The sequence below is a fragment of the Mus caroli genome, unplaced genomic scaffold (genome assembly GCF_978045245.1).
Source record: "Mus caroli unplaced genomic scaffold, Mus_caroli_1 scaffold_1, whole genome shotgun sequence".
Taxonomy (NCBI): domain Eukaryota; kingdom Metazoa; phylum Chordata; class Mammalia; order Rodentia; family Muridae; genus Mus; species Mus caroli.
The window spans coordinates 14646395-14790573 of NW_028227256.1; the positions used below are offsets into that span (position 1 = coordinate 14646395).

Consider the following 144179-nt stretch of genomic DNA (forward strand, 5'->3'; position numbering starts at 1 on the left):
GTAGAGCTATTCTTGTAGATTACTGTAGTTCCATTCTTAAAATCCATGTCAGAGGGCTTGCAACTATCTGTATCTCCAGTTCCATGATGTAACAATCTCCTTGAGCCTCCTTGGTCACCCCCAGATATGTGTCACACACACACACACACACACACACATACGCACACTCATTCATATGTACACTTTCATGCATGGACAGACTTACATGCACACACTCACACACACATACACTCTCATACTCAGACATACTCACATAAACTTACACATACATATACAACCTTACAGGTACACACACACACATACACTCACCAACATACACAAAATTCAGAAAATATAGTGGCATTTTACACAACATTGCTAAATTTTAGTTAAGAATGTTCTTAAGTCTTTTTAATATATATTTGGGAAGAGAGATACTTTTAAAAAATCTTAAATATTAAATAAAAATTACAAAGAAGGATTAATGGGTTTCTACTTCCCTCTGTCATCAAAGATTTTCTCCTTCCCAGGGTCTTTCTTATGCACCAAACATTTCTTTGAACATTGTCATATGTCTAGGTTTGTATAACAGTGGAAAGTATATATTTGTTGACACTTGAGGAGGCAAAGGAGACTTAAAAGTGATCACAACCAACATGGAAATAAAGATATGATTTTCTATATTCTCTTTATGGTCCCAAACATATGATTATTCAGAATATTAAGAATAAATATACTGAAATTTTTTTCACAAGAGAAGATGCATCCATACTTGCACACACATCATTATCCATTTTAAAAGCTCTTGAACATTTTATAGAATTTCTTGAATTTAGATAATTTTAGTTTTAATATTATCACATTTTATCTTAAGTATAATTGTTCATGGTCCAAATACTTTACCCTAATGGAAGAAAGTTCTGTAAAATTTCACTTTATGTAACTACTAACTCCAGAGTCAAAACTAAATACAGAAGAATGCCAGAAAATTAATCACTTAAACAGAAGTTCCTCTAGTTTAACTTTATACACGGGATGCAAACAATCACTCTAAGATAGCATAGTGGGCATTTTTCAAGCTCTTAGCTGGAAGCATATGCTAATATCATACAAGCATGGGCCTGATCCCCATGAAAGCAGAGGCAGCTGATTGAAAAGCAGTTAGAAATGAACATCTGAGCAAGAGCTATAAGCATTTATAGTAATAAGATTATCACAAACATTTAAACACTTCTTTCTGATTTTGAGACATGGGTTATTAAAGTTATAAGAATTAACAAACCATTGTCCCCAGTCTTGACTAAGATAAGAGCCCATAGACTTCCAAAGACTTCAGTCTAAGCTGCATAAGCAGGTTCTCAGGCAGCGTGCCGGTGATCACACTCATCATTGAAAAATACACTACATGTTTGCTTGTTTGTTTATATGGTCATTTTCTGTTTCCTGCTCCTCAGTGCAAACTTTATGGCAAAACTTAACCCGTCTTCTCAGTGCTACAGAGAGACCACACATGATACAAACCAACATTTCAGAAAGCTTTTGTAAAACACTACACTAAGGACTAGGATGATGGCTCAGTCGGAAAAGTGCTTGTCAGTTGAGCATGCATTTAGAGTTCAAAATTCCAGCATCCACATAAAGAAGCTGCATATGGAAGCTGTTATCAGTTGTCTCAACACTGGGCAGGCAGGGTCTGCTGCATCCTTAGATTTCTCTGGCTAATGAGGTGTCTTAGTCAGGGTTTCTATTCCTGCACAAACATCATGACCAAGAAGCAAGTTGGGGAGGAAAGGGTTTATTCGGCTTACACTTCCATACTGCTGTTCATCACCAAAGGAAGTCAGGACTGGAACTCAAGCAGGTCAGAAAGCAGGAGCCGATGCAGAGGCCATGGAGGGATGTTCTTTACTGGCTTGCCTCCCTTGGCTTGCTCAGCCTGCTCTCTTATAGAACCCAAGACTACCAGCCCAGGGATGGTCCCACCCACATGGGGCCTTTTCCTCTTGATCACTAATTGAGAAAATGCCTTAAGGTTGGATCTCATGGAGGCATTTCCTCAACTGAAGCTCCTTTCTCTGTGATAACTCCAGCTGTGTCAAGTTGACACAAAAATACCCAGTACATGAGGCTAGCTGTACTAGGGAGAAAGACACTCAACATTAAACTCATGTTGACATATACATGTGCATCTATGAGGGCCCATTTATACTTGGACATTCATTCACACATATACACACAAAACATGCAAGCACATTCATAAACATTAGCAAAATAAAATTAATCACGTTGTACTTAGTAGCTTGAGCTATTTGCCCTTTCACCTTTCTAGTCTTGATAAGACTTAACATTTATTTTAGTTAAAATGTGGATACTATATATAATAAATATAAACAGAAAACTATAAAAGCCCATGTTTCCTACAGAACTTATTATTTAGAGCCATTGTTAGTCATGTTAGTGATAAATCTTCATTTTTCTTTGGAAATATGGCCAGTAGATTTCTTGTGTCTGCTGGATAACTCACACCTATGCACATATGAACATCATTAAGTGGACTCAGTGGGTTAAATAAATAAACAAACAAATAAATATAACAAGGGCGTTAATTTGGGATTGAGATGTATTAGGTGGGGTCTTGGAGGTATGAAGAGATAGAGAAAGATGGATATCAAGATACATTGCATGCATATGAAAATTTCAAATAATAAAAATTATCATTTTTAATAAAAAAGTTTCTTGAATATTTCCTTAACCCCACCATTCTTTTTTCTTGTTTCTTGCAACTTGTCTAATTCACCAAACAGTACAGTAATGGATATGTGGTAAAAAAATTAAGTTGAGTCCTGCTTTAAAGAGCATAATAGTGAAATTCTCCCACAGTGGCTGGAGTCCTGTGCTGGTGCATTGTGCTCTATGTTAGTTTAGATAAGAATAACTGTGTAGATTTCCTCTAGTGTTTTTTTTTTTTTAATCTCTATTATCAGTATTTTATCTTTGTTTGAAACATCATTATTCTCCTATCCCCCATTTTCTCCCCTCTAGAAAATTCAAAGGCCCTTGATTAGTAGCATACTTTTATTAGGAAGCCTTTTCTAGTGTAATAAATACAGACTGGTATAGCTCTCAATTGTTAATCTACTTCCTTCTGTTTAGAGCCTGTCTGGACAGCTTTGTGGATCAATATTATAGTTCTAGTTGCAGTCTTGATTGGGTAGTAAAATCAACTACTGTAAGATGTCAAAAATTAAAGGAATGTAAACAGGGAGATAAAGGAGTTGACTCTTGAACTTAGTTATTCTGAGTGGTGTGAGGTGGAATCTCAGGATCATTTTGATTTGCATTTTCCTGATGACTAAGGATGGTGAACAATTTTTTAGGTGCCTCTTGGCCATTTGAGATTCCTCAGTTGAGGATTCTTTGTTTAGTTCTGTACCCCATTTTTAAATAGGGTTATTTATTTCTCTGGTGTCTAACTTCTTGAGTTCTTTGTTTATATTGGATATTAATCCTTTATCAGATATAGGGTTGGTACAAATCTTTTTTCCAATCTGTAGGTTGCCATTTTGTCCTGTTGACAGTGTCCTTTGTCTTACGGAAGCTGAAAGACCCACAACGTGAGGACTCCCCCCACGTTCTGACTCAGGAGAGGCGACACCCCAAAATCACCCACAAGAAACGGTCTTGCTGCAACTTGCAAGAGGATTTTTATTCAAGAGCGCTCTCGGGCCCATGGTCATACACCACGCAGGGGTAGAGGACCATGGCGCCCCCGAGTAGCTGAGTAAGGGTGTATTTAAAGGAAGAAACCACAACTCAAGGAAGTGGGGAGGGCGTTGTTGGAAAAATACCAAAGATACCAGTTAAGGGTTACAAGGAAGTGCAAAGTCACAAGAGTCACAAAGAATACCTGGTAATTGTTCCGGTTAACTCTCGGTTTCTAAGAGCCCCTAACAATAGCACATTTGCATAGCAGGTTCCGGTATTGGTCAGGGTAACTTTCTTTGAATGAACACTCTTTGAACCCAGGAAGCTGGTGGGTGGAGGAATGTCACTATCTGATTAGCAAACCTTGGAGCATTAAGTCACAGAGGTCACATTCCCAAGCCTGGGCCTAAAGGCCTAGAATTTTGTTTTTACGTTATACTTTCAAAGCTTTTCAATTATATGAGTGTGCCCTTCCCCCCAGCCTTGAGCAGGCTGGCTCAGACCTGGCTTGCCACAGCCGGCTGGTGGCTGGCCCACATAGGGTGGAGCCTTCAGACCTAGGTAAAGTATTGTCCTGTCACATTTTTGGCTTTTCTCCAAGACAGCACTACTTGCTGAGAGACTGAACCTGTTTTCCTGACACTATCCTGACAAACAACAAGATCCTGGAGTGGTGGGGAATTGATCACCCCTCCTTCCTTTATAAACTCAAACATCAGCCTTGATTAGAAAGTTTTGTCTTAGCTCATTATTTCTCTTGCTGCCTTTTCCATGCAAACCCTATCTTTCCTTTCAGGAATCCAGTAACCCATGGCCTCTGGTTCTTTCTGCTTTAAGACTACCCAACAAGTGGTCTGAAAGCAGAAATAAGGACTGGGGTTACACTGTTTTGATGGGGCTTCACAGAAAACAGAAGAAAATGTATCTCTGCACGGTAAGCAACACACAGTATTAGTGTTAGGGCAACAAATTTCATCTTTTGAAGACCGTTGATCACAAGGATGCAGGCTAGACTGAGTCAGTGTCAGCCCAACTCTGATATCAGCTATAGGTTGACAGTTGAAAATGGGATTTGAAAATTCTACACAGGCTTTTGTCCGAAATCAAGAAGTGTATGAGGTGGGAGGAGTAGGGCTTAAAATAATAAAATAAAATAAAATAAAATAAGTAAAATAACAACAACAATAACAACAACAAAAAAAGGAGGGATGCTAGATACACAAATGACATGAGAAAGAAAGATCAAGAGAGAAGGAAAATAAATTTTGGTGCTCTCCCAGGGACAGAAGGAAATCTGGAGACATCCTGCTTTCTCTCTGGCCCTTCCAGGAAACATCCTTAGTTCTGGTTACATCAAATTCGTTACCCTCTCTGTATTATCTGTGTTTGGTGAACCAATCTGTCCATGTGTCAGTTCATGTCTGTTTTTGTTTGGATGTCTGAATGACTGTTGTTCAATGATTCTGAAAGAAAACAAAACTTGAGACTTGTGATTCATGTAATTTATGTCAAATAGCCCAAAGAGTTGTTTGTGAGCTTTGAAACCTGGGGCTGAGCACATAACAGAACAGGCCAAGGACATGCCCGGGCAGGCCCATCGTTAAGACATTCCTGAGGCTGCTTGGCCATAAAGATAAAGAGAGATAAAGAGCTGGATTGGCCTGGTGCCTCCCTATCTCCCTCCCTTCTGACCTAAGTTAAATGTTATCTGCATATACAGTCTGCTGATGTTTAAATGGACCAATCATGTGAAACTGCGCCAATTCCTCCCCCAGCCCCAGCCCCTTTTCTTTAAAAACCCCTAGCTTCCAAGCCTCCTGGTCGAATCCACTGTCTCCTGCGTGAGATACGTTTTAACCCGGAGCTCCACCATTAAACTACCTCATGTTTTTACATCAAGGTGTTCTGTTCTGTTCTGTTCGTGATTCTTGGATGCAGGCCAAATCGGGAAATGAGTTGGGGTTTTCCCACTAGGTTCTTTCAATTCATGTTGAAAGAAAAAAAAGTGGTTAAACATTTATCTGCTGGCTATCCATCTCTTGATTCAGTCTCAAGTTTCATAGCAGAGGCTGATTAAAGTTGCCTCATACCCTTAGCCAGGAGTCAAGCACAGCAAGAGAGGCCCTGCTGAAAAGCTACTTTAAAAAAGAGTCTGCAGCTCCTTGGTTCTAAGGCAAGTAAGCTGATAGATTTTTTTTTTTTCCTAGAAAATTCTCTGCAATTGTGATTATTGGGTTCAGCAAATGACAAAGTGCTTTTTGTTTTCAAATTATAGCTAGAAAAGGTAAAAACTTTTTGATTGGTCTAAATTTATATAATTCACGTAGCTGGTTCATTTGGTTTCTGATTGGTCTTAATGGTATAAATATGCTCTGCATGTCTTGGTTATAGACTATTGGCTTATAAATTATTGAGTATGATTAAAAAGGTGTAATATTGGTAACAGGAAAGTTAGCTTAAAACTGGAAATTCAGGGTTGGAGTTATTCTAAACAACAACAGGTGGAATGAACCTGCCCAGGAAACTAGACCTCTAAAGATACTTCTAAATTGGGATAATATTTTATGTAATTCTTATTCTAGAAACCTATAAAGGATAAGATTTAAAACAATGTTTCTTTAATGAAGCATTAAAAGTTGCACTGTTGTGTATTCATCTAAACGAATTGGCAGCCAAACTTCATAACATGAAAGTGATGATTTTGATATTGACTTTAAAGAGAATAAATTGTTTAAAATTGGGTTTTGCTCTCCAAAAGTTATGGTTATACCTTAATATTGCAAAAGAAACTTAAAAAAATTATAGTTAAAATTGCCAGTGTTCCACTGACTGCAGTTTGCCGTTTGATCTCAAGTTTAGGATTTTTAACTCGCCCATATGTTGTAATTAGGATGACTACAAATGTAATCATCTTATGAGAGTGCTAATGTAGCTTACAGCAGCGATTCAGGAATACAAAGCAAAGCCAGGCTTATCTGGATATATTCATCTTTGTGCAGAAATTGGGCACTCATACAATGAGTTTGGCTATGGTTGCTGCCTTGCAGAGGACTAGAGCACAAGCAATGCTTTCACAGCACTAAGGTTATAAGGAATGTTTTAAGTAAAAATCATCTTAAGAAAGACTGTCCAAAAATTGGAGGCATAGACAGATAGTCAAATTGTTCCCCTGGAATCTGTCCTCACTGCAGGAGAGATAATCTTTGGGCCAGGACTCAGTCAGTATGCTCAGATTAAGAAATATTTACATTTGAGTTAATGCAAAGCTTAAAGCAGCCTAGGTGAAACTTGTGTGGTGTTTCTTTTGTTTTGCAAACCTTGCCTTTTAGAAGTTTTTGGGATCTTGCCTCTCCTTGCCTTTGGGGACTTATTTTAAGCCAAAACAACATTATTACAGATCTATACCGGGGTTGTTCAAAATAAACTTTAATCTTAAGATTTATGAAAGTTCAGTGAGGCTGTGGAACTTCTAAGGGCATTACAATCTCGCCTGCCTACTCCATATAGAATTAATGGATTTGGAAGGTTGTTTTTTCCTTTGCATCCTGATAATTATAAAAGGTTTGCTTTTAGTGAGCTTGTGTTCATTAGAAAGTTTTGCCTCTTGGTATGGCTAATAGCCTTACATTATGTAAGAAAGTTTTTTTGTTTTTGTTTTTTTTTTCTTTTTCTTTTTTTTCTTTTTTTGTCTCTGCTTCAATACAAGAAGCTAGGACTTTGAATCTTTCGGTGTGTGTTGTTTCTTATATGGAAAGTATTTTATTAGCTAATGCGTCTGAAGGGAAGGGAGGTTTATTACAAATCTTTCCTCTTACACAACTAGTGATAAAGTTTTGGGGAGTAGCTGTTGCTCCAGAAAAGATTCAGGGGCAATATCTTTTTAATACTTAGGGCCTCAGTTATATCCTAAAAAATTGTGGCACAGAAAAGTCAAGAAAGAAAAGATGATTTGTTTACTTTAAATTGTTTTTAAAAGCTTCCAGGTGTTAATTGGCTAAGACCTCACCTTAAGCTCACCACAGGAGGACTTAAGCCTTTGTTGGATGGTATTAAGGGAGATGCAAATTAACTGGTGAAAAACAAAAAGCTTTGCAGAAAGTAGAGGAAGCTTTTGTAATCAATTGTTATCAATTTTAATCAATAGTAATCAAATATTAGCAGTGTATTCTAGTTACTGTTATTCAATGTGCCCACAACAATTCTTTGGCAAAAGAGAGCATTAATGTGAAAACATCTTTCTTCATCTTCAAGTAAAGTTTTAACATCCTTTTATGACTCTGTTGTGGTGTTAATAAAGAATTGTAAGATAAAATCATGAAGATATTTTAGAAAATAAAATCTTAACAACCTGATGAGACATCTGTTCCTTGTTTCAAACAGCAATTAAATTGGTTATTGCAGAATATTGATATTTGGCCTATTGTATGGCAAACTTTTAGGTAAAGTTGATAATCATTATCCAAAGGATAAGTTGTTAAAATTGCTTCTATGCCTGCTTTTGTATTTTCTGTAAATTTATTTATTCATCCCATAAAAAATACATCCACTGTATTTATAAACAGCCCTTCTAAAGGAAATACAGGGACAAAGAGTGGAGCAGAGCCTGAAGGAAAAGTCATTGGGAGACTGCCCCACCTAGGAATCCATCCCATCTGCAGACACCAAACTCAGACACTACTGAAGATGCCAAGAAGTGCTTGCTGACTGGAGCTTGGTAGGCTGTTTCCGGAGACTTTTTTCCAGCAGCTGGCTAAAACAGATGGGGATGCACACAGCCAACCATAGAATTGAGCACTGGGAACACTATGGAAGAGTTAGGGGTAAGACTGAAGGAGCTGAAGGGGTTTTTAATCCCATAAGAAGAAGAACAACAATATCAACCAGACCCCCCATCCCCTGAACTCCCAGGGACTAAAACCACCAAGAAAAGAATGCTAGGGCAATGAGGCAGGTTTGGGTGGGTGGACAGGGGAGGTCCCTCATAGAAGCATGGGGGAGAGGATGGGACAGGGTGTTTGTGGAGGGGAAACCAGGAAATAGGATAACATTTGAAATGTGAATCAATAAAATTACCTATAAAAAAAGGAGTCAATGATTCTAGGAGTTCTGTCTTCATATAGTTAACACAAGTAATTTATCTCTAAATAGAAGCATTATTTTGAAAAAGGCTTTATATTAAAGTTATGCTGTATATATATTTATGAGTTTAATTTCAATAAGCATCATCTTTCCAATTAACATCTTTTTACATTTAAAATTACTATTTTTTTCCTACAAAGACAGGACAGCTCTGCTCCCTCTTCCTGTCAGGAAAACTGAAAACAGCCTCAGGAGTAGACAGACAAAAGAAACAAATAGCACGGTTATATTAAGAACAGGTTGGGAAGCCAGGACTGTTGGCACACGCCTTTAATCCCAGCACTCTGGAGGCACAGGCAGGCGGATTTCTGAGTTCGAGGCCAGCCTGGTCTACAAAGTGAGCTCCAGGACAGCCAGAGCTATACAGAGAAACCCTGTATCAAAAAAAAAAAAAAAAAAAAAAAAAAAAGAACAGGTTGGGGACTTGGGTATGGGCCCTAGTTATAGCCAGCAGCTGCTGCAATCAGCACTAGTGGAAGTCCAACAGGACAATGTGGTCCTTGTTAGTACAAATCTAAGGGAGAAGCCATAACTGATGCTCTAACTGGCAACCTGGGACAGAATTCTTGATCTTACCCCTCTCCAGGGATTTGCTGTAGGAAAATTAAGGTTCAAGAACCTTTGAGCATTAAAGATGAAATTCAGATGGTTGTCTGTTCAAGTTACAGTGTGGTCAGACTCCAGCAGATGGTCAGGGAGGGCTGTAGTCCACAACAGTGTGCTCTTTGATCCACAAGGAAACATCCAGAAAACATCACAATATTTTAATGATGTTTGGAGTATGGAGAAATTTGGGAGTAGGATCACAGACAGGAGCTTTAAAGAGATAATTTGTGAATTATGAGAGAAGGCTGTGATATGAGATAGGAAAGGACTTGAAGATGCAGTCTGTGTTCTTCCTACTTAAGTTGGCAAAGCAACTACATAGAAATCATGTCCCAAAAAGATCACTTGGTGAGTCTAATTCTCAATATTAATAGGACAAAGAATCCTTCTTGTGAAGCTTGATCCTAATATGAACTTCATCTTGATTCTTGTATTACGTCTGTGTCCTCATAACCAGTTTCTTAGAATTATTGTTCAGAGGGATCAGATTTTTTGTTGTTTAATTCTTTTCAGAGGGATTATTATAGTCACTTAGTGTCATTAACACACGTAGCAGTAGTCTGTGGTGAAGGACCACACAGAGGAAGTTAGGGAGGGGGTGAGGGAAAACACACTTCCCAGGATCTGTTCTTAGTGATCTCCCAGCAGTAAGTCTCTTCCTAAAGTTTTCAGCACATCACAAAATCATGCCCCAGCAGAGGACTTGAACTCTAACACCTAAGCCTGTGAAGGGAAACGTTCATATCCAAACTGTAACACTCATTCATACTGAATTTCTGTCCTAATTCCTGGCCTATTCATATAGATGGGGAAATTATTGTCTCCGAGAAAAAATATGGCAAGAAAGAATTTTAATAAATATTTTAACTCAAATACTTTGTCAAGAGCCACTTATCAAACCTTCTAAGGAATACCTCAGTCATGACTATATGGTATATACACATGGGCGTCTCTCCTAGGCTGGCTTGCTTAATGGAAGTCCATAGTTTCAATTATTAGGTTTTCTTTTCAGGCAAATAGACACTATCTTCTTATAAGTGAATAACTTACTGGAGTTATCATTTCATGAGAAATTACAATGAAGGCTATGACAGAAGGTTTCTGACCAGAGTCTGGATTCCTTTTATTTTCTTCTGATAGCAGATAAGTTAATATTTCCATCATGATTTGAAGGCTTGGTTCTCAATGCAGTGATTCAGAGGTGGGGCTTTAAAGAGATACTTGTATCATTAAGTTTTCATTCATCAATGGAAGAGTCTCATTAATCTGATGAGCTATTGGGTAGGAAGGCCTCATTGGAAAGGATAGATATCTGGCCAAACCTCTTGGGTTGTCCTCTTTGTACCTAACATTTTCTCTCCCTCTATAGTCTCAGTTTCTTACATGCAGATCAATTCACACTAGTCCTAGATTCTTTGAGCAAAATAAACATTCCCTCTAGTAAAAGATAATACTGATTTATTTGGTAATCAAAGATTACCATTTAGTCCATTTTTTGTTTATGAATAGGATTTCAGGGAACTGTTTTAGTTGATCACCCAGTTCGGATGATCATCCCTAAGAGAGGCTAATTAGAACAATATATCTTGTAAAGACTAGGCTGCCTGCTATGTAATTGAGTATGACCTTGAATTCCTGGTCCCTCTGCCTCCGCCTCTAAAGCACTAGAATTACAGGAAAATGCCTCCAGGTCCTGTCAGATGAAACCACCTTGAAAGAAGATTACACTAAACCTATATGTGTTACAGATAATGTAATCAGACTGGTCAATATTGGGATATGCATTTTACTTTTATGAAAAGATATAAGCTAGAATTTTGAACAGACTAGGCTCTAGAGATGATATTTTAAGAAGCACTAAATATATCTTCTCATAATCTAGCATTTCAACACTTTTAAAGCAACTTAAGGGGTACATAAATGGAAAAAAAATGAAGAGACAAAATGCACAGGCCATACTGTTTTATTTCCTTGTTGAACATTTTGTGAAATGATGCTACATCTCTAGAAGGTAGATAATTTACTCTTTTGTGACTATATACTCTATTTTTTGTTTGTTTTTAAACAATTTTTATTAGATATTAGATATTTTCTTCATTTACAATTCAAATGCTATCCTGAAAGTCCCCTATACCCTCCCCTTGCCATGTTTCCCAATGCAAACACTCCCACTTCCTGGCCCTGCCATTCCCTGTACTGGGGCATAGAATCTTTGCAAGAACAAGGGCCTCTCCTCCCAATGATGGCTGACTTCTGCTACATACGCAGCTAGAGACACGAGCTCAGGGGGCACCGGTTAGTTAATATTACTGTTCCTCCTATAGGGTTACAGACCTTGAGAACTTTCTCTATCTCCTATCTTGGGTGCCATGTGTTCCATCCATTAGATGACTGTGAGCATCTACTTCTGTATTTGCTAGGTACTGGCATAGCCTCACAAGAGGTAGCTGGTAGCTATATCAGGGTTTTGGGTTTTTTTTTTTCAGCAAAATCTTGGTGGCATATGCAATAGTGTCTGAGTCTGGTGGCTGATTATAGTATGGATCCCTGGGTGGGGCAGTCTCTGTGTGGTCTTTCCTTCCATATCGCCTCCAAACTTTGTCTCTATAACTCCTTACATGGATATTTTGTTCCCCAGGCTAAGGAAGGACAAAGTATCCACACATTGGTCTTCCTTCTTCTTGATTTTCATGTATTTTGCAAATTCTATCATGGCTATTCTAAGTTTCTGGGCTAATATCCACCTATCAGTGAGTGCATATCATGTGAGTTCTTTGTGATTGGGTTACATCACTCAGGAAGATATCCTCCGGATCGATCCATTTGCCTAAGAATTTCATGAATTCATTGTTTTTAATAGCTGAGTAGTACTCCATTGTGGAGTACCACATTTTCTGTATCCATTCCTCTGTTGAGGGACATCTATGTACTTTCCTGCTTCTGGCTATTATAAATAATGCTGCTATGAAAATAGTGGAGCATGTGTTCTTATTACCAGTTGGAACATCTTCTGGGTATATGCCCAGGAGAAGTATTGCTGGATCTTCCCGTAGTATTATATCCAATTTTCTGAGGAAATTCCAGACTGATTTCCAGAGTGGTTGTACAAGCTTGCAACCCCACCAGCAATGGAGGAGTGTTCCTCTTTCTCCACATCCTCACCAGCATCTGCTGTCACCTGAATTTTTGATCTAGCCATTCTTTCTGGTGTGAGGTGGAATCTCAGGGTTTTTTTTTGTTTTTTGGGTTTTTTTTGTTTTTTGTTTTTTGTTTTTTTTGATTTGCATTTTCCTAATGAGAAAGGATGTTGAACATTTTTTCAGGTGTATCTCAGCCATTTGGTATTCCTCAGGTGAGAATTCTTTGTTTAGTTCTGTGCCCCATTTGATTATTAGTACCCTATCAGGTTTAGGATTGGTAAAAATCCTTTCCCATTCTGTTGGTGGCCTTTTTGTCTTAGTGACAGTATCTTTTGCCTTACAGAAGTTTTGCACTTTCATGAGGTCCCATTTGTTGATTCTTGATCTTACAGCACAAGGCACTGGTGTTCTGTTCAGGAATCTTTTCCCTGTGCCCTATCTTAGAGGCTCTTCAGCACTTTCTCCTCTATAAGTTTCAGTGTCTATGGTTTAATGTGGAGTTTATTGATCCTCTTAGACTTGGGCTTTGTAGAAGGAGATAAGCATGGAACAATTCACATTTTTCTACATGCTAAGCAGCAGTTGAGCTAGCACCATTTGTTGAAAATGCTGTCTTTTTTCCACTGGGTGATTATAGCTCCTTTGTCAAAGATCATGTAACCATAGGTGTGTGGGTTCATTTCTGGGTCTTCAATTCTATTCCATTGATCTACCTGTCTGTTGCTGTATCTGTACCATGTAGTCTTTAACACAATTGCTTGTAGTACAGCTTGAGGTCGGGGATGGTGATTCCCGAAGAGGTTCTTTTATTGTTGAGAATAGTTTTTGCTATCCTAGGTTTTTTGTTATTCCAGATGAATTTGCAAATTGCCCTTTCTAACTCTGTGAAGAATTAAGTTGGAATTTTGATAGGAATTGCATTGAATCTGTAGATTGCTTTTGGCAAGATAGCCATTTTGACTATATTGAACCTACCAATATATGAGAATGGGAGATTTTTCATCTTTTGAGTTCTTTGATTTCTTTCTTCAGAGACCTGAAGTTCTTATCATACAGATCTTTGACTTCTTTAATTAGAGTCACACTGAGGTGTTTTTTAATATTTGTTTCTATTGTGAAGGGTGTTGTTACTCTAATTTCTCTCTCATCCTGTTTATCCTTTGTGTAGAGAAAGGCCACTGATTTGTTTGAGCTAACTTTATTTATTTATTTTTATTACGTATTTTCCACAATTACATTTCCAATGCTGTCCCAAAAGTCCCCCATAGCCCCCCCTCACATCCCTACCCACCCATTCCCATTCCCCTGGCCCTGGCATTCCCCTGTACTGGGGCATATAAAGTTTGCAAGTCCAATGGCCTCTCTTTCCAGTGATGGCCAACTAGGCCATCTTTCCATACATATGCAGCTAGAGACAAGAGCTCCGGGGTACTGGTTAGTTCATCATGTTGTTCCGCCTATAGGGTTGCAGATCCCTTTAACTCCTTGGGTACTTTCTCTAGCTTCTCCATTGGGAGCCCTGTGATCCATCCAATAGCTGACTGTGAGCATCCACTTCTGTGTTTGCTAGGCCCCGGCATAGTCTCACAAGAGACAGCTATATCTGGGTGCTTTCAGCAAAACCTTGCTAGTGTATGCAATGGTGTCAGCATTTGGAAGCTGATTATGGGATGGATCCCTGGATATGGCAGTCTTTAGATGGTCCATCCTTTCATCACAGCTCCAAACTTTGTCTCTGTAACTCCTTCCATGGGTGTTTTGTTCGCAATTTTAAGAAGGGGAACAGTGTCCACACTTTGGTCTTCATTCTTCTTGAGTTTCATGCGTTTAGCAAATTGTATCTTATATCTTGGGTATGCTAAGTTTTGGGCTAATATCCACTTATCAGTGAATACATATTGTGTGAGTTCCTTTGTGATTGTGTTACCTTACTCAAGATGATGCCCTCCAGGTCCATCCATTTGGCTAGGAATTTCATAAATTAATTCTTTTTAATAGCTGAGTAGTACTCCATTGTGTAAATGTACCATATTTTCTGTATCCATTCCTCTGTTGAGGGGCATCTGGGTTCTTTCCAGCTTCTGGCTATTATAAATAAGGCTGCTATGAACATAGTGGAGAATGTGTCCTTCTTACCGGTTGGGACATCTTCTGGATATATGCCCAGGAGAGGTATTGCTGGATTCTCCAGTAGTACTATGTCCAGTTTTCTGAGGAACCGCCAGACTGATTTCCAGAGTGGTTGTACAAGCTTGCAATCCCACCAACAATGGAGGAGTGTTCCTCTTTCTCCACATCCTCGTAAGCATCTGCTGTCACCTGAATTTTTGATCTTAGCCATTCTGACTGGTGTGAGGTGGAATCTCAGGGTGGATTTGATTTGCATTTCCCTGATGATTAAGGATGTTGAATATTTTTTCAGGTGCATCTCTGCCATTCGGTATTCCTCAGGTGAGAATTCTTTGTTCAGTTCTGAGCCCCATTTTTTAATGGGGTTATTTCATTTTCTGGAGTCCACCTTCTTGAGTTCTTTATATATATTGGATATTAGTGCCTTATCTGATTTAGGATAGGTAAAGATCCTTTCCCAATCTGTTGGTGGTTTTTTTGTCTTACTGATGGTGTCTTTTGCCTTGCAGAAGCTTTGCAGTTTCATGAGGTCTCACTTGTCAATTCTCGATCTTACAGCACAAGCCATTGCTGTTCTATTCAAGAATTTTTCCCCTGTGCCCATATCTTCAAGGCTTTTCCCCACTTTCTCCTCTATAAGTTTCAGTGTCTCTGGTTTAATGTGAACTTCCTTGATCCACTTAGATTTGACCGTAGTACAAGGAGATAGGAATGGATCAATTCGCATTCTTCTACATGATAACAACCAGTTGTGCAAGCACCATTTGTTGAAAATGCTGTCTTTCTTCCACTGGATGGTTTTAGCTCCCTTGTCGAAGATCAAGTGACCGTAGGTGTGTGGGTTCATTTTTGGGTCTTCAATTCTATTCCATTGGTCTACTTGTCTGTCACTATACCAGTACCACGCATTTTTTTTATCACAATTGCTCCTTAATAAAGCTTTAGGTCGGGCATGGTGATTCCACCAGAGGTTCTTTTATCCTTGAGAAGAGTTTTTGCTATCCTAGGTTTTTTGTTATTCCAGATGAATTTGCAGATTGCACTTTCTAATTCGTTGAAGAATTGAGTTGGAATTTTGATGGGGATTGCATTGAATCTGTAGATTGCTTTTGGCAAGATAGCCATTTTTACAATGTTGATCCTGCCAATCCATGAGCATGGGATATCTTTCCATCTTCTGAGATCTTCTATAATTTCTTTCTTCAGAGACTTGAAGTTTTTATTATACAGATCTTTCACTTCCTTAGTTAGAGTCACGCCAAGATATTTTATATTATTTGTGATTATTGAGAAGGGTGTTGTTTCCCTAATTTCTTTCTCAGCCTGTTTATTCTTTGTGTAGAGAAAGGCCATTGATTTGTTTGAGTTAATTTTATATCCAGCTACTTCACCGAAGCTGTTTATCAGGTTTAGGAGTTCTCTGGTGGAATTTTTAGGGTCACTTATATATACTATCATATCATCTGCAAAAAGTGATATTTTGACTTCATCTTTTCTAATTTGTATCCCTTTGATCTCCTTTTGTTGTTGAATTGCTCTGGCTAGGACTTCAAGTACAATGTTGAATAGGTATGGAGAAAGTGGACAGCCTTGTCTAGTCCCTGATTTTAGAGGGATTGCTTCAAGCTTCTCACCATTTACTTTGATGTTGGCTACTGGTTTGCTGTAGATTGCTTTTATCATGTTTAGGTATGGGCCTTGAATTCCTGATCTTTCCAAGACTTTTATCATGAATGGGCGTTGGATCTTGTCAAATGCTTTTTCTGCATCTAAGGAGATGATCATGTGGTTTTGTCTTTGAGTTTGTTTATATACTGGATTACGTTGATGGATTTCCGTATATTGAATCATCCCTGCATCCCTGGGATGAAATCTACTTGGTCTGGATGGATGATTGTTTTGATGTGTTCTTGGATTCGGTTAGTAAGAACTTTATTGAGGATTTTTGCATCAACATTCATAAGGGATATTGGTCTGAAGTTTTCTATCTTTGTTGGGTCTTTTTTTGGTTTAGTTATCAGAGTAATTGTGGCTTCATAGAATGAGTTGGGTAGAGTACCTTCTGTTTCTATTTTGTGGAATAGTTTGTGAAGAACTGGGATTAGATCTTCTTTGAAGGTCTGATAGAACTCTGCACTAAACCCATCTGGTCCTGGGTTTTTTTTGGTTGGGAAACTATTAATGACTGCTTCTATTTCTTTGGGGGATATAGGGCTGTTTAGATCATTAACCTGATCTTGATTCAACTTTGGTACCTGGTATCTGTCTAGAAACTTCTCCATTTCATCCAGGTTCTCCAATTTTGTTGAGTATAGCCTTTTGTAGAAGGATCTGATGGTGTTTTGGATGTCTTCAGGATCTGTTGTTATGTCTCCTTTTTCATTTTTGATTTTGTTAATTAGAATGCTTTCCCTGTGCCCTCTAGTGAGTCTGGCTAAGGGTTTATCTATCTTGTTGATTTTTCTCAAAGAACCAGCTCCTTGATTGGTTGATTCTTTGAATAGTTCTTCTTGTTTCCTCTTGGTTGATTTCACCCCTAAGTTTCATTATTTCCTGCCGTCTACTCCTCTTGGGTGAATTTGCTTCCTTTTGTTCTAGAGCTTTTAGGTGTGTTGTCAAGCTGCTAATGTGTGCTCTCTCTAGTTTCTTTTTGGAGGCACTCAGAGCTATGAGTTTTCTTCTTAGAAATGCTTTCATTGTGTCCCATAAGTTTGGGTATGTAGTGGCTTCATTTTTATTGAACTCTAAAAAGTCCTTAATTTCTTTCTTTATTCCTTCCTTGACCAAGGTATCATTGAGAAGAGTGTTGTTCAGTTTCCACGTGAAGGTTGGCTTTCTATTATTTATTTTGTTATTGAAGATCAGCCTTAGTCCATGATGATCTGATAGGATGCATGGGACAATTTCAATATTTTTGTATCTGTTGAGGCCTGTTTGTGACCAATTATGTGGTCAATTTTGGAGAAGGTACCATGAGGTGCTGAGAAGAAGGTATATCCTTTTATTTTAGGATAGAATGTTCTGTAGATATCTGCCAGATCCATTTGATTCATAACTTCTGTTAGTTTCACTGCGTCCCTGTTTAGTTTCTCTTTCCATGATCTGTCCATTGGTGAAAGTGGTGTGTTGAAGTCTCCCACTATTATTGTGTGAGGTGCAATGTGTGCTTTGAGCTTTACTAAAGCGTCTTTAATGAATGTGGCTGCCTTTGTATTTGGAGCATAGATATTCAGAATTGATAGTTCATCTTGGAGGATTTTACCTTTGATGAGTATGAAGTGCCCCTCCCTGTCTTTTTTGATGACATTGGGTTGGAAGTCAATCTTATCAGATATTAGAATGGCTACTCCAGCTTGTTTCTTCCTACCATTTGCTTGGAAAATTGTTTTCCAGCCTTTCATTCTGAGGTAGTGTCTATCTTTTTCTCTGAGATGAGTTTCCTGTAAGCAGCAAAATGTTGGGTCTTTTTTGTGTAGTCAGTTTGTTAGTCTATGTCTTTTTATTGGGGAATTGAGTCCATTGATATTAAGAGATATTAAGGAAAAGTAATTGTTCCTTCCTGTTATTTTTGTTGTTAAAGTTGGCATTCTGTTCTTGTGGCTATCTTCTTTTAGGTTTGTTGAGGGATTACCTTCTTGTTTTTTCTAGGGCGTGGTTCCCGTCCTTGTATTGGTTTTTTTCTGTTATTATCCTTTGAAGGGCTGGATTCGTGGAAAGATAATGTGTGAATTTGGTTTTGTCGTGGAATACTTTGGTTTCTACATCTATGTTAATTGAGAGTTTGGCTGGGTATAGTAGCTGGGCTGGAATCTGTGTTCTTTTAGTGTCTGTATAACATCTGTCCAGGATCTTCTGGCTTTCATAGTCTCTGGTGAAAAATCTGGTGTAATTCTGATAGGCTTGCCTTTATATGTTACTTGGCCTTTTTCTCTTACTGCTCTCAGTATTCTATCTTTATTTAGTGCATTTGTTGTTCTGATTATTATTTGTCGGGAGGTATTTCTTTTCTGGTCCAGTCTATTTGGAGTTCTGTAGGCTTCTTGTATGTTCATGGGCATCTCTTTCTTTAGATTTGGGAAGTTTTCTTTTATAATTTTGTTGAAGATGTTTTCTAGTCCTTTGAGTTGAAAATCTTCATTCTCATCCACTCCTATTATCCGTAGGTTTGGTCTTCTCATTGGTTTTATTCAATTCCATCACCTGTTTGGTTGTGTTTTCCTGCAATTCTTTAAGGGATTTTTGTGTTTCCTCTTTAATGTTTTCTTCCTGTTTGGTTATGTTTTCCTGCAATTCTTTAAGGGATTTTTGTACTTCCTCTTTAATGTCTTCTACTTGTTTAGCAGTGTTCTCCTGTATTTCTTTAAGTGAGTTATTAAAGTCCTTCTTGATATCCTCTACCATCATCATGAGATATGCTTTTAAATCCAGGTCTAGCTTTTCGGGTGTGTTGGGGTGCCCTTCACTGGGCGAAGTGGGAGTGCTAGGTTCCTATGATGGTGAGTGGTCTTGGTTTCTGTTAGTAAGATTCTTACGTTTACCTTTTGCCATCTGGTAATCTCTGGAGTTAGTTATTATAGTTGTCTCTGTTTAGAGATTGTTCTTCTGGTGATTCTGATTACCGTCTATCAGCAGACCTGGGAGACAGGCTCTCTCCTCTGAGTTTCAGTGGTTAGAGCACTCTCTGCTTGAAAGTTCTCCTCTTACAGGGAAGGTGCACTGATATCTGGTGTTTGGACCTCCTCCTGGCCGAAGAAGAAGGCCCAAAACAGGACCTTTCCCAGATGCTGTGTTGCTTTGGCAGGTCACAGAAGCTGTCCGCTTCTGTGGTGCACAATCTCACCTGTGCAGACTAAGTTCCTAAGTTCGGTGGAGTCCTGGAACCAAGATGGCGCTCCCTGCTCCTGAGGCAGAGGGCTCCAGTGCAGGGCAGACCACTGTCCTCAGGCTGGGAGGGTGCTGGATGTCTGCGGCCCCAAAAGGGTGCTGCCTCAGCGGCTCTGTGGCTCCCACATGTCCCAGAACCTGTCTGCCTCTGTGGTGCACACTCTCACCTGTGCAGACTAAGTTCCTAAGTTCGACAGAATCCGGAACCAAACTTGAGTTAACTTTATATCCAGCTATTTCACTGAAGCTGTTTATCAGGCTTAGGTGTTCTCTGGTGGAACTTTTAGGGTCACTTATATGTACTATCTTGTCATCTGCAAACAGTGATATTTCAACTTCTTCCTTTCCAATTTGTATCCCCTATATCTCCTTTTGTTTTCTAATTGCTCTGGCTAGGACTTCAAGTAATATATTGAATAGGTAGGGAGAAATTGGGCAGCCTTGTCCAGTCCCTGATTTTAGTGGGATTGCTCTATTTCTCTCTATTTAGTTTGTTGTTGGCTACTGGTTTGCTGTATATTGCTTCTATTATGTTTAGGTATGGTCCTTGAATTCCTGCTCTTTCCAAGGCTTTTATCATGAAGGGGTGTTGGATTTTGCCAAATGCTTTCTCAGCATCCAAGGAGATGATCATGTGGCTTTTGTCTTTGAGTTTGTTTATATAGTTGATTACATTGATGAATTTTCATTTATTAAACCATCCCTGCATCCCTGGGATGAAGCCTACTTTTTCTTGATGAATGATCATTTTAATGTTTTCTTACATTCAGTTTGTAAGGATTTTATTGAGTATTTTGGCATCCATATTCATAAGAGAAATTGGTCTGAAGTTCTCTTTGTTGGGTCTTTATGTAGTTTCGGTATCAGAGTAATTGGGGCTTCATAGAATGAATTGGTTAGAGTAACTTCTCTTTCTATTTTGTAAAGTAATTTGAGGAGAATTGGAATTAGGTCTTCTTTGAAGGTCTGATGGAAATCTGAACTAAACCCATCTGGTTCTGTGATTATTATTTATTTACTTATTTATTTTTAGTTAGGAGACTATTAATGACTGCTTCAATTTCTTTAGGGCAAATGGAACTGTTTAGATCATTAATCTGATCCTATTTTAACTTTGGTACCTGGTATATGTCTAGGAAATTGTCCATTTCATTCAGGATTTCCATTTTTGTTGAGTATAGCCTTTTGTGGATGTTTTGGAATTTCAAGTTCTGTTGTTATGTCTCCCTTTTCATTTCTGATTTTGTTATTTAGGACACTGTCACTGTGCCCTCTAGTGAGTCTGGCTAAGGGTTTACCTATCTTGTTGATTTTCTCAAAGAACCAGCTCCTGGTTTGGTTGATTCTTTGAATAGTTCTTTTCTTTTCCACTTGGTTGATTTCAGCCCTAAGTTTGATTATTTCCTGCCATCTACTCCTCTTGGGTGAATTTGCTTCCTTTTATTCTAGAGCTTTTAGGTGTGCTGTCAGGGTGCTAGTGTATGTTCTCTCTAGTTTATTTTTGGAGTCACTCAGGGCTATGAGATTTCCTCTTAGGACTGCTTTCATTGTGTCCCATACATTTGGGTATGTTGTGCCTTCATTTTCATTAAACTCTAAAAAGTCTTTAATGTTTTTATTTCTTCCTTGACCAAGTTATCATTGAGTAGAGTGTTTTTCAGCTTTCATATGAATGTTGGCTTTCTCTTATTTATGTTGTTATTGAAGATAAGCTTTAGACTTGGTGATCTGATAGGATACATGGGATAATTTCAAGATTTTTATATCTGTTGACACCTGTTTTATGACCAATTATATGGTCAATTTTGGAGAAGGTACCATGAGGTGCTGCGAAGAAGTTATATCCTTTTGTTTTAGGATAAAATGTTCTGTAGATTTCTGTTAAATCCATTTGTTTCATAACTTCTGTTAGTTTCAATGTGTCTCTGTTTAGTTTCTGTTTCCAGGATCTTTTGAATGATGAGAATAGTGTGTTGAAGTCTCCCAATATTCTTGTGTGAGGTGCAATGTGTTCTTTGAACTTTACTAATGTTTCCTTAATGAATGGGGATGCTCTTATATTTGCAGCATAGATATTCAGAATTGAGAGTTCATTTTAGAAGATTTTACCTTTGATTAATATGAGGTGCCCCTCCTTGTCTTTTTTGAAAACTTTGGGGTGGAAGTTGATTTTATTCAATATTAGAATGGCTACTCTAGCTTGTTTCTTTGGGCCATTTGCTTGGGAAATTGTTTTCCAGTCTTTTACTCTGAGGTAGTGTCTCTCTTTGTTCCTGGGGTGGGTTTCCTGTATGCAGAAAAATGTTGGGTCCTGTTTACGTAGCCAGTCTGTTAGTCTATGTCTTTTTATTCTGGAATTGAGTCCATTGATATTAAGAGATATTATGGAAAAACAATTATTGCTTCCTATTATTTTCCTTTTTAGAGTTGGGGTTCTGTTCTTGTGCTGTCTTCTTTTAGGTTTGTTGGAGGCTTACTTTCTTGCTTTTTCTAGGGCATAACTTCCAACCTTGTGTTTTACTTTTTGCTTTATTATCCTTTGAAAGCCTGGAAATGTGCAAAGATATTGTGTGAATTTGGTTTTGTCCTGGAATACCTTGGTTTTTCCTTCTATGGTAATTGAAAGTTTTGCTGGGTACAGTAGCCTGGGCTGGCATTTTTGTTCTCTTAGGTTCTGTATATCATCTGTCCAGGATCTTCTGGCTTTCATAGTCTCTGGTGAAGAGTCTGGTGTAATTCTAATAGGTCTGCCTTTATATGTTACTTGACCTTTTCCCCTTACTGCTTTTAATATTTCTGTCTTTATTTAGTGCATTTGTTGTTCTAACTATTATGTGTCAGGAGGAATTTCTTTTCTAGTCCAGTGTATTTGGAGTTCTGTAGGCTTCTTGTATGTTCATAGGTATCTCTTGCTTTAGGTTAGGAAAGATTTCTTCTATGATTTTGTTGAAGATATTTACTGGCCCTTTAAGTTGAAAAATCTTCATTCTCTTCTATACCTATTATCCTTAGCTTTTGTCTTCTCTTTGAGTCCTGGATTTCCTGGATGTTTTGAGTTAGGATCTTTTTGCATTTTGCATTTTCTTTGATTGTTGTGCCGATGTTCTCTATGGAATCTTCTGCACCTGAGATTCTCTCTTCCATCTCTTCTTGTATTCTGTTGCTGATACTCACATCTATGATTCCTGATTTCTTTCTAGGATTTCTATCTTCAGAGTTGTCTCCCTTTGGGTTTTCTTTATTGTTTCTACTTCTATTTTTAAGTCTTTGATTGTTTTGTTCAATTTCATCACTTGTTTGACTGTGTTTTCTTGTAATTCTTTAAGGGATTTTTGTGTTTCCTTTTTAAGGACTCCTACCTGTTTAGCAGTGTTTTCCTGTAATTCTTTAAGGACTTCTACCTGTTTAGCAGTGTTCTCCTGTATTTCTTTTAGTGAGTTATTAAGTCCCTTCTTAAAATCCTCTACCAGCATCATGAGATTTGATTTTAAATTTGTTTCTTTCTTTTCAGTTGTGTTGGGGTATCCCTGACTCATTATGGTGGGCATAGTGGGTTCTGATGATATCCAGTTGTTTTGGTTTCTGTTAATAAGATTCTTAAGTTTGCCTATCACCATCTGGTAATCTCTGGTGTTAGATGTTCTATCTGTCTCTGGCTGGAAGTTGTTCCTCCTGTGATTCTGTTAGCCTCTGTCAGCACTCCTTGGAGCCCAACTCTCCCTGAGTTCCAGTGGTTAGAGCAGTCTCTGCAGGCAAACTCTCCTCTTGCAGGGAAGATGCCAAGAATTCTGGAGCTCAGATCCACCTCTTGAGTCCTGAGGTCAGAGGTCCCTGGAAGCAGACTCTCCTCTGGCAAGGAAGGTGCCCAGAGGTCTGGGTCTCAGCTCTGCCTCCTGGCTAAGGATGAAGGCCTGAAGGGACCCTTTCTAAGAAGCTCTGTTGCTTCTGCCACCCAGGTGCTCTCCTGTGTAGACTGGTCTCAGTGATCCCAAGATCCTGGGTGTGCTAGTGCCTGCCCAGTTCACACCCAAGATGGTGTGGGGCTGGCCCTGATGGAAAGAATCCCAGCCACTGGGTGGGCATTGTTTTTTTGTCCCTGTTCCTGCTGGTACAAGATCCTCTGAGATTCTTTGGAACAGATATTGTGTTCCACTCACCAGTGATTCCAAGATCCTGTGTGTGCTAGGGCGCCTATGGTGTAGAGTCCTCTGGTAACCTTGGGACCCTCTGTAGTTAGCACTGAAGATGACAATGTACTCTTAATTAAAAAATATATCAACCTTCTTCAGTATCTTATAAAATATTCATATATTCATTGAAAGTACTTTATAAGGAACACATATTTATAATCTACACTGAATTAAATGAGTTTTACTATATCTGCTTTGTAAACAGTCCCTTCTGTCTATCTATTTATTATTTGCCTGTCTTATTTTTTAAATTTGATTAATGTAGACATCTGTGTACCTCTCTGTAAATGATTTGGCATTCTGATATTAATTACAATGTAAGCTTAGCTTAATCTGATGGAAGATTTATTATCAGTAAGTAAAAGATCTGTGACAATGAGAATACATTTGAGAAATGCTGTCATTCAAGAATTAGAATTGTCAGCAATTCTATTCCTATTGAGGTACATAACTGCATAGACAGACATTTTCTTTTATTTCCAGGAAACTGTCATTGATTTTTAACCCAAAGTAAAACTTTTGCCCATGTTTTTTTTGTTTATTTGTTCTTTTAATTTCACAGAAGTGGCAGCCAGCATGCACTCTGTATGCTGTCAGTCCTTTTGGTGTTGGGGATTAACTTATGTTGTTTTATCAATAGTTGATTCTTCACCCACTTCTAAGTGTAATTCCATTATTTGACTGTATCAGTTTGTTTATATGGTTTCTGTGGATTGAAACTCAGGCTGTTTCCAGTGTTTGTGTATTTGTGTAGAGCTGCAATCACCCACTTCACAGAAAAAGACATATTAATAATGAACAAAATGTAAACATTTTAAATTTTATATGGAGAAAAGGATGGAGGGGAAGCAGTAAGGAAGGGAGAGGAAAGAAACCTTACCTTAACAACCTCATTTTGAACTCCATCGTGATACAGCACTGTTTTATTTCATTTTTGAGTGAAACGAAATAAAAAAGAAAAGCATATGTTTATAGTTAACAAGAAGCTCCTGCCCCTGGCAAACTAAGGCCACATCTTTCAAAAACCTCAGGAATAGAAGCAGATAAAGTTTACAGTGGTAGCCAAGGCAGAGATGGACATGAGAACCCAGAAGGTCAGAGTTACCACTATTGCTTGAATCAACACGATTATATCTAAGAACAAATGAGCAAATCTAGGTAGTAAGTAAATGATCCCTTGTATTCTAAAAGGGAAATTCAAGTTAATTTTTTTAAATAACTACTTTCCATGAATGGAGAGACATTAAAAGAGATGCTGGTGCTCCTTTCCCCTTTTCTCTCTCTGTCACTATCTATCCTTCCCTCCATCCCTCTTTTCCTCTCCTCCTACCTTATTGAAGTAATCAGCAAACTTCCTTGGTTTTCTGAAAAATAAAAAACCAGATTTACCAGAACTTGCATGATCAGTAAGCAAGTTTAAACTTAAGAAAATTTACCTTTGGGGCTAGGGAGATAGCTCAACATAGGCACAATTGTTCCTCTCTCTGAGGACCCAGGTTTGATTCCAAGCACCCACATGACAGCATATAACTGCATGTAACTCAAGTATCATGGTATCTGAAGCCTTCTGTTCTGCATATGCACCACGCACACTATGCATATGTAGGTATGCAGAGAAACTTGAATATAAACATAAAGTAAATCTTTGTAAGAACAATCTAACCTGACTATCATGACTACTAAACGCAGGCTAAGAATAAATATTATGTGATTTTCCAGGCCAGGCATACTTTTCTCTTTTCAAGTTTGAATATGAATGAAACCTTTTTGTCAAAAAATGTAACATTGTTATAAATGATATTTTTATGCCTTGCCATTGAGTAAACACCATGCTGTAAATTTTCAGATTATAAAGTCTTTTCAAGATACCGAGGAACTCAGTGAATTCTGTACATGTCTATAGTCATGCAAAAACAGTTTAGCTATTGTATCTGTGTCTTGAGAACTGCTAGAAATTCTCTCTATTCAACTAGAATCAACCAAAATATCAGGTCACTGTTATTCTCACATCTCTTTAAAAACTGGCAATAGCCCAGGCCCAGTGAATTCATAATGCCCCTGCCTACTAATGATGTATCCTTTCACATTGTTTTACTTTAAAAACTAAAAGCACTCTCCACAGCCACCGCTTCTTTCCTGCAGTGAAGGGATATGCTATCTAGACCCATAGCTGCAATTTGGGATTTCATTATGGAGGTCATATACTACAGTGTAACAATTGGGTTAAATTTGGCAACAGTAATCGGTTTCTCAACACACGGGAACCAAAAATTCATTCAAGAATCAGTGTGCAATCATGAGGTGTTTTGCCTATGAGCTATCATGTTTGCTCACTGCAGCCTAGGTTCTAATCACATAACATTTGTAATTTGCAATGTGCAAGCACTTGCACTGTGTAATACTAGCAAACACTCTCCCAAACCTTCAGTGCAGACTCAGGACTGCAGTGTGTTCTGAATTAAGTGTGTTACTGTCCATACACACTTCTGTCATTAGAGGAACAATTTCATTAGCTGTCAAAGATTTCTTTACATGAAATCAAATTAACAGCTGCAATATTGTACATCAATGCTTTGTTAATACTTATAGGTTATTAGTGTTGGCTAAAAGTTTATAAATATAAATTACAATGTCAGGGTTAACTACAACAAATGTAAGATTGAAATCTAAATACTATACAGATAAAAATAATTTAAAAGAAACATTTAATTTTTATATAATTAACAGTTAGTATCCTATTTAGGGGAGAGAATGGGCCACATTAAAAAACATATCAAGTCACATATATATCTTTCCAGTACTTTGTTAGAATTCTTCATAGGTGAAAATCTATATGGCTTAGACCCTTTCTTTTTCATAAAAATGAAAATCTTTTGTGTGGCTTTTACTTATACTAATATTTAAGCATGCAAATACTACATGCAATAAAGAAAAGTCGTGGTCATAAATTAATAGAAGCATTTATTTTCAATGATGCTTCTGAGTAAAGTAATTCTTTTTAAATTCAGATTTGTACTGTCATGGTGACATCAGCTCTCTCATATTCAAATCACATGTAATACTAGTTGATTTATACTTCAATAGTGATTAGGAACATTTTCAAAGTTTTTTGATTATTGGCTCATAATGGAGGAATGGAGAGGATACAGGATAGTTTGGTAAAAGGGCTATAAGTGAATGCTATTTATGATTGTTTGTATTGATGATTAATATCTCAATAATTTTAATTTGGCCATTTAATAATTAATAATTAACCTGACATCTTCCTTATAATACTGATGAGAAATAAAATAATACATATTTATATATTAAGCTATATGTTACAAAATTGAGATTGTTAATTCATTAAGAAAAAAATGCTGATTTGGGCTCACAAATTGAAGGTTTCCATCCATGGTTTAGAAAAAAAAAAAACCTACTCACCTCATGGTGAGAAAGCAAAATGAAGACGAGATAATCTGCAGTTTCAATACTAACTTCAGGCCATCCCCAGTGACAGGGCACCTCCCATGAGTTAGAATCACTTTCCAACAACTTTCAGAGCCTTTCCTGATGAGTTATCCAAGCCACTACAAGTTGAAACAAAGAAAAAAAATGTTGTAATCATCTATCTATTATGGAACTGTTGTCCATACCCATAACTCCAGAATATGGGAGGAAGTGGCAAGAGAATCAGAAGTTCAAAGTCAACCATAGCTACAGAGTCAACATGGATTCCATGACAGCCCTGTCTCAAACAAATAAAAGGCATATAAAACAAGTAATGAAATAAAGACTATCTAAAATGACTTTGGAAATCTCTGAGGATCATGTCAGAGAAAATTGTATTAATAATAAAAAAATAAATGCTTTAAATCTAATGCTTAACAGAATAGACTGGTTTCCATTATGTTACATATTTAACTGGCTGTTTTATTTGGTGGCTTTATTAATAAACTTTTATAAATGCCCACATATCCCTTCTGAGAATTTAATATTTCATTCAGATAAAGTAAAATCTTAAGTCATTAGTCACATTTCTATTTTATTTTAGTTGCAACAAAACTAAAATGCTACAATAAATTGACATTTTGATAACACTCCATCTACGGAACCCTCCACTAGATTACTGAATATATAGCAAAAAGGTATCATTCTTGTAAAATTGTCTATCATTTTTCATCTCTCTGTCACATATCAATTTAGTATGTTAATCTTATTAAAAGTTCTGAAAATCATAATTTTAAAAAGTCTCCAAAAGAGTACATATCATTTATTAATCAATGCTTATAAACTTATCATATCTGCCTAAAATAATCCACTGAAAAATTCAGGTCAGTGAAAAAACTCTTTGAGAAATTTGTTGATAAATCAATAATGTTTTCATTATGGACAAATCAAAAAAAATTGGTTCATATAATTGCACATTTTAATTTTTATGTTTACTTTTCACTAAACCAAACTCTAATGTAATATAAAATATGGAACAAAACACTATCAAAATGATTGGAAATTACATCATCAACATTTCAACATTCTTTTGTAACTGCTCTTGTAGCCATGCTACTATTTTTCTTCATCGATTCACTATAATTTACAATCTGTCTTATTCTTTATCATCTGGAGCTTTGTTATATTAGTAAGATAGTTTTAGAATGCATTAATAAACCTGTAATTTCAAGCTTTCCTTTAAAGTCATAGAACTAGGGCATGCTTTCCTATCCCATTTTCCCTATGTTTCACTGTACAGTCTTCATTTGATCTTGGCTGACTGCCTTGCTTTAGTGGCAGTAATATTGACTATTTGAAATATGTGCCCCCCCCCCCGGCATTCTATTGAATGTGATAATTGATCACATTTCTATATGTTATATTTGGAAATCATGGTTGCATTAAAGTACAAAAAAGTCATATTAAGCCGGGCGTGGTGGCGCACGCCTTTAATCCCAGCACTCGGGAGGCAGAGGCAGGCGGATTTCTGAGTTCGAGGCCAGCCTGGTCTACAAAGTGAGTGCCAGGACAGCCAGGGCTACACAGAGAAACCCTGTCTCGAAAAAACCAAAAAAAAAAAAAAAAAAAAAAAAAAAGTCATATTACTTTGTTTTTATGTTTCTTTTGCTTAACTTTGTGTGTGTGTGTGTGAGTGTGTGTGTGTGTGTGTGTGTGTGTGGCGGGGCACAAAGAATGTTAGAGTTCTTAAGCCAGACTCCTGTGACCAAGTTGACTAGTAAATCAACTGGCCAGAACTGATATCTTCACACTTGTAAAAAAAAAAAAGTACTAGATTTGTACGAAGAAATTTTTTATCACAATTGCTCTGTAGTACAACTTGAGGTCAGGAATGGTGATCCCACCAGAGGTTCTTTTATCCTTGAGAAGAGATTTTGCTATCCTAGGTTTTTTTTTTATTTTTTGTTATTCCAGATGAATTTGCAAATTACCTTTTCTAACTCAGTGAAGAATTGAGTTGGAATTTTGATGGGGATTGCATTGAATCTGTAGATTGCTTTTGGCAAGATAGCCATTTTTACTATATTGATCCTGCCAATCCATGAGCATGGGAGATATTTCTATCTTCTGAGATCTTCTTTGATTTCTTTCTTCAGAGACTTGAAGTTCTTATTATACAGATGTTTTACTTCCTTAATTAGAGTCACACCAAGGTATCATTATTATTTGTGACTATTGTGAAGGGTGTTGTTTCCCTAATTTCTTTCTCAGCCTGTTTATCCTTTGTGTAGAGAAAGGCCACCAATTTGATTGCATTAAATTTATATCCAGCTAATTCACTGAATTTGTTTGTCAGGTTTAGGAGTTCTCTGGTAGAATTTTTGGGGTCACTTGCATATATTATCATATCATATGCAAATAGTGATATTTTGACTTCTTCCTTTCCAGTTTCTATACCTTTGTTCTCCTTCTGTTGTCTAATTGCTCTGGCTAGGACTTCAAATACTATATTGAATAGGTAGGGAGAAAGTGGGTAGCCTTGTCTAGTCCCTGATTTTAGTGGGATTTTTCCAGTTTCTCACCATTTAGTTTGATGTTGACTACTACTGGTTCGCTATGGCAGATGCCAACAAGAGCTGGATGACAGGAGCCTGATATAGCAAATACAAAAGTGGATGCTAACAATCATCCATAGGACAAGGTCCCCAATGAAGGAGCCTGAGAAAGTACCCAAGAAGCTGAAGGGGACTGAAGCCCCATAGGAGGAACATCAGTATGAACTAACAAGTACCCCCAGAGCTTCTTGGGACTAAACCACCAATCAAAGAAAACATATGGTGGGACATGTGACTCTAGCTGTATATGTAGAAGAGGATGGCCTAGTCAGTCATCAATGGGAGGAGAGGCCCTAGGTCTTGTAAAGGTTCTATGCCCCAGTGTAGGGGAACACCAGGACTGAGAATGGGAGTGGATGGGTTGGGGATCAGTGGGAGGAAGGAGGGAATAGGGGATTTTTGGAGGGGAAACTAGGAAAGAGGATAACATTTGAAATATAAATAAAGAAAATACCGAATAAAAAAAAAGACATTTTTTGGATTCCCACTTTGAATAAAGTCTTTGTTGGTGCCAGGTGGAGTATGACTCCCTCCTTCTAACTAAACCATGAAATGATTTTTTTTTTCAGTTTTTCGAGACAGGGTTTCTCTGTGTAGCCCTCACTGTCCTGGAACTCACTTTGTAGACCAGGCTGGCCTCGAACTCAGAAATCCGCCTGCCTCTGCCTCCCGAGTGCTGAGATTAAAGGCGTGCGTCACCACGCCCGGCGTTAAACCATGAAATGAAATACTTCCAAGTCACACACCTCAACAATTTCAAACATAATCCTTTTAGTGGGCACTAGGGTGCTCACTATTTCACATGGCAGGAGGTGAGGGGTGGGGTGTAGGTGGTGAAGGCGGGGTAAGCAAAATGAAACAATCAAAAGCTCAGGTAAAAGTGTGCTTTATTATCATAAAGAACTGGAAAAAAAATCACTGTATTTAAGTAGATTCCTTTAATACACACAGTGTTTTCAGCCACATCAAATACCATCTGAATTGTTACTATCTGAAAGCTCAGTGTTCAATCCTTTCAAGTGTTCCCAGGCTAGAAAAACCTCGCCCTTTACTAAAAGCAAGGCAATGTATGTCCAAAGATCCACCTTTAAATCACTCTCCTAGGGGCCTTTGGTCCTGTGAAGGCTCTATGCCCCAGTGTAGGAGAATGCCAGGGCCAGGAACCAGAAGTGAGTGAATTGGTGAACAGGGGGAGGAGGGAGGAGATAGGGGAAGAGAGTTTTCAGAGTGGAAACCAAGAAGGGGGATAACATTTTAAATATAAATAAAGAAAATAACTAATAAAAAATCTCTCCTAGGGTCTCATCTTGGAGGCTTGGTTACTTTACATAATTCTATCATAAATAATTAATAGTACAGTTAGATATTTGACTAAATGTACACCAAAGCCACATTCCTTTTTTTTTTTTTTTTTTTTTTTTTTTTTACATAGATCTACCAGAAGAGGGTACTGTGGGTGCTTGATCCTACTTCATCAAACCTTTGAACACTAGCTATGGTTTTAAGTAATTGTGCCTTTGGCATCTTCGAGTTTTATGTTGTTTTTATTAAAGTAAAGCATAAACAAAAGTAATAATTTTAACTTAAAGTAATTAATGGGCTATGAGAGTTTATGGAATGAACTACCTTTAATTCTTTTACCTGAAGAAATTAAATGAGCATTTGTGTACTTGGAGTAGAGCCCTGGAGGAAATAGAAACATAATTAGGAGATGGGACTTCACATGAAAGGATTAGCAACTTCTTTTCTTCAATTTGACAAAACCATTTTGACCATTTACACATTAAAAAGATCAAGTGGTATTGTGAGATTTTTTTCTTGTTTTATCTCTTGCTTTTGTATTTTCTTAATAAATAGAGTGTATAATTTGTCAGTGCCCAATGTAAAATTATTTTAAATCAGCAAGTTGAAGATTGAATAGTTATGAATTTTTACTATCATTTATAGTACACATTATATTATCTTAATTGACCACCTCAAAAATGTGTCAAAATTTACAACCTAAACAATAAGGGAACTACTTCAATGTAGTTTGTGACATGATTCGACTGCCTATGGACGATACTAGAGAAAACAAGTGTGTGGGAACCTTTTTTGAGGAAACATTAGAAAATGTCTACTCACTGGAGATGGGACCTCATGAGAAAAATGGGAAACAAACAACAAACACTTTGACCCAAGTGTGCTTTGGTCAACCATTGATTTTAATTGGGATTAATTACAATGGCATGAGCAACTAGTGGCTGGCAACAACACTTGAGGAATGGAATCTTTTTATCTAAATGATTATTAACTGCCTAGAAATCCTGGGAAGGGGTGCTTCTGTGCACCCTGTCCATGGCAGAAAATGACGAGCCTAATTCTGTCTAGGTCTTCTTCAGGTAATTACAGCTCCTTATAACTCAAGAGGGTCAGGACAATGCCTAGAGTGTCACATTCTACACTATAATAATTGAGATTATTTTATTTATTCATGTCTTTTAAGTAATATTTGCCCAGTAAGGCTGGAGTGAGTAAGTGGGTTGGTGGGTGGGTGGGGGAGCATCCTCATTGAGGCAGGGGAATGGGGAATGGGATAGGGCGTTTCTGGAGGGGAGACCTGGAAAGGGGTAACATTTGAAATGTAAATAAAGAAAATAATCCAATAAAAGAAAGAAAAAAATAAATTATTAGATAAAGTTTAGAGCATATGTATAAGATAATATTGAATCATGAAAAGAAATAAAGTCTTGTCATTTGTAACAGTGTGAAAGAATACAGAGATTATAACTATGTAAAATATGATATAAGAGAGCAAATACCATATGATCTTACCTGTCAAATTTGAACATGCTCATACTTTGATACTGACTAAGGCTACACAATTGCCAGAAAATTAGTTGAAGAACTTATTAGAGGAAGAAAGTCTGTCAATTAAATTAAAATTAGATTAAATAAAAGGGGTAAGTTTTAGTTTTACATTGTATTAGATAGTGAGTATAATCATCAACTATGAACAATAAATAAAAAGATTTGTTTGCTCTTATCACATTGAAATGATATATGTTTAATATGATAAATATGCTACTTATCTTGATTTTATCATTATGCAACATGCATGAACTAAAACATGTCATTTCTTCAAATGTATAATTTTGGAAAATCAAATTTTTTTCAAAATATAAAATTATTTAAATTAAAAAATATTAGACTGTGAACATATGTGAACTAAGAAACTGGAACCACAGATTAACATGTAGTACACCTGTAAATATTAAATGCAGAACTGATTCTTTGTCAGGGCTATGGTGAGGGGAGGTTTGTTAAGTCTGTAGCATGGGAGCCCTGTGAACATGATACCCAGGAACTAAGAGGAACTAATATTTCTTTGTAGCCTGACTCATCTCCCTTCAAGACTCACATAGCCAAAAGCTCTGCTACATGGCTGAATGGCCTTTCTTGGTGTCTCTTTTAAGCCACACATACTTCTCGGCTCACTCAATCTTGGGATAGAGGCTTGGACAGAGTGGACATTGGCCAGGGCTGTTACTGGAATTAGGGCTCTACAGGGCCAGGTTGGTGGGAAGATGGTTGTGGTGTGGTTTGTCAGGGTATATGTGTGTGTGTGTGTGTGTGTGTGTGCTTACCTTTGAAGCTGTCCCTATTTGAACTTCCAGTTCCTTCTTCCTCGTGGCCTAAATGAGTGCTGCATTTCACACTGAGCTCTACTTTCCTCTGCAGCAGATGGGGCGCCTAGTGAAGGTAACAGAAGTATTGGGTTGCTCCATGATAGTAACCCACAATGCACAGATGGGTTAAGCTGCTACAGTCCCATGCAGCCCACAGAGCTCATCATACTAATGTGAGAGACAACATTATTTTGTGCGTTACACTTACTTCTCTCCTTCAGCACAGTTCTAACAAAGGCAACCAGATATTTTTAACGACAGCACTGAAACACCTTCTTAAATACCTAATGCCAGAAAGGTCTTCCCAAAGTTAACAGAAACTATTTTTCATCAGGGTATATGATTATAAACATGAATGAGCATGACATTAGGATTTTAATTTCTTTAACAGTGGGAGTATTAATTTTGGCAAGGTGGTAATGTTCTTCTGCTCAGCAGTTTCCACTGGAGAATGACTTCAAATTCCCAAGTTTTCCTCCAGCTTTCAAGTTGTCTTGACAACTAAGAGTATTCCAGGTTCAGGAGGATAGGTTAGGCTACTGAGAGGACTACAATTACTCTATGCCTGAACATTTTAGATGGCAGACTTTGTCTTTTCCTGCATATATCTGGGCTGGTAGGAAGCTTGCTGAAAGAAGCCTCCACAGAGAGGCTAGGGAGAGGCTATCCATCACAGCCAGGACGTGATGGAAAGTAGCACTAAGGGCCAGTGATTTGCCTGATCCCTACCCTAAACCCCAGGGAAAGCACTAGCAAAAAATACATCTGCACTTACATTTCTTTGTACCTCCCCCCCTTTTTTTTGGAAAAAAATTTCAAGACACCATATTTTTTGAAAACCTTTAAAACATTAACTTTTCCCATTTTGGTTCCTCTTCCATGACACATATTTTCTTGTCCAATGATGCAGAAGTATCCAGACATTTCTAGGTCATGGGAGGTGAGTAGTCTGTCATCTATCACTTAGAATGGAGGAGTGGATTTATATGATTTACATTTGTCCTAGGAAAATTTATTGCTGTTTATTTTAGTATTCAACCATACTAGAAGAAAAAATGACATATTTTCTATTGTATCTTAAAAACATTTCAAATTGTTGTCATATAAACAACATATATATTACAATATAAAATAGAAAGAAATATTATTTAACCCAGGAATAAATAATCAAGGAATATGGAAGTGTTTTATATTGTAACATAAGTTGAAATATATTTCAGCATTTCTTTTTTTTAATTTTTAATATTTTTTATTACATATTTTCCTCAATTACATTTCCAATGCTATCCCAAAAGTCCCCCATAGCGCCCCCCACTTCCCTACCCACCCATTCCCATTCTTTTGGCCCTGGCATTCCCCTATATTGGGGCATATAAAGTTTGCAAGTCCAATGGGCCTCTCTTTCCAGTGATGGCCGACTAGGCCATCTTTTGATACATATGCAGCTAGAGATAAGAGCTCCGGGGTACTGGTTAGTTCATAATGTTGTTCCAACTATAGGGTTGCAGATCCCTTTAGCTTCTTGGGTACTTTCTCTAGCTTCTCCGTTGGGAGCCCTGTGATACATCCAATAGCTGACTGTGAGCATCCACTCCTGTGTTTGCTAGGCCCCTGCATAGTCTCACAAGAGACAGCTATCTTTGGGTCCTTTCAGCAAAATCTTGCTAGTGTATGCAATGGTGTCCGTGTTTAGAAGCTGATTATGGTATGGATCCCTGGATATGGCAGTCTCTAGATGGTCCATCCTTTCATCACAGCTCCAAGCTTTGTCTCTGTAACTCCTTCCATGGGTGTTTTGTTCCCAATTCTAAGAAGGGGCACAGTGTCCACATTTTGGTCTTCATTCTTCTTGAGTTTCATGCGTTTAGCAAATTGTATCTTATATCTTGGATATCCTAAGTTTTGGGCTAATATCCACTTATCAGTGAATATATATTGTGTGAGTTCCTTTGTGATTGTGTTACCTCACTCAAGATGATGCCCTCCAGGTCCATCCATTTGGCTAGGAATTTTATAAATTCATTCTTTTTAATAGCTGAGTAGTACTCCATTGTGTAAATGTACCATAATTTCTGTATCCATTCCTCTGTTGAGGGACATCTGGGTTCTTTCCAGCTTCAGGTATGGTGGAATTCAGGTATGGTGAGGGTCCGTGGCAAATGGGATATTGACAATGGTGGTAATGTTGCTCAGGTTAGGTGATTCTCTCTTCAGTCAGGAAGTAGAGCAAAAGAGAGAACAAGGCAGGAGGACATCTGCTTGATCCACTTTCACAAGAGAACTGAAAGGATTGGGTGGCAACTACATTGTGAAAGCATACACTGGATACAGGCTTTCTCCCAGCCTCCTCTTTGAAGGCCCTGAAACTTCCCAGAACACTAACCTCTGGAACAAACATCTAACCCGTTACCTTGTGAAGGTTATAGTGTATCTGACACATCTCACTGAAATGTGTGTGTTGGGAACTTTGGTAAAGGGGTTCATTGACTTAACTTCTGGTTTCCTATATGGGCAATGAAGACATCACTATTAGAGAAATAGGGGATTTAGTGCCAATTAAAAAATATTTCGTATTCTAAAAAATTACAAGTAACCTTGAATTGACACATGGCCTTTCAAAGCAAGTGTTAACACATTTTTTTTAAAAGAGGACAATAAAATAAATAAATAAGATGCAGAGAGCACAGACTGTTTATGACTTCCCTCAGGCAGTACGCTGACAAATGACAGAGTTTGGATTAGACCTCCATCCACATTGTACACTCCTATCTCCTGACACAACCAGCAGGCCTTGCTAGAATACAGTCTTGGACTGTCTTAGTCAGGGTTTCTATTCCTGCACAAACATCATGACCAAGAAGCAAGTTGGGGAGGAAAGGGTTTATTCAGCTTACACGTCCATACTGCTGTTCATCACCAAAGGAAGTCAGGACTTGGACTCAAGCAGGTCAGAAAGCAGGAGCTGATGCAGAGCCATGGAGGGATGTTCCTTACTGGCTTGCTTCCCCTGGCTTGCTCAGCCTGCTCTCTTATAGAACCAAGACTACCAGCCCAGAGATGGTCCCACCCTCAAGAGGCTTTTCCCCCTTGATCACTAATTGAGAAAATGCCTTACATTTCGATCTCATGGAGGCATTTCCTCAAGTGAAGCTCCTTTCTCTGTGACAACTCCAGCTGTGTCAAGTTAACACAAAACTAACCAGTACAATTGACCCCTTGTCAACTTGACACACAAACACATCACTAATAAGCCTCAACCCTTACAGTCTTATTCATCCCCAAGATCTAAATAACTTTAAAAGTCCCACAGTCTTTACATATTCTTAAAATTTCAATCTCTCTTAAAATCCAAAGTCTTTACAATTAAAAGTCTCTTAACTGTGGGTTCCACTAAAATACTTCCTTCAAGAAGGAAAAGCATCAGGGCACAGTCACAGTGAAAAGCAAAAATCAATCTCTAACTGTCCAATGTCTGGGATCCAACTCAAGATCTTCTGAGCTCTTCCAAGGGCTTGGGTCACTTCTCCAGCCATGCCCTTTGTAACACACAGGTTGTCTTCTAGGCTCCAGCTGCCTGTACTCCACTGCTGCTGCTCTTGGTGGTCATCTCATGGTACTGGCATCTCCAAAACACTGCACAGGGAAAGGAGCTTCAGTTGAGAAAATGCCACCATGAGATCCAGCTGTAAGGCATTTTCTCAATTAGTGATCAAGGGGGGAATGTCCCTTGTGGGTGGTACCATCTTTGGGCTGATAGTCTTGGATTCTATAAGAGAGAAGGCTGAGCAAGCCAGGGGAAACAAGCCAGTAAAGAATATCCCACCATGGCTTCTGCATCAGCTCCTGCTTTCTGACCTGCTTGAGTTCCAGTCCTGACTTCCTTTGGTGATGAACAGCAATGTGGAAGTGTAAGCCAAATAAACCCTTTCCTCCCCAACTTGCTTCCTGGTCACGATGTTTGTTCAGGAATAGAAACCCTGACTAAAACATGGACCACAACAGTCTGGTTGGAGGATTCCATCAATTGATGGCTTTTGGCAAATCAGTGAGGGTTTTGCACAGTCTCTTTCATTGTCTTTTCAAAGGAAAATGCCATGTCTTAACTTACTATGGGTATCTTCAGAAGTACTATTAGGAGAGCTCAAAAGTTCTGTGAGGGCCAGTGGTAAAATGCCTGGAAACATTTCATAAGCGTTTTCTCCTCCCCTCTTCTTTCTTCTCTTCTCTTCTCTTCTCTTCTCTTCTCTTCTCTTCTCTTCTCTTCTCTTCTCTTCTCTTCTCTTCTCTTCTCTTCTCTTCTCTTCTCTTCTCTTCTCTTCTCTTCTCTTCTCTTCTCTTCTCTCCTCTCCTCTCCTCTCCTCTCCTCTCCTCTCCTCTCCTCTCCTCTCCTCTCCTCTCCTCTCCTCTCCTCTCCTCTCCTCTCCTCTCCTCTCCTCTCCTCTCCTCTCCTCTCCTCTCCTCTCCTCTGCAGGATTTTTATGCAAATTATCAAACTTGTTTCACACTGAGTATTGAACTTTCAAACATAAACACAGAACGTACACATACATATACTACACATACATATACACACAAATACATAGAATGGACAAACAAGCAGTATAACACACACACAAAAAAAAAACCAGAGAGACAGAGACAAAGAGAGAGGCTTGTTTGCTGGGTTTCAATCCCTGAACCAGAAATAGCTTTTAGTGACAACCAGAGATTTTGTTTATGTAAGTTAATGAAAGGGGCTTTCTTGTAGCACACATGGACAGTGTTGGTTTCTGCTTCTTCCCACACTGAAGGATTTTGGTTGCTTTTGGCTTGATTAGGCAGGAGTTACTATGTGATGCTCTCTACTGAGAAGACACCAGCAATCAGCTAGTAGGTGACCTTGTGAACTTTGGTGCAAATACAATTCAACACACGAGAAATACTTGGATGACCTAACATCTAATTGACATGGTGCTCTTTATATATGGAACCTCTGAGAAAAGATGAGGGCGGAGGACACATAACTCTGGCGAATCCAGTATTTTTTTTTTTTTTTGTTTTTTTAGGAAGTGCTACCCTGCCAAACCTTGCCATCTATGGTTCCAACAGTATCAAGGAACATGACTTTTCCTAATACCTAGGAGATAAGAAACCTCTGCTTATAACTTGTCTTCTTTCTACTTTTTCCAAAGTCAAAATCATGAAATCTTGCACATTTTTATTTGGAATCATTTGGTCTTCCTGAGGTCTTTCCTAATCAATCTAAGCAAAGGATTGATGCATAGATAGACTTTGGGTTTATAGACAGACTTTGACTTGTTTGGTCTTCTTAATGTAAAAATTATGAATTGTACATTTGAAAAAATAAAATCTTTTTACACATTATGAAAATTTACCATCTTAATTTATTAAAAATAATTACCACATATGTGAAAATCTTGTGCCTACATAAAATAGTGGAGAGGGACTCATTGGTTCTAGGTTTATAATCAGGGCACTCACTTATTCACTCCATCAAAAGATGTGTGTTTCTCTGTATTGTTCTTTCCCTACCTTGTTTGTTGTGAGCATCTGTGGTAGGTAAACCATCTGGTCTTAGAAAGGACATGAGGAAAGGCTGCCAACATTGCCAGGAGATAACTGAGACTCTTCATCTGGCATAGCCTTAAGGAGTCATCTCAGATTTCATCCAAAGCAGTCAGTTTTGTTGAAAGCCCTGTCAACTGGAAGATTATTTGCCTAGACTTAGAAACCCTGAACTTCAAGACACAACATGGCATAATGTTCATAGGCTGGGTCTTACTCTTCTATTTATAAAAAGAATAAGTTGGAATAGCTTAAGAAAGGTTCAAAAACATAAAGAGCATAGAAAATGTTCAGGTATGCTCAGTCTTTTGAATTAAAATTCTAATGATTGAAGTATAATTCTAGCAGACTTGAATCTAGAAGCAAAAATGATTTCTTGTATTGAAAGTCTGGAACTAGCAATGAACTAAAATAAATATGTTGGAGAAGTTAGAAAAATAGGTGGAAATAGGTTCTTAGAATATGGTACAAAGGTTGTGTCCCTAGGAGATACTATGGCCTTTGAATGTACTTTTTAATTAAGGCAATATCATAATGAATTTAGTACCTTGAATACATTTGGGGTTTTGAGATAATATCTTTATTGGTTTTACTTCAAAAGTAGATTGATCATGGCTTTCATAATTTTTCATGGTCATAAAAGTAATAATTTCTGAATTTCACAACAAACCAAGGCAAGCCAAAGTCTGACATTTTCTTGGTAAGAAATTGTTAACATTAGGTTAGATTTTTGTGAGGTTATCTTTTTTATGTAGAGGATGGAGTTTAACTTCAGGTGCTTTTATAAACCACTCTATTATTTTTGAGACTGGATATCTCAATGAACTTCCAGCTTACCAAATTGACTAGGTTGAATGGCCAGGGAACCCCAGAGACCTTCTATTACTGTCTCTCCAGCACTGAATTATAGGCTTGGTCTGCCATGCCTGGCTTTTTCCATGGGTGTTGGAAATCTCAGCTTGGGTTCTCGTGCTTAGATGCAGTAGCATATTTACTGACTGACCCATCTCCCCAGCCCCATCTTTGCATAGTTTCAATTTTTAAGTTAAGTGGAAATTTGGCTTAGAGCATATGTATGAGGATAACAGCACAGAGAATGGTCATTTCTTTGTTCTATACTTGCATTTTAGTTAAAAATATATAAACAGAATTTCTTTTCTTTACACTTTATTATCTATAAAGATAGGGAGCAGCTCAGTTTTATAATAAGTTAAAGGTGTTTATTATGTTATGTAACATAAATGACAAAGTAAAAGCAATGCAATGAGGAAGATAGATTTCCCAAAGGTTGCTATGAGGCTTAGTTGTTATTTTTGTGGCTTTAACAGTGGAAAGCACTGAGTCCCAGGACTTAAGCAGGAAGCCATGATCACTGAGTATTCATGAAATGCCAAAACAGAGCTGCTTCTGTCTAAGGGAATTATATTCGTCTTGGAAGGGCCCAGAAACAGAGTGATGCCAGGTTTATGCCACAAAATGAAGATCAATTACAATGTATGTTTTACCAAATTAAATAGCTTTAGAAATGTTTAGAAAACAGTTGCGACATATAAAGTTGCTAATGCTCAAAGTAGCACAGAGTGTCACAAAGAAAAAATTGTCTTTGGAAAAAGAAAGGGGAAATTGTGGGTTAAATAGCAAAAAGACGAGGAGAAAGAAAATGGGTCTGTATTTCTTTAGATGATTTTTCTCTTGGTTTGTGTTTCTTTAATTCTAACCCTGTAGCTTGGATTAGCAAACTGAGCCAAGGGTATACTTTAAATAAATCTTGAGAAGCCTGAAGTAGAACAGGAAATCTGGTCAGATAGAGCAAGGCAATTTGCTTCACATATGGGAGCAATGTTCAGCTTGGAAGTAGACAGACAGTCTGTGAGCTGAATTGTTACAATCAGTAAAGATATTAATTTAAAGTAGAAATCAAATCTATCTTCTGGGATTTGATGAAGTGGATGATTTTTCTTACATGTTCCCTTTCAAATAATTTTTTTACAACTGCAGGTGGTCTTGATTTTTGCATATTTAGTATATATAATATATATACTAATATTTATCTATATTATTAGTATTTATTATATAAGATATAATATCTGTATATCTGTAATATATACAGATGCATCTCAAATTATTCTATAAAATCTTGAATGAGCTAGAGAGAAGGCTGCTTTTGCAAGAAGGGAAATGAGTCTTGAATGTTTTTGATTCCTTGCTCAGCCATTCTGTTGGCCATCTGGATCTCAGCCACTGTTCATGTCTCAAAACACACACCTACTACTTCCTTCCTGGCACAAGCTTAATCTGACTCTGCAGAACATTGCTTCCTTTATATAATAACGTTGAGGGCAGACAGTCTTTTTACTTCATTTTATTTTTCCATATCAAGAAATGTGTTTCACCTTGGATTTGACCCTGCATGCTTCCTGCCATTCACTTTTTGTTTTAGTCAAATGAATGTTCCTTTTTGCAGAGCCAGCTCTTTCTAAAGTAAGAATTCCTGTTTGGTTTCAGGGTTATATTTTTCTTAAACATCTCATTTATTAAAATACTATGTAACAGTAGAGTATGCTGACAAAATCATACATTTTTAAATCTATAAATCCTTTAGAAAAAGCAATTCAATTCTTCCAAGTGAACAATCTCTTAGAAAGGATAGCTGTGCAGCACAGCTTGATGCAACACTTTATTTACTGCTTTCCTGCTTTTCTTTAAAATTGAATCACCTACATACAACTATCCTTGTATTTATTTATTGTTTGGTTAAGAGGCAATAGCTGGATTATTGACAAAGTTCATAGGAAAACAAAACAAAAACAAAATACCCCTGCAACCTTTCAAACCACAGGCCACTAGTGAAGTGAGAAGTAAGAAAAGTGTCTAAACTTCAAAATAAAATGGTTAGTTAAGCCGGGCGGTGGTGGCGCACGCCTTTAATCCCAGCACTTGGGAGGCAGAGGCAGACGGATTTCTGAGTTCGAGGCCAGCCTGGTCAACAAAGTGAGTTCCAGGACAGCCAGGGCTATAGAGAGAAACCCTGTCTCGAAAAACCAAAAAAAAAAAAAAAAAAAAAAAAAAAAATGGTTAGTTAAAATGTCCTCTGTGAGCTTGCCACTGCCTCTCACCTCTGATGCCAGTGTTTCATTGTACAAAGATTGCACTTGCATGCCTAAGAAAGTAGCAGTTGGTGGAGGAAGGTTTGGTTATGGGATGGCTCTGGCAAGGATTTTGAGGTAAAAGGTCATTCAGTTCTAGTTACCTGATTTCACTGAACTTCAACAACACTTGTTCTACATGACCAGTTCATTACTTAAAGTGTTAAGGTCTCAGCAAGGTCTCTTCTCTGACAGCTAATGTGCAGAATGCAAGAGTAAAATTTCTGGAGTTGAGATCATTATACCCAATGTATTCGTGGGTCTGGTAGGTGGACTTTGTGGTTCTTTGACAGGCTGAATTCTGTAGCTGAGAGTCTAATTCAGGACTATCTTGAGAGAACAACAATAAGCATGGCATGCTGTTTCATGACAATGAGATGGACTTCCAAGATGGCAGGTTCAAGTTGCTATGTCTCCTCAAAGTTAGTGTGGAATAAATACTCTGTCACTTCGGCCAACATTCAATGGGGGCAATAAAAGTCAAAAGATCAAGCCCAAAGCCAATGTAAGAGAACGATTTGTTGACAGAACTCAATCAATCACTACAGTAGGGATGTTTAATTTACCATGGATACTCAAAAAAAGAAAGAAGAAAAATTTCCACAGAATTATTCTTTATCCAAATTACAACAAATACATATTAAATTTAATGGTACTTACTATGAGTGTAGATTGTTATGTATTTATTTCAAATAAAATAGATTCTATTTTGGGGCTGGAGAGATAGATCAGTTATTATGTTCACTACACAAGGATGAAGACCTGAGTTTAGATCCCTGACATATACAAAGTCAGGTATGCCTGTAATTGCAAATTGTAGCAGTAGAGAGGATAAGATAGGTGGATCCTTGGAGTGTCTAGCTGCTTAGATAGCCTAGCTAAAATGATAGATTCCAGAATTAGTAAAAACAAACAAACAAACAAACAAACATAAACAAAAGAAAACAACATCAACTCTGTTTCTAGAAATATAGTGACCTGGGCTGGTGGGATTTCTTGGAGATTACTAGTATATACTGCTCTTGCTGACCTGATTTTGATTTTCCAATCATAGTGTCTAAAGGTTCATAACCACGTGGACCTCTAACTCCAGAGATTTCTGAAACTGCTTGTCTCTGTTAATGTGTGGATTCATGGGCACACACTCCCCCTATTCCTACACACTCTCACACAAACAAATGATTTAGAAATAGCTAAAATAAACCTTATAAAAATATTGTAAGGGAAAGTGAGGATGACATCTGATGTCAACTTCTGGTGTCTCTACACAAATGCACATATGTGCACACAAACACATAGACAAACACACTCATATACACATACAACATATATTTCAAAGATTCTCAAATCTAGGTCCCCATTGTAATTAAGTCTTACTAGTCTCTTCAAGTCTAAAAGAAATTGTAGTTGTACTACTAATCTTGCCTTTCATTAAGCATTTTAGGCTATATGCAGATTTTAGAATATAGGTAGAGTATGTTTATAGTTGGACAAGTTGAAGAGTTTCTGGAAGAGTTAGGATTTGAGAAAAAAGGAAAGAAGAGAGATAAGAGATAACTGTAGCTGTTGGTATGTATTATAGATTGGGAAAGAATTTGCACAAATGGTGAAAAGAAAGACATATTTAGAACCAAGAAGATATCAAAATTGGTACCGAAATTAAGATCATTAAATGAAGCAAGGCAGATGAAGAAACAGGAATCTCCTGTCAATGATGTATTTTTTAATAATAACATTATGGATGTTTCAAATATGTTTACAAGAACTGGTTATTTAAGCAAGTAATTCAATATTTTCTATTTGCTCATATGCTTTGCTTATTGTTTATAAAATCATTGGTTCCTTAATATTTTATTTTGTTGTAATTCTCCCCACTCTCTTTCTCTGTATCTTCCCCTATCCCTTTCCTCCTTGCTTTCTTCCTCCCTCTCTTCCCACCTCTCACTTTGTGTGTGTACTATGTGTTCATTCAGTATGTATGAGCTTATGTGCATGCATGCTGGGGACAGATGTCATCTGTCTTGCTCATTAGTTCTTCACCTTAGTTTTTGAGACAGTATCTCTCACTGAACCTGGAGCTCACTGAATTAACCAAGCTGTATGGACAATGAGTTCCAAGGATCCTCCTGTCTCTGCCTACCCAATTCTTATGCTGCCTCTTCAGCTTTTACAAGAACTCTGATCCAAACTCACTTCTTTGTGCTTACAGGCCAAATGTGTTATTGGCAGATCCATCTATACAATAACCACTTCTAGATAGAAAGCATTGATAAGATTCATACTAATCTTTGGGTTTATTTTCAGGAGACTAGTTTGATATTATATATTACAAATAAAAGGGTTTCTCAAATCCTCCCTATTTTCAGTGTTTTCTGTACAATTTGTCGTTATAATCAAATTTTCAAAAAACTACCCTAATATCAATTGACAAAACATTTAATCCTAACATACTACACACACACACACACACACACACACAAACACACATACTCACACATACATGTGCATTCTTAATTGTAGGAGTGCATCTATATGTCAGACAGTAGAGTTATTAATTTCACTTTAATTAAGCATTATTCTATAAAATTGTCATTTAAGTGGAATATGGACTTTAGTCAACTACTTCTTCATAGGCTAGCTAATGACAGCTGAGAAAGCTTTTATGCCCTTTAGGCTGGAATGAAAGACTTGCTTCAGCCATTAATTCTACTGATGAAAGGGTGGAGACTTTCCCTGTAATATTCTTCTCTCAGCAGTTCGTCCCAGTAATCCTGGAAGACCTCTACCCCAAACACTTCTTAAAGCACATCTGTAGGTCTAGATATGGGGTGGCTACCCCTGAATGTGCCCTACAACTTCTTTCATTTGAAAACACGTTTGCATTTCTCTATGTTGAAAATATACTGCTTAAACCAGATGGATGGTTTTAGGTCAATGGATGTATCTTTCTATCTCTTGGACATGCTCTAGATTAAAAATCTGCTGATGCTGTAACTGTACATATAGGTTTTACGGTGATATGTAGAAGCATAAGCCACTAATTGAGACAACACTCATAACACAAATACCGCACCCTTCTGAAATACGTGATCATTTTACTGTTAGGAAACATATTCTACAGATAATTAGGAAGGCAGTATGGGAAAGAATAAATGCATTAGACATGCATTGCATTTATTTATTAAAGAGAGAATTTATATTTATAAATTTTAATTTAAATGAATGTCTTAGGACAGAATTCTTTAACTAGAAAATACTGAAAAACTATTAATATTATTTAGTTTTGAGACTCTTCCAATAGTTGCTAATGCCCTGTCCAGTTTTTACTTTTAAAATAATTGCCCCTCTCTCAGTAGCACAATTGTCTCCCACATATTTACTTCATAGATGTTTCGCCCCCAAGGAAATACCTTAGGTGACAATCATCTCAAGCATGATGAGCTTTGTTTATTTTGTAGATTTCAGTTCATCTGCTATGTACATCCTGGAGCACACATACCCTTAGGTTCAAATGTATTTACACTCTTTGTCCTTGGATACTGGTATTGTATTTAGAGGTTGTACAGCCTTTAGAACATGAGGCCTAGCTGGCATATGGAGGCCACTATAGTTGGGCCTTAAGAGTCATTTACTGGATTTCTTTCTGGTCAGAATTCTCTGCTTCCTGAGCAAGCTCTCTGCTTCTGTATCCCATCTGTGGCTAGCAGTCTCCTGCTTAAATGGTTCATCAGCCATACCTCCAGCAATGAAAGACTATGCACCCTATACTATAAACCCAAATAAACCCTTTCTCCTCCTTGTTTCTATATGGCATTTTGTTAAGGCAATGGGAAAAATCAACTAACAAACATACTTTCCCAAGATCATATTTTGTATTTCCAAAAGTCCCATTCATCTGTGTATTTAATATACATTGTAAGAGATAAAATGGAACCCATATACACCTCTTACTCTATAAGAAATTTTACTGTTGTTGGGGAATAGGCTAAGTATTCAAGTAACTCTGACTTGAGAAATTAGAAGAGGGCAGGGAAGTGGCAGAAGAGATGGCTGAACCATGTAAACCTATGGCAGGGAATGGATTGAGTTAGATCATCAGACTGAGTGTTATAGATTTCCTAGGCAGACTAGAGTAGCAGGAAAGACAGAGAAACACAAGGAAGTTACTGAATGCTTTATAAGTGCATAGAGAGTGTCCCAGCTGTGAGCAAAGAGAAAGAGGAATTCCTGAAGGTAATGCATGAGCAGCACCCAATTGCAAAATAACAACAGTGTTTCATTCAAATCTCAAATCAGGCTAATTTTTTCCCTAGACCTCAAGACACACTAAAAGAGTTACCAACTTATAACATGAATGTGGATCTAAATAGTTACAGTGCTACTAACCTAACCCAAGCATCATAATAAAGCTGGTCTTGACAATGAAATTTATTTCTGTACCTTAGTTATGAAATCGTGAAGGTGACTCTATATGAAGGGCCTTCTTCATATGCGAGCACAAATCCACCCTATATGGAACAAAGACATGATTGGAAAATGGCTAGCAGTACAGTTAAAACATAATATAGCGGTGTTTTCTTCATGACTTTGAGATAGGCAAGTATTTCTCCTGCAAGGTCCAGGGCTGGTAAAATGGCTCAGGAATTAAGAATAGGTGCTGCTGTTGGAGAAAACCTGGGTTTGCCTCTCAAAACTGACTTGGTGGCTCTTGACCTCCTGTAGTTCCTACTCCAGAGCACTGGTTGCCCTCTCTGTATATATACACAAACATTCAGGCACTTACACCATATGTACATCAAAGGCTTCCCTGGATCATATAATGCAATATACAGATATATTCAGGCACTGACATTTACACAGAAGAGGAAAATAAGTAAGTCTTTAAAATAAATTAATACATCTACACAAGTTCTATTTATTAAAGTACTAAACACAAGAAATGTAGCATTACACATCTCCAGGGAAAGAGATGTAAGGATGTCTTAATAGGGGTTCTAGAGAGAAGATGTGAGGTTATGGCAGTATGGGGTAACTGACACCTCTACAACATGTACTCACTTGGAAATTCAGAGGTAGGTTAGCACACATTTTAAAGTAATTCCTTACTTTCCACATACATTGATAATTACAGCATGAGGAATAGAATACTAGCAAAAGAAAATCATCTTTGCAGAAACATGTGAATTCCAGTGCTTTAGGCTACATGTAGCTAATACTCAAGCCAAGCCAGTGTGGCTTAAACATCCATTTGTTATCTCCCATAACCAGAAAATGGAGTGGTTGGCCAGGAACCGGGAGGAACAGCCACTATTTATTCTTTTGTTCAACAGGTAAAGAGGTCATTCTTTCATCTGTCCCTTGTCTTTGCTCAAAAGCAACTGTACTTTTCAAATCTCACAAATTAGCACCTAAAGATAATTTTTCTTTTGATCACAAAAGAAAACCACTGTAACTCCTTTCCTCAGCTCTAAATTCAGCCCTGCCTTCCTTGAATGATGAACAAGTATTGCTTGAACTGTCTCTTCCTACACTAGTCACTGCTACAGGGATCTATTTTCAATATTGCTTAGAATGAGCACTAGTCACTTCCTAAGGTTGCTGCTGATGAGAAGGTGGGTACCCCATGTAAAACCAGAGGCTACAGATTCAGATGGAACAAACAGGTGGGAGATTCTGTGTTGGCCAAGTACACAACAGTATCTGCCACAATAGAGTAGAAATGCCACAACCCACCATGGCTTTACAAGGAACTGCTTCGGTCATAAACCAAAGTGCCATTTTAACATTCATTTGATGTGGATAAGATGTGCTTTTGTGTTGACAAATAGACTTTGCAATAACAAATAAAAACATGAACTGTATAAAAAAAGCTTATATAGTAAATTGGAAATGCAAGATTATTGAAGGCTTATGCTTAATATGATGAATATTTAGGCCATTCTTATATTAAATATGATTTATTTAGGTTCCTCTTCAAATATTTCAAAAAGATATAATTACTTTTAACAGATTTAACTCAATTCTCTCTATGATTTTCAATGACACATAAAGTGTTCCATGTAGACATGATCTCCATCTTTACTATACTATACTATTGCTCTATCACCTGTCCTTTACCATAAACTGTACTGTTTTAGATGTAAAATCTGAATGCTAGGGGCACTAATTATGAATTAATATTCCCAAACTACAAATTTGCATCCATTCTGTGTGTACAACGCTAAAGAAAACCCTTGTGATCCTATACCTGAGAAGGTTCAGTGTGGCTCTCTTTCTGATATGCCTGCTCCCCATTCTTTGCTATTCTAGGAAACAAGGATTCATGTCACCAGGGACTTTGGGGCCTGACTACAGAAGAGCAGCTGGATAATAGAAAGAGACAGGTAATGGTTGGGACAATCTGAGAATCCCCACCACAGGGTTTTTATTTGGACTTTGAGACATTCCAGATATAAAGACAGAAATTTGAGATGGACTCTGAAAGGAGCAGATGCAAAGACAGGGGGATTAGATAATCCACTTCAAAACAAAGTGTGCTTGTACAAACTGCACCACACTCAGTAGGGCAATACTTTTTGAGTTTACAATTAGTAAATTCCTACTCTAGGATGCAAAACAGGTATCTGTCTTGGGACTGGATTTTGAGATCCTGACAGTCTATCAATGATATATTGTTTAAAGGACTCTTCTTATTTCCACAAATGCCAAGTGCTGGTGATCCCTTTTCAGAAGCCGATGCTGCCTGTTTCCTGACATGTCTCAACTGTCAGGCAATAGTCTTTCTCCATCTGGTCCTCATTAAGCTTTAGTAGCCAAAGAAAGACTTCTTCCTTCTAGAAACTAGAGACCAATGGGGAATCCATTAGAGAAAATAAAAAAGTGTTTCTCTTTTTATCCCACCCTCTAGATTTCCTTTTGTGTGTACAAGACTGGAAGTTTTTAGCGTACCTCCATGCTCACTTACCTCCAGTTCTGGAGCTAGCTCCTTTGCAACCAGACTGTAAGTAATTTCAGCATCCCATCAGAGAGAATCTTAGGGGGAGGGTGTCTGATCTGAGAGAGGTGGAAGAAGTTAGAGGCTCTCTTCCCCCAGGGTCCAGACCTTGCGGGCCTCCACTCACAAAGGCACAGTGCACGCCCACGAAAGATCCTGGCTTGCTGCAAGTCGACTCCCACAGGCCTCGGGCCAGAACTGGGTGGAGGTGGAGGTGGGGGTGGTAAAGGAGGGCTCTGGCATCACGTGCCTGTGCAGGCACCTCAATAAATGCGGAGAGCTGAGGAGCCGCGGAAGCGCCTGGCGCCAGGGCTCTGCAAGCTGAAGCAGGAGGTCCCCGGGGAGTTTTTCCTTTGTCCCACCTCACCCTAGATCTCTGGAACACCGGGAACCACTCTGAGAGCTGCTTTCAGGGGCACTTTGCTAACTTTGGAGCCCGTGCCCACTGCTCCTCCCAGGTTCGCTTTGAGACACAGAGCTAGGGGCTCGCGTCCCCAGGGGTCAGCCAGCTCCTCACTCTGACTCCCGCGGTGGCCTGGTCCTTGTCGCCTCTGTGAAGGGCAGAGTCAAGGCAAGGAGCAGCTGCAGAGACAAGCAGTTCTGTAAGGCTCCGCTCTCTGAGGAACATCACACTGGAGAGGTAAGGGCGATGCACAAGTTGCATCCAGAGTGGTCCAGCTGCCAGGTTTTCCTGGTTCCCTATTTGGAAACATCATCTGGGAAAAACTGACTTGTAGAGAAAGGTCTGGCCAAGACAGGGTAGATGGATTGCAGGGCAGGAACACTTCATTTCGCCTTGTCCTGGGGACGCTCTCCCTGCAGGGTTCAGTGAACCTTGGGCTCCTGTTGTATGTGAGGGACATAGTCTGAAGTTCTCCAGGAGAACGCTTGGTAGGGTTAAATTCACATGTTGGGCTCAAATTTTGCTGGAATATGGGAATATGAATGATCTTTCCATCTGTGCATGGGTGAAAAAAAAAGTTGCTCCAGGGGCCTGAGCCATTCATTTTCAGTGAACCTCGTGGCCATCTCCAGGTACCAGCAATACAGGCATGAGTAGTGTATGAATAGCTATGAACCAGAGATGAAATGCTGGGATATTGTGCCTTTAAAAATAAAATAAAACAAAGCAAATTAAATAGAAAACTTTAAAGTTTCTGCAGAATATAAAAGTTTCCAGACAAAAATAAAACACTATATAAATAGTACTCATTGTAAGGTATGTCATTTAAAACCTTGTAATTCAGAAATTATTCTCAAGCCTTGAGCTTCCTCCTTTTGCCCTCGACTTTTGGCTTAGTGGTTAGCTTGGAAAAATATTTTGTGTCAACAGCACATTTTAAAAGTTCTTTATGGAAAAATGGAGGTGATAGAAAACGTATTTTCAAAACCAGAGTGCTTATATGTTGGGGTTTGCTATCATAAAATAATTTCATCTGAATCATGTGACATGTCTTATAGCCACAAGGAGTGGAAGAGCCTGTCTTGGAGATTTTCCCCGGGGAAACCCAGAGGCCATTCATTATGATGTGTAAGGCACAGGAGTGGCTCAGAGTGACCGCACTGCTATTTGTGGCTAGAGCAGTTCCAGCTATGGTGGTTCCTAATGCCACTTTGCTGGAGAAACTTTTGGAAAAATACATGGATGAGGATGGTGAATGGTGGACAGCTAAGCAAAGAGGGAAAAGAGCCATCACAGACAATGACATGCAGAGCATCTTGGATCTCCATAATAAACTGAGAAGTCAGGTGTACCCAACAGCTTCTAATATGGAGTATATGGTAAGACATGTTCACGTGGTGTATATCAAAGAAATGTTCTTGGTGCATAGGGCAGCATAGATAAATTCATTCATGCTGTTCTTTAATCTTTTCCCACTCATTCTGCTTTAATTTTTAACATTTTCTTGTAGTACATCCTTATCTGCACACTATCTGTTCATGTTTCTGTTGTTAAGGGCTCTTTCAATTTCAGTATAAACTTAAGTACCTTCAGATCCACTGTTCCTAAGTATTCTGAACTCTGCTTTAAAGGTAGGTCACCCCTTCCCTAAATAGTTACTGTATCGACTTTAAATGTCTCTTTTTACATTTACTTCTTTTGTGTGTGTGTGTGGGGGGTCACATGCCATGATGAAGAGGTGGCAATCAGAGGCCAACTTTCAGCAGTCAGTTCTCTTTTTCAGCACATGAACTCAGGTTATCAAACCTTGATCCTCAGGTTTTGTCTTTATTGTCTCAGCCATCTGGCCAGTTCCCATATTAACTTTCAATCTACTTAGTAGAAAGTTTATGCTCTAGGGTCTCTTAGGACCTTCCTATAAATAGTGGAGCTACACAACTCAGACCAAGACTTAGTGAAGAGTTCTGAATTGTTGGCACACATGTATGCCCCCAAGTAGACCTTTGTTTCTTGCAAATATGAAAACCACTTTATACTTGTTTTAACTGCTTTAGCCAATTTATTGTTCTTAATCTTCAAAGTGTAAATATAACAGGATCATTTCGTCCTTAATTACCTCATATAAATCAACAGGTTTGGGACACAAAATTAGTTCTTTAAAATTATTTGCATACCTTACGTATTTAGATAAGCTTTCAAACTGTATTATATTACTCCCATGAACTCAGAATGCACTGTGCTAGCAAAGCCAGCTAGCCAATACTTCAGTGACAGCAAAGTTTATTTAATGAGCATATTCAGACAGGTTGTGTGATGTAGGTAGTTGTAGTGCATTCCTCTTATTGCTTTTTACCCTGTATTGACATTAGTTCTGCTGGTTATTGCTTTAGATAAATCAATAGAAACATGGCTGTTCTAACTTTCCATTACCCTTTAGAACATAGTACTATACATTTTTTAACTTTTTAAAAAAAATTTTATGCTAAAGAAAGGTTGTATTCAAGACACCTCATCAGAAACTGGGATTTTTGGGCCCATGTAAAAGTCCTGGTCACATGACTCACTGGCTGTGTGAATGGCCACATACTAAAGTTTCTCTGCTGCATGCTCCTTGAGGCTATCTATGCCACGAAGGGTTGTGATGATTAATTGAAATAGCCTGAGGTTTAATTCTCTAACATAAATATTACAAGGTAACAATATGTTATACAGAAATATGTAATGGATTTTTAGGCTTCCTGCCAGTATTTATATTTGGGATCTAAAGAGACTGTTCAGTTCTCAAAATTCCTTGCAGGATGTGATGTCATAATATTGAATACAAAATAAATATATTTCTTTTTGAGTGCTTAAGGGGAAAAACTCTAAGTTCCTTCAGCAGTGAGCCTTCAATAAGAGCAAATTATGGATCCTCTCTAAGTTTATTTAATGATGGTAGTCTTAAGTGGCTTCATGTTTGCATGTGTGCTTATGTGTATGAGGTGTATGTGCATGTAAATGTTCATATGTGTGTGCATATGTAGGTGCATGCATGTGGAAGACACCAGTTGAATATATCTATCACCTGCGACCTTAATTTTGAGACAGGTTCTCTCACTGAACTTGAAATTCCCTGACCCAGCAAGAGTAGTTGGCCAATGAGAGCCATAGTTCCTTTTGTCTATGCTTCTTCAGTGTTAGCTTTATCAATTTACACCACCTTGCCTGGAATAGGAGAGTGCCTCACTTACGAGATGGCTGAGGATCTAAACCTAGGTCCTAGTGTTTATATGGTAAGTACTTTGTGGATTGAACCATTTCCCCAGCTTCACCTTTGGATTTTTATTTAAAATACAGAAGAACTTAGGGAACTCAATCCTACATAAGGGATTGTTATGGTCTCTGTGTGTGATTTAATATTCAAATTATGAAAAATAAGTTTCACAATTCTCATGTTTACTTGCAAAAACAAACAAACAAACCAACAATAACTGCAGAGTATGTATTATGCCTAGTTTGGGATGTTTGATTTTCATTTCGATTCATTGGTTTCTTTCTATCCTTGAAATAGAGATTCAGCAAGAGCCAGGGTTTATGTTGTGTTGCTCTTAGATACTATTAACATTGGAACTGTGTGCTGTTTTTAACCAGGCTGCAAATCTCTGTGCCCCACTGAAATAGTAGGAGACATTAATTTTAGAATACATACCGAAGGGGTATTGAAAAATAATTATTGGGACTATTATCGATTATTATATTATTATGACTTTCATAAGAATGAAAGGCTGATACAGATCAGTCTTTTAGAATACAGTTAGCTTGATTATTTAAAATGCTTTTATTTTAAGGAATAAAGCTTAAATATCGAAGTTGGCCAAAGAGTCATTTTCTGTGTAACTTTCAATGTCCTCTTATAGTCTATATGCCTTTTCAGATTAATTGTTGAAACAGCCAATGTCCATATTTGCAATTGGTACTTATTATAATCCTACAACAGCCAACTTATTAATGTCACATCCCCGTGCCTACCCTTATCATCACTTAATGTGCAGAGTTAAATATTACTATTGAAAGCCAGACCTTTTCTTGAAGACCTTATAGTTTGATTGAGTAAAATGTATAGAAATACTTAAAATCTTCACGTACATGGGGCACAAAATTCTTTGATCTGAGGGTATTGAAATGCTCCTTCTTGTGAGAGTTCTTCTAGACTACCTGTGAGGTGCGTCCTGTTTCATAAAAGTGATCAGTACCATTAAATTTAAGAAGAAAGGTGGAAAAACAGACAAATGTAGATGCCAAGCAGAGTCAGCCTGCTTTGGGAGAATCAGGCTAGGTAGATACAGGCCCAGAGCTGGGGAAGAATCTGGAACCACAGACATGATGACAGAAACTGGAAACCCCAAGGAGAGTTTGGTTCAGGGTGATTTAAGAATCGAGCCTTAGATTATGAGACTGACGCGCTGCCTACTGCGCTAAGAGGAAAATACCTAATAATAAAAAAAGAAAAAAAAAAAGAATCGAGCCTTAGGGCATCAAATGAAGGGACAAGAGATCGCCACCTGTAAACACTGAATTTGGATGTGTAGAGCAGCAGGCTCACATCTTGTCTCTTTTGTTTATTGGAATGTGAACTCTAATAGTCTGCTGCCCTTCTGGGCCCAGGCTATTTCAGTGGTAAAACCAGTGGAAAAATATAAAGCCCAGAGGTGACACTAAGGAGGCTTTGTTGAAGTAATGTGCTTTCTTTGAACCTGCCTTCCTGTGGATTTATGACTCTATATCCTTCTTTTTTTCAACATTGAAAAATATTTTCTCTGGGTTTTGCTTTTATCAATTTAATTGAAATATTCTAAGGCTTACATGGCTCTGTCTTCCATACTTCAGTCTGGCAATGCTCTCTGCACTCTCTTCATGCATTTCCTAGTATGCATGGGGTGGCCTCCATGTAGACTCATTCTACAATAACTTCAAAAGAAAGCCAAGGGCCTTATAATGTCTGTTCACTCCTCTCGAAGAAACAGACAAATAACTATATTCAAGTCCACACATCTGATTTCTACACCACACACATGAATGTGCATCTGCTAATCCAGTTCTAGCATCCACCTCACAAATGTCTTTGAGCCCCACCTCTTCTATTTTATTCAAACCTTTCTTTCTCTACTCAAATCTGAGTTGGCATAATACCTTCCCATTTAGCAGACTGCACTAATTCATTCCTGTTTTATAGCCTAGTGTATCCTCTTCACACTTGGTAAAGCTGACCTTTCCCTCAGCTTGTCTGTGTGGGTCACTCAGTTAGTTGAACAAAAGATCTATTAACTTCTCCCTGGTTAAAAGGTTAAAGGCTCTAGAATTAACTCAGGTAAGGAAGCACCTGTAGTCTACACCATGAACCTCAGCTACCTGTGTTCACACTGGCATGTTTGCTGTTCTAAATAAAGGATATGCTTCTGCAGCTACTTCATCCATTTGGTTTCTTCCATGTTTACATGCCTGTGTTCCACCTCTTCTTATTAGTCTTCTATGTAGCCCTCAAAATTGAGCTCAGATGTCATCCTTCCAAAGAATTTTCTAGTGGGCTCATTCATCTGCTCCATTCTTAAATACCTTACTGTTCCCTCTGTATAATACTTAAGTTTTAGTGAAATATATGCATGCCTTATTTCTTTTCTTGACTTGAATTCAATTCTAAAATATATGTGTTAAATGAAGGCATAAGAGAAATAATAAGCAAGATAATATCTGAGGCAAATGTGGAGAATAGGCATAATAGAAATTAAAATAATAAACAGGATAGCTTAATTTCTCAATAGTATTTTAATTTTTCTTTAATAGTATTGCTTAGATGATGCTTTCATCTGATATTCCTATTCTCTTCACTAGACTTTCTATATCCAGGATTCCCTCAGTTTGCATTTATTAATTCTATTCCCACTTTCAGGTCTTGAACAGTTTTATTTATTTCCTTGACCTGTTTAATTGTATTTTTTCTGTATATCTTTCAGGGATTTGTTTCTCTTTAAGATCTCTGTCTGTTTGACTGTATTTTCCTCTATTTCTTTAAGTAATTTATTCATTTCCTCCGTCCCAGCCTGTATTGTCCTTTTTTTATTGGATATTTTATTTATTTACATTTCAAATGTTATCCCCCTTTCCAGTTTCCCCTCTGAAAAGCCCCCATCTCATCCCCCTTTACTGTGCTTTTATGAGGCTGCTCCCCCCCACACACTCCAGCCTCACTGCCCTAGCATTCCTTTACACTGGGGCATCAAGCCTTCACAAGATCAAGGGCCTCCTTCTTGTTGATGCCAGATAAGGCCCCTGTTAGCTCAAGAAAGTGGCAGGTGTAGAAAATAGAGTAGAAGAAACTTATCAGTGAAAGAAAATGTTAAGTGTAAAAAAATTCCTGACACAAACTCTCCAGGAAAACTGGGATACCATGAAAAGACCTAACCTAAGAACAATAGAAATAGAAGAAGGCAAAGAGTCCCAGCTCCAAGACCCAGAAAATATTTTCAACAAAACCATAGAGGAAACCTTTCCCAATCTAAAGAAAGAAATTTCTATAAACATAAAAATATTATTGCTTAGAAATAATAAAGTTATATATTTAAAGTATTTTTAGCTACAAAACCTAAAATTCATGGGACTTATATTTTTTGGAAAAGTATCTGCAGTTTAAAATTAATGTATTTTTGTCTTTGGAAGTTTTTGCCACTACAATAGCAATACTGGAGAAAGAAATAACACAAAAACCCAGCTTTACTAAAGTTTGTATTAATGGAGTAACTTGCTGGAGTTCAGGAGATGAAATAGAAGCTGGCTATCTAGGTTTATAGAGAAAATGGTGTAAAGAGTTGGGGATTGTGCTGGGGTTTGATCCTTCATTCAGCATACGTTGGGAGGTTCCTTTATATAATGCAATATCTAGGGCTTAGCAACAAATGCACCCTTCCCTTCTTGACTGTCTAGACTCAATCTGTTGTTCTGTGTGGCTGAGAGAGTGAGCCTGGGAAGTGGGAGAGAAAATGAAGACAGAGATTTAATTAGGAGGGACAATATAGGTCTCTTTATATATATATATATATATATATATATATATATATATATATATATATATATATATAGAGAGAGAGAGAGAGAGAGAGAGCATTTGAATAGAAGAGAGCCTGATTTTAGGATTGCTCCAGGCATCACTGGTTTAGGCTTTAAGTGGTTGGAATGCAACTATCTACAACAATAAAATGGTGGTGTAGCGGTTGTCAAGTTGATAGTAACCAGGAGTGGGTGGCAGTGTGAAGGTGGTGAGAAGTGGTGGCTATATAAATATCACCTCCTTATAGTTCATGCATTCTGAAAAATTCAAAGAAGCCTTTTAAAAGATACATGGATCTTACCTGGCTAGGAGGCAACCAGGAGATAAAATTTCCATTCCTCATGAAAGGCCTGTGCATCCAAGTTATAATACAGAATTTTGAAAATTGGTAGCAGTTTCTACTTTTGATTACATATGAATGAAAAACATTATGCATCCTACAAACTTAGAAGGATGTTTGGAATGTTGTGAAAATTGGAAAATGCTGATTATATGTCATTCAATATAATACCAGGAGATGGAGGCAGAATCCACACATTACCTCTTCCTTTCCCAGAAAGGGTAGCTAGTTGTTTCCTACCCGCTCTCACCTCTTCTTTCCAAACCAAAACTTGTCTCATATTTCCTTTATAAGGAATTTTCCTCTATAAGGAAGACAGAAACTGTAACATTATATGCAGGGATCAATTTCTTCCCAGGTCATCACATGTGCTATCATTTAAGCTCATTTTTGAAGTCATATGGTTATGCTTTACATATGGCAAGTGTCTATGTGTTCATCGGGAACTGTTTTTGTTAGGGAAAACTAGAGCTCAGTGCTGGATATGATATAGATATCCACATGAATTTATTAAACTGTGATTAGACAAGCAGCAGTAGGATTCATGGAACCAGTCTGTAGCTTAAAGCTATGGCTTATGAGCATTCAGCCAGGAAAGGCAGGAGGAGAGCAAAGATCTCTGTCGATAGAGACATTTAAGACATGAGCTCTTGTTGGGCTGTTGGGCAGTGATGGAGCATGACTTTAATCCTAGCACTTGGATCTCTGTGAATTCCAAGCCAGCCCAGTCTATAGAGTGAGTTCCAGGAAATCCAGGGCTACACAGAGAAACACTGTCTCAAAAAAACCAAACAAACAAAAAAACAAAACCAAGCAAAACAACAATAACAAAAAGATGAGCTCTTGATACTGTTCGAAGACTAGAGGTATGGATAAAGGGAAGGAACTACAAAGGAAATGGAGGGTTAGGAAGTGGGATGTGAGGGGTTATGATGGGTTGGGCTGAATACAAAATGGAGGAAAGCTAAAAGTTAAGTAACTCTTGCAAATGCTTCTTTAAAATATCAGAGCAAAAGAGCATGCTATGATACTTGACGGTGTGGGAACAACTGAATGATAAGATGACCTAAGACTATTTCAATGAAGATTGGTTAGAAGAAATTAGCATGTTTTTTTGTTTCATTCTCTTTCCAGACCAGCATTTTATATAACCTGGTAGTAGTCACAGTGCTAAATCTTTTCAATCTAGAAGTTTCAACTTCAATTACAGACACATCACAAATTTAGTGACATTTATTAGAAAATACAATTTCTTTGCATATTCAGGTGTCTATATTGTGTATCTTCATGAGAAATTGAAAATATCCATTTATATAAATGTAATCACAGTCAAGAAAAATGTTACTTAATTAAGGACTAGTCTCTTTTTATTATTTTGCAAATTTTGTTTCTTCACACATCTTAGGAATTTATATAATGAAAACACTCCACAGGACTTCATTGGTATAGATATTATATCAAGGCTAAGTCAGGGGTTCTCAACTAATATGACCCTTTAATACAGTTCCTCATGCTGTGGTGATACCCAGTCATAAAATTACCCTGTTGATACTTCATAACTGTAATTTCTCTACTGTTATGAATCATAATGTAGATATCTGATATGCAGGATATCTGATATGTAACAATATGAGACTCCAAGAGATTGCAACCCACAGGTTGAGAACTACTGACAAGGTTTCTGTCTATCTTTTGTCTTTAAAATTGTAAAAGCTATAGTAATTCCTTAAACAATTTATTTGCATCAGAAAGTTTGAAATTTGTTATATTCAGTAGATATTGGCTGTACATTCTTGCTTCAGACACTGTACTAGAATGTCAGAAATGAATTAATGTTTGAAAACTCAACAGGTTCACAAACATAAGCTGAGTGAGGTGATGACAGAAAACTAACCTGACACTATCATTAGTGCTTGGTAACACCTTTTAATTGCAACTGGTTTACAATGCTTCAGCTAATCACAGAAGCAGAGGCTATTGTGGCAGACAGAAAAAAGACCATACACAAAATCTGTTACTCCAGAAAAGAGAGGAATAAAATTGGATGTTTACAGTTCAAAGAGACTGAATGTTCTCCAACAACTAGAGGAATAAAAAAAAATTAGTTACATAAACATTGGCTAGAATCACTTTTTTCTCAAGTAAAAAGAAAACTGGATTTTTGTATTCTGAGTAAATGCAAACTTAGTACACAGCACGGTTTACTTAAAGTATTGTGAAATGTCATAAAATTACTCTGATTAGATGACCACGAAACAGAAGACAGAATTAAGTTAGAAAGACATCACTGTGCTCTCTGGGAGATGCTTTGGACCACCATGAGACTGGTAATGATGGAGTGACACAGTTTCAGAATATGTTTCATCGATATTGTTGACTCACTTCATATTGAAGGGCAAAGGATAAGGAAGAATTTGAGGTTATGTTAAGAGTTCCCAGCTCTAGCTGGGTGGTGGTGGCACACGCCTTTAATCCCAGCACTTGGGAGACAGAGGTAGGCAGATTTCTGAGTTCAAGGCCAGTTCACTCTACAGAGTGAGTCCCAGGACAGCCAGGGCTACAGAGAAACCTGTCTCAAAAAACCTATTTTTTTTAAAAAAAAAAGGAGTTTCCAGCTCCTTGATGATTAATTGAAGCATTTCCTGTGGCAGAATGAGAAACAGAGCAAAGTGAAGAGACTGAGTTTGAAGGACCACATCATCCTTAATTGAATTTAGTGTGTCCAGTGAAGAAAGAGGTGGGGTTTGAGATAATAATAATGGAAGGGTTGTAGATATTGTTAGGAGTTATCCTAGCTGAGCTGTAACTGCCTGAATCAAAGAGAAGATTGTTATGGACTGAAGATTGAATGCCTTAGATTGGCTCAAAGTGTGATATGTGAGTTTTAAATCAAAAGAAAAGGGCAACAAAGACACAGAGTGCAAAGACTCAGCAAGGTTGGAGGAGCAGATGGCATAGCTTTCTTGTAAGGCAAGAGGAGAAATAACAAAAAGTTGAACAGTTTTTCAGTGTCATTAAAAAGCTCATAAGAGAAAAGAATGTAAATAGTTGATTTGTGTCCAGCAACCCTACTGCAGAGATAGGAAGAGTGAGGGCAGCAAGTGGTGACATCCCCTTGACTCACTGAGATAGTCCTGGAGAAACCAGAGAAGTGAGAGGGCAACTAGTGAGTAATAGAAGAATGCTTTTACTTTTCAGTTTAGGAGAGAATGTGTTGAGTGAATGAAGGACCTTACATAGAATGGATAAGGCATAGCCTCTACAATGTGATTTCATTCATGTTAGCAGGAAATCTGAGGCCACAAGTGTGGAAACGATTGGATTCAGTTGCTAAAGGAAAGAGATTACATTTGTGAGAATGCTTTTGCTTTCCTCAGTGAGCTGTAGAGCAAAGACCATCAGCTGAGTCTGAGCCGATAAAAATGAAGAGTCTGATGAGGGAACATTGTGAAACAGTGTCTGTGGCTCTATGCAAGGGATCTTGGTGGAACTGAGTGGAAGTGGAATTTCCATTACTGTAAGCTCTTGTTTCACAGTGTCCAGGGTTCCGAAGTCAGAGAACACCTGGAACAAGGAGGTGGCTTGGAACAGAGAATATGTACACACACACACACACACACTGACTACCAGTGTCTTCTATCAGTTAGATATAGCTAGGATCCAAGAGACAAATGAGATAAGGTAATAGCTCAGTTTGAGTTGAGCCATTTGAGCACAGAACATAGCAACAGGATCTGAGATAGCAGTGCAGAGATAAAAGGACTGCTTGCCAAATTTTCATCAGATGATCAAACAGAAATATTTGAAAGCCATTATGTAAGTACCATATATATGTATATATATATATATATATATATATATATATATATATAGTGTCATATGTATTTATATGTGTTGTGTACATATATGTTTGTACATGCTAATACATATAAATCATAGTCCTTGCCTAGTATCATCATTTATATTTTAACTGTTCAGGGAAAATTATTCCTCAGTAGTCTTTAAAAGTCTCATAGAAAATATTCTGTTTATCAAACTGATTTTAATTCTTCCAGCAAGTAAGGGAAACTAGGAGTATAGAATTTATGTATCTCTCACTGCCTAGAAAGATACGAATTTTTTACCTTTGTGGAAAAAAATTGATACAGACAGCAGAGGTTATAAATAAATGCAATGTAAATATGTAAAGAGCAGTGTAGAGAATCAAAGAGTACAATATAGCAGTTGTGTTGAAAGCATGTAGACTTGCATTTGTATGTTGTGGAAACTCCAAAGGGGGCCCAGGGGTGGCCGGGGGAAGAGTGGGTTGGAAAAGGGGCCTAACATTCGGCCAAAGTTCCTGTGCTCTGGGCAGGCAGATGCAGGCAGATGCAGGCAGATGCAGGCAGAGCTGCCTGCGCTTTCCACACAGCCCTGGGTGACGCTCCTGACCCACGGGCGGTGAGGGGTGGGGTAGAGAAGGGGTAGCCCCTGACCAGGGACCCTGAGGTGACACTCTGTCACCCTGGGGTTATAGGAAAGAGGGATGAGGGAAGTAGTTCCCAACACTGTCGAGAGTGGCACAGTGAATCTTGATGGAGCAGAGACTCTCTATGGTTGAAGAGCTTTATTATAGATGGCAGGGAGAAAGAGAGAGAGAGAGAGAGAGAGAGAGAGAGAGAGAGAGAGAGAGAGAGAGAGAGAGAGAGAGAGAGAGAGAGAGAGGCTAGAGAGAAAGAGAGAGGAGAGGAGAGGAGAAGAGAAAGGGAAGAGGAGAGAGAAGTGAGAGGTAAAGGAACTAAGGAGTAAGAGAGCGAGGTCGGGGCTGAATAGCCCCTTTTATGGTCTTCACTGTTGCTAGGTAACTGGGGAAGAATTTAGACTGAAGGTCAGAAACTTGGGCCATTGCTTATGTGACTACTGACCATGCTTCTCTTGTGGGGGCTGTGGGAGGTGGTACCTTAGGCAGGGGCCAGAGTTCCAGGAACATGAGGGAACACCTACTGTGTCATGTAGGTGAATTATGACCATCGGGGTTCAGTCCTCAGCTCAACTGGAAACCAGTCTGTAATTCCCCACAGTGTGTTTCTAATATCAGTCTTTGGTTTAAGTGGAAAATTTTGGGTAAATTGTGGTTTCAGTTTTTTTGTTTATATAAGTTATTTTTAAAACTAATTAATGAAAGGAGAAGTTTTTCATTTTTAATCTTTTAAAATATAAAAGGCTGTTTTACGCACAGTAAATAGAAACAATTAGCGTTTCCTTTACCTTTAAAAACCCAAGTTATTGCTATTTGTTACAGGTTGGTTGGGAAATGCCACCCCAAATCTCATCTGTTTTAACGTTTGGCCATCAGTTAATGATGCTCTTCTGGGAGGTTAGAAGAGCTTTGTCACATGGAGGCCAGATGACAGAGAGAGGCCATTAAGGGACTTGATGGCCATGCTCACTTCAGGTTCCCATTTGGCTCACTCCTTTTTAGTTGCAGCCATGTAACAAGCTACTGCTTTCTGGTCACTCTGCTATATGATCCAGCTGCTCTACCATACCTTCCTAGTTATGGTGGACTATGATTCTCAGAAACCTGATCCAAAATAAATATGTCCTTTTTGACATTGTTTCTGACAACTTCTTTGGTACCAGTGATGAGCAAAATAAATAGTACAATATGTAAATAGATACTGTAATTTATTGTGAGAATTTTTTGAATCATGCATTTTTCTAGATTTGACTTTCTAAAATTTGTTGGGATATAAATATGGCTAATGAAATTCATTTCTAAAATTTATTGGGCTTATATATAATATACCTAATGAAGAAATTCATTGACAGAAATTGATTCCATATTCACTGATCAAGATGTAAAGGACCAATAAGGTTTATTGTTATTTTTTGCCTGTTTATTTTGTGTGTATAACATTTGTGATTGTATACACATATGTGTATGTGTTTGTGTATATGTGTGTGTGTGTGTGTGTGTGTGTGACTGTGTGCATGTAAAGGCTGGAGGTCAACACTAAGTGTCTTTATCACTAATTGTCTTATTTTTGAGACAAAAGTAACACTGTCTCTTGAGCTCACAGATTCAACTAGAATGGCTGGCCAAGCTATATCCCCACTCTATACTACTCCCATCTTAATAAAACATCAATATACATAATAAAGGCATTGTTTGTAGTAATGTAATGAAGGCAATGCAGTCTTTGGTTTACCAGAAAGTCTATTAAAAGGTAATAGCACTCACAAAAAGAATTCATATTTGCAGAGTTATATTTTTGCATAACACAGGTGCATTATGCCTACTCTACCACTTGCACCTAACTCACCCAAGTATGTTACTGCCTACTGTTGGGGATGTGGTGAGATGAGAAGCAGAGAACAAGCACACTTGAACAATCATATCTCCTCTGAGGCAAATTATACATTAGGAGTCAGAAATCTCACAAGACACACACAACAGGGTTCTGCTTTTAAAGTTCTCATTTGGGAATTAAGATTCAGAACAATGGCGACAAAGCAAGAAGAAAATATAACAACTAGTAAATTATGTGTTTAAACAGATTGAGAGGGTCATATGGAAAAGAATGTTGGAGTGAACACGCTTTGGAGAATCTCTTGTGTAATTTAGAAGAAGGAAGAACAAACAATCTTGTTGGAAAGAGACTAAAAATTTATCATCCAAGAAAGATGACTGTGCAAATATGGACCTTGTTGCTCTGTGTTCTTACTGGTCTTGGCTCCAGGTGTTGTACATACCATAACTTCCATCCTGTACAACTGAGTCAAAATTTGCAGTTTTGATAAGAAGCCCTTCAAAGTGTTGTAGTAGAAGCTGTAGAGGGCCAGCAAGGAGGAATGTTTGGCTATAAAGGCTTCAACCAAGAGACAAATAGGTACAAATTTTATAGACAAATATAGGGATGGTGTCAGATTAATTTCTGCTCTAGCCACTGAGGACAGGCTCATTAAAGTCTATGATAATGATAATTCCTGGAAAAGCAGACTACTGATACTGTCTTTTGAGTTTGTCTGGATATTAAATTTCCATTTCAGAAATTAAACTTAATCAAAGAAACGGCATTGTTCTAAATGGCTACGTTGCTGCTTCCTGCATGATTGTGGAGGCTTCATTTGAAAGTAGATTTTAAGAGAAGCCCAACTCACATCTCTGTGGTTTCTAGGAAACCTTAATAAACATTCATTGCCTCGGGGTAATGCTGCTTTCTCTGCAGCCTCTTAGACTTCTGACTATTCCCGACCACTACAGAGTTCTTCAGAGCAAGAGGCAGAGTAGCTGTAACCTGAAGTCATCCCCAAATTGGAAGGAATGCATTACAGTCCTTTCCCATAGGTGGGTGTGTGTTATATATGTAGCTCAGAAATAACCATGCTTTCCTTCTGACATACCTCATGTACTGATTTTATGAAGAAATGGTAATTTTAGTGTAGGCTGACTTCAAATTAGTGCTGTGTAAATAGTTCAGAGAAAGAAAAAAAAAAGCCTCTTAAGACATCTTGATTTGATTTACAAACCAAAAATCAAATAGAAATCTGTTAGAGTTCAACCTCCATTTAAATAGTATGGGTATGAGTTATTGGCAGTCTAAAGTCTGAAATATCCTACATACTCAAATACATGTGTTCTAAAAGCTATGTGTACATGTACGATGCTGTCTTTGGGCTTTAGTGATAATTCTTCCAGGACAGTACATTTTTACTACTTTATTCTGGAAAGTTTTAAAATTTTTACATTGTTGTTCTTCAACTAGACACTTAGAAATAATTAAATTTGATAAATTATCTCTTTAAAATTAGTATTAATTAATATTTATTGAATATGGGTTAAAATTAAATTTACTTAAATGATTTTCTGCTGTAGTCTTTATAAATATATTTGCTATAAATTACAAATTATAGATTCTGTTGACTTTCTTCTCTTGTTTTCAGTGTACTAAGCAAAAAAAATAGTTTTTTTTTTTTAGAAACTTTCTTTTTCTGAGATTACAATATAATTAGATTATTTCATCCTTCACTTCCCTATCTCTAAGTGTTCCCGCAATGCCCCTCTTTGCTCCTTTTCAAATTCATACTTCTGTTTTGATTAATTGTTGTTACATTATATCTGCATATCTGTATATACATGTGCATGAATGAATGCATTTTACTCCTTAAGACAACTTTCCGAGTTACCTTGTATTTTCCTGACACATTTTATAAATAAGTAAGGTTAGCCAAACAGGTATGAGCATGCTTTAAATTTTATTTCACTTTCTGTGTAACAGATATAAACACTGTTTTGGAAAACACAAAGTTGTGAGTTTAGAAGCAGTTGTATCTCCTTCTCAAAAGTTCCAGTTTCTATGGAAAACCTCAGAGGCCAAAGTACATAGTCAAGTGCAAAGCAAGAAGAAGCTGGCCTTCAGTAGTCTCCAGGCCTTTTCCGTAGGCTTAGCTGGGTGGTCCCTGGGAGTGGGTGGTGGGGGTGAGGCTTTCATTTATTACTGGACCTAAGCCACCATCACCTGAGGTACTCTCCCCGTTCTCAAGCTTGGGCCAAGAAATCTCACAGCTGCTGATCCCTCTGTGTGGTCTTTCTCCACAGTGTCCTTCCCGCCAATTTTCCCCTGTGGTTGGCTGTATAATGTGTTGGCTCAAGTTAGTCAAGATGTATCTGAAAAGAGAACCAAATAGAAGCTCTGTTTCATAACCTAGCCCCAAAATTCTCAGAGCCTCATTGCAGTTTTAGCAGTAAGTCACTGCAGCTCTGATGTGTAAGATGAGTATTTAAAAATCAACACGATAAACTAGGGAAGGGGATAATATTTGAAATGTAAATAAAGAAAATACTTAATTAAAAAAAGAAAAAGAAAGTTTTCTTTGGGTTGAAAAGACCATTTAAGCAATAATAGATCTCAGACTCAGCAGAACTGATGCCCTCCATTTGACTTTGAAAGGAAATTCAGTACAATGTACATGCATGCTTTATGAAGTGAAAATAAATCAGTATCATTTCCTTAAAAAAATCAACACGATAGTCTCTGGGTATTTTAATTTTTAGCCATATTTGTGATTCTCTTCTTGTTTCTGGATATCTCTTAGAATGAGGTTGGCCTACTAGAAAACTTTTGGTTTAGTGTGGTTTTGCAATGTGACCGAAAGCACTGTGGGAAAAGCTGCAATCATGTGTTTCAAGATAGGCAGCAACCTTTTTTGTTGTTGCTGTCTCTTTAGGATGCTTTACTGTCAGGTGACTATCGGGAAATCTGATTATTTTTCCAATTTTCTGGATGCAAAAGGAATACAACATTTTTCTCATTCTCTGGGATTTCATTCAAATTCATATTTCTTGAGTAAATTTTTGTTGAAGAGATAACAATCACTTTAATGATATTTTGTATAATAAATTAAAATGGGTAATTTAACTTAAACAAATAATGAAATTAATTAATAGCATACATATAGCAGCAAATAAAGTTCTTACCAGAACAATATTTATTGGTAACCTACACTTATGGTGTCTATGGTAATTAGGAATATTTGATATTAATACAAAATAAAATAAAGTTATTAGTTATAATCAACAATTATATACCACTCATTAATTTTTAGCTGAATGTAGAGATGTTTCAGTAATTTGATAAGTAATAAAGGTATACTATAACAAGAATATAGAAACAATGTAAACTTTTACTTATTTATAGTGAAAATATTTTCCATATTTTATATTCACAACTGAAAAGAAGAAATTCTTATTATGAAAAATTGTAGGAATGAGCAAGAAAGAATTCCATACCTATATGTGTTTGTAAATGTATGTGTATGTATATATAATGTGTGTGCATGCTTGTTCATATGGAAATGCACCTGTGTGTATGCGTGCGAGCACATCTGAGTCTGTGTGTATGCATAAGTTTGTGTGTGTGTGTGTGTTTGTGTGTGTGTAGAAAGGCTGAGTCTCTTTCATGAGATCTTTCAGCTTGTGGTTATATTAGGGTTCATTCAGTTTATAAAATCAAGGAGAGAAAACACATTTGCTTGGACCCCACTCTTACCTTTCCTTCCTACTCCACCATCTCAGCCATAAACTATCTGGAAAGTCAATTTCCGTGACTTTGCTTTTCACTTGCTTTCTAACCTCTATGGCCAATTTCTACATCACTGACCTGGAATTGCTTTACTCATCCATTACTACTCAGCTAGTCCATCTACTCTTGAAATCTCTTTGCCCTCACTAGAGTTGAATTTGCCAATAGTTTTTCTTTAGTCTTTATGATGTATTTTTCTTGGCTTAAAAAGAATACTATCTCATTGTTTTTCTTCTCCCAATTTTAATAATCCTAGACTTCCTTTTCATTTCTCTCACTGTTCTATATCATTTTTCTGAAGTTATTTATCTCTGCATAGTTAATCAAAATTTTATATCTTCAGAACATAATTTTTATTTAGAACTGCTTTTGCATGTTCTCATAATCTATTGGCATGCATATCACTATCCTCTTGGTATGCACATGTTCTTATAGTCTATTGGCATGCATATCACTATCCTCTTGGTATGCACATTGCAACATTCTGCAGTTCCACCAAACACACACACAGGCACATGCTTTTTAATTCTCTTATCCCCTTGTGGCAACTGCATTAATCCATCATTTATTCTTTTTGACAGCTTAAATTAAGTCATCCATAATTATTTACATATCTATGTGTTATTTTGTCCTGTTTGCTCTTCTACAGCTCCATCCCTTAAACTGTTCAAATGTTCCAATCTTGGAACTGTTTTCCTGTTCTCTTATCATGTGGAGTCCTGTTCTGAAAATGCCAATGTACTCATTTATATATGGTTTTGCCATTTTAATATTATAACTCATGCACAGCCCATGTTTTGAATTGGTGAAAACTTGAATACTAATTTCATAACTTGTAAATTTTCACTAAGTTATCAACTTGTACATTGATTTTTTAAAATTAGTTTTAAATGAGCCAGTGAATTCTCATTGAATTTTATAAATAAGAATAGTGTATACTTTTTTGTAGTCAGAATCAATATTTATTCATATATGCAACATGTTCTTATTTGTCACTGAATCCATATAATGAGCACAAGAAGGAGTAAAACAACTGCCTCCGGGCAACCCATACTCTTTTGGGAGAAGTAGCTATGCAAATCAACATCTCCATGCTTGGTAATAGTGCCATACAAAGAATGTATCCAAGTTTTGAGAGCATCATAAAGGGTGGAGCTTCCTTTGAACGGGTTGGAGAGGTAACATAGAGACCATGTTAGATAATGCTGGATAGAAAGCCAAAGATAGATTCCTGGCTGACAAATCACCAAAGGATGTTTAAACCATGATCAAATCCTGAAGAAATTACAGGCTCTATAAAGAAACCTTGCTCTAGATACCTATGGGATTTTGTTGGCTACATTAAGGGAGAAGACTCAGGTAAATTAATGTCTTATCACTCTAGCAATTTTTAAAAAATTAGGCACACTAGAAGAGAAACAGATATAGTCAGGGAAGTTAAGTAGAAATCTGGTGGAGAAAAAATTCTAGGTGATAAATGAGGGAAAACCAGGTGAATGTATTCACTTAAGAAAGAAAGAGAAAACAAGAACCCATGATGTGAATTTAAAGCAATGTCCAAGGCAAACATTGTATCTTTTGTTTTATTTCTGTTTACCCTTGTAGACATGGGATGTGGAGCTGGAAAGATCTGCAGAATCCTGGGCTGAAATGTGTTTGTGGGAACATGGCCCCGCGAGCCTGCTGCCCTCCATTGGACAGAATTTGGGGGCACACTGGGGAAGGTAGTAGAAAGCACAGCTTTTTATTTCTGGAAACAAAAATGTCATGAATGAAATGTGCATCACTGGCAGTTTCCTAATGCTTGTGACCTAAGATTAAAAGAGCAGACCGCAAAACAAAGAAAACTCAGCTATCCTACCCAAAGATTCACCCATTTCCTAGCCTGTTTTTGTATCATTTGTATATTTAAGACTTGTAGCTCACACAGAATTAACTTTCTGTCAATCCTTGTCAATCTATGTTGGTTTCATATGTTTTTTCCAAACTCTTCTTGTTACTTGTGATTTTTTTTCCTCCTAACAGATACCGACCCCCAACCTTTCATGTACAAGCATGGTATGATGAAGTGAGAGACTTTAGCTACCCATATGAAAATGAGTGTGACCCTTACTGTCCTTTCAGATGTTCTGGCCCTGTTTGTACACACTACACTCAGGTATGCTTTGTGTGAGCTAGAGTTGGTTCCTCCAAATTCACCTACAGTAACTACCAGAGAACATACAAATATGTGTGTCTTTCTGTTTTACTTAATGTGATTATTTAAGAAAATGTGTAGCATTGTTAATTCCTTAGAATAGGCGTAATGATGTCTATAAGCAATAACACTATCACAGAAGTCCAAACACTTTCCTTAAAAGGTTATTTTAAAGACTTCACATGTAAAATAATTTACTATGGCTCCAATAAATATTGTTAAGGAGCAGTTTGCCATCTTTGAAATAATTTGATACCAAAATTATAATCTATGATTGATTCCCACTATTTGCATATGTGCAGAATTTAGAATATTTATGGGTATATTTTATATTTTACATTCATGTTTAGGATCGCACGTATTCCTAATCTCTAAGTCAAAGAAAGACAGGGTTGAGTAGAAAAAGGTCACTGTTGCCCTGCTTCTAAAATGGGGGAGCTCAGAGCATTGCACATTTACATCTTATATAGACTTCTGTTACTTTAGTTAGTAGTCTTTTTCATAGAAGTGGCCATAGAGTAAGATAGAAATATAACTTTGAATTATTTAGTAGGTTTGTATTTTATAAATGCTGACTTGTACTGCTTATAAGTTTTATTTATAAATTGCATAAAAAGAGCAAACCAAATCACAGACAAGATAGATGTTGGGCACATCTCACTTCAGCATGAATGATCTGTCGGGTCGTCTGTAGTTCATTTACTATCCATTTCCTTGGATGCACTACTGTCTCATTTCATCTTAGCCCTCCTTGAGCCTCTTTTCTCTAACACAGGTGGTGTGGGCTACTAGTAGCAGAATAGGCTGTGCCGTCAACCTGTGCCACAACATGAACATCTGGGGGCAGATATGGCCCAAGGCAGTCTACTTGGTGTGCAATTACTCCCCTAAGTAAGTAGTCAGGGTCTGCGTTTCTAATAGAAAGTTTTCTTAATGTGAAAATAATTTTGAAATCCTGATTTTTTTTAATTTTCAAGGTATATTCATAAAGTGTATTGGTTTAGTTCTGTTATCTCCCACGGCAATGATTATAGTTGCTGAAATGCATAAGTCAATGTATGAAGGCAGCAGACTATTGAAATCGAAAGAAATAAAACACATTTTTCTTGTGTGTATTTTGAGCTTCATTTGCTGTGCCATTTATGTGTCCATATTTATTAGTTTTGATGAGAGGTTTTCAGCTACATATATTTGAGAATGTTTTACACATGTAAAGAAGACATGAAAGATTGTGTTAAAAATTCACACAACTATTCTGAGAGTCAGATTTAATTATTAGGATGTGTGGGATAGGTAAATGTTCTTCTGAATTCAGTTTTTGGTAAATGTTTCATTTAAAAAATTTTTATCCCAGCACTCGGGAGGCAGAGGCAGGCGGATTTCTGAGTTCGAGGCCAGCCTGGTCTACAAAGTGAGCTCCAGGACAGCCAGAGCTGTGAAGAGAAACCCTGTCTCGAAAAGCCAAAAAAACAAAAAAAATTTTTATAACATTTATGTCACATTACTTTAAAATTTTTCATTATAACAAGGCATTTAACTATATGTAAGCCTAGTCCAAATGGAGTCCATACAAAATATATACAAAAATCTTTATCTTAAGATGCCTATGTCATTACTCTAGAAATGTTTATGTAGTGATGTTTGCAACCTCTAAGTAGTGCTGTAAGACCATGTCTTAATGGAGTGGATCATCTTTTTAGGGGAAACTGGTGGGGCCATGCACCTTACAAACATGGAAGGCCTTGTTCTGCTTGCCCACCCAGTTTTGGAGGAGGCTGTAGAGAAAACTTGTGCTACAAAGGTCAGTGTTACATGGCTATTGTTTTCCCTTTGAAACCTTTGTTTGTCAGCTGTGTAGCACTATGCATGTTTTTACATGGTATAGCAAAAGGCTAGGGTTTGTGACATGTCAGTGAGTCCTGGAGCGGAATCCCTAGTGCCAAGAAATAAAAAAGGAGTCTAAACCCACATTCGTTGTCAGATGAACTATGAAGAGGTGATTTTATATACGAATACTTATTTCAACTTATTTTTAAAAGATTCATATAAGAGATCCATTATGACGGTTCGTGTGCCTACAGAACAGTAGCAAGTTTTAAACCACTGCCCCTATCATTTATTCCTATCCCAGAAAGACACTGTATATCTTAAAAGGGATTTTAATGTGTTGTTGGGAGTTGTCTCCTTAACTGTCATGTTTAATGGTTTAGCACTTCAGTTAATTCACTTTTAATGCTTTGAGAGTTTGAGAGTTAGTTTGAGAGTTTGAGAGTATGTTTTTAAGTATCGTACTGACCCATGGATGGTGAGTTAGACATGTCTGTCTGTCTGTCTGTCTGTCTGTCTGTCTCTCTCTCTCTCTCTTTCTCCATCTCATCTCTACCATATACTATCTTTCTTAAGCTGGAATAATATTAGGAGTGTGATATACTGTAGAACTTATAAAATCGGTGTTCTAAAATAGATTTGCAGTCTTAACGTGAAAATATGGGGTTCAGGTGGTAGAATGCTTGCCTAGCATGCAAGAAGCCCTGGACTGAATCACTAGCAGCAGGAATAGTTAGACTCGCCTTCACTCTCAGCACTACTAAGGTGGAAGGAGGAGAATCAGGAATACAAATTCATCCTCAGTTGTATTGCAAGTTCACAGCCAGCCTGAAATACCTGAAATTCTGTCTCAAAAGCATGTAATACAAATGTAATGCCCTGTTAATGGTGCCTGAAAAATATCATTTGTATGACAAGGATTTGGGTAAAGCCATGATCTTACCTGTGGCCATGTTTTACCTTCTACTTTCTACTTTTGATGACAAAATGAAGGTTGATGTAGATCAAGTGTGCTAGAAAGGCTGGAGCCCTGTTCCCTCCCTGCTCAGTGCTCATCGAAAGACATGTGTTGTTTGCATTTGTGTCTGAATACTCCTTGGAGGTGATAAGCAGACCAGAAGTACCCATTCTGCCTCCCTATTGTGTGTCCCTATTTGGTTTCCTTGTCCACTTTTTGCAGCATGCCCTCTTGTGATGGTCTTTGTACAAACCTGCACCTTCTCTTCCCTTCACCAGTAATTGGTGCATCCTTCTTAAAGCCAACACTCCTCTTTATCCACACCTTTCTTCTAAGTTCTGAGTTTAGGAACACAAATGAAAATGCGCACTTTTTTTTTAACAGGACAGCAATAAACTCTTGTTATAGGCCAACCCAGAGTTCAATGCCAAGCTTAAAACTATTCTCTATTTAAAGTGAATATCTTTGCATCTTGAAGTTTGTTTTAAAAGTCAGAAAGTCCACAGGAATTGATGCAGGAATAGATAACAAGGGTATATCTAACCTTTGGGGGATATTTTCATTTGGAGGAGGTGGGAGATGCAAATTTCATAAGCCCTGGTGCTATTAGAGAACAAAGTCAGTTTCATGTGTCTTTATGAAAACCAAACACTGATGCTATACTAGAACTAGATGAGAGATGAGTCCACTGAACATTAGCTAGGCCCAAAACCAACACAAGTATACTCTCACACACACACACACACACACAGATTGAAGGCTGATATGTATATGTCACTTCAGTGTGGTACATACAACCATGACCTTGTACCACAACCTGTGCTGAAAAGAGTACTGAATTTGTAGTTTTTAATTAACAGGTGTAGAAAATCATTTGTTCAATAGTTTGTGCTCATGTAAGTAAGATCCACATTTTTAAAATCTTTTCCCTCTGGCAGAAGGGTCAGACAGGTATTATACCCCCCGAGAAGAAGAAACAAATGAAATTGAACGGCAACAGTCTCAGGTCCATGACACCCATGTTCGAACAAGATCAGATGACAGTGACAGAAATGACGTCATCAGCACTCAGCAGATGTGTAAGAGCTTAATCACATATCAGATGCTTAGACTTTGCATGGATGATAATTGTCCTAGTTTTATTTGCACGTTTTCAAAATATCAAAAAACATCTTTTAGCTGGGTAGCACAGATATCTTTTAATGCTAGCACTGTGGAGGCAGAGGCAGGTAGAACTTGAGTTTGAGGCCAGCCTGGTCTACAGAGTGAGATCCAGGACAGCCAAGACTACAAAGAAAAACTCTTATCTCAAAAAAAAGAAAGAAAAAAAGAAAAAATAGAAAAAAAGAAAGAAGAAAGAAAGAAAGAAAGAGAAAGGGAAAGAAAGAAAGAAGGAGGAAGAAAGAAAGAAAGAGAGAGAAAGAGAGAAAGAAAGAATGAAAGAAAGAAAGAAAGAAAGAAAGAAAGAAAAAAAGAAAGAAAGGAAGGAAGGAAGGAAGGAAGGAAGGAAAGAAAGAAAGAAAAAAGAAAGAAAGAAAGAAAGAAAGAAAGAAAGAAAGAAAGAAAGAAAGAAAGAAAGAAAGAAAGAAAGAAAGAAAGAAAGAAAGACCGTGGATTTTTTTGGGGGGTTTAATAGTATGCAAAACCCATTTTCGAAGCATTGGAATTATTAAAACTCTCTGTGTTTTGTTTGTTTTTCTTTTAGCTCAGATTGTTTCTTGTGAAGTAAGATTGAGAGACCAGTGTAAAGGGACCACCTGCAACAGGTGGGTGTCATTGTCAGTCCAACGTCAACTGACAAGATGAAAGAAGTGTGTGCATTCTGTGTCAGTGATCAGAGAAACTAAAGTTTCTTTCCCACAACTGTCACTTAGGTATGAGTGCCCTGCTGGCTGCTTGGACAGTAAAGCTAAAGTAATTGGGAGTGTACATTATGAAATGGTAAGTGAAAATGAAAATCATTTCAGGATGCAACCTTGAAAATGTTGTATTTATTTTGAAATGTATGAAGATACAGTATCTATTTTGAATGTGGAAATTGCAACTTTTATCAAAATTATTATATGATATTTTTTTCCTCAGAAATGTTTGTTTAGGTTAAAGTCGTATAGTATTTTGCTTCTTCATATAGAGCTTGAATTATTTAATATCTTCTGTCTCTTCCTTCCCTGAAAGCAATCCAGTATCTGCCGAGCTGCCATCCACTATGGGATAATAGACAATGAAGGTGGGTGGGTAGATGTCACTCGACAAGGGAGAAAGCATTACTTCATCAAATCCAACAGAAATGGCATTCAAACAATTGGGTAAGAGCCCAAATGATTTTTACTCTCAGATGAAATGAAATTGTAAGGAGCTAACTTATCTTTGACCCAATCATAGAAGAATTTATGGAAAAGAAATTGCTAATTTTTCGAAGTTCATTTTAGTTTATTATTTACATACATAAAATGATGGGGATCTTTGTGCTTAGAGGCATAATAAAATTCTTATTTTTCAAGAGATTCAATAAGTATATGTAAATTTTTAGTTAGTCTCTGGGCTAAAGAGATGATTCAGTAGTTAAAAGCACTGACTACTCTTTCAGGGGACCAGAATTTGCTCCCAGCACCCACACTGAAGGGCACAACTGCCTGTAATTCCACTTGGAAGGGACCCAAATCCCTTTTATGCAATTGGCAGGCCGCAATCAACACATGATGAACATAAATACATGCAGGCAAAACTCTTACACATATAAAATAAAAAGTTTTTAAAATTACAGCTAACTTTTAAAGTTAAAGAGTAACTTTTTCAGCTATGACAGAAAATATCCTAACGAAGGTTAATTTGTTGCATGTTATTTATGCAATGCAATGATGTCTTTTCCATGCAATGGTAATTTGACTAATAGGATAAATATGATTACTAAGTAAAAGAAGATTTTGAAGAGTTTTCTAAGCATGCAATGTACTCTTGTCTTTTATTTTTTTGTTTATTTATTTAAGTTTAATTTAAGCACAGGGACATCGTTGATTCACTTTCTGAGTGTTTCTCAAATTTAGTACGATGTGTCTCATCCTAAAAGGGAACATTGTCATGTGTGCTTCAACGTAGAACAGTGCACTCTTTTGAAATGTCTTTGAGTAGTGTAATTTTCATTCTATGTAAAAGACAATATTGAACTTCACAGAAGAAACTTCCATTAGGGATTGCAGCATATACTCTTTTCTTGTAAGTATACAATCGCAGGAACTTTCACAGACTAAATTGGAATTCATCGCCGGGTATAGTAGTGCAGCTCCTTAATCCCAGCATTTGGAAGGCAGAAGTAAGCTCATCTCTGTGAGTTCAAGGCCAGCCAGTGAGTGTCAGGACAGTCAGAGTTCATGGTGAGATCCTGTCTTGATAAAACAACAAAACATGGAATTTATAATTATAACAAATAATCTTTAGAATGTTCCTTACAAATCGGCATCCTGACATTCTGTGTGTACAATTGTGTGTTTTTACCCATTGGCAATGTCTCTGCTTAGCACAATTTGTTAGTTTATTTCACTTAGCACAGTGTGTAAGTCACCATTAATAAATTATAGTCATTAATAAAGCAGATACAAGTAATGATGCGCTTCTATCTTAAATTGCACTTTTGATTGTTATAGAAATGCTAATGAAATATGAAACATGATACTTTTTTAGCTTTTGCATTTTGTGAAAAGAAAGAACTTAGTTTGTAGGGTCACATAAATGAGAAATATTAAACACTGAATATGAAACTGGTTGAAATATAATATTAAGGTTTCATATCTTTAATACTAAGCAACCAATTTAATGGGTGGATCATGTTTAAATATCACTTAGAAATTAACCGTAGTTCAAAATAAAAGATGATTTTCTTAAAATTTTAGTATATATAAACCAGTTGAATATTTTAATATATCTTGGTATATTTAATCTTATGTTCACTCTTCTACTGGATGATTCATACAATAAGAAGAGGTTCATTCATTTACCATAGACCTATTATTCATCAAAAGTGAACAACTGAATAAATAACCACTACCCCTTTATAAGACAGTTATCATTTTGCAATTTTTTTCTATATTGATTTTTAAAGTCTTAAACTGGTTCTGTGGAGAAAGGACATGAGTGTATAGATTTATTGTAAATAAATGATGTGTGCTTACATTATTTCTCTAAACATTTTTAAAAACATATTTAACGAATTAAAGCCCTAAGAAGTACCAAGATTTACATTGTTGTTAATGCCCAAAATAATTGACATTTCCTTTTTTTTTTCTCTCTCAGAAAATATCATTCTGCTAATTCCTTCACAGTCTCCAAAGTAACAGGTTTATACTATTTTATTACTTGTGTTCTTACCTTGTATGGGTTGTTTTGCAAAGGAATTCACTTATTTTTTGCTTTAATTCTTCAGTTCAAGCTGTGACCTGTGAAACTACAGTGGAACAGCTCTGTCCATTTCATAAACCTGCTTCTCATTGCCCCAGGTAATCCTTTTCACAGTTTCTTTTCCTTGTAATAAGTATAGCAATTTGCATATGTGCACATGTATCTGCATAGCCACTTAATGTGTACCACTTGGCCTGGGATATCTGATTTTATAAAATTCTGGTTCTAAGGTTTAGAATTGTTTATGATCTAGACTTGCTTCCTAGATATCACACACTACATGTACCCCAGGACCCCTATTCTACCTTCTTTAAGTATTGGCCATTCCATGGTATAAGAATTTATGCATGTGATCACATGTTCATATGTGGCACACAGGGTTTGTACTAGTTCACTTAAACTATTATAATAAACGTCTCACTGGGTGTTATAAACATCAGGTATTTATTTCTCATGTAGCTGAAGGTTGGAAGTCTAAGATCAAGGTGTCACTGACTTGGTCACTGATGTGATTCTCTTTCTAGCTTGTACATGTTCTTACTTGATGTGAAGAGTTCTTTCCATCTGCCCTTTTCGCAGGGGTACTAATCCAATTGGATAAGGGTTCTTCTCTTTTGACCTCCCACAAAGGCCCTGCCTATCTCCAGAGTAATGTGGGCTAGGATGCATGTGGGACTGTCAATAATATTCATTCTACAACAAGTTCTTCCAACAGAAATCAATGTGATTCACATTTAACATTGTTATGTGATTTGTAAATTAGAGGAATCTAATTTCAGCTAGTAACCAAAATTAATGCCAGTAAGATTGGAAAAGGATTTTTTCTTTTCTCTCTGTAGGAAGGGTCTCACTTTCAGATGTCGTGTGAACAACTGATCATAAATATAGACATAGATATCCTGTATTCTTAAAGGAATTACCTCAAAAACAATGTGAAGACCCACAATTTACTGTATTTTCATGTCTTCAGGGATTCCATATCTAAAGTAAACTTTTAAGTAAATATTAAATGCATAATAAATAATTCTTCAATATTGCTATATATGACTCACTGTGAATAACTAGAACTTTAAATACCTATTGAAAGCCTAAATGAGTGATTAGCAATTCTATTCACAGCATATAAGCAAATGGGAGTCAAGGACTGGCTATTAGATTGCCCCTTCTCAGGAAAATATGGAATAATAATAAAAACAGCATAAACAAGCACCCCACCCCATCTTTCTTTATCTGAACTGTTCAAATAGGAAGAGAATCAAGTTGCAGCTGTTGATGCAAACAGGATTAAGGCATGGCATGAGCCTAGGGAAAGGTGGGGGGGGGGGGTTGATAGCCATAGGAGGAAGATGGATTCCTAGCAGTTTTTACATTTACTGAGATCATTTCTAGTCAGTGGGGACATATTTCAGTTTTCAGAACCTCCAGGTATATTCCTTATAAGAATCCACTCTGTAAAAATTATTTATTATTTACCTTTAAATGGTTCTGACTTATATATTTGACAAAGTATACATAGTTTAGTGTGTTATATGGTATTACACAAATTTTAGAAGTAACAAATAAAGCTATTTCCTGAAGAGGATATATCTAAATTGGTAAGAGTAAATTCAGTTTAAGTATTATTACTGTTATTACTGATATTATTAGAAAACTCATGGATGTTATCACGTTCAAGGTATTTTTATATAGTTATAATGTTGAGTCCATATACTATGTAAAATAATGTTTTCACAGTTTTAAGTGCCTATTTGTGTGGGTAGAGGGGCAAGAATATACACAGAGAGACATACAGAGACACATAGACACACAGAGAGAATATCAATTAAGAAATAATATTGTTTTTTTAAATATGAATTAATAGTTTCTGGTTTTCTAAAAATGTATTTAATTATTTTGAACTAAATGTTTCAATTTAAAAACAAACTTTTGGTAGCTTTTTAAAATTTAGGGTAGCCAATCAGATATTAAAATGGCAGTAGGCTCTTATGAGAAAGAACTTCCCATGGGGAGAAGAGAAATGTAAAGGCCCTAAGGCATGAGCCCAGAGCATATTTTGTATGTTGTCAGAATAACTACCCTTGATCAGAGCATGGAATTGAGGTAGAAGAACCATATATAAATTTAACAAATGCAGAAAATATTGTAAGGATCTGTTCATTTATTTTCAATGAGGGAGAAAACTTTGGGATAATTAGAAGGCATAAATGGCATGCTACAACTTCATTTAGCTTAAATATATGTAAATTGATCGAGGAGAATCAAGTCAAGCAAGATCACAAGGAAGTCTGCTGCTCTAAGTCACACAGTGGCTGATCTGGTTTAAGCTCATTGGTTTAAGCTGGGCATGGTTGCATTAAATGTGAGTGATAAGAATTACTGTCCAGTTGCATGTAAGGTACTAGATTAAAAACAAACAAACAAACAAAAAACTAGGTAAAATAAATTCTTTGTCTGAGATTGCTACAATAATGGATTTACATTGTGTTGTGATAGGAAAGACATAAAAGAGCAGGACTTAACAGGAGATAAGTTTTGTTTTGTGCCAGATAAGTTTGAGATATTTGTTAGATGTAAGAGGAAGTGCTGAGAAAGCAGCATGCATTCAGAGTGCAAACAGATACATTCCAGCCTGAGGCATGAACTGGAAATTAACTGTTTGTAGATGAAACTAAGACATTGATCCTGAACAAGACACCTAAGTTGTGAACACAGAGAAGAAACACGCTATGAAACATACAGTGAGTGACAAGCAGGCACACTGACTGGTCAAGCCACACCCTTAGCAATTCTACCAACCCTGAGTTTCAAACTCAGTTCCACTGGACTTTGTTTATGCTCTTTTTCTGCTTTAAATTCCCAAGTCAGAGGCTTCTGAGTAAACATATACAAATAAAAAACCCAAACAACAACAAAACCGGGACTTAAGTGAAAGGAGGCACTATGTCAAGTGCTGACTCATGCCAATGATCTCTTGTAGGAAAGATGAAGGTAAGCATGCCCTACAATGCTGACTTCATTTCTATATAGGTTTCATTTATAAGAAACACGGAACATGGGGCTGATGGCTCAGCAATTAAGAGCACTGACTGCTCTTCCAAAGGTCCTGAGTTCAAATCTCAGCAACCACATGGTGGCTCACAACCATCCATAAGGAGATCTGACGCCCTCTTCTGCTGTGTCTGAAGACAAATACAGTGTACTTACATATAATAAATAAATAAATCTAAAAAAAAAAAGAAAATAAACACTGAACATGTCAGCTTACTTTATGTGTTTGTTTTCTAGAGTGTACTGTCCTCGAAACTGTATGCAGTCAAATCCACATTATGCTCGTGTAATCGGGACCAGAATTTATTCTGATGTAAGTATGCTGATTTATGCAGCTCCCAATATCTGCAAGAATCTAAATACATGTACTCATTTAGATGTGCATATGTGTCCTACACAGAGTCACGGGATTGTTTCTAAACTGCTTATACATATTTTCAGAATACCTAATTATAAATAAATATTTACATAAAACATGCTTGTATAATTACTTATTTTCATTATTTTACTTCATGTCTTGCCTATATATATGAGACCCTTAAGGAGACGGTCTGGAGGCATTTTTATTTTTTTTAAGATATTTATTTACATTTCAAATGTTATCCCCTTTCCTAGTTTCCCCTCCGAAACCCCCCTAGACATTTCCCCCTCCCCCCGCTCACCAACCCACCCACTCCTGCTTCCTGGCCCTTGCTGTCCCCTATGCTGGGGCATATTACCTTCACAGGACCAAGGGCCTCTCCTCCCATTGATGACTAACTAGGCCATCCTCTGTGACATATGCAGCTAGAGCCAAGAGTCCCACCATGTGTTTTCTTTGGTTGGTGGTTTAGTCGCAAGGAGCTATGGTAACTGATTATTTCATATTGTTGTTCCTCCTATAGGGCTGCAAACCCGATTCAGTTCCTTGGCTACGTTTTCTAGCTCCTTCATTGAGGACCCTGTGCTCCATCCAATGAATGGCTGTGAGCACCCATTTCTGTATTTGTCAGGCATTGGCAGAGCCTCCCAGGAGACAGCAATATCAGGTTCTTGTTAGCAAGCTGTTGTTGGCATACAAAATAGTGTCTGGTTTTAGTGGCTGTCTATGGGATGGATCCCCAGGTGGGGCACTTTCTGGATGGTCTTTCCTTCAGTCTCTGCTTCACACTTTGTCTCTGTAACTCCTTCCATGGGTATTTTGTTCCCCCTTCTAAAAAGGAACGAAATATCCACACTTTGGTCTTCCTTCTTGAGTTTCATGTGTTTTGTGAATTGTATCTTGGGTATTCTGAGCTTCTGAGCTAATATGCACTTATCAGTGAGTGCATATCATGTGTGTTCTTTTGTGATTAGGTTACCTCACTCAGGATGATATACTCCAGATCCATCCATTATTCTAAGAATTTCATAAATTTATTGTTTTTAATAGCTGCATAACTCCATTATGTAAATGTGCCACATTTTTCTGATTCCATTTCTCTGTTGAGGCACATCTGGATTCTTTCCTTTTCCGGTAATTATAAATAAGGCTGATATGAACATAGTGGAGCATGTGTCTTTATTACATGTTGGAGCATCTTCTGGGTATATGCCTAGGAGAGGTATTGCTGGATCCTTCAGAAGTGCTATGTCCAATTTTCTGAGGAACCACCAAACTGATTTCCAGAGTGGTTGTACCAGTTTGCAATCCCACCAGCAATGGAGGAGTGTTCCTCTTCCTCTACATCCTCACCAGCATCTGTTGTTACTTGAGTTCTTGAACTTAGCCATTCTGACTGGTATGATGTGGAATCGGAGCACTGTTTTGATTTGCATTTCCCTGGTGATTAAGGATGTTGAAGTCAGCCATTCGGTATTCCTCTGAGAATTCTTTGTTTAGCTCTGTATCCCATTTTTAATAGGATTATTTGATTTTCTAGAGTCTAACTTCTTGAGTTCTTTATATATATTGGATATTAGCTCTCTATTGGATTTAGGTTTGGTAAAGATTTTTCCAATCTATGGGTGGCCTTTTTGTCTTATTGACAGAATCCTTTGCCTTACAGAAGTTTTGAAATTTTATGAGGTCCCATTTTTTAATTCTCGATCTTACAGTACAAGCCATTGATGTTCTGTTCGGGATTTTTCCCCTGTGCCCATATGTTCGAGGTTCTTTCCCACTTTCTCCTCTATAAGTTTCAGTGTCTCTGGTTTTATGTGGAGGTCCTTGATCCACTTAGAACTGAGCTTTGTACAAGGAAATAAGAATGGATCAATTCTTATTCTTCTACATGTTAACCGCTAGTTGAGCCAGCACCATTTGTTGAAAATGCTGTCTTTTTTTTTCCACTGGATGGTTTTAGCTCCTTTGTCAAAGATCAAGTGGCCATAGGTGTGTGGATTCATTTCTGGGTCTGCAAGAAGATATCTGCAAGAAACTAAATATACATGCTTATTTAGATGTAGATATATGTTCTACACAGTGCCATGGGATTGTTTCTGAACTGCTATACATATTTTCAGAATACCTAATTATAAATTAATATTTACATAAAATATGCTTGTATAATTATTTATTTTCACTATTTTACTACATGTCTTGCCAGTATATCGTACCCTTAACTAGAGGGCCTGGAGGCATTCTTAGGTAGGAAAATCCAGTTTCTTTCTCCCCAATCTTTCTTTGGTTCTTCTGTGTCTGAATGTGAACTAGATAGTTGTTATTTTGTCATATATATGTGAATATATTTAGTTATATGTTCACTGCCAAGGAGATATTTGAAAAATGATAAAGAGTTACAAATAGGTTACTTGTTAGTGTACATATAAAAGGGAACTAACTGCCAGCACATTGTAATGTGGGACTTTAGGTTGATTGGAACAGGACATCTAGTAACAATGGCTTCAGAATGAATACACTCATTGCAGGTGCCTTTTGTAGTCCTGACTACTAGAGGATTTTAGGAAGATCGGTTCTAGTGAGAATTGTTGGTGAGTATAGATGCAGCATGCCCCAGAGACAGCTTTGCAGGGCTCTGTACACATAAAAACTGCAACTAACAGGAGGGAGGGAAGCAGAGCAAGGGAGAGGAAGAAGGAATATGATTGGCCAATAGGGACAGAGAGTCTGTGTTTTCATGATGATGAGTTCAGATTCCATGCTGTGGATACTTGGAAGGCATTGCAGATTTAAAAGAGTTACAGAAACGAATGGTGATGCATGAAGTCAGTGAAATAGTCTAGATGTTTGGTTGCAGGAGGAAGCCTGAATTATATACTCCCTCTTACTTTTCTTATCAATCAGGTAAGTCCAAATCCTTCCCAGTCCAGCTGCCCCTTTGACATTCTTCCTAAGCCTCTGGCCCCAGGATTGGTTGACGAATTCACCCATCCAATCAGTTTGGTTCAGATTCTTACACCTGAAGTACATCTTTTTGAAAAATTATCTATCATTATTGTGTTCTTTATTTCTCAGTGCCACCATGTGCTTTGTGAAGTACATAGGAAGCTAAGATGCCAGCCTTCTTTCAACTCTTTTCTCTCTTTGGCCTGTGTTACCAGGCAATGTGATCTTTGTGATTATTAATTGTGAAGTTCTTTGGAGGCAGCATCTGGGCAATTCAGTTGCTGTTTTTGTCTGCCAAGCAATGTAAAGTCAGGACATAGAACACAAAAAGGAGTCATTCCTTAAAGGTTTTCCCTAAGTTCCATAACTTCTCGTTTTAGACATGTCTGATGAAGTCTTTTAAAAATCTCTTCCCCACTATTCTGTCTGTAAGGGATCTCTTGCTATTTAAAGTGAGATGATTTTAAGGTCTTATCTAAAGCCTATAGACAATATGAGCTGTTAGTGAACTGGAAGATTCTTATCACACAGTAACTGCATAGCTCTAGCTAAGCTTCCCAATCTTCTTCGGTCCCACAAGATGTGTAGTCTCTCCAGTTAAGGTTGGTATGGAAAGTTAGGGAGGAATCAAGCAGCTTCCCTCCTGTTGCTTTCTCTTCCTCCCCTGAGTGTTGCCCTCTTTCTGTCTATAGAACTCAAAGTATGTTATGATCCTGCTACTATTGACCTCTTTTTTGTAGCTTTCTACAGATCATATTAGTCCTGACTTCATTCAAAATTTTGCTACATTCACAAATGAAATGTGTCATTTCAATAGTATATTCTCCTAATGTATGGGTAGGAAGGAACTTGACTTCTGAACTTAGGGAGAATGATTGTTGACTGCATGCTTGAGAGCAAAAGAGCACTCTAAAATACCTACATGGTTAATGCTCATCACATGAAAGCATTTCTGGTGCCTTGAGGGGAGAACGCTGATTACACTATTTTAATAAAACAAGAGGAATACTGAAATGTGCAAAAATTACTTTTTTTAAATTAGGTATTTTCTTCATTTACATGAATGCTATCCCCAAAGTCCCCCATATTCCCCCCATTCCCCTCCCCCAACCACTCTCACTTCTTGGTCCTAGGGTTCCCCTGCACTGAGGCATATAAAGTTTGCAAGACCGATGGGCCTCTCTTTCCAATGAAGGCCTACTAGGCCATCTTCTGCTACATATGCAGCTAGAGACATGAGCTCCAGGGGTACTGGTTAGTTCATATTATTGTTCCACCTATAGGGATGCAGACCCCTTTAGCTCCTTGGGTACTTTCTCTAGCTCCTCCTTTGGGGGCCCTGTGTTCCATCCAATAGCTGACTGTAAGCATCCACTTCTGTATTTGCCAAAGTGTGGGCACTTTGCCCCTTCTTAGAATTGGGAACAAAACACCCATGGAAGGAGTTACAGAGACAAAGCTTGGAGCTGAGACAAAAGGATAGACTATCTAGAGACTGCCACACCCAGGGATCCATCCCATAACCAGCCTCCAAATGCTGACACCATTGCATACAGCAGCAAGATTTTGCTGAAAGGACCTTGTCTCTTGTGAGGCTATTCCGATGCCTGGCAAACACAGAACTGGATGCTCAAAAATTACTATTAATGTCATCTATTATGAGCGTTCAGTGACCCATGCAATCTGGACTTTAACCTGCTGTGTGAGATGCCTCCTCCTCAGAGGAAGGACGTGCAGTCTTTGATAGACTGCATTTTGTAAAAGTGCAAAAACAGAAGAAGGATCAGACATCCTGGCCTTCAGGCTCTTGGATCTAATAAATTCTGACTGATGCCTAGGGGTCAGCACACTGTGATAAAGCAAGGTCAGGCCAGACATGCATATTTGTGTGAACTTTAAAACCCTTGTGAAACCATCCCCATTGTGAACTGAGAAAACAACCCAACAGATACCTATCTGGGGAAAGACTATTGGGAGGTAAAATAGATTGTGGGTTACTGAAACAAGCCAGGTCTTTCCTGTCTAGCTTTGCCTTAATAACTAGCTATTGATTTATTTCCATAGAACATTTTGATGATAGCCAATTTTTGGATCGAGGGAAGATGTACATGGTCCAAAAGAAAGGATTTGACTTTGGAATACAGTAGTTTTAAACATTGACAATTTGGGTCACAAACATAAAACAAAGCTTCTCCTCTATAGAATTCCTCTCTAGCTTGGATTTTGTAGCTGAGTATGTGAGTATGGCATAGTAAAATGGCTGTGTATAGATTATTTTAATCAGGAGAAAAAAAATCTCCATTTCATGTGTGCCTGCATTCTGGCAAATGGATCTTAGATATGGGTTGTATTACTTATAAGTAAAATCAGAAGGAAGCGAGGGTCATTTCCTCTATATTGTGACTGGTTCATCGCACATATCACAATATATACCAGCAAAGGCTGAGAATTATGAATGGTGCTTGAAGAATTAAAAAGAATTAATTTCCTCTGTATTCCCTTGGTGTTAAAGTTTTGCTGGGACAGAACAAGTATTTCCAATGTTGGTGATGGTAAGTTTTCGCTATGCCAGCTACGTTTAGCCTCTACATTCAAACTTGCTGAGAACTGGTTTGATGCGTTACTTCCCAAATACCCCTTTATGTGTGGAATATTATGCAACAGCTGCTCACTGGCTACACTATAGAGCAGAGTCTGTCATGGAATATTGTAAGTCTGGCATGGAATTTCTTTCTAATGGTGGCTATTGTCTTCACTTGCTCAGCTGTCTAGTATCTGCAGAGCAGCGGTGCATGCTGGGGTGGTTCGAAATCATGGTGGATATGTGGATGTCATGCCTGTGGATAAAAGAAAGATGTACACTGCTTCTTTTCAGAATGGAATATTCTCAGAAAGGTAAAGTCTAACAAAACATACATTATTTTACATTTTAGTGGGTTCTCTTACTTGTTGCTACTCTACAGTTCTACTTAGAATGCTAAGTGACTGAACTATGTGTTTCCTTCGAGTGAGCCCTTGCATAGCTTCTGTTCCTTCTGGGATGAGAGGAGCTCTAGTACCAGATGTGGTTATCTCCTGTGGGCTTCTGAAAAAAAAAACCCAACATGAAAATTGGATTACCCAGATAACCACTCTTTTGTTAATTGATCTTATAAAAAGGAAATTTCCTTCATCCTCTTTGAGACTTTTTAGAAGAGATTTTATATTTCTTTCTAGGTGTGCAAGACACTGAGTATTTCTCTAATCCAGTTATCTGACAAAGTATTTGACCAACACAACGAGTCTTATTTTCCCTCAAAATAATTTGTTTTCTTCTTCTTCTTTTTTTATCTGAAGGCATATGCTTATTTTCCCTAGAAATAACTTCTTTTTTTGATTTGAGGGTATATGCTTATTGTGATGTAAATGAACTCTTTCAGGCTATCTTATGTTGTTCATCTTAGTAGTGAAACATATTTTTATGACGTGGGAAATTTTATCTACTCAGTTTATAAACTATTAAAAAATAAAAATAAATTTTTAATGAATTTTTAAAATCATCGATATGCCATTTATTTATGCATCTAAGTTTTAGATGATTCCAGAAACACATTTCAAAATTAGAGGATAAAGGGATTGGGCTTCTAGTAGTTTCTAAAACCACAAAGACTATCCCATGGAGCATATAGAGAGTCCAGATTGCCAGTCCCAATCAAGAGTCACACGTTGAGTGTTGAGTGTCTCTTTTTTCACTTCTGCATCTTGGCTCATGACCTGGAAATGACTTTAAATTTGTCTTCTATGTACATGTATACCTGGTGTGTCATATCATTGTGTCATGTACATGTATGCCTGGTGTGTCATATCATTGTGTCATGTACATGTATGCCTGGTGTGTCATGTCATTGTGTCATGTACATGTATGCCTGGTATGTCATATCATTGTGTCATGTACATGTATGCCTGGTGTGTCATATCATTGTGTCATGCCTGCTTATTTCGGTCAGTATCCTCACTTTCTGTATCTAAAATCCTTTCCCTACTTATTGTATAAGAATGAATATAGACAGGAATTTTATTTTGTCCTTAGGAATATTCAATTACAAAACAAAATTTTGTATAAAATACAAATAAAGCATGTCTTTAGAATAAAAATACATAGTTTTGCATTACTTTCACTGTTTGCTTAAAAATAAAAACAACCCCCAGATGGCATTGGATAGAGAGACACAGACACAGACAGACAGACACACACACACACACACACATACACACACACTGAGACACACACACACACACACACACACAGAGAGAGAGAGAGAGAGAGAGAGAGAGAGAGAGAGAGAGAGAGAGAGAGAGAGAGAGAGAATTCTAGTTCTTTCCAAATTTGATCATTAAATTCCACTGTCATTTTTCTCAAAACTATCAAGGCTATGTATGTATGAGTTATGGTGATACAGTTTGTATTTGTATTGTATTAAAGTTAGGAAGTGATTATGTCAGTACTCTACAGTGTTAATTAAGTATCAGCCAGGTTCTAAGTTGTAAATAACTACTAATGGGATAAACCAATTGCAAAGTGTAGTCTCAGTATCCTTGCAATAGGGGTGAAAGAGCAGCTGCCTAACTCCACTGTATTAGAACTTAGGGGGAAATTCATGATAACATGCCCCAGATGCTGTGAAACTGTGGAGTGTCTACTGTCCTTCTTCGTGAGCTTCTCCATTTACTTTAGTAATGTTCAGTCCAGCAGGCAACCACTGCCTAGACGATTATGTCATCCTTACCAGAGCTTCCCCAGAACAGTAAATGATGGTAGTCTGAGACAGTTGGTCCATCTGACTTCATGGAGCTCTTTGATTCAATGTCCTCACAGAGCAAGATTTATTGGGGGGATTATATGTACAGATGACCTTGATGTCCCTTTTGTGTTCTTGCAGTTTACAGAACCCTACAGGAGGAAAGGCATTCCGTGTATTCGCTGTTGTTTGACCGGGAACACTTGGAAGGGTAACAGAAAGCCTGCTCCAAATGCCACATTTCTGATGTCTGTATACAACTGTAACATTGCTGTACAGAAGAGAAAACGTATTGCCAGCCCACCACCAGACTACAAATGCGGGCCACTCTTGATAGACAAAGTCTATAAAATAAAATGTTAGCTTTGGGGAAAGTAATGAACATTAATGGTTTTAGAAATCCTGTGTTAAATATTGCTATATTTTCTTAGCAGTTATTTCTACAGTTAATTACATAGTCATGATGTTCTACATTTCTTATATGGTGCTTTGTATATGCCACTGATGAAGTATATCTAAAGTGACTGTGAATGGCCCTTAGAGAATTATCTGTGCATTGAAAAGCAATCAGCCTGAAAACTAAATGAAACTTTTAAGTCACTTTTTTTTTCAAACCAGTCCAGTATTCAGTTCTGACCTATTTTAAATCTCTATCTGCCTTACCCTTAGGACTGGGCAGTTTTTCTCTTGTGTTAAGTTTCATTGTGCAGAATATTAAGTCCTGATGTGGCACTTGTTATTTTGTATTAAAATAGTCTTTTAATTTCCAAGTGAGAATATTTGGTTCCTTGGGAGGGGCCACACTGGCATGTGGGGAAAGCCCAAGCAGTGTGATGGAATCATGTAGTAACTAGAGGGTGAGATGGCAGACAGAGCTTGCTGACAGAGTTGTTATTTGAACTGAGTTCACTTTTTTCATTTGTATCCTGGCAGGTACTTCTGTAGGCCAGGAAGTATAATTAAAAGAGAGAGAGAGAGAGAGAGAGAGAGAGAGAGAGAGAGAGAGAGAGAGAGAGAGAGAGAGTCTAACGAGGATGAACTAACTGGTGCATTATATTATTATTACCACTGGTTTTCATAATGGCAAATAGCTTTATGTATAAACCTTTCATTAGTGTGATCCTATGGTAGTGATGCATTTGTTTCTGTGAAAATATATGTGCTTTGATATTTAAATTCTGTAAAATGTTAGGGTTTTTTTTTATTCCTGATGGTGAATTTTCTCATAAGAATATTAAAAGTAATAAGTTTCAAAAAGATTATTTTTACTTTTACATACATGGTTTGACTTGGAATCATTCTAAAATAACCAGAGTTGATTTTATTTATCTAAATTGACTTACTGACATCAATATAAATAAGTGGTTCCTAGTAGAAATGCACAGATTCTATCTAATCCTGCAGAGATTTGTTTTTTTGGAAAATAGTCATTTATTTAGAAGCATTATAACAAGAGAAATGTTGAATAAGAGAAGTGCTATGAATTTAATAAAAAAGAAATGAAGTATCAGACAACAAGGTAATGATTATAATTATGAAAGAGCTGAGTAGAAAATAACTACTTCAAATATTTTTATATGAGTAGGGATTTAGAAGTCAATACAATGGAGATAATTTGAATGCAGGGATCAGGGAAAGGAACTGGGTAATACAAAAGAAAAATGAAAAGCAGAGACTCAGAAGTAATTTCAGAAAAGTAGTTTAAGAATAAGGCAAAATTGCTTGGTCATTTGTTGAGGATTAGCAGACATTTAAATTGCTCAAAAGGAATCAAGAGTTATGAAGCATAGTTTTCTAGAATTATTTTTTCCCAAAATACACATTACCAATGTTTTCCATACTGGGTATTTTCACTGTATAGAGAAGTAGATTTCATAAGGACATTTTGTACAAGTGTTTACTTGTAACTTTCCTGCGTGTGTGTGTGTGGTTGCATGTGTCTTTCATCCTATTTGTGTTCTGGTAACTATTCTCCCTGGAGAATTGCCATCACTTTTGCCAGGCTAAGGTTCTGTAGACTGTCTCTAGTTCAATTTATAGAGACTGAGACATTTTTGAGGGGGACGAGATGTAAGGGAGGGGATTGAGAGTGGTTGGTATATACAGCGTATGTGTGAAAATAAAAGTGTAGTATGATGTGGTAAAAGACAATATTGGGCATGCAATATACCATAAGTATATCTTAGTTTTTGTTATACTCGCTTTTATTTTCATTTTCCATGAAAAAACTGTTCACCTCTCATATTATACTGCTTCTGTTGGTGAACATATTAAAAACTGATCATTTTCAAAAGATGACTTTCTCTATCCCTTATTCATCATCTTTAGTTCACCTAAGTTCATTCTTTGAAGGATACCTCACCAAATATGAAATCTTGCAGAAATTTCCCTACAGTTCTTTTGATATGAATTAAACACTCTCTACTATAAAACCCTTTAATTTGTCTATATTATTATAAATTGTCCTCATATTATGTACAGTTTTTAAAAAGCTAATGTTTTTTTTCTTGGCTGCCCAAGTGTCATCTGTGGGGTCAGTTCTATCAAAGCAGTGATACTATTCTTGTAAGGCTCAGGACACACTGTGCAAGAGGAAGTAGGAAGTATTGAGCTGGAAGATGGAGTACAGAGATAGGAAACGGTTTTCCAGACTTCTCCAACCAATGCAATTGTCAGCTCATGAAAATTGTACTTACCTGCAGGGGGCCCACACAAAAATGACTTATCAAGAATCAGTCGAGGAAGGAGACACACACATGAATCTCCACATCTCCCTCTTCTTAGCCAGGTTGCTGTTAATGAAACCAAACTCAGCTTAAGAAGGAAAGGATTTCTTTGGCTTATGGGTTGTTGAAGAAAGCCATTACAAGAACCTGAAGTAGAGACCATTGAGGTGAGCTGATTACTAGCAGCTATTACCACATAGAATGAACTGGATTCTCCCACATCTATTGTTCACTAAGAAAGTGTCCCACAGAATTGCATGCAAGTCAATTGAATGAAGGTAATTCCTCAACTGAGATTCTCTTTTCCCAGGTGACTCATATTTGTATCAAATTTAAAACAAATGAAGCAGCACAGCTCTGAGCCAGTGGACACAGATGAATTCTAAAAGAAAGGGACTCCCTGTTTTTAGTTTTGTATCTACTGCTGAGTCCACTAAGGTGTGGGTAGCTGCAAACCATTTGTTATATTAATCTCAATGGGTTGAGAAACAAGATAAATAGACTTGAATTTGGGATTTTTTTGAGGGAGACAAGATGTAAGGGAGGGGATTGAGAGTGGTTGGTATATACAGTGTATGTGAGGAAAAAAAAGTATAATTCAGAATCTTTTTAAAAAGATTGAACTCTATGAGAATGGTAGATTCTGAGAATGTAGGATCTACCCAACCTAGGAATCCATTTTCTCTGCCACACAGTACAGTTATACAACTGATTTTTATTCAGATCAAAATTGCTTTGTACAAGTGAATGAATGAACACTAGTGGTTGAATAAATACTGTTGAATGAACACTAGTGGTTCCTCATTTTATTTGTGATGACATAAATACTTCTTACAACATAATAGAAGCCACTAACGTGCCAGCTGCTCTGTATTTAGATTCTTTTTGAAAGGCCAATGTTTATAGAATAGTATTATTATCACTAGTGGACCTTGAAAACCCAAGTAGACCTTATGTTACTTACTGTATAGTTTTCCATCTATTGAAATAATCATTGTATTTTAAACAAAAACAAATTGCTATTCTAATTTTTAGGTAGTTTGCATATGCCAATGGCCATTGTTTCTCTTAATGTTTTATTCTATGAAAATTTCATATATGTTCACAATTCATTTTGGTCATAGCTATCCATCAATCCCTCCCTCCGACTCCCCTGAGGAAACTTTCCCCAACACAGCTCCTTCTCAGTTTCATATCTCTGTTTTATAAAACCAACTAAATTCAGTTAGCACTTCCTATATATGAAGAGATATGACGTGATGGGATGGGCAGTCTACTAATCCTCCCAGCACCAAGAAGAGTATCTTTCCCTCCCTTAATAGCCATCACCTGATAAAATGGGTATTTAAATAGAAAAATTAAGTCCCATCCATGCTGGGACTTTTGACTGTCTTGTACTCATGTTGTTCAGGTTACTACAGCTGCTATGAGGTCACATGTGCAGCAAGAGGTCACATCCAGAGGTCAGCATGTCGCCTCACTCCTCCCCATCCTCTAGTTATTAAATTCTTCTCTTTCTCTCCTCCACATTCTGCCCTAAGCCTTGGGTGGCTGGACCAGCTCTGAAAACAGATTTCTTCTACAGCTTAACACTTTCAATCACTTATTCCTATCACCCCTCACCATGAACAGTTCCATCTTTGTGATAACCGTTGCCCACCTCAATGGGAAACTTCCCTGACCAAGGTTGAGAGCAGCACAAATCTATAGATGTAAACATGAATATTTAGCAGGAAACACTTTGACAACAGAGATTACTAGAAAATCAACTCCAATAGGTTCACCCTTAGAACCGACAATTTCCCCAGCTATGATGATCATGTTTACAGGACCAGACTGAATTCCTCCCTCTGGAACAGTCTTTCAATTCAATCAGAAGAGCAGTTGGTTACTCCTGTGGAACTTCTTACCATTTTGCATTCTTGGGCATATTTTCCCTGTCAAATCATATTATAGCATGCAAAGTTCATAGCTGGGTAAGACCACTGATACCTTTTATCCCCAGGAAAATTCTGCATAGCATGTTACAGTACTGTGAAATCTAGCCAGTAGTGAGAGATTTTCATGGTCAGTTCCAGGTTACTTTTCTTTTGTCCTCAGACTTACACGCATGGTGTCTTCAGAAAAGTATCTCTTACCCATAGTTATAGTGGGAAACCAAGAACTATGACAACAACCTGGATTGTTTTGAGTGCCTCTGGTATAAACCCCACCAATAATTCAACCATGCAAGTTTGGTGTTGAGATTCTCATTTAACAATCTCTGTCTTCTCGGAACAGTGTTTTTCTTCACCCAAAAAGGATACTTCTGTTTGAACACCTTCAAATAAAATATTTATGTATAGTGTGTGTGTGTGTGTGTGTGTGTGTGTGTGTGTGTGTGTGTAAAAGCTAAACATTAAGGTTCATAAGGCTTCCACATACATTCTTAGTTTTGGTTAACCCATTTTCTTTTTTTTTTTTATTTTCCCTTACCCTTGATTTCCATCTTGTATTCAAGAATGTAATTTTAAAATCTTTACTATTCATTAATATTTGTTAAATTCTTGGAAAGCAATAATTATTTCTACTAATATGGGGCTAATCAAAGAAACAATCTATCATTTTTGAATCTCTAAACTTCATATTTGAAGTTTAAGATATTTTCATACAAAAATTCTTTTGTTTATTTGATACAAAGAAATTATATGAGGTGTGAGTCCCACCCTGGCAGCATACTATTTAGGAACAAAATAAATAGAGCAGTGAAATATTTCATTAATTCATTAGCATTAAGACTGACTTGAATTTTAACAAGGCTGGTGGGGGCTGTTTATAATTCAGTAGTTAATGCTGAATAAATCAGATCTTTTTCTTATCACTGCATAACAGCACCGGAAATAGTGACTGATTTTATCTAATCAAAACCTTATTAGTTATCAATTATGGTTATAATTACAGACAGTATGGTGAAAAGCAGAGAAGCCACATATATGTAATTCATTAGTTCACTTCAAAAGAAGCATGCAGAGAAGATGTGGAAATCAAATGTTCATATTCTAAATGCATTCATTGGTTTAAAATATAATTCAAAGAGAGAAATCACAGATTGTGTCCTTACATTAAAACAAATAAGCTGGGCGGTGGTGGCGCATGACTTTAATCCCAGCACTTGGGTGACAGAGGCAGGTGGATTTCTGAGTTCGAGGCCAGCCTGGTCTACATAGTGAGTTCCAGGACAGCAAGGGCTATACAGAGAAACCCTGTCTCGGAAAAAAAGAAAACAGAAAAAAGAAAAAAAAAGAAAAACATTAAAACAAATAATAATTTTCAAATGACTCATATGAGAACAGCATGGCTAGAAACAATACAGTGCACAGCCAGTAAATAAACAGTGCTGCTTTTCAGAGCATTCTAGCTTCATTTACTAGGAAACACTGAGTTTTATTCAATCTTCTAGAGGCTATATTGATCACTGTAGAAATTCTTAGAAACACAAATGCTCTCCATGAATAGATTCTTGTTATTAAGATAAATATCATGTTTTAATCGATATTAGGTGTGAAGATTGTAGCACTTTGACCTACAAAGGTATAATGACAGTAGAGGCAAGTTTCTCAGCACTGATAGTAAATGCTGAGTACTTACAGATGCAGAGGCATGATAATGGAGAAGAACAATTCCTGCATAAAAAACAAACAGAAAGTGCAAGTTATTGCACAGACATTCTAGAGACAACTGTGTTAAAGACAATAGTTCAGATACATCATGAGGGCAGATAAAGAGAGATATTGTATCATATAAGTTTGGAGTAGTAAGTGCCAGAGCAGAGCAAATTGGGTATTATCTCTTCCCCAGTCAGCCTCATACTCATCTAGGGATCAAAACTAATTGTGTTTATTAGGCTACAGCTCTACCATTGAGTCCCATCCTCAACCCCTCAAAAGACCTTCTATTTCAGAATAGTGTATCATTTTATAGCCCAGACAAGCCTAGAGCTTGCTGTAGAATACAAGTTGCTTTGAATATTTATGGGCACTCGTCTTTACTCAATCCCAGAATTCTGAGATTCCAGGTATGAACCTCCATATCTCGCTCTATAAGATTAAATATGTATTGCTGAACTTAAAGAGACAATACTATGTCATAATACACAATATCTTCACTAGGCTCTGGTCTTCAAAGTTTGACTGAAAAAAATACACACACACACACACACACATAGATGTGTGTATGTGTATATATACATGTATGTATATATATGTATATATATATGTATATATATATATATATATATATATACTTTATAATAACATCAATCTAAAGAGTTTATATTACTTCATGGTGAGTAGTAGTTTGGCATTATTGGGATCTAAGATGTCTGTCAGTTGATATAATTAGCATATTTTGTAAGCAATGGTTTGTACATTAATATGTGAGGGAGAAAGAATTACATGAACAGGGGAGGAAGAGATGTCATTGATGTCATTGTAATTTTATACTCCATTTGTTTCTAATAAGAAACCAGAGATAATAGATTATATTCCTGCTCTTTGGTGACTTGATTCATGGCTGTGAGAGAAAAAGATTGGCTCTGGAGGTCAAGTGTGACCTAAAAGTAAGAATTTCATAACCAGTGTAGAAGAGGGAAACATAACCAAAAATGTTGTGTTTGAAATTACAACAAAATGTGTATATCCATCCAGATTGCAGATGGTATTATATTGTGATGGCATGAAAAATTTAGGGGAAATCATAACTGAACATGTACAATTAGTGAAGACATTTTGTGTTATATCAGTTTTGTTCCTCTTTTGTTAGGTACCGTATAACATTTGCAAAACATTTATTAAAGATAATGTTATGCTTATAACTTTCTCACAATATAGAAGAGGTTTACATGGAAGAACCTGGTTAAAATTACCTAGTGCTTCCAAAATACTATGTACATTATCACTACATGTGCACAAACATGCAGAATAAGATGATGAAGTTAAAATATTACATTCTCTCATATCTTGCATGGATTTTATTTCAGAATTTTATGAACTATTCCCAATTATATTCCAGAAAATGTACTGTAGATAGAGAAATTTAGATAGAGAAAGTGAGTACTCAAAATTTTGTGGAAAGAGGTAAGGTTTTGTTTTTTTGGTTTTTTTGTTTTGTTTTGTTTTGTTTTTTTATAGTTGTAATTTCAGAACCACAGACATGTCTCAAGAGCAATGTATGCTTTCACAGTTGTGGAATCTGAATGGCAGAGTGTACGATGTTGGCAGTACCATAATGGTACCTTTGATGGTGGTAGGGGACACTGATCTCTCCCATCTGCTTCTCTTGTCATCTCTTGGTTAGCTAGCAATTTATTCATTCCTTGGATTTGGCACAGATTCATTTACCACCCAACATTCTCTTTGGGTGTGGCTCTGTTACAGATTTCCCCTTTCGTTTTGATTTTTCATTTTATTTTTTTAGTGAGTGCTATTTTCTTTATTCCAAATATTATATGAATTATGATACACTCATTTCTATACTCATATTTTGCTATCATTATTTATATTTTTGTAGAGGAGTTTATTTCGTGTTATATCTTACAGTACATTATGAATAGTAGTAAGGACAGGAAATCAAACATGAACTTGGAGGCAGGCACTGGCAAGAGGTCATGAAGGAATAGAATTACTATCTTGTGCACACTGATTTCTTATTCTAGCTGTTCAGGGTTGGCACTTAGAATAGTAAATCATCAGTCAAGAAAATACTCAAAGATATTTTGCCTACTAGACAATCTGATGGAGACATTTTCTCAGCTGAAGTTTCCATTTTCAGCATTTTCACTCTGACTCCTGTTAGATTATTGTTGAAAAAGAAAGTAAGAAAGAAAGAAAGAAAGAAAGAAAGAAAGAAAGAAAGAAAGAAAGACAGACAGACAGAAAGAAAGAAAGAAAGAAAGAAAGAAAAAGAAAAGATGGAAGGAAGAAGGAAAGAAAGAAAGAAAGAGAGAGAGGGAGGGAGGGAGGGAGGAAGGGAGAAAGGAAGGAAGGAAGAAAGAAATAAATAAAGAAAGAAAGAAAGAAAGAAGAAAGAAAGAAAGAAAGAAAGAAAGAAAGAAAGAAAGGAGGAAGGAAAGAGAGAAAGAAAGAAAGAAAGAAAGAAAGAAAGAAAGAAAGAAAGAAAAAAAGAAAGGAAGAGAAAGAAAGGATGGAAGGAAGAAGGAAAGAAAGAAGGAAAAAAGAGAGAGAGGGAGGGAGGAAGGAAGGAAGGAAGGAAGGAAGAAAGAAAGAAAGAAAGAAAGAAAGAAAGAAAGAAAGAAAGAAAGAAAGAAAGAAAGAAGAAGGAAGGAAAGGAAGGAAGGAAGGAAGGAAGGAAGGAAGGAAGGAAGGAAGGAAGGAAGGAAGGAAGGAAGGAAGGAAGAAAAAGAAGGAAAGAATGAAAGATAGATTTTCTTAAAGAACCAGCTTCTGGTTTTGTTGGTTCTTTTACTTTGTACTTGGTTGATTTCAGCACTGAGTTTAATCATTTCCTACCTTCTACTCCTCTTGAGTTTATTTTCTTCCTGTTATTCTAGAGCTTTCAGGTGTGCTGTTAAGCTGCTGGTGTGTGCTTTCTCCAGTTTCTTTTTGGAGGCACCTAGAGCTATGAATCTTCCTCCTACCACTGCTTTCATTATGTCCCATAAGTTTGGGTATGTTCTTTCATTTTCATTAAATTCTAAAGTCTTTAATTCCTTTATTTCTTCCTTGACTAATTTATCATTGAGTGAGGTATTGTTCATCTTCCATTTGTATGTTGTTTGTTTTGTTGCTATTGAAGACCAACCTTAGTCTGTAATAAAATGATATGGGATTATTTCATGCATGATAAAATGCATGGGATTATTTCAATCTTTTTATATTTGTTAAGGGTTGTTTTGTGAACAAATATATGATATATTTGTTTGTTTAAGGATAAAGTATTCTACAGATATTTGTCAAATCCATTTGGTCCATCATTTCTGTTAGTTTCACTGGGTCTCTGTTTAGTTTCTGTTTCCATGACCTGTCCATTGACAAGAATGGGGTGTTGAAGTCTCCCACTATTATTGTGTGAGGTGCAATATGAGCTTTGAGCTTCAGTAAAGTTTCTTGTATGAGTGTGGGTGCCCTTGAATTTGCAGCATAGATGTTTAGAATTGAGAGTTCTTCTTAGTGGATTTTTCCTTCCATGAGTATGAAGTGTCCTTCTTTATCTTTTTTGATAACTTTTGGGAGACAGTTGATTTTATTAGATATTAGAATGGCTACTCCAGCTTGTTTCTTGGGGCCATTTGCTTGGAAAATTGTTTTCCAGCCTTTTACTCTGAGGTAGTGTCTGTCTTTGACACTGAGGTGCATTTCCTGTATGTAGCAAATGCTGGGTCCTGTTTACTTATCCAATCTGTTTGTCTATGTCTTTTTTCCTGGGGAATTGCTTCCATTAATGTAAAGAGATATTAAGACATAGTGATTGTTGCTTCCTGTTATTTTTCAAGTTAGAGGTGAAATTATGTTTGTGTGGCTATCTTCTTTTGGGTTTGTTGAAAGATTACTTTCTTGCTTTTTCTAGGGTGTACTTTCCCTCCTTGTGTTGGAGTTTACAGTCTATTATCCTTTGTAGGGTTGGATTTGTGGAAAGATATTGTGTAAATTTGGTTTTGTCATAGAATATCTTGGTTTCTTCTTCTATGGTAATTGAGAGTTTTGCTAGATATAGTAGCATGGGCTAGCATTTGTGTTCTCTTAGGGTCTGACCAGGATCTTCTAGCTTTCATATTGTCTGTTGATAAGTCTGGTTTAATTCTGATAGGTCTGCCTTTATATATTACTTGACCTTTTTCCCTTACTGCTTTTAATATTTTTTCTTTGTTTTGTGCAATTGGTGTTTTGACTTTTATGTGATGGGAGCATTTTTTTCTGGTCCATTTTTTTTTTTTAATTCTGCAGGCTTCTTGTATGTTCATGGGCATCTTTCTTTAGGTTAGGGAAGTTTTCTTCTATAATTTTATTGAAGATATTTACTGGCCCTTTAAGTTGGAAATCTTCCCTCTCTTCTATACCTATTATCTTTAGATTTGGACTTCTCATTGTGTCCTGGATTTCCTGGATATTTTGAGTTAGGAGCTTTTTGCATTTTGCATTTTCTTTGACTGTTGTGCCAATATTTTCTATGGTAACTTCTATACCTGAGATTCTCTCTTCTATCTCTAGTATTCTGTTGGTGATGCTTGTATCTATGAATCCTGATCTCTTTCCTTGGTTTTCTATCTTCATGGTTATCTCCCTTTGTGATTTCTTTATTGTTTCTGCTTCCATTTTTAGATCCTGGATGGTTTTTTTTTTCAATTCCTTTACCTATTTGGTTGTGTTTTCCTGTGATTCTTTAAGGGATTCTTGTGTTTCTTCTGTAAGGGCTTCTAGCTGTTTACCTGTGTTCTTCTGTATTTCTTTAAGGGAGTTATTTATGTCCTTCTTAATGTCCTCCATCATCATCATCATGAGATGTGACTTTCAATCAGAGTTGTGCTTTCCTGGTGTGTTGGGGTATCCAGGGCTCGCTGTAGTGGGAGAACTTGATTCTGATGATGCCAAGTAGCCTTGGTTTCTGTTGCTTATGTTCTTGCCCTCACCTTTTGCCATCTTCATATCTCTGGGGTTAGCTGGTGTTGCTGTCTCTGACTGTGGCTTGTCCTTCCTGCAAACCTGTGTGTCAGGATTCCTGGGAGACCAGTTCTCTCTGGGATGAGTTTGGGTATGGAGAACTGTGGCACAGGGTCAGCACCAGGGTACAGACAGAATCCTGAAGGATCCTTTGCCTGGCTGTTACTTGGTTCCAGTGTCCCTATGACTCTGGGCTGGTCCTTCTTGGGCCAAGAAATTGAGCAGAAGTGGTGGTCTTACCTGTGCTCACAGGTGTGCTAGCACTCCTGGGAGACCAGCTCTCTCCCTGCAGTATTTGGGTAAGAATGCTGTAGCACAGATTTAGCTCCCCAGATTTCCACCTTCAATAAGGATACTAGACTAGTTGGAATCGAGATCCAATCTACTCACCCTCTTAACTAATTACACCTGGAATGGCCCTTTGTCCAAGTACAGTTACATTCTAAAGTACTGGCCATTTGAATTTAACCATAGGAAAGGGGCAACAAAATTTAAAACATAAGTATTGACAAACATATATATTAACACAAACCATCATGAAAATCAAGATGGAAATTATTTCTGTAATCTTTCCCAAATTTTCGCGTGCTTTTCTGACACTTATAAATTCCCTGAGATTGTGAGAACTAAGTTTTGAAGACTGATGTGTGAGATATTTAAGAGCATCCTACTCCAAACTTTGTCTCTGTAACTCCCTCCAGGGTTATTTTGTTCCCCATTCTAAGGAGGAACAAAGTATCCACTTGTTGGTCTTCCTTCTTCTTGAGTTTCATGTATTTGCAAATTGTATCTTGGGTATTCTAAGTTTCTGGGCTAATATCCACTTATCAGTGAGTACATATCAAGGGACTTCTTTATGATTGGGTTACCTCACTCAGGATACACTCCTCTATCCTGAGATGTATCCAGATACATCTATTTGCCTAAGAATTTCATGAATTCATTGTTTTTAATAGCAGAGTAGTACTCCATTGTGTAAATGTACCACATTTTCTGTATCCATTCCTCTGTTGAGGGGCATCTGGGTTCTTTCCATCTTCTGGCTATCATAAATAAGGCTGCTATGAACATAGTGGAGCATGTGTCCTTATTTCAAGTTGGAATATCCATGGAGAAAGTTACTGAGACAAAGTTTGGAGCTGAAACAGAAGGAAGGACCATCCAGAGACTGCCCCACCCAGGGATCCATCCCATAAACAACCACCAAACCCAGACACTATTGCATATGCCAGCAAGATTTTGCTGATAGGACCCTGATATAGCTACCTCTTGTGAGGCTATGCCAGTGCCTGGCAAATACAGAAGTGGGTGCTCACAGTCATCTATAGGAAGGAACACAGGGCCCCTAATGAAGAAGCTAGAGAAAATACCCAAGGAGCTGAAGGGGTCTGCAACTCTCTAGGTGGAACAATTTGAACTAACTAGTACTCCCAGAGCTCATGTCTCTAGCTGCATATGTAACAGAAGATGGCCTAGTTGGCTATCATTGAGAAGAGAGGACCTTGGTCTTATGAAGATTGTATGTCCCAGTTCAGGGAAATGCCATGGCCACGAAGTGGGAGTGACTGGGATGGAAAGCAGGGAGGGGAAGGGTATAGGGGACTTTCAGGATAGCATTTGAAATGTAAATGAAAATATCTAATTAAAAAAAATACCATGCTATCGCTCACTAGGCACCGGCTGGTCTGTTTCCAGTCTTGTGGACAGACAGAGACTGCATTCTTTCCTTTTAGCCAGAGCCTGTCTCACTCATGCTGGCTCTATCTCTCCAGACCTCCAAAAGTGCTCTCTTCACCAGGGTTGCTAAATTCCACAGTTAGCTGTTGTCATTCCTGACCTGCTCTTCCAAATTCCTGTAACCTGCTGCTCTGCTGCCATTCCTTTCTCTCTTGAACCCAGTTGAGTTGCCATGTAAAAGAAGACAAAACACAACTTTAATTTAGAATCAACACGTAACACAATCACTGGGTGCAGAACCTAACGTCCTGTTTTATAAACTAATCTGTGTTAAAAATTCTCTGGTGGTGGATCCAACACATAAACTGACAATGCCTTGCTGCCTACATTGTGCCTCCATGCTCTCTGACATCCAAAATTTAGTGTTCCTTTCTCCTCCCTCCCTCTTCCTCTTCCAGACCCTGGAGTCCTGCCTACTTGCCCAGTGATTGGTTTCCTGTAATGTTTCTTTATTAACTGAAAATCCTACCACTCACTGATACTGATCAGAATTTTCTAGAGTTTCCTCTAAGTGTAATTACGACGTGGTATCTACTGGAACTGCTGTAAAGCTAACTTCTTTTGTTACATTTTTCATACATTTTCCTTTATCATTGAATATTATTTTTGCTTTACAAATACACACCAGGTTGCTTATTCTTTCACCTGCTAAGTGGTATCAATATTGTTATGTGTCTCATCTATGGAGAACAAAGTAAGAGGACACTTCATGAACAATTATTTACATAGACATATACTTCCATTCACTTGAGGTAAATCAGTAAACTAAGTCATATGGTAGATTTATGGCTGGGCTGAAGTTTGTTGAGTTATTGTATAAGTTATTCCTGCAGTAATATGAAAAGACCTTTGTTTGAAGTCAGGCAAACTTGTTAATTTTACTCTAATTTGGGTATTCAGCACATGTGTAATGATACCTTCTGAACTTTTGCATTTATGTAACAGCTAAGCCCATTGAACCTCTTTTCAATCACCATTTGGTTTTCTACCATGTAAGCCCAGTGTTTGTTCAAATCTTCTGCCCATTTTTAAGTTGTATTATTGAGTTATATTTGTAAGATTATTTTTCATAACCTTGATTCAAGGTCTTTGTATTAATACATAATTCAAATATTTTCATCCACTGAGTAGCAGAAATTCTAAGTACTGATAAAAGCCAACTTGATAAACTTCTTTGTTTCATATGCTTTTTGTGTCATTCCTAAGATAAATATAACATGTTTCAAGGATTTTCTCTTAAATTTTCTTCTATGTATTTTATAATTATGTAGTTGTATTGATTTAGTTTGGGTGCATTGTGTAAGATAGGGGTATAAATTCATGTTTTTCCCCTATAGTCATTTAGTTTTCCATATACCATCTGCTGAAAGGATCATTCTTTTCTGACCTTATATTATGCCTCCATTAGAAAATCTATCTCTGGAAATACTCTTCTAAAAATATCTCATGGAGATTTAAGATAAGCCACATGTATCATCTTAAATTTTCCAACACCTTTGCTAATAGAAGGAAAAAAATATCAAGTACAGTTTAATGATAGCTTATTTAACCCTTATAATTAAAATATTTATATTGACTTTTAAATATTTGAAAACTTTGTTCTGATATTAATTTGATATTAATATCACTTCAGGCTTTTTATGATTGAGCATGAAAGAATTAATTTGTACTCATTTATTTAACTGTTTTAGAGATCTAACTTGTATGAATTATAGTATATGCATTATATTGAGTATACTATTTCATAATGACTGGCAAATGCATAGCTAACTAGCCAATACCACCGTCTCTATCAGTGCAGAAGCTTGTTTGATGCTGGTTTGCTGATCCTGTCTGTCACCATTCTAATCCTGCAGTTACTGCCCTGTCTTCTGGCATGATTGCATTAACTCCTGTAGAATTTTGGACAGATGAAATTAATGTAACTTTTTGAGTCTGGCTTATTTCATATATTATAATAAGACATCATGTTGTTGTATGCTCACGTATTTCCTTATAGTGTTTTGAGTACTACTCTTTGATGTGAAGATACTATGGTGTGTTTCATCATTGCTAACTAAAGATGTTATAAATAAAGCTTTTTTAGAGAATGCCTACAAAATTGTTATGGTTTATATATGGAGCAGCACTATTAGAAGGTAAGCCTTGTTGAAGTAGGTGTGTCACTGGGTGTAGGCCTCATCCTAGCTGCCTAGAAGTGTGTCTTCTGGAGACCTTCGTATCAAGATATAGAACTCTCATCTCCTCCCAAACCATGCCTGCCTGAATGTTGCCATGCTCTTTCCTTGATGATAATGGACTGAACCTCTGAACCTGTAAGCCAGCCCCAATTAAATGTTGGCCTTTATAAGACTTGCCTTGGTCATGGTGTCTTTTTACAGCAATGGAAACCCTAACTTGGACAATTATGGTGTGTGTGTGTGTGTGTGCATTTCCTTTGTAAACCTCTGAGCAATTTTCTAAAGTGGTTCTACAACTTTAGTATACTCTTCAGAAATATATGGGAACGGATTGATAATCACCTCCCAAAGCATGTGCATTGCCATGCTAATAGGAATGTAGTGAGATTGTATTATATTAAAGTTATTTTTAACCACTCTATTTCTTTTAGTTTAAAATGGCATTTTTACCAGGGAGTACAATTAAGTCTTGGTTGTTTTGTGGGTATCTTTTTTTTTTTAATTTTCAAAATAGCACATTTATTAATTAATTGATTTTTTTCATTTTACATCTCAATATCAGTCCCCCCTCCCCTGTCCAGTCCACACAGCTCATCCCCTCATTTCCCTACTTCCTTCTCCTCTGAAAAAGGGGAAGTTCCTCCTGGGTATCATGCCACCCTGGCACAAAAAGTCACTACAGGACTAGGCTAATGCTCTCTCACTGATCTGAGACAAGGTAGCCAAGTTAGGGAAACAGGATCCACAGGTAGGCAACAGATTCAGGGACAGACAATGCTTCATTTGTTGGGGGACCCACATGAAGCCCAAGATGCACATCTGCTACATATGTGTGGAGGACCTAGATCCTGCCCATGTGTGTTCTTTTGTTGGTGATTCTGTCTCTGGGAACCCCTAAGCATCTAGGTTAGTTGATTCTGTTGGTCAACCAGTAGAATCTCTATCCTCATTGGATCCCTCTATTCTTTCCCCAACTCTTCCACAGACTCCCCAAGCTCCATCTACTGTTTGGCTATTGATCTGTGCATCTGTTTGCATTTATGCTACGATACTGTCTGCAATCCTAACAGAGTATCATTAATAGTACCAGGGATTGGTTCTTACCCATTGGTTCTTACTCAATTTGGGTCAGTCATTGGTTGGCCTTTCACTTTGTCCCTGCATATTTCACAGTTTTGAGACAAAGGTCTTGTGAGTAGGCTGGTGTCCTTATTCTTCCACTGGGGTCCTGAATGACTAAAAGAGGTTGCCACATCAGGCTCCATATTCTCCATTGTTAGGAGTCTTAGATAGGGTCACCTCCATAGAGTCCCATTGCTCCAGGATTAAAGTTGGACTTCAACAGCAACAGAAGCAACAGGAAGCCTACTTACTCATGGAAACTGAACAACTCTTTATTCAGTGATCACTGGGTCAGGCAAGAAATAAAGACATTAAATACTTTCTAGAAATCAATGGAAACAAAGACACAACATATCCAAATTTATAGGATACAAAGAAGCAAACACACCAAAGTGGAATAGATGGAGGGAAATAATGTAACTCAGGACTTAAATCAATCAGTTAAAAACAAAGAAAACAATACAAAGAACCAAGGAACCCAAGAGCTGGTTCTTTGAGAAAATCAACAATATAGACAAACATTTAGCCAAACTAACTTAAAGGCAGAAAAACAATATCCAAATTAGCAAAATCAGAAATGAAAAGCAAGACATAATAACAGACACTGAGGACATTAAAAGAATCACCAGATATTATTTCAAATGCCTGTATTACACAAAATTGACTATTCTAAATGAAATAGACTATTTTCTTAATCTTTTCTCCTTTTTCTTTTTTGAATCAGAGAGGCCAACATGGGATATAGTCCCTGATACTGTTGTGCACCATATTATTTATTATTACTTATTATTTTTTTATTAGATATTTTCTTCATTTAAATTTCAAATGCTATCCGGAAAGTTCCCTGTGCCCTCCCCAGCCCTGCTCCACAACCCACCCACTCCTGCTTCCTGGCCCTGACACTCCCCTGTACTTGGGCATAAGATCTTCACAAGACCAAGGGCTTCTCCTCTCATTGATGGATGACTAGGTCACTCTCTGCCATATATGCAACTAGATACATAGTTCTGGGGGGGTACTGGTTAGCTGATATTGTTGATCCTCCTATAGGGTTGCAGACCCCTTGAGCTCCTTGGGTACTTTCTTTAGCTTCTTCATTAGGGGTCCTGTATTCCATCTAATAGATGACTATGAGCATCCCCTTCTGTATTTTTCAGACACTGGCATAGCCTCACAAGAGGTAACTATATCAGGGTCCTGTCAGCATAATCTTGCTGGCATACGCAATAGTGTCTGGGTTTTGTGGTTATATATGGGAAGGATCCCTGGGTGGGGCAGTCTCTGGATGATCCTCTATCTGTCTTAGCTCCAAACTTTGTCTATGTAAGTCCTTCTATGGGTATTTTGTTCCCCATTCTGAGGAGGAACAAGTATTCACTTGTTGGTCTTCCTTCTTCTTGAGCTTCATGTGTTTTGCAAATTGTATCTTGGTTAGTCTAAGTTTCAGGGCTAGTATCCACTTATCATACAGTGCGTATCAGGTGTGTTCTTTTGTGATTGAGTTACCTCACTCAGAATGGTATCCTCCAGATATATCCATTTACCTAAGAATTTCACAAATTCATTGTTTTAAATTGCTGTGTAGTACTCCACTGTGTAAATGTATCACATTTTCTGTATCTATTCTCTGTCCAGAGACATCTGTGTTCTTTCCAGCTTCTGGCTATTATAAATAAGGCTGCTATGAACATAGTGGAGCATGTGTCCTTAAGACAAGTTGGAACAGCTTCTGGGTATATGCCTAAGAAAGGTATTGTTGGAACTTCAGGTAGTACTATGTTCAATTTTCTGAGGAAACACCATACTGATTTCCAGAATGGTTGTACCAGCTTGCAATCTCATCAACAATGGAGGAGTGTTCCTCTTTCTCCACATCCTCACCAGCATCTGCTTTCACCTGAATTTTTGATCTTAGCCATTCTGACAGGTGTGAGGTAGAATCTCAGGGTTTTTTTGATTTGCATTTCCCTGATGATTAAAAATGTTGAATATTTTTTTAGGTGCTTCTCAGCCATTTGGTATCCCTCAGTTGAGAATTCTTTGTATAGCTCTGTACCCCCTTTTTAAAATAGGGTTATTTGACTTTCTGGAATTCATCTTCTTGGAATATCTATCTATCTATCTATCTATCTATCTATCTATCTATCTATCTATATATATATATATATATATAGAGAGAGAGAGAGAGAGAGAGAGTCCTTTACCAATCTCTCGGTGGCCTTTTTTCTTTTTTTTCTTATTGATAGTGTCTTTTGCCTTACAGAAGCTTTGCAATTTTATGAGGTCCCATTTGTTGATTCTTGATCTTATAGCACAAGCCATTGATTTTCTGTTCAGGAATGTTTCCCCTGTGCCAATATCTACGAGGATTTTCCCAATTTTCTCTTCTATAAGTTTCAGTGTCTCTGGTTATATGTGGAGTTCCTTGATCCACTTAGACTTGAGCTTTGTACAAGGAGATAAGAATGGATCAATTCGCATTCTTCTACATGATAACCACCAGTTGTAGCAGCACCATTTGTCGAAGATGCTGTCTTTTTCCCACTGGTAGTTTTAGCTCCCTTGTCAAAGATCAAGTGATCATAGGAGTGTGGGTTTATTTCTGGGTCTTCATTTCTATTCCATTGATCTACCTGTCTCTCGCTGTACCAGTACCATGCAGTTTTTATCACAATTGCTCTCTAATACAGCTTGAGGTCAGGCATGGTAATTCCACTAGATATTCTTTTATTGTTGAGAATAGTTTTTGCTATCCAATTTTTTTTGTTATTCCAGATGAATTTGCAAATTGCACTTTGTAACTTGGTGAAGAATTGAGTTGGAATTTTGATGGGGATTTTATTGAATCTGTATATTGCTTTTGGCAAGATAGCCATTTTTACTATATTAATTGTGCCAATCCATGAGCATGGAAGATCTTTCCATCTTCTGAGATATTCTTTAATTTCTTTCTTCAGAGACTTGAAGTTCTTATCATACAGATCTTTCACTTCCTTAGTTAGAGTCACACCAAGGTATTTTATATTATTTGTGACTATTGTGAAGGGTGTTGTTTCCCTAATTTCTTTCTCAGCTGGTTTATCCTTTGTGTAGAGAAAGGCCACTGATTTGTTTGAGTTAGTTTTATATCCAGCTACTGCACTGAAGCTCTTTATCAGGTTTAGGAGTTATCTGATGGAATTTTTAGGATCACTAATATATACTATCATATCATCTGCAAATAGTGATATTTTGAATTCTTCCTTTCCAATTTGTATCTCCTTTATCTCCTTTTCTTGTCTAATTGCTCTGGCTAGGACTTCAAGTACTATTTGAATAGGTAATGAGAAAGTGGGCAGCCTTGCTAGTCCCTGATTTTAGTGGGATTGCTTCTAGTTTCTCTCCATTTAGTTTGATGTTGGCTACTGGTTTGCTGTATATTGCTTTTATAATATTTAGGTATGGGCCTTGAATTCTTGATTTTTCCAAGACCTTTAACATGAATAACTGTTGGATTTTGTCAAATGCTTTCTCAGGACCTAGTAGACGATCATGTGTTTTTTGTCTTTGAGTTTGTTTATATAGTGGATTATGTTGATGGATTTCTATATATTAAATCATCCTTGCATCCCTGGGATGAAGCCTACTTGATCACGATGGATGATTGTTTTGATGTGTTCTTGGATTCCCTTAGTGACTATTTTGTTGAGTATTTTTGCATTGATATTTATAATGGAAATTGATCTCAAGTTCTCTTTTTGTGTTGGGTATTTATGTGGTTTAGGTATCAGAGTAATTGTGCCTTCATAGAATGAACTGGGTAGAGTACCTTCCGTTTCTATTTTGCTGAATAGTTTGAGGAGAATTGGTTTAGGTCTTCTTTGAAGGTCTGATAGAACTCTGCACTAAACCCATCTGGTCCTGGGCTTTTTTTGGTTGGGAGACTATTAGTTACTACTTCTATTTCTTTAGGAGATATAGGACTGTTTAGATCATCAATATGACCCTGATTTAATTGTGATATCTGGTATCTGTCCAGGTATTTGTCCATTTCATCCAGGATTTCCAGTTTTGTTGAGTATAGCCCTATGTAGAAGGATTTGATGATGTTTTAGCTTTCCTCATGTTCTGTTGTTATGTCTCTCTTTTCATTTCTGATTTTTAAAATTAGGATACTGTCCCTGTGCCCTCTAGAGAGTCTGGCCTAGGATTTATCTATCCTGTTGATTTTCTCAAAGAACCAGCTCCTGGTTTGGTTGATTCTTTGAATAGTTCTTTTTGTTTCCACCTGGTTGATTTCAGCCTTTTCTTTGATTATTTCCTGCCTTGTACTCCTCTTGGGTGAATTTGCTTCCTTTTGTTTTAGAGCCTTTAGGTGTGCTGTCAGGCTGCCAGTGTGTGCTCTCTCTAGTTTCCTTTTGGAGGCACTAAGAGCTATGAGATTTCCTCTTAGGAATGCTTTCATTGTGTCCCGTAAGTTTGGGTATGTTGTGGCTTCATTTTCATTAAACTCTAAAAAGTCTTTAATTTCCTTCTTTATTTCTTCCTTGGTGAAGGTATCATTGAGTAAAGTGTTGTTCAGCTCCCATGTGAATGTTGGATTTCTATTATTTATTTAGTTATTGAAGATCAGCCTTAGTCAATGGTGATCTGATAGGAAGCATGGGATAATTTCAATAATTTTGTGCCTGTTGAGTCCTGTTTTATGACCAATTATATGGTCAACTTTGGAGAAGGCACCATGAGGTGTTGAGAAGAAGGTATATCTGTTTGTTTTAGGATTAAATCTTCTGCAGATATCTGTTAAATCCATTTGTTTCATAACTTCTGTTAGTTTCAATGTGTCTCTGCTTAGTTTCTGTTTCCAGGATCTGTTCACTGATGAAAGTATGGTGTTGAAGTCTCACACTATTATTGTGTGAGGTCCAATATGTGCTTTGAATTTAGTAAAGTTTCTTTAATGAATGTGGCTGCCCTTGTATTTTGAGTATAGATATTCAGAAATGAGAGTTCATCTTGGAAGATTTTACCTTTGATGTGTACAAAGTGCCCCTCCTTGTCCTTTTTTTTTTTTTTTTTTGATAATTTTGGGTTGGAATTTTATTCATAAATAGAATGGCTACTCCAGCTTGTTTCTTTGGACCATTTGCTTGGAAAATTGTTCTTCATCCTTTCACTCTGAGGTAGTGTCTGTCTTTTTCCCTGAGGTGGGTTTCCTGTAAGCAGCAAAATGTTGGGTCCTATTTGTGTAGCCAGTCTATTAGTCTATGTCTTTTTATTCCAGAATTGAGTCCATTGATTTTAAAAGATATTAAGGAAAACTACTTGTTGCTTCCTGTTATTTTTAGTGTTAGAGTTGGGATTCTGTTCTTCTGCTGTCTTCTTTTAGGTTTGATGAAGGCTTACTTTCTTGCTTTTTCTAGGACGTAATTTCTGTCCTTCTGTTGGTGTTTCCCCTTTATTATCCTTTGATAATGGAAAGATATTGTGTGAATTTGGCTTTGACATGGAATACTTTGGTTTCTCTATCTATGGTAATTGAGAATTTTGCTTTGTATTATAGCCTGGGCTGGCATTTGTGTTCTCTTAGCGTCTGTATAACATCTGTCCAGGATCCTCTGGCTTTCAGTCTCTGGTGAGAATTCTGATGTAATTCAAGTAGTTCTACCTTTATCTGTTACTTGACCTTTTTCCCTTACTGCTTTTAGTATTCTATCTTTATTTAGTGCATTTGTTGTTCTGACTTTTATGTGTCAGAAGGAATTTCTTTTCTGGTCCAGTCTATTTGGAGTTCTATAAGCTTCTTGTATGTTCATGAGCATCTCCTTCTTTAGGTTAGGGAAGTTTTCTTCTATAATATTGTTTAAGACATTTACTGGCCCTTTAAGTTGAAAATCTTCATTCTCATCTACTCCTATTATCCATGGTATTCTCATTGTGTCCTGGATTTCCTGGATGTTTTGAGTCAGGATCTTTTTGAATTTTGCATTTTCTTTGATTGTTGCGTCCATGTTTTCTATGGAATCTTCTGCATCTGAGATTCTCTTTTGCATCTTTGTGTTCTGTTGCTGATGCTCACATCTATGTTTCCTGATTTCTTTCCTAGGATTTCTATCTCCAGAGTTTTCTCCCTTTGGGTTTTCTTTATTGTTTCTTCTTCCATTTTTTGATCCTGGATTGTTTTGTTCAATTTCATCACCTGTTTGTTTGTGTTTTCCTGTAATTCTTTAAGGGATTTTTGTGCTTCTTCTTTAAGGATTTCTACCCCTTTAGCAGTGTTTTCCTGTAGTTCTTTATGGGATTTTTATGCTTCCTCTTTAAGGCCTTCTACCTATTTAGCCATGTTCTCCTATATTTCTTTCAGTGAGTTATTAATGTCCTACTTAAAATCCTCTACTGGCATCATGAGATATGTTTTCAAATCTGAATCTTGCTTTTCAGGTGTATTAGGGCATCCAGGACTCGCTGTGATGGGAGTGCTGGGTTCTGATGAAGCTGAGTGGTCTTGTTTTCTGTTAGTAAGATTGTTACGTTTGCCTTTTGCCATCTGGCGTTAGTTGTTCTAGCTGTCTCTGGCTGGAGCTTGTTCCTCTTGTGAATCTGTTAGCCTCTGTCAGTTTTCCTGGGAGTCCAATTCTTTCCTGAGTCTCAGTTGTCAGAGTATTCTCTGCAGGTAAGTGCGTAGAGTTCTGGAGCTCAGCTTTGTCTCCTGGCTGAAGATGAAGGCCCAAAAGGGACCTTGTCTCGAAAGCTATGTTGCTTCTGCCATCTGTGCACTCTCCTTCTCGTACTGGTCTCTTTGGAACCCTGGATACAAGATGGCATTGCTACCTTGGTCACGTGGACAGATCTCTCCCTGGAGGCTGCCTCTCCTCTGGTGGGGAAAAGAGTCTAGAGGTCTAGTTCTCAGGTCTGCCCTCTGGCTGAAGATAAATGCTCAAAAATGACCCTGTCCCAGAAGCTATGTTGCTTCTGCCACCTGTGCGCTCTCCTACAGGGACTGGTCATTTTGTGTGCTCTCCTGTGTGGACTAGTCTCTTTGGGACCTGGGATACAAGATGGTCTTCCTACCTGGTCCCTCTAACAATTTTCTAAGTCTTGTTTGTTAATGAAGTCTGGCAATTTCACTGGTTGTATGTTTACCTAATTAGGCTATTAACAAAAACTAATTATTTACATAGACAAATCTGCAGTCTTGCAATTTTTTTTACTAATCTCATTTCATTATTTTTCATATTTTAATACCTTATATTTCTTTACTCTTGGCTACCTTTCACATCTATATACTCAGATTTCTTGCTTTTTTTTTTTTTTTTTTTTTTTAGATATTGCCATATTCTTCCTCTTGTCATGTAAAAATGGTTATTCTCCTTATATGTTGTATATACAAACAGCTGTTTACATCAATCCCCTTATAGTTTGGGGATACCTGCAACATCAATTTTACTTTTCCATTATTGACAGTTCCTACAATGACTAATTATCACCTTCTAGAGATAGTTCAACCTCATGCTGATATCTAGTTCAACTGAAGTCTCCACTACCTAGTCAATTTAATGAATAAGATCTTTCCACTCTGCCTCTTTAGAGTCACCTGGTCTGTTCAGGAATGTAGGAAATGGTTATGATTTTCTTCTCTGATTATTGGTTGTCAGTCTTCTAGAGTTCTGCATAATAAACAGAGACTCAAGGTGCTTGATGCAAACTTTCTAGATTTATTTATTTGAATCTCAATGTCTTTTCATAATTTTGTTTTACTTTTTTTAGAAGTCAGTCTCCTGTTAACCCCATTCTTCTGTGCAATGAGGACAAAGCACTCTGTCTGGGCATTCTTACCTGCACTTACTATGCTCCTCAGAACATAAAGAGTAGAAATGGGGAATTGTTTGTTTTCCTTGTCTCAGACACTATTAATGTTTTCTTTTTTGTTTTATTTTATTTTATTTACTTAGAAGTATTCAGAATGCCAACAAAACAGCCACATTTTTCTTTTTTCTTTTTGCATTTACAGAGTTGTATTCAGTGAACAGAACAATTAATTACCTTTGTATAAGTTGCATCAGAGACAACTGAAGATGGAAAAAAAAACAAACAAAAATAAAACCAAAAGAAAAAAAAACAACAACAAAAAATATACTGTCCCCATATATAACTAATTTGTGCTGTGCACCAGCAAGAACCTGCTTTAAATTTCCATGCCAATTTACAACCCCCAGACTGTACCAGGCAAGGTTAGTGGCTATTGAAAATACCACCAGGACAGGGCTAAGGACACATTCAGTAGTGTGTTAACTATACAAAAAAAGACACTATACAGTTTAAAAACAAATCTTACACAGCCTTACATTTCAATTTTTTTCTTTAAAAGGAGTGAGTTTTGTACAGGGGGGTTAAATGCTTTCTAGACAAAAAACTGCACTAGAACCAACTTATTCATCATCATGATCTTCTTCCTCTTCTTTCTCCTCTTCCTTGTCTTCTTCATCCTCCTCCTCATCTTCCTCTTCCTTCTTTTTCTTGCTCTTTTCAGCCTTGATCATCCCCCTTTTTACTGCATCAGGTTTTCCTTTAGCTCTGTAGGCAGCAAAATCCTTATTGTACATCTCCAATGACCAGTTATTAGATGTATTTCCCCAGCTTTAATGCACTTATGCTGGGGAGCAAAGTCTGTTTCCTTTTCTCTATCAAGGTGAGAAGCAGAAAGCCTTGTTTTGCATGAAATGAAATCCACAAGAAAAGTTCCTTTTTTTAAATGCCAATTAGATTAAAATACATAAAGAACCAGGAATCGTTTAACTTCTAAAAATATCATAAATTATGGAAAATTTTTTCAGATATGTAGGTTTCTAACTTTCTTTAAATATTCATGGTTTTTTTGCAAAATCAGGAGTACCAAATGTGACAGAAAACTGACTCTCAAAAATAGGAATGTAAGGAATGTTACCTTACAAAGAAGGCAAAGACATAAACTGAGAAGGATGAGTATTTGAAAACATTGCCATTTTTAACATGGGAAAAAGTAGAAAGGGCAAAACTAAAAAAAAAAAAAAAAAAAAAAAAAAAAAGCTGACATAGTCTAGACAGGCTTATTTTAACTCCTTAGTGGGACTGATTTTCTCAGCAGGTTCTCAAAGCTCATGACTCATTATTATTTTTTAATAATAAAGCTGTTGCATCTTTGATAACATACACCAATATTAATATTTATACAGGTGCTTTCAATGCTGAAAAATTTTATGTCTTGTATGAATTTATCTAAGTTCAAACACTTAGGGCTTTTAAAATTATAAATAGTATACACATGAATAAACTTATGATCTAATACTTAACATAATAACAGAAGAATTTCATATGTCACAGGAGTTATTTTGACTATAGAAAATTTGTCTTATGGACTGTAAAACTGCTTTTCCAAAAATCTTCTATTTCTATATTTGCCATACAAATCTCAATTTCTCAGGAATGCTCTTTCTCTATTTCTAAGAAGAAGACTGTGTAGGAAATAAACCTGCAAGTTAATTCACAAGTTTTCAGAGGTAGAGTTGTTTTAGGAGTTTTACGTTGATTTAATTTTGAAGAATTGATAATCAAGCTTGGCCCCTTGCTAATGGACAGTAAAGAAGGAGCTCTGTCTAGGTTACAGTGTTCATTCAGAATCTCCACACAATCCTTAATGAAGCCAAATCCTTATGTCTTTGATAATATTTAGTAACACCACTATAACACTACTTACAAATTTTCTTATACAAGCACTTCAGTGTAGGTTGTTGGCCCGTGTCTGCTCCACCACCACGGGGCACAGCTGCTTGGGGAGGTAGAAAATGCAGAGTTTGACTGGCTTGTCCCATGCTGCCATCACCAGGGTGGGTACTAGACTGTAAGGAAGTGCTGCTTCAGGGAGTGGGAAAGCATAGTCTTAGGTGTGGGAAAGCTGGAGCTGACTTGGGGGTTCTTAGGCCAGTGATGAGGCCAGTGCCATGGGATTCTCAGACTATTGGACATCCAGGTGCCCTGGGAGTGAAGTAATAGCAGAGAATGGAGTTGGGGCCCTCACGCTGGGGACAGTGTCTAGCATGAGTCTGGGGAAAGAGGGGAGACTATCCTTAGCTTGGCAGAGCCAGGCTTGGTAGAGGTTGTGGCTCGGAGTGCAGGGAGCTCTACCACTGGAGACTAGGCAGCAGCTCTGTAGGCAAAGGTCTTTTTTATGGCTCCTCATTATGGATTTTGGTGAAAAAAGACAGTCCATGGTTTTAAACAGTTTATTGTCATGGAGGAAAATGGGTATGTAAAAACCACACCCACTTCTCAGGGTGGGTGTGAGATTAAATACCTTTCGCAGTGAAGAATGTCTGGAAAGGGAAGCTAAGTCCTCAGGGTCTTGGGGTACCTCATTAGCATGGAGAACTCTGATTTATGCCTACATGACCACAGGCCATGTCTCTTGTGAGAAGCATGGCACATGTTTCAAGTCAGGAGTCGAGAAGGAAGCTGGGAGTCAGATAAGCTTCAGGTGTGTGCCCACCAAGTCTCTGGGTCTTGTCCTGCTTTACCTTACCAAACTTCCTGGCATGGTTTTACATCCCACACTTCAAGTTTCTTAACATCAACAAACCTCTTCACTAGCAAATATGCTTTTAGTCTATACCAATTTATAATTGCAAGGTAACCTGTTCAATCAGACACAAACTAAAAGCAATTCTGAGTTGATTTCCTTTGTTTACATTTGATAACACTCTCCCCCCTTCCCCATCATCATCACTGTGGCCTTACTCCATTTATGTTCTTATCCTTCTTGGTTGGCTTATATCACATACTGATCTGATTCACCATTAGCCTTGATCCTTCAAGTTCATTTTTACATGATAATTGGATTATTTTGTATGATAATTTTATACCTGTATTTTAGGAAATTTCCATGCCAAAGTTTATTAATGGCACCCATTAGCTATAGAACAAAAATACTACTCAGAAATCAATGCAATCTCTTTGCTTGCTTAGACCCAGAACATCTCTCTAGTTTCATTGTTCACTAGCCTTGTATGACTTCTCTCCTTGGAACTTCATGTATACCAAACTCAACAGAGTTTCAATTTACTTCATGCTTGTGTATGTGCAGTGCTTTAGTCTGTTATATCATTTTCTTTTTCCAGTCCTTTGAAATTATTTTTTATGATTTTTTTATATTGTAATATAGGTTGTCATTCTCACCTTCCTTTTTCCCCTCCAAACCAGTGGTTCTCAACCTTCTTAATACTGTGACTTTTAATATAGTTTCTCATGTTGTAGTCACCCTCAACCATAAAATTATTTTTGTTGCTACTTCACAACTATAATTTTTCTACTGTTATGAATCATAATGTAAATATCTGTGTTTTCTGATGATCGTAAGTCACTCCTGTATAATGGTCATTCAACCCACAGATTGAGAACTACTATTCCAAACCTATCTATATACCCCTCTCTGTTCTTTTTCAAGTGTATGTTAATATTTTTTAATTAATTGTTACATACAGATATCCATATGTATATACATATTCATTCCTAGCTACAACCTGCTCAATCTATACAATGTTGCTTGTAGGTATGTTTTCAGTGATAACCCTTTGGAGACATATAACCAATTGGTACACTCTCTTTTTCCATTTACATGTTAGGATTCAGCACAGAACTTTTTTCCATATATGATAACAAATACATGACAATATTTATAATAATCATGCTAAAAATAAAGTATATCTGAAAACAGATAGGATTTGTGAGAAAAGCCAAGATTTAAATACCCAGATTCCAGATAATAGGAAATGCCACATGCTGAAAACCCAATGTCAAGTACTGCTTTCTTTTAGCGAACTTGTAAACTTTAGTGTTAAGTTACAATGTTGGAATGATAGAGAATGATGGTTGGTGAAGAAAACCAACACAGGTCCAGGGAAACTCAAGGGATTCCATCAGAATGTTTTGGGCAGTTTGAAGTTGTGGCAAACCCTCCAAAGGGAGCCAGGGACTTGTGTGGGCTAAGAAATGTCCCTCTTAAATTGGGTTATTTGCTGATTATACTGAGAAAGGCAGTATGCAGAGAAAACAAGCACAGAATGAAATCGGTGTGCTTTGCTGTTGTTTCTTTTATTTTCTTCTTTCATCTTTTTTACAATCCTGCTTTGTGCTCTGACTGTTCCTCATCCCCATACCTCCTTCCCCTTCTACAAGACAATGTCTCCACACTCCATCCCCACCTCACTAGTCCTCCCCACTTCCTGGGGTCTGAAGTATCTGAAGGGATAGGTCCATCTTCTCTCACTGAGGCCAGACCAGGCAGTCCTCTGCTGTATATGTGTCAGGGGCCTCATATCAGCTCATGTATGCTTCCTGGTTAGTGTCTGAGACATCTCAGAGGTCAGGTGAATTGATACTTCTGGTCTTTCTATGGGGTTGCTCTCCTCCTCAGCTTCTTCCAACTTTTCCCTAATTCAACACAGAGAAGTCCCTGGCTTCTGTTCAGTCATTGGTTGTAAGCATTTATATATGACTCTTTCAGCTGCTTTTTGGGACTCTCAGAGGACAACCAGGATAGCATAGTGATAGAAGGCAAAGATGAGAGTCTGAGCTGGACAATGACCAATTGTTCTATGAAAACACAGGACCCATCAGTTTTCATCTGAGGACTGGAGATTAATAAAAGACTGTGATGTAAGTCTGCAAGGCTTCCTTAAATAAGAGCAGTCCCAGACTGATTGACAGTTATCTGTCTGTGGTGGATTGAATAGGTTTGTGTTTCAATACATGGCAATAGGGAGAAGCACTATTAAGAGGTGTGGTTTTGTTGGAGGAAGTATATCACTGTGGAGGTGGGCTCAGAGGTCACATATGCTCAGCTCTGCTGAGTATGACAGACAGTCCCATTCTGCTTCCTTTGGTTCAAGATGTAGAACTCTCAGCTCCTTCTCTAGCATCATGTTTGCCTGCATGCTACCATGCTTCCCACCATGATGATAATGAACTAAACCTCTGAAACTGTATGTAAGCCCCTACTAATGCTTTCTTTTATAAGAGTTGCCATGTTCATGGTGTCTCTTCACAGGAATGAAGCCCTAACTAAGATCTTGCCTTCCTGCTCTACACTCACATGGTAAATCCTATCTCAAGGGAAATAATGAATCAGAGATAGTGCAATTTGAATGCAAAATGTCCAGCCCTTACTTAGAAATGGATAGGCATGGTAAGAAAGAAAAAGGAGGTCAGCAACAATACAAGAGACACAGGTACATGATCAGACTCAATTATGCTTTTTATACAATTAGTGAAACAATCACTTATTGATTTAAAGTAACTAACAACAACAAATAAAAAAAAAAACAGCGAAGTGGGAGAGATACAAAAAAAGGTATTGAGGGACAATTAATTAAAAAAGAGGTCGTGCATTTGTGTGATGGTTTATATATTCTTGGACCAGTGAGTGGCACCATCTGGAGGTGTGGCCTTGATGGAATAGATGTGACCTGGTTAGAATAGGTGTGCCACTGTGGGTGTGGGCTTAAGACTCTCACCCCAGTTGCCTGGAAGTCAGTCTTCCACTAGCAGCTTTTGGATGAAGATGTAGAACTCTCAACTCTGTCTGTGCCATGCCTGCCTGGATGCTGCCATGCTCCCACCTTGATGGTAATGGGCTGAACCTCTGAATCTGTAAGCCAGCCCCAATTAAATGTTGTTTTTTATAAGACTTGCCTTGGTCATGGTGTCTGTTCACAGCAGTAAAACCTTAACTAAGACAATTTGAGAGAAAGCAAGGAGTATATACAGAAGAGTTATAAGGAAATGGATGAGAGAAAGGATGTAACTATATTATAATCTCAAAAGTAAATGAAATAGTACTTTTTATTAAAATAAAACTAAATATTAGAACTGGAATTTGTCAAAAAAGCAAACATATTTTTAACTATAATGTAAATGATGAAATGAAGATTTGTCCAATGCTGAGAAGATTGACTAAATGATGGTTCTAGTACGTGACTGCTTTCTATTCTAATTAGCAGAAAAGATGATACTGTTAATAGTACTAATTAAATTATAAATTAACAAATATCCTATTGAAATTGCCTTTTTTCATGTACAATTGACCTGAAGTTGCCAAAAGGAGTGTATGTAAAGAGTCCTGAGATGGAAATATTAATTAAGAAATTAAAAATTAATCAAGAAAGCACAATGTGAAATATTTACATAGAAAAATGGCTATGCATATTAATAGGTAGTGATATACTCTGTAATTGAAATGTACATTATTTTACAATTACCCCTTCGGTGAAGTAATTTTCATTGCCCGTCCCTGGAAACTCGAAACCATTTTGTGGTTTTTCTTCTTCTGAAATACCTTAAAATCACTTTAAATTGTCAAGTCTAGGTTTTCATATTTATATATGTTTCATCTTCTCGTTTGTACTAAACATTATATTGCAAAGTTATCATGTGCTGCTTAAAATAATTGAAAAGCTCTCTGGGGTGCAGAGGTGTGTTTCATATTCCAGCATGTTTATATTAAATGCTTTTCATGTAACCTGTCCTGGACTTGGCCCCTGTTGTCTGTAAAGGAGAGAAAGAAATACTATAGATTATTCCAAGGGTAAAACACTGCACCACTGAGAACAGCTGGAAGATTAATCATTTCTAACAAAGGTCATTATTTCGTATTCCATGATACAAAAGTATCTGCTGAGGGAAAGAGAAGCTGAAAGCTCACCAGTAGAAAGACGACAGCTCATGATTGGGAACTTCAAGAGATTACATGAACATGGCTTTCTTATGTTTGGTGTTGTAAACCCCTAATTAATAACATAACCGTTATTTCCTCATTCCCTCAGGCTATTGTAGGCATTTTTGCTAGGTGCTGTTCCCAACTTGATGTTTTGCTGTCTGATGCTTTTATCTGTCTGCTACTTGCTTTAATTCTATTACTTTTGCTTGCTATGTACTAGTGAACTCACTTATTTTGAAACCATAAAAACAGTTACCATAGAGCATTTTTTCCAGACCATATAGAACACAAATATTTCACCCATTTTTAAAAATAAAAGATCAACCAAATTATTTGTCAATCCAACTCAAAGGTAAGTCTTTCCTTCCCTCTCATCTGATACGCGTGTAGCCACTGAAACTGCTCTAGCTCTAAAGGTCTTCTGCTTATTTCCAATGTATAATCTATCCTACTTAATGACTATTGCTTCTGACTTCCTCAGTGGTCATCTCTCTATTATCTATCTATCTATCTATCTATCTATCTATCTATCTATCTATCTATCCATCTATCATCTATCTATCTATCTATCTATCTATCTATCTATCTATCTATCATCTATCTATCATCTACCTATCTATCCATCTATCTATCTATCATCTATCATATAGCTATCTACCATCCATATATCTATCATCTACTATCTATCTATCTATCATCTATCTATCTATCTATCCATCTATTTATCTATCTAACTACATATCACCTATCTATCTACCATCTGTCATCTATCTATCTGTATGTCTATCTATCTATTATATATGTATATATATATATCACATACTTATCTTCTGTCTATCTATCTATCATCTATCTATCTATCTATCTATCTATCCATCTATCTATCAATCATCTTACTGTCTTCTCTCCCTTCCTCCTTTCTACCTCTTTTCCTTCTTCCTTTCCTCCCTCACTTCTTTCTTTCTTTCTTTCTTTCTTTCTTTCTTTCTTTCTTTCTTTCTTTCTTTCTTTCTTTTTTTATTTTTAGTGCTATTAGTGTTCAACTATCTTTACTTATTCTATAAGGTATAATTCTATCTCATAATCGAGGCAAACAAGCTCTAGTTATATCTCCCAGCCTTTGAACAATATTGTATGCAAAGGGTGAGGAATTCAAATGTTTCCATCTGGCTTACTCTTATTTCTGAAGAATTATCAGACAGATAAGAATGTCTTATATCCTATTGCTGAGAAGTTCTGGAAGCAAGAGGTGTCACCCATGAACTCCATAGTGTAGAGTGATAAAAAAAAAAAAAGTCACTCTCAAGGGATAGTCCTTAACTGAATTTGACAGTTCCTTTCTCTAATCATTCAAGTTTTAACTGCATCATGAATATCAAAATAAAAATATCTGCATATTACTCATATGGAATACGAAATGAACACTAACTTGAAAGCTCATATAATATCCTCATTGTACCACCCTGTTAATTGTATGGATAAAATATAAACTGTGAACAATGTATATGAAACATTTGAAATTTGAGAAGCATGGTTAAAATTTACTTTATATAATTTAATTATCTTGTATGCATTAGTTTTTATTGTCTAGGAAGTTTGAGAACTACTAACTCAAAGTGACTACAGAGTTGGAAAAATAGCTCAGTAGTAAAGTACTTGATGGAAAAGCATGAAAACTTGAGTTCTAATCTCTAGAGCCAACATAAAAAGTGATGTGTGGTAGCACCTGCCTATACTTTCAGTGCTGAACGGTGGAGGGCAGCAAGTTCCTAAGCGTTCACTGGCCATCATGTCTATTGGAATCAGTGAGCTCTATCCTCAGTGAGTAGCTTTGCCTCACAAATAAATCAGAGAAGTAATTTAGAAAGACATCACAACATTGATTTACACACACATACACACACCAAACACAGGAATACATACAGGAATCAATATGTAACACATTGTGTAATTGCAGTTTGTTGAGATGTGAGAGTTCATTTGCAGTAAGTAAGAAAGTTTTATTTTGAAAGAATTGCAAAAAAGTTTTAAAGTAATTAATAGAAATTACCATGCGGGGTCCCCTTGGGTGTGAACTCATCGGACAGTCCCACACTTCCCAGAGGACTCTCCACAAAATCTTAGGATCACTGGTGAGTGGAACACAACATCTGTTCCAAACCAATTGTGTCACACCTGTGACAGCAGGAGCAAGGACACAGTTGCCCTGCCTGACCAGCCACTAAGGTTTCTTCTGATCGGTGCTGGTATACCTTGGTTTCTTACACACCAGACAGCTCCTCGGTCCCCAGAGGAGAAACCACTTCCAGGTGCTGAAACACGTCCAGGATCTTAGGATTCCAGGATCTCAGGAAAACAGGAGCTTGGTCACACCAGGATCTCAAGGTTTCAGAGGAAGCTTGAATGCCAAGAACTCTGACACACCCAGAATCTCAGGTTCACAGGAGCCCTGAATCACAGGATCACAGAGAAAACTGGACTCTGAGGAGTTCTGAAACAACCAGGATTATAGAAATAACAGGCTCGAATCAGCTATATAGAGGGCAGCAAACATTTGAGATAATCAGATGGCAAGAGGCAAGTTTAAGAAGACAAGCAACAGAAACAAGGTTACTTGGCATTATCAGAACCACACTCTCTCACCATAGCAAATCCTGAATACACCATCACATCAGAAAAGGAAGATATGGATCTAAAGTCACTTCTCATGATGATGATAGAGGACTTTAAGAAGGAAATAAATAACTCCCTTAAAGAAATACAAGAAAACACAGGTAAACATCTAGAAGCTTTTAAAGAAGAAACACAAAAATCCCTTAAAGACTTACAGGAAAACATTACCAAACAGGTGAAAGAATTGAACAAAATCATCCAGGATCTAAAAATGGAAGAAGAAATAATAAAGAAATCATAAAAGGAGACAACTCTGGAGATAGAAACCATAGAAAAGAAATATGGAACCATAGATACGAGCATCAGCAACAGAATACAAGAGATGGAAGAGAGACTCTCAGGTGCAGAAGATTCCATAGAGAACATCGGCACAACAATCAAAGAAAATACAAAATGCAAAAAGGTCCTAACTCAAAATATCCAGGAAATCCAGGATACAAGGAGAAGACCAAACATAAGGATAGTAGGTATAGATGAGAATGAAGATTTTCAACTTAAAGGGCCAGTAAATGTCTTCAACAAAATTATAGAAGAAAACTTCCCTAACCTAAAGAAAGAGATGCTCATGAACATACAAGAAGCCTACAGAACTCCAAATAGACTGGACCAGAAAAGAAATTCCTCCTGACACACAATAATCAGAACAACAAATGCACTAAATAAGGATAGAATATTAAAAGCAGTAAGGGAAAAAGATCAAGTAACATAAAAAGGCAAGCCTGTCAGAATTACACCAGATTTTTCACCAGAGACTATGAAAGCAAGAAGAGCTTGACCAGATGTTATACAGAAACTAAGAGAACACAAATGCCAACCCAGGCTACTATACCCAGCCAAACTTTCAATTACCTTAGATGGAGAAACAAAAGTATTCCACAACAGAACCAAATTCACTCATTATCTTTCCACGAATCCAGCCCTTCTAAGGATAATAACAGAAAAAAACCAATATAAGGACAGAAACCACGTCCTAGAAAAAGCAATAAGATAGTCTCTCAACAAACCTAAAATAAGACAGCCACAAGAACAGAATGCCACCTTTAACAACAAACATAATAGGAAGCAACAATTAATTTTCCTTAATATATCTTAATATCAATGTACTCAACACCCCAATAAAAACACATAGACTAACAAACTGGCTACACAAACAGGACCCAACATTTTGCTGCTTATAAGAAACCCATTTCAGGGAAAAAGACACTACCTCAGAGTGAAAGGCTGGAAAACAATTTTCCAAGCAAATGGTCTGAAGAAACAAGCTGGAGTAGCCATTCTAATATCGAATAAAATCGACTTCCAACGCAAGGTCATCAAAAAAGACTAGGAGAGGCACTTCATAGTCATCAAAGGTAAAATCTTCCAAGAGGAACTCTCAATTCTGAATATCTATGCTCCAAATACAAGGGCAGCCACATTCATTAAAGAAACTTTAGCAAATCTCAAAGCACACATTGTACCTCACACAATAATAGTGGGTGACTTCAACACACCACTTTCACCAGTGGACAGATCATAGAAACAGAAACTAAACAGGGACACAGTGAAACTAATAGAAGTTATGAAACAAATGGATCTAACAGATATCTACAGAACATATTATCCTAAAACAAAAGGATATACCTTCTTCTCAGCACCTCCTGGTACCTTCTCCAAAATTGACCACATAATTGGACACAAAACAAGCCTCAACAGATACAAAAATCTTGAAATTGTCCCATGCAGCCTATCAGATCACCATGGACTGAGGCTGATCTTAAATAACAAAATAAATAATAGAAAGCCAACATTCATGTGGAAACTGAACAACACTCTCCTCAATGATACCTTGGTCAAGGAAGAAATAAAGAAAGAAATTAAGGACTTTTTGGAGTTTAATGAAAATGAAGCCACAACGTACCCAAACCTATGGGACACAATGAAAGCATTTCTAAGAGGAAAACTCATAGCTCTGAGTGCCTCCAAAAAGAAACTGAGAGAGCACACATTAGCAGCTTGACAACACACCTAAAAGCTCAAGAACCAAAAGGAAGCAAATTCACCCAAGAGGAGTAGACTGCAGGAAATAATGAAACTCAGGGTGAAATCAACCAAGTGGAAACAAGAAGAACTATTCCAAGAATCAACCAATCTAGGAACTGATTCTTTGAGAAAATCAGCAAGATAGATAAACCCTTAGCCAGATTCACTAGAGGGCACAGGGAAAGCATCCTAATTAACGAAATCAGAAATGAAAAGGGAGACATAATAACAGATCCTGAAGAAATCCAAAACACCATCAGATCCTTCTACAAAAGGCTATAATGTACAAAACTGGAGAACCTGGATGAAATGGACAAGTTTCTAGACAGATACCAGGTACCAAAGTTAAATCAAGATCAGGTTAGTGATCTAAACTGTCCTATATCCCCAAAAGAAATAGAAGCATTCATTAATGATCTCCTAACCAAAAAAAGCCCAGGACCAGATGGGTTTAGTGCAGAGTTCTATCAGACCTTCAAAGAAGATCTAATCCAAGTTCTTCACAAACTATTCCACAAAATAGAAGTAGAAGATACTCTACCCAACTCATTCTAGGAAGCCACAATTACTCTGACACCTAAACCACAAAAAGATCCAACAAAGATAGAGAACTTCAGACCAATTTCCCTTATGAATATTGATGCAAAAATCCTCAATAAAGTTCTTGCTAACCGAATCCAAAAACACATCAAAACAATCATCCATCCTGACCAAGTAGGTTTCCTCCCAGGGATGCAGGGATGGTTCAATATACAGAAATCCATCAACGTAAACCAGTATATAACCAAACTCAAAGACAAAAACCACATGATCATCTCCTTAGATGCAGAGAAAGCATTTGACAAAATCCAACACCCATTCATGATAAAAGATTGGAAAGATCAGGAATTCAAGGCCCATACCTAAACATGATAAAAGCAATCTACAGCAAACCAGTAGCCAACATCAAAGAAAATGGTGAAAAGATGGAAGCAATCCCAGTAAATTCAGGGATTACACAACGCTGCCTACTTTCTCCCTACCTATTCAACATTGTACTTGAAGTCCTAGCCAGAGCAATTTGAAAACAAAGGGAGAACAAGGGGATACAAATTGGAAAGGAAGAAGTAAAAATATCACTTTTTGCAGATGATATGATAGTATATATAAGTGACCCTAAAAATTCCACCAGAGAACTCCTAACTCTGATAAACAGCTTCAGTGAAGTAGCTGGATATAAAATTAACTCAAACAAGTCAATGGCCTTCCTGTACACAAAGGATAAACAGGATGAGGAAGAAATTAGGGAAACAACACCCTTCTCAATAGTCACAAATAATATAAAATACATTGGCTTGACTCTAACTAGGGAAGTGAAAGGTCTGTATGATAAGAACTTCAAGTCTCTGAAGAAAGAAATTAAAGAAGATCTCAGAAGATGGAAAGATCTCCCATGCTCATGGATTGGCAGGATCAATACAGTAAAAATGGCTATCTTGCCAAAAGCAATATACAGATTCAATGCAATCCCCATGAAAATTCCAACTCAATTCTTCAACGAATTAGAAAGGGCAATCTGCAAATTCATCTGGAATAACAAAAAACCTAGGATAGCAAAAACTCTTCTCAACGATAAAAAGAACCTCTGGTGGAATCACCATGCCTGACCTAAAGCTGTACTACATAGTAATTGTGATAAAAACTGCATGGTACTGGTATAGCAACAGACAAGTAGACCAATGGAATAGAATTGAAAACCCAGAAATGAACCCACACACATATGGTCACTTGATCTTTGACAAGGGAGCAAAAACCATCCAGTGGAAAAAAGAGCATTTTCAACAAATAGTGCTGGCACAACTGGTTGTTATCATGGAGAAGAATGCTAATTGATCCATTCCTATCTTCTTGTGCTAAGGTCAAATCTAAGTGGATTAAGGAACTCCAGATAAAACCAGAGACACTGAAACTTATTGAGGAGAAAGTAGGGAAAACCCTCGAAGATATTGGTACAGGGAAAAAAATTCCTGAATAGAACAGCAATGGCTTGTGCTGTAATATCGAGAATCAACAAATGGGACCTCATAAATTTGCAAAGCTTCTGCAAGGCAAAGGACACCGCCAATAAGACAAAAAGGCCACCAACAGATTGGGAAAGGATCTTTACCTATCCTAAATCAGATCGGGGACTAATATCCAATATATATAAAGAACTCAAGAAGGTGGACTCCAGAAAAATCAAATAACCCCATTAAAAATGGGGCTCAGAGCTAAACAAAGAATTCTCCCCTGAGGAATACCGAATGGCTGAGAAGCTCCGGAAAAAATGTTCAGCATCCTTAATCATCAGGGAAATGCAAATCAAAACAACTCTGAGATTCCATCTCACACCAGTGAGATAAAAAATTCAGGTGACAGCAGATGCTGGCGAGGATGTGGAGAAAGAGGAACACTCCTCCATTTTTGGTGAGATTGCAAGCTTGTACAACCACTCTGGAAATCAGTCTGGCAGTTCCTCTGAAAACTGGACATAGTACTACCGGAGGATCCAGCAATACCTCTCCTGGGCATATATCCAGAAGATGTTCTAAACGGTAAGAAGGACACATGTTCCACTATGTTCATAGCAGCCTTATTTATAATAGCCAGAAGCTGTAAAGAACCCAGATGCCCCTCAACAGAGAAATGGATACAGAAAATGTGGTACATTTAAACAATGGAGTACTACTCAGCTATTAAAAACAATGAATTTATGAAATTCCTAGGCAAATGGATGGACCTGGAGGGCATCATCCTGAGTGACGTAACCCAATCACAAAAGAACTCACACAATATGTACTCACTAATAAGTGGATTTTAGCCCAGAAATTTAGAATATCCCTAGATATAAGATACAATTTGCTAAACACATGAGACTCAAGAATAAGGAAGACCAAAGTGTGGTCACTTTGCCCCTTCTTAGAATTGGGAACAAAACACCCATGGAAGGACTTACAGAGACAAAGTTTGGAGCTGAGACAAAAAGATGGACCATCTAGAAACTGCCATATCTGGGGATCCATCTCATAATCACCTTCCAAACGCTGACACCATTGCATATACTAGCAAGATTTTGCTAAAAGGACCCAGATATGGCTGTCTTTTGTGAGACTATGCCAGGGCCTGGCAAAAACAGAAGTGGATGCTCACAGTCAGCTATTGGATGGATCACAGGGCCCCCAATGGAGGAGCTAGGGAAAGTACTCAAGGAGCTGAAGGGATCTGCAACCCTATAAGTGGAACAACAATATGAACTAACCAATACCCCTGGAGCTTGTGTCTCTAGCTGCATATGAATCTGAAGTTGGCCTAGTCGCCCATCAGTGGAATGAGAGGCCCATTGGTCGTGCAAACTTTATATGCCTCAGTACAGGGGAATGCCAGGGCCAAGAAGTGGGAGTGGGTGGGTAGGAGAGTGGGGAGGGGGTGTGGGGGGACTTTTGGGATAGCATTGGAAATGTAATTGAAATAAATACCCAATTAAAAAATATGGAAAAAAAACTAGCCTCAACCAATACAAGAAGACTGAAGTAATCACATGAGTCCTATCAGATTACCATAGAAAAAGGCTGGTCTTCAATAATAACACAAACAACAGAAAACCCACATAGCCATGGAAACAGAACAACTGTCTACTCAATAATAACTTTGTCAGGGAAGAAATAAAAAAGAAATTAAAGAGTTTTCGTATTCAATGAAAACAAAGACACAGAATATGCAAACTTATGGAATACAATGAATGCAATGCTAAGAGGAAAGTTAATATAACTAAGTGCTCTGGTAAAGATAGTGAAGTTCCTACACTAACAACATAGTAGCACACCTGAAATCTCTAGAACAAAAAGAAGCAAAGACATGCAAGAGGAGTAGATGGCAGGAAATAGTCAAACTTGGAGCTGAAATCAACCAAATAGAAACAAAGAAAACAATACAAAGAGTCAATCCAAAAGCTGGGTTTTTGAAAAATCAACAAGATAGATAAACCCCTATCCAAACTAACTAAAGGGCCAAGAAATAGTATTCTCAGATCAACAAAATTTTAAATAAAAGGGAGACAAAACAACAAAAACTGAGAAATTTTTTTTAAAAATCATCAGATCCTACCACCAAAGCCTATATTCAACAAAACTGGGAAATCTAGATGCAATGGATGATTTTCTAGAGAGATAACAGGTACCAAAGTTAAATAGAGAACAGGTAAACTATCTAAACAGGTTCATATCACATAAGGAAATAGAAGAAGTCATTAAAAATCTCACAACCAAAAACTAAAAAAAAGATAAAATTAAAATTAAAAAACCCTCACATCCAAATGGCTTAATACAGAATTCTATCATTCCTTTAAAGAAGACCTAATATCAATTTTACTTAAACTATTCCATAAATAGAAATAGAAGGGACATCACCTAGTTCATTCATTGAAGCCTCAATTATTCTGATACCTAAACCATACAAGAACCCAACAAAAAAAGAGATCTTCAGACCAATTCACTAATGAATAAAGACACAAAAATACTCAATAAGATTCTTTCAAACTGAATCCAAGAACACATCTAAGCTGTCATCCACCAAGATCAAATAGGTTTCATTGCAGGGATGCAAGGTTGGTTCAATAAACAAAAATCCATTAACAGAATTCACTATATAAACAAACTCAAAGTGATCATCTCATTAGATGCTGAAAAGGCATTTGACAAAATACAACACCCATCATGTTAAGAGTATTAAAGAATCAGGAATTTAAGATCCATACCTAAACATTAAAAACCAAACAAACAAACAATAAACAACAAACCAGCAGCCAATATCGAGTTAAATGGAGAGATACTTAAAGTAATTCCACTAAAATCAGGGACGAGGAAAGGATGCCCATTCTTCTCACATCTACTTAATATAGTACTTGAAGTTCTAGCTAGAACAATAAGACAACAAAAAGAGTTGCCAAAGAAAAAGTTAAGATATCACTCTTTGCAGATGATATGATAGTGTACATAGGCAACTCCAAAATTCTACCGGAGAACTTTCCAGCTGATAAACAACTTCAGCAAAGTGGCAGGATATAAAATTAACTCAAATAAATCAGAAGCCTTCCTTTATACAAATGATAAATGGGCTGAAAAAGAAATTAGAGAAACAACACTCTTTACAGTAGTCACAAATAATATAAAATATCTTGGGGGTAACCCTAACCAAACAAGTGAAAGATCGGTATGACAAGAACTTCAAGTCATTTGAGAAAGAAATTGAAGGAGACTTCAGAAAATGAAGAGATCTCCCATGCTCATGAATTGGTAGAGATAATATAGTAAAAATGACCATCCTACAAAAAGGAATCTAAAGATTCAACTCAATCCCCATCAAAATTCCAACATAATTCTTCAAAGTTATGGTAAGAGCAATTCTCAAATTCATCTGGAAAACTAAAAATCTCAGAATAGCAAAAACCATTTTTAATAATAAAAATACTTCTAGGGGAATCACCATGCCTGACCCCAGTCTATACTACACAGCAATAGTCATAAAACCAGCATGGTATTTGTACAGAGACAAACAGGTTGATCAGTGGAATAGAATTGAAGACTGAGAAATTAAGCCACACATTTATGGACACTTGATCTTTGACAAAAAATAAAAAATATACAATGGCTAAAAGGAAGCATCTTCAATAAATGGCACTGGCTTAACTGGTAGTCTGTATGAAAATAGATACATATTTGAAACCTTGCACAATTCTCAAATCCAAGTGGATCAAGTACCTCAACATAAAACTAGATATACTGAATCTAATAGAAAAGAAAGTGGAAAAGAGCCTCGGAATCATTGACACAGAGGGAAATTTTCTAAACAGAACTCCAAGGGCTCATGCTCTAAATCAAGAATTGATAAACGGGTGATTCTTCCTCTTTTATTTAATTAATTAATTAATTAATTTATTTATTTATTTATTTATTTTATTTTTTGAGACAGGGATTCTCTTTATAGACCTGGTTGTCCTGGAACTCACTTTGTAGACCAAGCTGGCCTTGAACTCAGAAATCTGCCTGCCTCTGCCTCCCGAGTGCTGCGATTAAAAGCGTGCCTGGCTGCTTTCTTTCTTTCTTTCTTTCTTTCTTTCTTTCTTTCTTTCTTTCTTTCTTTCTTTCTTTCTTTCTTTCTTTCTTTCTTTCTTTCTTTCTTTCTTCCTTCCTCTTCCTCTTCCTCTTCCTCTTCCTCTTCCTCTTCCTCTTCCTCTTCCTCTTCCTCTTCCTCTTCCTCTTCCTCTTCCTCTCTCTTCCTCTTCTCTTCTTCTTCTTTTTTGGTTGGGGAGGGGGATAGATGGAACTAGAAAACAGGCACTTACACTGTTCTGTACAGCCACATAGCAGCTTGCACTGTACAAGTGTCAAATAATAGAATTCTAAATGTAAGTAGAAATTTCTCTGCTTTTTAAAATAGTAGACTCAGATTATAGGCATTTTTACTAAGTCATTACTGTGCAGTAATAAATGTTCTCTACAGTAAGTTTCATTAATAGAATGTTTTATATTAGACAATAGATCTTGGCAATTTAAATTAAAAAAAAAAGAATTGGCAAATGGGACCTCATCAAACTGGAAAACTTCTGTAAGGCAAAGGAAATAATCAGTAGGACAAACCGGCAATCTATAGATTGGGGAAAAAAATTCTTATATAACCCCACTAATATCCAAAACATATAAAGAACTCAAGAAGTTAACCACCAAAAAATCAAACAACCCAATCAAAAATGTGGTATAGAACTAAACAGAATTCACAACAGAGGAATCTTAAATGGCTGAGAAGCACTTAAAGAAATATACAAAGTCCTTAGTGATCAGGGAAATGCAAAACGACCCTGAGATTCCACCTTCCACCAATCAGAATGGCTAAGATACAAACCACAGGTGACAACACATCTTGAAGAGGATTTAGAGAAATCCTCCATTGCTGGTGGGATTGCAAACTGGCACAACCAATCTAGAAATCAATCTGGAGTATCCTCAGAAAATTGGCCACAGTTCTACCTGAAGACCCAGCTATACCACTCTTGGGCATATACCCAAAAGATGCCACAGGGGTACATGTTCTGCTATGTTCATAGTGGCCGCATTTGTGATAATCAGAAGTTGGAATCAATCAGATGTCCCAAAACAAAAGAATAGATACAGAAAATGTGGTTCATTTATACAATAGAATACTACTCAGCTATTAAGAACAAGGACATTTAGAATTCTATTATTTGACACTTGTACAGGGCAAGCTGCTATGTGGCTGTACAGAACAGTGTAAGTGCCTGTTTTCTAGTTCCATCAGGACATCATGAGGGTTTTTTGTTTGTCTGTCTGTCTGTCTGTCTGTCTGTCTGTCTGTTTGTTTCTTTGTTTTTGGTTGCGGGGGGAATGGATGAAACTAGAAAATATCATTGTGAATGAGGTAACTCAGACCCAAAAGGACATACATGGTATGCCCTCACTAATAAGTGGATCTTAGCAAAAAAAAAAAAAAAAAAGTACAAATTACCCAGGACATAACCAGCAGGACTGAAGAATGTTAACAAGCTGAAGGACCCAAGAGAGGATACCTCAATCCCACTAGGGAGGGAGAAGAAAACAGTCACAGGGGTTAGGGATGTTGGGGGGATAGAGGGAGGGAGGAATCTGAGTGGGAGAGGGAAGAGGATTGGGAAGGGGCTAACAGTATCAGATATTGGGGAAGGTAATCAGGACTGAAGCTCTGCAGACCAGCATAAAGAATACAAACAGGCAACCTAGGTTGTTAGGAGGTGGGGGGACTACCTAGAGTGTACCAGAGACCTAGGAGATAAGAGAATCTCAGGATTCAAAAGGAGGGACCTTGGATGAAGTGCTCTATGGTAGGAAGGGAGAACTTTTAGAGTCCACCTTCAGTGGAGCAACAGGACATCAAGTGGAGGAATGAGGTTCCCATCCCACAGTCAAAAGCCCTGATCCAGAATTATTCCTGTCTGAAGGAACTGCAGGTCAAAGTGGACATGAGAGAAAGAAGGTCCAGTGACAGGCCCAAATTGGGATCCAGCTCAAGGGGAAGCCCAGGTCCCTGGCACTGTTACTGATGCTGTTGTGTTTCTAGACAGGACTAGCCTAGACTAGACTGGATTCCCTGTGAGAGGCCTAACAAACAGCTGAAAGAGTCAGAGTCAGATAATTACATCCAACCAATGGACAGAAGCCAGGGACCCCTGTGGTTGAATTGAAGAAAAGCTGGAAGAAACTGAGGAGGAGGGCAGCCCCATGGGAAGACTTTCAGTCTCAACTGTCCTGAACCCTAGAGATCTCTCAGATACTGAGCCACCAACCAGGCAGCATACACCAGCTGATATTAGTCCCCCAACACATATACAGCAGAGGATTGCCTGGTCTGCTCTCAGTGAAAGAAGAAGTACCTAAGCCTTGAGACTTGAGGCCCTAGGGGGTGGGGAGATCTGGTGGGGTTGAGGTAGGGCAAATGGAGACATCCTCTTGGAGACTTGGGTGAGAGTGAAGAAGTAAGGGATGGGGAGCTATTGGGGGCAGACTGGGAGGGGGATGAAGTCTGGATTGTAAAGGGATTAAAGAAAATAATAATAATAACAATAAAAATAAGCAACTACTGATCTAATGTGACATGCTGCACACCAATACACATTTTAAATAAATAAGGATACATTCTAAAATATGTACAACATCTATATTATATTAAACACCTAGCTAGCAACATAGTCCTTTATCATTAGCAAGTACTACATAGTGTATTTACTACTATATATAATATATGTGTATATTATACATATGTGTGTGTGGACAGTCTTATGTTGTCATGTTGTTATAATTCTTTATGACTAGAGAAAGGAGATTTGTTCAAATTAGCATTACCATAGAAACTAGCAATCCACTCAGCTATAGAATTGTAAATGGCAACATCAGTAAGGGCAAAAACATATGGGGCACATCTAGTTTAATCATATGGGGCCACTGCCCTAACTGTGAATGATGTTGACCACTATGAGATACATGACTGCACTTAATTTGTTGTTTATAGCTCAAACTGAGTTAATCATTTAAGTTAAAGTCAAATTTGCCATACATGAAATTATTGCAATTAATAATTCTTCACATAATTCTGATGACATACAAACTGAAAACAATTATGGTTTTGCCTATTTTTAAAATTATGATTTTAGGATATGATGCAAAGCTAAAACTTTGTCTATAATTTATTTGATATTAACTGATAAATTTCTTTTTAAAGATTTATTTAAAACTTTATGTGCATTAATATCCTTTTATCCTATGACTTATCTCCACTGTTATTTCCTACCTTCGTTCTCCTCTCACTGAATCTCTTCTTACCAGAGAATCTCTCTTCTACTTCAAACATATTTCTTGTTTTTAATTATATATTTTCTTTATTTACATTTCAAATGTTATCCCCTTTCTTGGTTTCCCCTCTGAAAACTCTGTATCCCCTCCCTCCCCTCCCCCTGCTTACCAACCCACCCACTCTTTTTTAAGGCATTTAAGCAGAATTGTTTGCATGAGCACAGGCGGTGGATGGGGGTTACTCACTAAAACAAGGGAAACTTAAGAATGTACATACCACTGGGGAATATCCCCATATCCCAGCAACCACTAACTGCTTATAGATCCTCAGAGAAAGATGGCATTTTATGAAACCCTCAGATTCCTTATGAATGGGTATATATCATGCTGATGTGCAGGTAGCCAGGGCTGTTATGAATCCATTGGTACAATAGCCATACCATGTAAGGAGTCCTTGTTTCTCAGCCCCCCCTTTCCACAATTTGGTTTGCATTCTTTCTGTCCTTCTCCAGCTATGATTGTTGAATCATATATTCAATATATTCAATCATATATATTGTTGAGTGATATAGATATTTAATTTAGAGCTGAGAATCCAATAGTTATTCTGAATATTCAGATCATTTATAAGTCATGCATTTTCCCACAGAAATAGAAATTTCTCTGACCAAGCGCTATACATTTGTAATATAAATACAAATGCCTAAAAGTTAGTTTTCAAACATCTATTTTACAAAACCACACTAGTAGGTTGCCTCTAAGGAGTATGGCCTCCCTACCTGTGGGCTTTTGACCATATTTACCTTACCAGACATGATTTCATCCTGTAGAGTGGGATTCCAATTCAACTACACATCAATAATCACCCCTTTAACAGTCACTCTACTATTGCACTAGTGTGCATATCATGTTAGGCAGCTTCTCCATTTATAGTTGCAAACAATAGCAAGTCAAGACCTCTTTGCAGAGACTCTAGTACACATTGCCTGACCTGAGATGTTCCCTGAAACCATGTAATAAGACTCTTTTATTCTTGCAGGTCACAATGGCAGTGTAGATGTAGCAGACCAAAACTGCTGACATCTTGGCCAGGAAGCAAAAGCAAAGAATTGGTAGAGGCCATGACCCTATGATCAATATCTAAACAATACTTCTAGTCATCTCCAAACCTCTTAGACTCACATATAAATGTTCTAACAGTAGTATAATTGTGGAGAACAAGCCTCTAGTACATTGGTTTAGGAAATATTTAATATATAAACAATGCCATCATTAACACAACACTTCTTTGTGTCTGCATATACTCCTTTCCTTCATGATACTGTATATTATAAAATGCTGATACATTTGGTATGTGATAGAACAAATGAGATATTGGTTTTCTTTCTGTGTTTTTGTTGAGTCCAAGCTGGCATCAGACTCTTATATAGTTAAGGATGATTTTGAACTCATGAACCTCTTGCTACCATCTCCCAAAAGCTAACATGATAAGAATGATCTATCAAATCTAGTTTATTAAGTACTGGGAATCAAACTCATGGCTTTGTGAATGCTAGGCAAGCATTCTGCCAACTGATTCATATCACTAGACCATGAGTAATTTATCCATATTTAAATTCTAAAATATGAGTTAAGAAATATTATTTGCTTTATGAAACTTTTAGTAAATTAAGTATGCTTATACTGTATTGCCTTTTTTCCTCATTCCACCAATCTATTTAAAACCATTTAAGCATTCAATGTTTCCTTTATGTCATTAGGAAATATAGCAACCCCTCTTGAAGCATATTCTCTCACAGTAAAAAAGGAATAAGAAGACAAAACCACAGATAATTTCCACCAGTTATAATGGCCCTTCCCCAGCTCTTTTGGTCATTATGATATTCTGTTTGACAGTAACATTCAGTGTAGCCTTGCCAGAGAAAGCCAGGTTTGTGCTTACCAGCCAAGGACTCTTCCACATCCTCACACACTGAGTAAATCTTTGCTTACTGGCAGTCTTGCCCACTGCTTGGGGTGCTTTACTGGAAAGGAGAAACAGATATAGATGCAAAAACCTGAACTTTAGTAATGGAGAAATGGAAAAGTTCAGGAAAACATAAGAGACAAGTTTTATAACTTTATAAAACTTGTCTTCTATAGTTTTATAATTTGAACTTTTAGAATGAATTAAAGTGAAGTGCAATCTTGTGTAATGAAGCTGGAGAATGATTTGAAAAATCAACCAAGAAATCTTCTAGAAATCATATTATATAAGCACAGAAAATGTAAAAGAACTGCTAAAAGATACTGGCACCAGCAGCAAAATTATGCAAATCCATGAGAATTTCAAGAAAGAAAAGAGAAAAATACAAGATGTATTTGAATACATGCACCCAGTATTGAATATACATTTGTGTTTGCATGTTTAAGAGTCTAAGACAAGAGAACTGTGAAGCCATACCTACTATAAAGATTTTTAAGAATAGCACAAAGAAAATATTCTAAATATTGCCAAGAAGATAAAATAGAGAAAAAGCACATTACAGACAATATACACATTTTTACAAGACCACTGCAATTATTAAAGAAGTAATATAAGTATTAAAATAAAATGCTTAAATTTTAGTGCTTTTAGGTCAATCAAACTAATTCCTAATGTAGAACTATGTGAGTCTCAGTCACATGCTTCCATACTTTGTGACCTGGAGAGACACATATTGAAAACCCCCTTGGCTGTGGCACTCAGTTGAATGGGGAAATAATTACAAGGTGATTTTAAGAAGAACAGCTTGTTAAGTCTACATTGCTGGTGTCAATAATAGGGCCACAGGTTTTGGAGAAGGGCTTCTGAGTTACAGCTGTCTTTGAGATGCTATTCTGTTATTCAGTACTATTAATGTTAACGGGTATTTGTTAAAGTTTCATTCTTAAAAGATGGTTAGATGACTTCCAGTTTTGCCACAATGGACCAGCCTCTGATAATGAAGAATCTTTGGATGCATTTCAGACACAAAACACATAAATCTCTGAAAGCTTAGCAGAAAAAGGCCATTTAGCTTAGGAGGCTGAATGAACGCCATGGCAGTGAGTTTCCTAGATAAGGTGTTCATGCATCTTCCAACACTGCTTTACCCAAGTTTACATATAACTTAAGAGACAGGGAAAATAGGGAAAGGGTAATCAGACAATAGGACATAGTTGGAGAAATACACCCTTACTCTAGGCAAACACCATAAATACAACCTCTGACAAAATGACTCAGTAAGTAGGGGATGGATTGACTATCTACCCACATCTGCCCCATGGGGCAGATGAAAAGAAAGAAAAGAAAGAAAAGAAAGAAAAGAAAGAAAAGAAAGAAAAGAAAGAAAAGAAAGAAAAGAAAGTCATTGAAATGAAATGAAATGAAAAATGAAAGTCATTGTTCTGACTTTCTCTCCCAAGCGCACTAAGGACAAGACAAGAGATGGGCTGATCTCCCAACCTCAATTCCTGAGACAGTTCCCAATTTTCTCACTACAGACTAGCAGGTAGGTGTCCTGAATGTGGAATGACTGTCATTCCAACTCACTGGAAACAGGTTACATCTCTGTCCCTTCTGTTTTTCCTAACACCTTCTTTCTGCCTGAGGAATAGAAGCCACTTTTCTGCCTTGAGATCAAAGCTGAGTAAGATGGTAAAGGCAGCCTTCCTTCCTCCTTTCTGGTGTTTCAGTGGGAATTTGAGCTTCCATTCACATCTGAGTAAGAACTGGTTGATCACCTTAGCTTTAGGAGAAAAAAAGAAAGGTACACCTGGATGGTTATATAATTTTGATTTCTATGAATATGTGTGGAGACTGGCTAGCTGCAAACTCACTCACTTCCCAGCCCTTACCTAGTTCTCTATTGAAGAAGGCAAACATAAGCAGAACTAAATGCAACTAGGGGTCTGAAGTGCCTTAACTATCTTATTCTTTTGTTGAATTTGACCTAACGGAAAGTTGTGCCTAGAGATAACAACTTTAGAGGCTCAGTTATTAATGTGCTTGCCATAGAAGTAAAAGGATCTGAATTCAATTCCAAAACCTGTATGCAAAGAGCTGGATGTGGAGCTTGCAACTCCAGTGCTGGGGGCATAGAAAGAGGAGGCTCCCTGGTGTTCACTGGCTACTTAGTCTTACATATTTTGTGAACTTCCTGCCAGATTCTGTCTAAAAATAAATGTTGTTTTGAAAAGGTGAATGGTCCTGAGAAACACTTGGAATTGACATCTGGCTTTTACCTTGTTCATATACACTGCTCACATAGGAACACCCACACCCACACACTTAAATCACTTTTAATCTCATGAAGTTATTAAAGGTCAATGGATAGAAAATGATAGCATGTGAAGCATCAAAGAAGCTACATGAATATCAGAAGAAATATTTGAGAAAAGATTTCCAGTGCTTGTGACATTATGAAATGTTTTATACTGAAAAGGGGTTGGTTCAATTTGTGAAGAAAGCATGGAAGCCCTAAATATGAATTTACTTAATTACAAAATTCAGAAATATGAAGCAAAAGTTCATTAAATGATCAAGAAATGTACACACTTAAAATCATATTTTTAAGGAAAATTATCATTTTTCTACATTCACTATAACTAGTAAACTATAAGGGCAATTGACCTCTGCTCTTACCATATCCATTAAACTCCATGTGGATAAAAAAAACAAACAAACAAAAGCCAAACAAACAAAAAGAACCAACTCTCCCCCTATAAAAACAGATGCTTTATTCATGCATCAAGGTAGATACACACACACACACACACACACACACAAATACACAAACACACAGGTTAAGGACTCTACTACTCAGAGAGTGTTTAACAGTTGTTTACACACTGAAAGCTATACATAATATTATTCATGCAAAATAACTGGGGCCCCACATCACAATAGTACTCTGTCTGAGACCTCAGACCACAGAAGAGTCTAAGTAGTGTAGGAAATGCTTGCTAGGGGAAGAGAGGAAGCCTCTCACAATCTCTTTCTGCATACTTTATCAGAGCAGTGACTGATATCACACTCATTAACACATAAAGCCAAGTTTTATTTCAAGGGTGTAGTACGCTCTTTATGAAGGGGCAGTAGACTTGTTCAACACAAGCTACTTCACCATTTTTGTGACTGATTAAAATATCCCTTGAGGGACAGTGCTTTTGAATTTGAGAGTTGGAGTATGGGCCCTATAAACTAGTAAACTAAGTTTCAGTTTTTGTGTTGAGGGGAATCCTTTAACTTGAGTTTATAGTCAGTGCAGCCAAGCAAAGCAAAAGTCATCTCATGGATTAAGATAATAATTTCATGCCATGTGACTGTTCATATCTTTATGTTGTGTTTTTTCCCCTGTGGAATTCCATGGACTCATCACCTTTTCCTTTGTTTCCTTGAATTATTTCGCTTTCCAGTGTCAGAAGGATTCTTCTGCGAACGTCCCATTATAGAATGAACTATCCAAGTCTATTACTCACTGTAGGCAGACATGTTTGTTTATGTTGATAGCTTCTTGTCTTAGGATGTAAATATCATGGCATGATGGCATGGGATTTTTTTATTTGTTTACTGCTTTGTTTACTGTTCATAAAAAATTATATGTATTCTGCAAATACATGTTGAATGAAAAAGAGTAATTATCACTTTAGCTGATGATCTCATTGTATGGTTATTCAATCGACAAAATTTTTCTGTTCTTTTTTTTTTTTTTTTTTTTTTTTTTGGTTTTTCGAGACAGGGTTTCTCTGTGTAGCCCTGGCTGTCCTGGACCTCACTTTGTAGACCAGGCTGGCCTCGAACTCAGAAATCCGCCTGCCTCTGCCTCCTGAGTGCTGGGATTAAAGGCGTTCTGTTCTTAACAAAGACCATCTTTTTGTTTTAAATGAAATGAAAATCCTAATCTACTAACTGGACTTTTGTATTTAATATAAATAATAATAAATATGAAATGATATTAAATTAAGTATGAGAATGTCCTTGTTTAGATGCCTGAATATGAATATACAAACCATGGCAATCTGGACATAGTCTACACATTGGTACACAAGATGTTCAGTCTGGCTGTCTCTGTTTCTACAGTGGTTATGTAAAACATTAACTATGTCAGAAGCTGTGTAATGAGTATGCTGGATCTGTTTTCTCATAGTTTTGAAACCTCATTTTAAAATCTTGTTATAGTTTTAAAATAAAAAATAATTATTCACACATCTTGTGATTTTAGGAAATTCTGTACAAGGACTGGCTACATTTACAAGGTCTTCACTAATGATTTCTAAAGTGATGAATATGTTGTTCAATTTTTAAATACACTCTTTAGAGCAAAATGTTAAGAATGGAATGCTATGATACCTGAATCCCCTTGTAGGACTATCCAGCAACAGTGAGTAAATAGGTAAAAGCATGCTGGTCTAGCATCTCAAATGGGTGCACTGGGCTGATTGACACTGGGTTGGGAAAAGTCAAAGGTCATGGACTCATTCATTTTACTTTTCATACATCTCGAGTTTTCATGATAAAGGTTTAAAAAAAGAATTTTAAAAAAGGTTTTAAAAAAGAATGTAGCTTGTATTTTTTTTTACCTGTCTTCATGAATAATCTGACAAATGATGTTACTGGGTTTACTTCATAGTTCTGCATTTTATGGTACCTCAGGAATGTAAGAGCTAAAAATACTCAAGGACAATAGGACCACTCTAGGATCTCAAAGCAACGAGGCATGGGTATCTTAACTGAGCCAAGTAGTATATTTAACTCAGTTAGAGGTTTGAGGAAGCAGGATAATCTGGCTATGCAAAAAGATATTTAGGAAGATACATACTTCAGAGCAGAAAGGTTAACAATTATTTCAATCCAAGTTATAAAGGATAGATAGCAGGTATAGACCGTTATTGTTAAAAAACTTGCATGTGGTTAAAACAAGTTGCATTTATAATTTTCATTCTGTCCAATTAAAGCATTGAGAATTTAGTTTAATAAAGTTAATATGCTCAGTATTGTAAAATGAAGATGCTAAGATGAAATCCTTAATAATTTTTTTAAATGATGGCACCAGGCCTACATCTTTCTATATCGATAGATTTTTTAAAGGCTTCATTTCCTACACCATCATTATTCATCCTCTGCTTCCTGTAGGTGAGGCCATCTCAGCTAAGGCACTTATACGAACCTTACTGGGACTTCATGACTAATTTGAAATGGTATTTTTGTTTGTTTATTTCAAATGGTGTAAGTTTTCTAGGTCCATATACTTTAACTGGTTTAAATGTAGCTAGATCCTGTCAACCTTTTCCCATTTATCTCAGACAACAGTTCTCTCTAATCATTGTGCTGTCTGTACAAACAGAGAAATTGAAAGAAAACTAAGTGTTTGGCAAAGGCAGATTATTTCTGGTCTTGCAACTGCTGAGCACTTCTGTTTCTTGTTGTTCTTATGATTAAATGTGATTTTTAAAAGCATCATATTTATCGGAAATTTTAAAGTTGAATACTAGCTGAGTCTGGGTTCCGCTGTGTCTGTAATAATCTTATTTGTACACGGTTCCTTTTTATCAGCTTAACAGAGGCCAAAGGAGTTTTTGAACATATTGAATCACATTTTTCCCATTTTATTTTTCTGACTTTTTCTACTTCATTCCATAGCAATATTGTTTTACAATAAAATTGACCTTATAAATTTAGAAATCCCAAACACACAATTATCCAAATAGCTGTGTATATACAGTGTGGGGTGCCCCAACATAAGGGAACTTAAGGAGAGAACTTTGGTACGAAAGCCCTATGTAAAGCGATTCTTCGTGAAAATGAAATGTTAGCAAATTCTGATATTTTCACTAGTTATACAAAAATACTAAAGTCACCCATTTGTGGTTTTGTCTTTTTAACTTGAGCCCAAGTTTCCACTTTTCTGGGCAGCAGTTTCTTGCTCCCTGGTACTTTATACTGGCAAGTGTATTGTGTTTCTATAGGAATTTCTGAATGGAAATGCTAATGTTCAATAACTATGAAATAGGCAACCCCGTTGATAAGCAACATTGACTGTCTCTCATTCCTATGTTCTTTATAGTGTCACATGTCTTTAGAAAATCATAAATCTGATTTCTTACCTGATGAGAAATCTATGGCTCTACTCCCACTGCGTTGTGAACAAAGGTCCTTTTCAATACAGGAAAAGCTTTGCATCTTAATGGCATAACTTCTTGGCTTCTTCTGTCTTGCCAATCTTATCAAAGGATTTGTTCATTTCAACAGTTATGTGTCATGGTTTTCTCTGCTGCTTTTTGCCTCTTATTGTTGCGTGTGGTCACTTGAATAAGAATGTCCCCCATAGGTTCTTTATTTGAATGCTTAGTCATCACAGAGTGACACTACTTGAGAAGTTTATGTGGTGTGGTCTTGGTGGAGGAAGCATGACACTGGGTGTGCGCTTTCATGTTCAAAAAGCCTCTCAGCATCTTTCTGTCTGCCTATGGACCAGGATACAGCTCTCAGCTACTGCTCGGGCACCATGACTCTACCATGATGATAACAGACTTCCTGCCTCCATCTGTACCCAAGAGCTGGGGCTATTCTGCAGCCCTCTGAAAATAAGTCCTGCCAGAGGAGAGGTGGTATCCTGGACTCAGAGGTGAAATTGCCAAATTCTTTCCAGTGACTAAAGTGGGACAAGCCAGGAGCACACAGGCTACAGGAGCAGTGGCACAGCTAGGCCACCATCTGCACCCAGGAGCTGGGGCTGTTCCAAAGCCCTCTGTGCATGGATTCTGCCAAGAAGAGTTGGTCTCCCAGGACTGCTGACACAGACTTACAGGCCCATAGAAGGGACAGGCTCAAGTGAGAAACAGCATGACCAACCAGCACCAGAGATAACCAGATAGTGAGGCAAGCACAAGAACCTTACCAACAGAAATCAAGGCTACATGGCATCATCAGAACCCATTTCTCCCACAACAGCAAGTCCTGGATAACCCAACACACCAGAAAAGCAAGATTTGGATTTAAAATCTCATATCATGATGCTGATAGAGGACTTTAAGGTGGACACAAATAACTCCCATAAAGAAATAAAGGAGAACACAGATAAACCAGTAGAATCCCTTAAAGAGGAAACACAAACATCCCTTAAAGAATTACAGGGGAAAAAACAACCAAACAGGCAAAGGAATTGAAAACACCATCCAGGACCTAAAAATGGAAGGAGAAACAATAAATAAATCACAGAGGGAGAAAATCTGGAGATAGAAAAACTAGAAAAGAGGTCAAGAATTAAGGATGCAAGCATCACCAAAAGAATACAAGAGATAGAAGAGAAAATCTCAGAATTTTCTCTTCTATCTACCATAGAAAACATTGACATAACAATCAAAGAAAATGCAAAATGCAAAAATGCCCTAACCCAAAACAACCAGGAAATCCAGGAAACAATGAGAAGACCAAACCTAAGAATAAAAAGTGCTGAAGAAAGTGAAGATTCCCAACATAAAGAGCCAGTAAATATCTTCAACAAAATTACAGCAGAAAACTTCCCCAAAATAAAAAAGAGATGCCCCTGAACATACAAGAAGCATACAGAACTCCAAATAGATTGGACCAGAAAAGAAATTCCTCCTGTCACATAATAATCAAAACTACAAATGCACAAAACAAAGAAAGAATATTAAAAGCAGTATTGGAAAAAGGTCAAGTATCAAATACAGGCAGACCTATCAGAATTACACCAACTTCTCTCCAGGGACTATGAAAGCCAGAAGATTCTAGGCAGAAGTCATATACAGACCCTAAGATAACACAAATGCCAGCCCAGGCTATTATACCCAACAAAACTCTCAATTACCATAGATGGAGAAACCAAGGTATTACATGACAAAACCAAATTTACACAATACCTTTCCACAAATTCAGGCTCTTCAAATGATAATAAATGGAAAACACCAACACAAGGAGGGAAACTACACCATAGAAACAGCAAGAAAATAATCTTCTTTTAACAAACCAAAAAGAAAATAGCCACATAAACATAATTCTACCTCTAACAAAAAAATAACACAAAGCAACAACCACTTTTCCTTAATATCAATAGACTCAATTCCCCAGTAACAAGATATAGACTAACACAATGGATATGTAAACAGGACCCAAAATTTTTCTGCATACAGGAACCCACCTCAGTGACAAAAAAGACACTACCTGGAAAACAATTTTCCAAACTAATGGTCCCAAAAAGCAAGCTGGAGTAGCAATTCTAATATCAAATAAAATCAACTTTCAACCTAAAGTTATCAAAAAGTATAAGAAGGGACAATTCATACCCATCAAAGTTAAAATCTACAAAGATGAACTCTCAATTCTGAACATCTATGCTCCAAATGAAAGAGTACCCACATTCACAAAATAAACTTTACTAAAGCTCAAAGTACACATAGTACCACACACAATAATAGGGGGAGACTTCACCATCCAATTCTCATCAATGGACAGATCATGGGAACAGAAACTGAACAGAGACACAGTGAAACTAACAAAAGTTATGAAACAAATGGATTTAACAGATATCTATAGAACATTTTATCCTAAAACAAAAGAATATACCTTCCTCTCAGCACCCCATGGGACCTTCTCCAAAATTGACTTTATAATCGGTCATAAAACAGGCCTCAACAGATACAAGAAGGTTGAAATAATCCCATGCATCCTATTAGATCACCACAGACTAAGGCGGATCTTCAATAAGAACAAAAATAATAGAAACAACACATACACCTGGAAGCTGAAGAATACTCTACTCAATGATAACCTGGTCTAGGAAGAAATACTAAACTAAAGACCTTTAGTCTAATACTAAATACTAAAACTAAAGACCTTTTAGTATTTAATAAAAATGAAGCCACAACCTAGTCAAACTTATGGGACACAATGAAAGCAGTGCTAAGAGAAAATCTAATAGCTCTGAGTGCCTCCCAAATAAAGTAGACAGAGCATTTATTTACTGGCAGCTTGAAAGCACAACTGAAAGCTCTGGAACAAAAAGGAGAAAATAGACCCAAGAGGAATAAAAGGCAGAAAATAATCAAACTCAGGGCTGAAATCAACCAAGTAGAAACAAACAAACAAACAAACAAACAAACAAAAACCTATACAAAGAATCAACCAAATAAGGAGCTGGTTCTTTGAGAAAATCAAGAAGATACATAAACCCTTAGCCAAACTAACCAGAGGGCATAGAGACAGTATCCAAACCAACAAAATCAGAAATGAAAAGGCAGACATAACACCTGATACTAAGGAAACACGAAAAATCATCAGATCCTATTAAAAAAGCCTATACTCAACAAAACTGGAAAATCTGAATGAATTAGATAATATTTTCGACAAATACTGCATACCAAAGTTAAATAAGGATCAT

At 37.2% G+C, this 144179-nt stretch overlaps 1 protein-coding gene across 1 annotated transcript; it reads left to right on the forward strand.

Annotated features, from left to right (window-relative positions):
• Positions 1-49502: 49502 nt before the first annotated feature.
• Crispld1 (cysteine rich secretory protein LCCL domain containing 1) lies at positions 49503-88727 on the forward strand. Its single transcript, XM_021161462.2, has 15 exons — positions 49503-49830; positions 50652-50972; positions 68684-68802; positions 69104-69236; positions 70051-70166; positions 70976-71076; positions 72999-73139; positions 73766-73826; positions 73935-74001; positions 74236-74366; positions 76348-76391; positions 76478-76550; positions 79738-79813; positions 85572-85702; positions 87727-88727. Exons 2-15 carry the CDS (start codon positions 50715-50717, stop codon positions 87776-87778), a joined length of 1503 nt encoding a protein of 500 aa, XP_021017121.1. The 5' UTR covers positions 49503-49830; positions 50652-50714; the 3' UTR covers positions 87779-88727.
• The last annotated feature ends 55452 nt before the right edge of the window (positions 88728-144179 follow it).

Coding starts and splice junctions, on each gene's coding strand:
- Crispld1 (XM_021161462.2), top strand. CDS start 50,715: ATGATGTGTAAGGCACAGGAGTGGCTCAGAGTGACCGCACTGCTATTT. Junction 70,167..70,975: donor GTGTGCAATTACTCCCCTAA/GTAAGTAGTCAG, acceptor TCATCTTTTTAG/GGGAAACTGGTGGGGCCATG. Junction 79,814..85,571: donor GGACCAGAATTTATTCTGAT/GTAAGTATGCTG, acceptor TCACTTGCTCAG/CTGTCTAGTATCTGCAGAGC.